The sequence below is a fragment of the Dermacentor variabilis genome, chromosome 5 (assembly GCF_050947875.1).
Source record: "Dermacentor variabilis isolate Ectoservices chromosome 5, ASM5094787v1, whole genome shotgun sequence".
In the NCBI taxonomy this organism is placed as follows: domain Eukaryota; kingdom Metazoa; phylum Arthropoda; class Arachnida; order Ixodida; family Ixodidae; genus Dermacentor; species Dermacentor variabilis.
The window spans coordinates 140,710,525-140,836,589 of NC_134572.1; the positions used below are offsets into that span (position 1 = coordinate 140,710,525).

Below are 126,065 nucleotides of genomic sequence, written 5' to 3' on the forward strand. Positions count from 1 at the left end.
CATCTCAGAAGTTATCGGTTACGAAGGCAGCGCTGTGGCGCACGTTCTCCGTTGCAGGATATTCCATCGTTGCGGGCGTACCTCGCTTCATTTCAGTAAGCCGTCCGCTGAGCCGCACGCAATAGCAGAAAGGGTTCCGAAACATTATTCTAACAACTATTTCGTTATTCACAAGAAAATATTTACAGTCTTCTGCATATAGTACACCTGAGTTACGCAGAAATGCAAAGCCTAATACACAAAGACGAAATTTAGGGGCGGGAAGTTAAGATCACGAAACTAAAGCCATGTTCCCGGACATCGTTCTGTGGCGATGAAGGAAATGCTATGTGCGCGGAGAATCTGCACACGCCTTACTGCGCCAAGTAGTCCGGCAACATTTACCAGCGCTTTCGGTATCTTCTGACAGACACGGAGTCACCATAGCTTCCACGTTAGCCGCTCTCGCCTTCGCACAAACGCTGAAGCAACAAACAAAAAAAAAAAAGAACAAAGCCGGAAAATGAGCCGACTTAAAACTCGGGGATGAATTTTGTCGTACTTTCTCGTAGTAAGGCCATGATGTAAATGTTCTCTCTTCTTCGGCGTAAAGTAAAGCAAAAAAAAAAGGGGGGGGGGACTATCTTCCGGAGCACATTTAATTGCGCGCGCTTTGCCCCCATATATTTGCCTTCGTCGCCACAGAAAGTTGTCTACGAGTGTAGATGATGATCGTTTGTCTCACAACGGCAAGGAATGCGGAAACGCCGGCCCCCTTACTTGGACGCATGCACAGCCCCACAAATATGAGGAGAGGACTCGAAGATCAACAGGATTCGCAAACGCGTCTCCCCTTGTCTGGATGACACGCCGACGCTTCCTCGCTTACGCCTCTGCCGCGCAAGAAAGGACACGAGGACACGATTCGGCGGCACGCGATTAAGCCGCAAGGTGGTCCCACAAAAAGAAAGATAGTAAAAAGGACAGTTCAGCTACTGTGATATTCGTTTTCGCCATTCTCCTCTGCTATAGTGTGATATTCTTTACCGCCTTTCTTTGGCAATGCGAATGCCGCCAGGCCTTTTCATCAAACCCGTCTCTCTCTCTTTTCTCCACTACACACGGCGCCTTTGATCGAGCGTTCCTCCCAAGGGCGCAAGAAACCGTCGACTCGCCCAGCGGCGTCAAGTGCCGCTCTCGAGCCAAAACCGGCCCGACTCGCCGGCCAGCCAACACCGGCCAGCGACTGCGGCAATTGCCGCCCAGCGCGAACCTCGCAAAGCCTTCGCGCCGCCCCTGCGCGGCCTCCTCGCGTTCAGCCGTCTTCAAAAAAGCCTGCGCAAACACCTCCCTGTCACTTCTGCCAAAATCCACCGTCCGCGCGCCTCCCCCCCCCCCCCCCCATATGCAAACTGGCTGGCGGTGTCCGCACGGAAACACTGGCGCCAATCGTGTCCCTCGCGCATGAAGGCGCCGGCGACTCGAGGCGGCGCCTGCTATGCGCCCCATGGATACTCCTCTTGTCCTGATAGTGATGATAATGATGATGATAGTGATCTAAAGGAAGGATAGACGCTTGGTTCTGCAACCCGTGAGGGAGCACGGCGAAGCGTCGCATTCTCTTCAGCAACACCACGGTGCTCGATTCTCTCGCGCCTTCTCGAGCTGACGGACGCCGTAGGAGGATGCAGAAGAAGCGCTTCTTCGCGCCAACCGCGCGATCCTAGTGTTGCCACCGCGGCGTCGGTTTTTTTCGTGCGGGCTAGTGAGTGCGTGCGCACGTGGCCGAGAGTGAGCGATGCGCGCGCGTGAGCGAGTTCCTGCGTGCAAGCTGGTCGTTGGTTCCGTTGCCCCGTTTCTGGGCCAGAGCTGACAGCGGGCGATTTCCTCGGTCGCAGCAGCAGCGGCGGCGGCGGCACGGCTCTGCCTGTCTTCTTTTCAAACAGCTGTCAGCGGTCGTCAAGTCGAGTCTGCGCATTGTTGCCAGACCAACCCGCATTGTCGGAGGCTCCGCGCCTGGCTAAAATAGCCGTCTCAGGGCCTATACACTTCTGGGCAGAACGAGAGCATGCTTTTCTATATGGCTGTTTGCGAAGAGCGGCGAACGGTCCTTGAGGAAGGGAATCACCGCGGTGTCCGATGGCCGCTCGGACTCCGTCGTCTCGAGACAAGCCACTGTTGCTAAGTTTCTGGACGCAGTCGCCTACACACGCGGAATAAGAATCGGCACGTTCAAGCGCAAACAACCCCGTGCTCGAAATGTAGCGTAACTTGCTACCTGCTCTCGGAACGGACGTTGTCACATGCTTTGAGCCGACAAAATAAAGAATTTGTATTCAATGCCCGAATCTCTAACGCTAGAGGTGGGCTTGTCGTAAGTCAGAAAGTGATGATTCCTCTTCAGGAGCTGGTGTGATCATGATCAGTTAAGGGCATCTATTCATGAACCTGCAATTTCTTTTATTAGTTGCATTTGAAGTTCCAGGAGCTTGGTACTGGAAGGCGCGAAGTTTTCTTATTTATATCTTTTTGAAATCAATACGTTAACTTGTCCACAAGTCTGTTCTTTTGTGGAAGACGAGGACTGGCAATAAATTGGCTCTACCCGCTTCAGAAGCTTCGAGCCCCCTCTACATGCCATGCAGTGACAACGCGGAAATACTTAAAAATATTTATACACGTTGTATAATTATATTTCACTCACGTATTCATGACAATAGATGCATCATTATTTTGTAAAGTTTTAACAATAAGAAAATTCAGCAATCTGGAATATAATTTTACATAATGTATAGTTTTCCCACAGAAGAAGTTCTTTAATCCTCGTAGTAAAAAAAAAAAGCCTTTGATTGCACACTTCCCAGTTCTTCCCAAATTGATTGCGTATTAATGAAGTTTGTTTAGCAGCTTTGGAGGCGTGTGACGAAGCACTTGTTTTGTTAACTTAAGGCGTGCAAAGGGTATTTTCCAGATATCATCACTGCGTGAATTATGGGACCTTCTGAGTGGTGCAAACTCTGAAGATGTACGTAAGTAGAAGTCCATATGAATGGTATTTACATTTTATGGCTAGATATAGTGACTAAAATTTATGCAGAGACACGAGATTGTATTTCATAAAGAAGTGCTTTGTGTGCGCAGTTCTTTCAACGCACGCAATGTGACGAAGTGCTTTCTTTTGTAATATAAGTAGCTGGTTCAGGTTCGTTAGCGAAGTTGTGCGCCAGGCTAGACAACAATAATTTAAATGAGAAAAAAGCCGGCAGATCCCACACCTTCCGGGAATCGAAGGTATGAGAGGCAGTGTGGCCCGGCCTATCAAGTTAACGAAACGACCATGAGAGCGCCAAGACGTAGGCAGCTGTTTCCTTACCAGCATGAAACATATGTCATGATATTCATGTCATGACCTATCATTTATGTTAGCTATGCACTCTTGTGATACTATGCCAATTTTGGTACCTACCATATATGCAGCGATGGCGTAGACATGCCGCGATGGCCTAGAAGTAGAGCATCCGCCTCGCGTGCAAGAGGACCGTGGTTTGAATCCCGGTGCCGCTCAATTTTCCGCCAAATAAAAAAAGGGAAAAAGAAAAACCACGTGTTGACAAACTTACATGAACAGGCCTGGAATGCGGTCTGATGCTGGTTACCAGATCCGGTGACGCACTCCCTCACCAGAGCAGGATTGGCCACCCTGGCCCAGTACTTGGCCACAACTTCCTACATGAATACAACAATCAAACACCGGCCCTCAGTCCCCAGCAGCTGCGAAGCAACTAAACACGGCGGCGGTCAGACGTCCTCCAGATGCAGCAGAGGATCCAAAAAATCTCTTTATCCGGACAGGCCGTCATTGTAATCTGAACCTGGCAACGTGTAACGCAAGAACGTTTTCTAGTGAGGCGAGTCTATCAGTGCTATTAGAGGAATTATCGGGCAGTAAATGGGATATAATAGGGCTCAGTGAAGTTAGCAGGACTAACGAAGCATGTACAGTGCTAATGAGCGGGCACGTCCTGTGCTACCGGAGCTTAGTGGAGAGACAAGAACTAGGAGCAGGATTCCTGATTGATCAGGATATAGCTAGTAACATAAAAGAACTCTATAGCATGTTACGTTTCGCCTACGACGCGCGGTTTAGCCGGCGCGACTGCAATAAAGCGGCAGACATTTTGGCCCGTTCGGCGTCGCCGCTACGCTCCCCGCCAAGCGCGTCCAGGCATGTTCCGATGCCACGTGTCTTCATGTGCGTGTGTGAGTGTATGTGCCATTGTGCCCGACCGGCGGCGATACGACAGCAGGGGTCACCTTCTCCTCCCAGTCTTTGTGCCCGACCGGCGGCGCTACGACAGTATGCGTCACCTTACCCCATTGTACAATCACGTGCTCGTCTATTGAGGGGTTCCTTCTTGCCCTCAACTGCGAGAGTATAAAAACAGCTGCCCCCGGACGCCAAAAGGAGGGCTCCGATTTCTTCTGTTGAGTAAAGTGCTCTCCCGTCTCTCTACTTCGGTCAACCTGACCGCCAACTCTTTGCGATGTTAAAATAAACAAGTTGTTTTGTTGTTACCAGTCGACTCATGCTTTGCCGGGACCTTCGGATGCTTCCAGTTGTACCCCAGGCCGCCAGGCCAACGCTACCCTTGGGGCTTGCGACCCAGGTGCAACAACGGGCGTCAGCGCCGAGTTCACAACAGGTCGTACCATCGGTGCGACCACAACAACCGTTGCCATCGGTGGGATCCAAACAACTGTCTGCCAGCGGTGAGATCGCGACAACGGAGGCCAGCAGCGAAGATATGCAGTTGACGGTATGCTGAGCAGCTCAACAACGATCCGGGAGCAGTGCAACGAGCCCTGTGTGACGACTGGTTGCCTGCAGCGGAACGACTGCGCGGAATTCCTGCCGGCGAGGTTTGGTGAGTGCGGGACTTTCTTCTTCTGAGCTTTGCCAGGCTTTTGTTAGTGTCAGAAACAGAGCTGGTAATTGTGGTTGTCGTTGCTGCCGGATTAGTTTGCGGCAAGACAATAGTAAGCAGTAGAGAAAGCAGCATTCAGAGCAGCCATGGATTTGAAGTCGTTGCGCAAACCGAAATTGTTGGAGCTTGCAAGAGAGTTGGGTCTGGATGTCTCGGACAAACTCAGAAAACCAGAACTGCTAAAGGCTATTCTTGAGTTAGAGGCTGAGGATGACGAGCTGTCGGAATGCCTTGAGACCATTGAAGAGAGGGAGACTGCAAAAAAACAGGAGCGCGAACTTAAAGAACAGAAAGAAAAAGAAGAGCGTGAACGTAAAGAACAGAAAGAGCGAGAGCAACAAGAGCGCGACCGTCAACACGCTTTGGAAATGAAGCGTCTTGAGGTAGAGATGGAACGCGCTCGTAATGGAAGTCAGGCACACGGTGCAGGAGAACGCGTATTGTTCAAAATGACTGACCTGATGCGGCCGTTTAAGCTTGGAGAGGACATTGGTTTGTTCCTGGTTAACTTTGAGCGAACGTGCGAGAAGCAGGGGTTCTCTCGGGAAACGTGGCCACAGCGCTTGCTCACTTTGTTACCCGGCGAGGCGGCCGACGTAGTCGCTCGCTTGGATAGAGAGGAGGCAGAGGATTTCGACAAAGTGAAATCGAGTCTGCTAAAAAAGTACAGGCTGTCAGCGGAGGCGTTCCGTCGGAAGTTTCGGGAAAATGAGAAAGGCAAAAGTGAGTCATATACAGAGTTTGCGTACAGGCTTATGTCAAACATGCAGGAGTGGCTCAAAGAAGAGAAAGCGTTTGGTGACCACGATAAAGTTCTGCAGTGTTTCGGGCTGGAACAGTTTTATAGTCGGTTACCTGAGAACGTGCGGTACTGGGTCTTGGATAGGCCAGACGTTTGTACGGTGGCTAAAGCCGCTGAGCTAGCCGAGGAGTTTGTGACGCGTCGGGCTCGCGGAGCTAAGGACGGTCAAAAGGGTGAATTTGGCTCGAAGTTTGAGAGGCCGAAGTTCACACCCATGAGAGCAAAGGGGAACACGCGTAGTGAGGATGCGAGTGAAAGCAGTCCGACCAAACGTAAAGAGACGGCGGCAGCCGAAGCCGAACGCAGAAAGCGGTTCGAGATGAGGCAAGCGCGCGTTTGTTATACGTGCCAGAAGCCGGGTCACTTTTCGGCGCAGTGTCCGGAAACAACACCAAAAGTTGTGTTTTTTTCATTAGGCAGCACTGACGAGAACATGAAGCTTCTCGAGCCTTACATGCGAGACCTCCTCGTGAACGGGAAAGAGTGCCGAGTGCTTCGCGATTCCGCAGCTACAATGGATGTAGTTCACCCGTCTTACGTAGAACCCCATATGTTCACGGGCGAGTGCGCATGGATCAAGCAAGCCGTGGAAGCTCATAGCGTGTGTCTGCCAGTAGCAAAGGTGCTTATTGAAGGACCTTTCGGAGCGCTTGAGACGGAGGCGGCAGTGTCATCTATGCTGCCCCCCCAGTACCCGTACCTATTTTCAAACAGGTCCGATCACCTCCTGCGCGAGAAGGGGCTTTTGTTTGGTGAGGCTAGCGTTCAGGCCTTAACCAGATCGAAGGTTCGGGAGCTCGCTGCAAAGGCGGTAGTTGCGGGGCCGACGTTATCGAACAATGAAAAAGGGTCAGAGGTACAGCAAGCTGACGAACTGAATAAAATTGAGCCTGTAGCGTTGAAGGCGCCAGATACTGGAGAGGAAATGCCCGATAAGGGAAAGTTAGAAGAGCTATCTGCAGATTTGCTCATCGCGCCTACGTCAGACGGACTTGATAGGTTGCTAAAAGTCAGCCGGTCGGCTTTGATAGCCGAGCAAAAGAAGGATGGTAGCCTAGAAAACATACGCTGCAATGTCAAGGAAGGTATCGCCAGGAAAAATTCGCGTTTTGTGGAAAGAGGTGGAGTCCTGTACCGGAAGTATCTAGACCGCCGAGGAGTGGAGTTCGATCAGCTGATCGTTCCTCAATGCTATCGTCAGGATCTGTTGCGCTTGTCGCATGGGGGTTCGTGGTCCGGACGCCTTGGAGTTAAGAAAACTAAGGACCGTCTCTTGCAAGAGTACTATTGGCCAGGGTGTTTTCGGGACGCAGACCATTTCGTGAGGACATGTGACACTTGTCAGCGGGTGGGCAAACCAGGGGACAAATCGAGGGCGCCGTTGAAATTGGTACCTATCATTACGGAGCCTTTTAGACGGCTCGTTATTGATACAGTGGGACCTCTGCCGGTAACAGCCACGGGGTACAGACACGTTTTGACTGTGATCTGCCCAGCGACAAAGTTCCCTGAAGCAGTGCCGCTTAAAGAACTCAGCTCAGTTGAGATAGTCAATGCACTACTGTCCATATTTGCGCGAGTTGGTTTTCCTGCGGAAATCCAATCAGATCAGGGCACAGTGTTTACTAGCGCTTTGACGACAACTTTTTTCGAAAGGTGTGGGGTAAAGCTGTTACACAGCTCAGTGTACCACCCACAGTCGAATTCCGTTGAGAAGCTCCACTCCGTCATGAAGCGCGTGTTGAGAGCATTGTGTTTTGAACATCGAACTGACTGGGAGCTGTGTCTGCCTGGGGTGATGTTTGCATTAAGGACCGCGCCGCATGCAGCTACGGGGTTTTCGCCAGCTGAGCTGGTGTACGGTCGCTCGCTTCGGTCTCCGCTTCGCATGCTTCGAGAATCGTGGGAAGGCAGGGGCGACGACCCAGTCGTGGTGGAGTACGTGCTTAAGCTCCTCGAACGCTTAAGAAGGGCACAGGAGTTGTCAGGTGAAGCAATGGCAAAGGCCCAGCAGAGGGCCAAGGTTTATTATGATCGGACAGCCAGGGCCCGTCGTTTTGAGGTGGGCGATGAGGTCATGATATTGCGCACATCGCTAAACAACAAACTAGACGTGCAGTGGGAGGGCCCAGCACGAATTGTTCAGAAACTGTCGGACGTTAACTACGTGGTAAGTCTGCCAGGAAAGCGGAAAGCACAACAAGTTTTCCACTGTAATCTGCTCAAACCTTATAGACAAAGGGAAGCAGTGGTGTGCATGATGGTAAACGTTCCTGAAGAGCTTCCGGTCGAGCTTCCGGGACTAGGCTCAGTGACGAACAGGGAAGACACCGGTCAAGTCATTAGTGACCTTATCAGTAAAGCACCGCTGTCGCCTGAGCAGAAAACCGAACTACACCAGCTATTACAAGAGTTTCAAGGTCTGTTCTCTGAGAGGCCTGGTAGGACTTCTGTACTTACTCATGATATAGAACTTACCTCCCCAGAGCCAGTACGATCCAAGGCGTATCGGGTGTCACCCCGCCAGAACGATATTATGGAGGCTGAGGTAAAGAAAATGCTACAGCTCGGTGTTATTGAGGCAGGTGAGAGTGATTATACCTCCCCTTTGATTTTAGTTGAGGTACCGGGCAAGGAACCTCGTCCTTGCGTCGACTACCGCAGGCTTAATTCCATCACTAAGGATCAAATTTATCCGATCCCTAACATCGAGGAGCGCCTTGAGAAAGTTAGTAGCGCTCAGTTTATTTCCACCCTAGATCTTGTCAGGGGTTATTGGCAGGTTCCACTTACAGAAGAGGCTAGTAGGTATGCGGCGTTCATTTCACCAATGGGAACATTCCGTCCTAAAGTGTTGAGTTTTGGTTTGAAGAACGCGCCATACTGTTTTTCAAGCCTCATGGATAAAGTGTTGCGGGGACAGCAAGAATTCGCTTTACCGTATCTAGACGACGTAGCGATGTTCTCCACATCCTGGTCTGAGCATATGGCACACTTGCGGGCAGTGCTAACCCGCCTGCGCGAAGCGGGCTTGACAGTAAAGGCTCCTAAGTGCCAGTTAGCACAGGCCGAGGTTGTCTACCTCGGTCACGTGATTGGTCAGGGTCGTCGCCGCCCCTCTGAAATAAAGGTGGCCGCTGTGCGAGACTTCCCGCAACCGCGCACGAAGACCGATATTCGGTCGTTCTTAGGTGTCGCCGGCTACTATCAGAGGTACATCCCCAGGTACTCTGATATCGCGGCTCCCCTGACGGATGCTCTAAGAAAAAGAGAGCCCCAAACAGTCGTCTGGGACGAGACAAAGGAAAGAGCTTTTAGCGCCCTAAAGAGTGCCCTAACAAGCCAGCCTGTGCTACGATCGCCAGACTATACAAAAGGGTTCGTTGTTCAGTGCGATGCTAGTGAGCGAGGCATGGGCGTTGTACTGTGCCAACGGGAAAATGGAGAAGTAGAACACCCCGTCCTGTATGCTAGTCGTAAGCTGACCAGTCGTGAGCAGGCGTATAGCGCCACCGAGAAAGATTGTGCATGTCTCGTGTGGGTCGTTCAGAAATTGTCATGCTATCTAGCCGGCTCGAGGTTTATCATTGAGACGGATCACTGCCCTCTCCAATGGCTGCAGACCATCTCTCCCAAAAATGGCCGCCTCCTGCGCTGGAGCCTCGCTTTGCAACAATATTCCTTTGAGGTGCGTTACAAAAAGGGGAGTCTCAACGGTAACGCCGATGGCTTAAGTCGAAGCCCCTAACGTAGGAATCAGCCTCAAAATTGTTTGTTACTGATGTTTTTCTTCCTGGGGCAGGATTTTTTTAAGATATTGCTTTTGTTTAGTGTTTCAAAGTGATGATATGCTTTCTAGTGCAATTTTCCAATTTGTGGACGCGTTCTGAGTGATGCTAGACTACTGTAAGGAAGTAGGCAGTGGTATAAAACGGGAAAGAGCCTGGCAGGGCTTAGTGAGGGTTGTGCCGCGCTTGCTGACTGAGCGGTTGAGTTTCAGCGTAGTTCTAACGCTTGCCGGGAACGAGAACAAGAATGTGAACTCTCCCGAAGTCACTTTGCAGTGTCCTGTGCGAACCTGAACGAGAGAACGAGGCCTCCTCTGTGCGCTGCGCTCAAGAAACGTCGAGGGACGCCCGACTTCGGTTATGAGCATCATCGAGCGACATCCCTCCGGACAGCGGATGCAGTCCCCTGTCCATCGGGATCTCCTTCCCACGGCGGGGCGGTCTGTTACGTTTCGCCTACGACGCGCGGTTTAGCCGGCGCGACTGCAATAAAGCGGCAGACATTTTGGCCCGTTCGGCGTCGCCGCTACGCTCCCCGCCAAGCGCGTCCAGGCATGTTCCGATGCCACGTGTCTTCATGTGCGTGTGTGAGTGTATGTGCCATTGTGCCCGACCGGCGGCGATACGACAGCAGGGGTCACCTTCTCCTCCCAGTCTTTGTGCCCGACCGGCGGCGCTACGACAGTATGCGTCACCTTACCCCATTGTACAATCACGTGCTCGTCTATTGAGGGGTTCCTTCTTGCCCTCAACTGCGAGAGTATAAAAACAGCTGCCCCCGGACGCCAAAAGGAGGGCTCCGATTTCTTCTGTTGAGTAAAGTGCTCTCCCGTCTCTCTACTTCGGTCAACCTGACCGCCAACTCTTTGCGATGTTAAAATAAACAAGTTGTTTTGTTGTTACCAGTCGACTCATGCTTTGCCGGGACCTTCGGATGCTTCCAGTTGTACCCCAGGCCGCCAGGCCAACGCTACCCTTGGGGCTTGCGACCCAGGTGCAACAACGGGCGTCAGCGCCGAGTTCACAACAGGTCGTACCATCGGTGCGACCACAACAACCGTTGCCATCGGTGGGATCCAAACAAGCATTAACGAGAGGGTGGCATGTCGTCTTGTGAAACTTAAAAGAGGTGCAAAATGAAGGTTGTACAGGTCTACGCCCCTACATCCACTCATGATGACCAGGAAGTCGAAAGCTTCTATGAAGACGTGGAATCGGCGATGGGTAGAGTGAAAACAAAATACATTATACTGATGGGCGACTTCAAGCCAAGGTAGGCAAGAAGCAGGTTGGAGACAAGTCAGTGGGAGAATATGGCATAGGTACTAGAAATAGCAGGGGAAAGTTATCAGTAAAGTTTGCAGAGCGGAATAATTCGCGGGTAATGAATACCTTCTTCCGCAAGCGGGATAACCGAAAGTGGATGTGGAGGAGCCCCAATGGCGAGACTAGAAAAGAAATAGACGTCATACTCTGCGCTAACCCTGCCATTATACAAGATGTGGATGTGCTGGGAAAATTGCGCTGCAACGACCATAGGATGGTAAGCTTTGGTATTAGCCTAGACTTGAGAAAGGAGCGGAAGAAACTGGCACACAAGAAGCCGATCGATGAGTTAGCGGTAAGAGAAAAAATAAAGAAATTTCGGATCAAGCTACAGAACAGGTATTCGGCTTTAACTCAGGAAGAGGACCTTAGTGTGAAAGCAATGGATGACAATCTTATGGGCATCATTAAGGAGCGTGCAATAGAAGTCGGTGGTAACTTCGCCAGACAGGACACCGGTAAGCTATCACACGAGACGAAAGATCTCATTAAGAAACGCCAGTATATGAAAGCCTTTAACCCTACAGCTAGAATAGAGCTGGCTGAACTTTCCAAATTAATGAACAAGCGTAAGATAGCTGACATAAGAAAGCATAATATGGATAGAATTGAGCATGCTCTCAGGAACGGAGGAAGCCTAAAAGCAGTGAAGAAGAAACTAGGAATAGGCAAGAATCAGATGTATGCGTTAAGAGGCCAAGCCGGCAATATTATTACTCATATGGACAGGATAGTTCAAGTGGCCGAGGAGTTCTATAGAAATTTATACAGTACCAGTGGCACCCACGACGATAATGGAAGAGAGAATAGTCTAGAGGAATTCGAAATCCCACAGGTAACGCCGGAAGAAGTAAAGAAAGCTTTGGGAGCTATGCAAAGGGGGAAGGCAGCTGGGGAGAATCAGGTAACAGCACATTTGTTGACGGATGGTGGGCAGATTGTTCTACAAAAACTGGCCACCCTGTGTACGCGATGCCTCATGACCTCGAGCGTACCGGAATCTTGGCAGAACGCAAAGATAACTTAATCCATAAGAAAGGGGACGCCAAAGACTTGAAAAATTATAGACCGATCAGCTTACTGTCCGTTTCCTACAGAGTACTTACTGAGGTAATCGCGAATAGAATCAGTAACACCTTAGACTTCTGTAAACCAAAGGACCAGGCAGGCTTTCGTAAAGCCTACTCAATAATAGACCATATTCACACTGTCAGTCAGTTGTCAGAGAACTGTGCGGAACATAACCGACCCTTATATATAGCTGTCATTGATTACGAAAAAGCGTTTGGTGCAGTCGAAACCTCAGCAGTCATGGAAGCATTATGGAATCAGGGTGTAGACGAGCCTTATGTAAATACACTGGAAGATCTCTATGGCGGCTCCAGAGCCACCGTAGTCCTTCATAAAGAAAGCAACAAAATCCCAATAAAGAAAGGCGTCAGGCAGGGAGATACAATCTCTCTAATGCTATTCACAGCTTGTATACTGGAGGTATTCAGAGACCCATTTTGGGAAGAATTGGGGATAAGAGTTAGTGGAGAATACCTTAGTAACTTGCTATTCACTGATGATATTGCCTTGCTTAGTAACTCAGGGGACCAATTGCAATACATGCTCACTCACCTGTACAGGCAAAGTAGAAGTGTGGGTCTAAAAATTATACTGCAGAAAATTAAAGTAATGTTTAACAGTCTCGGAAGAGAACAGCAGTTTACTATAGGTAGCGAGGCACTGGAAGTTGTAAGAGAATACATCTACTTAGGGCAGATAGTGACCGCTGATCCGGATCATGAGACTGAAATAATCAGAAGAATAAGAATGGGATGGGGTACGTTTGGCAGGCATTCTCAGATCATGAACAGCAGGTGGCCATTATCCCTTAAGAGAAAAATGTATAACAGCTGTGTCTTACCAGTACTCACCTACGGGGCAGAAACCTGGAGGCTTACGAAAAGGGTTCAACTTAAATTGAGGGCGATGCAGCGAACTAAGGAAAGAAGAATGATGGGTGTAACGTTAAGGGATAAGAAGAGAGCAGGTTGGGTAAGGGAAAAAACGCGGGGTAACGACATCTTAGTTGAAATCAAGAAAAATAAATGGGGGGAGGGGGGCAGGACATGTAATGACGAGGGAAGATAACCGATGGTCATTAATGGCTACCGACTGGATTCCAAGAGATGGGAAGCTTAGCAGGGGCAGCAGAACGTTAGTTGGGTGGATGAGATTAACAAGTTTGCAGGGACAACATAGCCACAATTAGCACATGACTGAGTTTGTTGGAGAAGTATGGGAGAGTCCTTTTGTCTGCAGTGGGCCTAGCCAGGCTGATGATGATGATGAAGTTAACGAAACGGCCATGAGAGCGCCAAGAAGTAGGTGGGTGCTTTATGACCTACATGATACACATTTCATGATATTCATGTCATGACCTATCATAAAGTTAACAAAACGACCATGAGATCACCAAGACATAGATAGATAGATAGATAGATAGATATATAGATAGATAGATAGATAGATAGATAGATAGATAGATAGATAGATAGATAGATAGATAGATAGATAGATAGATAGATAGATAGATAGATAGATAGATAGATAGATAGATAGATAGATAGATAGATAGATAGATGCTGTCAAAGTGACAAATTTTCGCCAAGAAACGCTTAGCATATTAAATATAGCTCGTTATAAATTTCAAGTTTGACAGCTGCTGGTAAGTGGAATTTGAATTTCGCCAAAACTTCTGCTTTGGCTATCTGCGCAGCAGCATGGCTAAAATGGACGTCCCAAGACAAATGATATTAAAAAGAAGTTACAGCGACATTTCACTTCGTGAACGCCGGTGACGCGCAAGGGTATGTGAGATATAGCACACACGACGCTGTCGGCGCTTGGTGCACCTAGACGTCTACACTGTCCGCATGGCACATCGCATTCAAGACAAGGCTCGCGCGGCCGCGCCAAACGTAGCAGCCTCCGGAGTGGTAGGCCCCGTGGGAAACATTCGCTTACTATCTGAATTACCTAGCAAGGTGTCGGCGCAAGCAGACAGACCTGAACACTTCACACTCGATGACCGCAGACACTCGCTGTCAAAATACTGGTGGGAGAAATCGCAGCAGCAGCAGCGAGCGAAGTGACCTTCGTGCTGTCTATCGGTTCAATGCAAACTGAGTGGTGATAACACAGCGCTCGCAAAGCTATACGAGCCGTCGGCCCACCTAGACTGTGCCCCCAAAGCAGATCGCTTTCAAGCTAAAGCCGGCGCTACCGCTCGTAACCGCGCCATGGGACAGCATGGCGGTACCGCTGGCAGTGTGGTACCGTCCAGTACCGCATGGTGGTACGATGGTAAGGGGAGCGTTCTCGCATTCTCCCCTTGGCACAGCTAGCGCTTTGAGACCTTGTCGTTGATAATTTGTGACGCTGTCTTTGGTCGCAGCGTCTGCGATCAGAGGCGGTGGCAGACGCGGCGCGTGGTTCCGAACGCGTTGCTTGAGGAAGTGGCGCTCGAAGTACCGGCTGGCTTCCGCGTACGGGTGAGGTACGGTTGTAAGGAGGAGCAACCCCCCCCCTCCCCCATAACAGAGTGCACTATAGTTCCGCAAACAACCACCTCCCAATGCAGGGTCAACGTATTCTGGAATTGTAAGCGGGATTCGTTCTTCATACTTTTTTTATCGAATAATAGCAAACATTTCAGCAGCCCAACTTCAGGCATCTGCGTGTCATGCTTTGTGTTCAAAGTGTTAGTTTAAAGACGATTAAGGACGCTATCCTCAAATTTCTCCGTTGTCGTTGCCCATAGTTATATTGCATGGTGTAGATGAAATGTGCAAGCAAATCCGAGCCCGCACGGAGGGACAGGCACCTTCCTCGTGCGCTTGCTTCACGGCTTCAGACTAACGCCACCGATTTCCTGAGCAGGCCAGTTATGCTTGCGCGTAAAGATGCAGCAAGTGGCTTTACTGGGCCAACAATTTCTATACACTTTTAAAGAAGTTTGCAGCCTTTGGGTCATATCTTGTCCCGCAACGGTAATTGTCATCTGCCTTGCCGGCATTTCCTGTCTTTAATGGTGCGAGCCCAGCGCTTCCAAGTCAGAAACAGCATGCGCGTTATAAGCGTGACATAACATTCTCGACAGGAAAGTAACGAGCGCACCGTCTTCGAGAAGGGAAACGCAAGCAAGGCAGATGGCAGTTATCGTTGTGGGACAAAAGTTGCCTCAAAGGGTGCAGCTGTTTTAAGCGTCTCCGTGAATTCCCGAAGATTCAAAGTTGGTGCTGCCGATGATTGTCGAGGTGTGAAGATAAGAGCTTTTGTTTTAGCAATGGTAATTTGAAGGGAATTCATTACGCTCCACTTGTGTAAATCGCAGAGATCTTCATTAATATTACTTTGAAGGGATGCATAACAATGACAGGGAAAAAGGGAGTTTTATCATCTGCAGAAGTTATGTACACTGCGCTGTAGTTAATTTCTGTAATGTCATTTACATAGAAGTTAAATAGGAGCGGTTCAAGTATGCTTCCTTGGCGTACACCTGAGGTAACAGCTTTGTACGGAGATAAATTGTGCTGAATACAAACGCATTGCATTGTATGTGGCAAATAGCGTGTTATAAGCGCGAGGTATATGTCTCTAATTCCACATAATTGAAGTTTCTAATAAGTGCTATATGATTGAGAGGGTGGAATGTCTTCGAGAAGTCAATGTATGTGCCAGCTATCAGTCGTTTTTCATCGAAGGCTTATAGATTTTTTTTTTTTTTTTGCGTGACAAGGCAAGTTTTGTCGACCTCCCTCTTCTGAATCCGAAAATGGTACGGCTAATCAAATTGCACCTGTTTGCAAATCCAATTACTTTAGCGCACATTATTTTTTCTAAGCCTTTGGAGAACACGTCTGCAAAGAATCTGTTGCCGGGAACACGCAACAACGCATTTTTGCTTCCAAGTGATGCTGACGAAATTCTTAATGGTTTGTTGGAGCTACAGAATTCTAAATCAAAGGACTTGCGCGGACTTCGCACTTCGCCACTAAAGTACGCAATTAATGAAATTAGTCCTATGCTGCAGCACATTTTTCACATGTGTTTGACAAAGAGAGCTTTCCTCAAAGTATGCAAATTCCCAGTGTCACAATTATTCATAAAGGCGGAGGCAGAACAACCTCTCTAACTATCGGCCAATCTTCATTCTTCAGGCTTTTTGTAAACGCTTTGAAAAACTCATTCATTAAAAAAATATATTTTTCGCGACAAGTACAGTCTAATAAGCAAAAGTCGACTTGGTTTTAGGAAACATTTTTCAACTGAGACAGCTCTCCTGACTCAAAAATAAATAATGTTGAATGTCTTTGAGCAGAAAGATCTTGCCGTTGGTATTTTTGTCAGTTTTTTAGACATTTCGCCGAGTAACTTTCGATATTTTGCTCCCGGAACTTGATATTTGTGGCTTCCATGGGACGTTTCTGCAATCAATTAGATCATACCTTCAGTATCGCTTTCAGAAAGTCATAATAAATAACAATGCGTCAGATATTAGGCTAATACTCGCAGGTATGCCACAGGGTAGCATTTTGGGGCCATTAACGTTTACTCTCTATATAAATGATACTGTTTATAATTATAAGATTCCCAGCTTTATAATCAATGCGGGTGACATCCCCTTAATACTTTGTGCTCCAACAGTTTCCCAATTTGTAGCGCAGGCTACGAATTCCTTCGGATTGCTCTATGAATGGGTTATAACAAATTAGTCACTAATAAATGTTGAGAAAACAAGATGTTTTCTTCAGATCACGTAACAAACTACCTGTGGTGCGTTCTCAGCGCTGGCAATTTTGTTGTTCACGTCTTGCCATATCTGAAAAATCTTAACATTGTATTTGAAGAAACATTATCCTTGAATCTTCAAGTAGAGCTGGTCACACGAAAACTATCAAAATTGCCCGTGTACTTTCGATGCGGCTATATATGATGCCACAATACATCAAACAATATTTTGTATGATGCTTTGTTCACATCCATATCAAGTTACTGTTTTTCGGTGTGGGCAACCAGAACGCGTTCAAACTTTAAACAGCTCCACGTAATTCAGAAGCTTTCTGTGCGTCGCATTATGAATGTCTCATTCGGAACCCACACTGCGCAGGCCTTTGAAGCGGTCGACACAATTCCACAGCCAAATTTGTATGAACAAACGCTGTCTAGGAGGCACAGGCATTATGTCAAAGCAGGGAATGCATTTCTGTTAACTTTGACAAATCTACGGCAACAACAACTCATGACACACGGACTGTGACAAACTAGTACTTACCTATAATTCGCACAGAATACGGCCGACAGAAACTATCGCACACCTTGCCGTGCCTATTAAATAAAACGTACATTTAATGTAAAAACATAGTGGTTCTGCTTGGTGTCATATATTTTGTCATGTTTCATTTATACCATTGGTATATTTATAGCTTAAGTAAAGAAGCATTGTACTTGTAAATATTTCTCTTCTTTTTAACGCGGTTCTTGCTAGCTATCATTACTCCGGTTGCTTTTTCCATCCGCGCCCATTTGTATAGATTTGGTTGGTGTACATGTCATGTGCACTAATCTTTTGTTTTCATTGCATTTTATTGTCACTAACTAATGTTCAAACTTCTGTTTCTGAGCTGTGCGTATAGAACGTCTTGCTTCTTTTTTACTTTGTAAATATGCTGTCCACAAGGTCCAAGTTCTCTTTAGGGGGCGCAGGCCCCTAGTCAAGCATTTGAATAGGATTATTTGCGTGCGCCTCTGGTCATCCGAAGTGAAGCTCAATGAAATTTGATATGATTTGATTTGAGTAGGGAGATCTGCCTGCAATTTGATAAGTTGTTTTTTTTTGCCACCTTTGGGCACCATGACAACTATCGCTATTTGCGTTTTCTTTGGAAAAGCACCTGCCGAGAGAGCAAGATTACAATTATGCGCGAGTTATGGCAGTATGATCTCAAGAACGTAATTTACTAGCCCGATTTGAATGTCGTCAGTAGCACACGCTAAGCTGTTCTTAAGACATTTCTACACTTTATATATTTAACTTTAACTTCTTTGATCCATTCATGGGCTCATTGAATTTCTCCAGATCCAATTTAGTGGCTCCGGAGAATGAGAGCTGGTGATAGATTTACAATGTAATGATTAAATCTTTCAGCTTATTCAGCTCCTTGTTTAGCTTGATTGTTCAGAATTCTTTCACGAATCTCTGCAGTTTCGGATGCCCGATTTAGCAGCTGATTAATTTTCCTCCGCATTATGTCCACTTTTTGTTTTACCCTCGATATCGAAGTAACTCTGAAGATAGTTTTGCTTTGTATTCCGCAATAAGCCGTTAGTTTTGTTTTTATGGGTCCGAAAGGTGTCCCAGTCGGCAGTGTTATGCGTTTCGAAGAACCCAATGAAAAGCTTATTTTGCCTTTTAATAATCTTAAGGCCCTCCTTATTTATCCAGTGCTTGCGTGCCTTACTTTCTTTATGTATGTTATATGGAAATGACTTAGAGTATATATCAATAAATGTGCAGAAAATTTCATCAAATGCATCATCGGAGCTGTGAGGCATGTATACGGCATCCCAATTTAGATTTATATGGTTATTGTGAAAGTTCTGGAATGTTCTTCCGCAATTATTTTGATTTGATTTTTCGCTCTGTGGAGTAGGCGCATGGTCTCGATTAAACACTTTTGTTAACGAAAAAAAATGTAGCTAAGTGATCGCTAATGCTAGATGCTAATATACCACTAAGAACTTTGTGTTTTGCTTGGTTTGTTATAAATAAGTTAATGTATTTCTCGTCTTTGTCACTTGAGTGGAATCTCTAATCATATTAGTCCAACAGTATTAAGATGGCATTGTGCGTAACTCGTGTTGAGCAGTTGAGTAATTCAACATGTCTATGTTAAGATCACCAGATAGTGTTAGTACCAGGTCGTTTTCACTTCGATAGTTCAATAAATCTTCCAAATACGCAATGAACGTATCGATAATTCCATCTAGTGGGCGGTACATTACAGCTACAATATAATTCTGTGATGCAATAACAATGCACTCTGCATCAAGTTTTATAAAAGAAAATTCGTGAAGTAGGTCACAAGCTATGCACGTTTTGATATTCAGTAACACTCCCCCAACACATTTATGCTTGCGGTTTAGACAAAGAAAGCGGTAATTATTATTCACTATGGTATCGCATTTTGATTTCATCCATGTTTTAGTGAGCATAATTATGTTGAATTTAAAACCAAATTGGTCGAAAAAAAAGATACAGCAAGTCATGTTTCTGGTAGGGAGATCTGATCTTTATATGGAAGCTCGTTAGTTCAATAACGTTTTCGCAAGATTCAAGACTCAAAATCTACGGCTTACAATGTTATTGGTAGGAGGGATGATCAAAAGCATGATGTTATACACTCGAACTATTTTTGCAATGTCACTTTCACAGTTTACACGAAATACTCTGTACTGCTCATCTTTTCGGCCAAAAATATTTCCATCACTTGTCCATGCGAATTTTCATCAACATGCCCTTTTCTTGCCGATTGCCATACCAAGCAACTTCTTGAGAGTAGGGCAAAGATTCCCACTTACAAATACTGGCTTATTAGTTTAGTGACCGGTGTAATTTGTCAAGAGCCTAGTTTTCCTTTCCTTGAGCAAAAAGTCGTCAAGTTTTGAGCGGCTCTTGCATTGCATTGTGATGTTTGAACAAGAAGAATCATTCGTGGTTTTCCCTCTATGCCAAACGTCAGTTACTGGCTCATTCAGAGCTATACCCACCTGATTCAGTATGCCTGGGAGAGTCCCGTTGCTCCTCCTCAATTCCCTTGGTTTTCACATTGCGACTACTAGAATATTGCTCGCTATTTTATGTTGCTGTTTCATGATCTGTAAGCGTTTTCACGGCCTTATCACGCTCCTCTATCAGTGTTGCGTGCTCCTCTTTGAGAGTTTTCTTCTCTTTTAGCATGGTTTCGTGTGTCGCTTTGCTTTCTTCAAAGTGTTGACTCATAAACTCACCGCTCTCTCTGACTTCCCTTAACTCCTTCTTCAGACCACGTTCGATTTTAGATTTAAACTCTTTCATTTCTCTCCTCATCTCTTTTTCGAAATGAGTAGACGTAGTTAGACAGGCAAAAAGAGAACAGTGCACAATTATGGCAGAAGGAAAGCAGCAAAACAATAAAAAATATGCGTATATAGATATGGGAGCGAAATCCAACCTGCGGCGATAAGGAGGACGCATTTTCAGGCGTGATCTTCGCTGCCACCGCTGCTGCCAAGCGGGCCGGTGCGCAATGATGTCCGGTTTATTTAGGCTCTAATGGTCGCTTGTGGCAGTACGATGATGCCACTCCAGCAGATACAGTTACTACATCCCCCACGTAGGCATGTCGATTCGCGGGAAGAAGCAGTTGTGGCTTAGTTCAGAAGAGGAAGTGAATATGAATACAGAGAATAATAGCTCTTGCATTGTGCACTCGGTAATATAAATCGTTGCAGCGTTAAACACGATTCTCGGGGTATAATATTTGATACGAGAAAACGTGTGAGTCGGGTCGGAAGCATACAGTAAGGGATCTGCTTATTGGACAGTTTGTTAGTGCTGAGGTAGACATTTGACACAACTGGAGTCTATGGGCAAGAAGGCTAATATGCAGCAATGCCTTCTCGCATGGCTCAACGAGTTCAGGCGTCAAGGTGATCACACGTAAAGAGTGCGAGCAAGTCTGCCCTAGAAGCTTTTAACTTTTGATAAGTAAATAAATACGTTAGAAGCACGAAGCAAGGATTCAGAACTTGCTTAAAAGGACAAGGTTTCCAGAGCATGGTCGCCAGTCTCTGCCGAACTTCGAAAGTGGCTCGTTATACGACTCTCAAATAGTTAGCTATTGACTCTCTCCACGTCAAATCTGACATAGCAGCAACTTGACCCGATTCGGAGACTGCTTGATCGGCGGAGCCACACGGCAGCCTGAAGTATTGGATCGCAAGTCGAGGTCTCTCTGCGCACTCTGACGGTAAAGTCGCTGGCTTAATATCAAATAACTTCACCGCCAGTCGACCCCTAAATAAGGACAAGAGAACGCGCAAGGAGCAGAACGCTCTTCATAAACTAGGCGTTTTGCTGTTCGGCGAGCCAGCTGACGTAAAGTCAGGTTCTTTTTATTTTTTTTTCTTCGCTGCGCCCGCGTCTTGCCAGCAACCTCGAAGTGCTAATTTCGCACGCTAGAACGACCTGTGCGCCCGGAGGCGTCTACACGAGCGGGTAATAGCCGAACTTCTCGCGCATTGGGCTAAAACGAAATATATCGCCCGGCGGGTGCCAATAAAGTACTGCGCCGAAAGAAGAACAGGGAAACAAGGGGGGAGACGGGGTGCCATAAAGCACACGTCGACTCCCACGCACCGCTCTATTTGTTTCGGTGCACTTGCCTGCCGGTGCACCGAGCGCAGAGCGAAGTACGCTCTGCGAACATAAAGTTGCAATTTCTCTGTCAGTCGGAGACGAGCCGAAGCCGTCTCGTTGCAGCCGCCGCGGAGCCCAATCCACGCCAGTGGCGTACGCGCGAGCCTCGTCACGCTACGCGAGCTGGGATTTCCACACCTTCATACAGCAGCTCGAGCCGATGCGTTCACCCGTGCGTTCACTCGGGCAGTACTGCAACTAGCACGTCCAAGCTGGCCTGAGCAGTCTGCTGGATATTAATGCGAAAGCGTTATGTGCCCCATTACGCCAAAATCTGCCGTCGTCAGCGGCGGCCTGACCGAGCGATGGTACGAGAAATGGCAGACGGCGCAAAGAGTTAAAAAAAACACACACACACAAACAATGCTTCGATATGCGTCAAATTTCTCGGGAACGTCCCTGCGAACAAAGAACACGAATGGCTTTGAGAAGAATGTTTGGTCTGAGTAGGAGTCGAACTCGGGCCGCAGGGGTGCGCTTCGAGCACGCTTCCCCGGCGCCACGGCGGCTCCAGGGTTGTGACCGACTGAAGGTGTGCCTAGTCCATGCGCGTCGTTGCCCACATCACATCGCAGCCATCTGGCTGACTAAAGGAGTGGCCTAGTGCTTGCGTCGTTGCGCAGCTGACGGCGCAGCGAACGGGGACGATGTGGAGCCACGTCATGGGTGTACAATATGACTGCGTTCATGCCGTTCCCAGGTCTACAAAACGGTATAATGATCTCGCATTCCCACACGTAAGCAGTATTACGCGTCTCCGAGTATTTTTTTATTTGTTATTTTCCTCTTCGAATTTGCCGCCTTACTAAATTAGTGTGCTTTGGCAGCTTTCTTTTTTTTTACGTAACGTAATAAATATCTGCGCTATATTGATATAACCGATTACATTTTTTATAGCACGCTGAACCACGTCATCAAGGTACAATTTGCTTTCGTTGGCTCACCTGCTTGCTTTCCATCAGCCCCTCACGCTCACAGATTTTTTCTTTCTTTTCGTGGCCCGCTGATAGGCTCAGTTTTACTTGATTTGCTGCTCGAAATAAAACTTTAACTATTGCCACGACGCATTCAACTGCACGTGGAACCATGTACATTAGCTTTTGTGCGGTGTAGAAGTTAACGAAACCAATGAGAAGAGTTTTAGGTAAGATGCCAATGTTTTTCTTTTTTTTTTATTCCGACACCCAACTTTGTGCAATATGAATTCTAAGTAACAACAAATCGCAAACAAACACCTTAACATGTATCGTTTCATTGCATTCTTGCGGACGACTGCATTCTCTATCATTCCATCAAGTGTGCCAATGATCATAGAATACTCCACAAGAATATAGAACTTATTTCTCTTTGGTGTAACACTTGGCTAATGAAGCTTAGCGTTTCTAAATGTAAAATTATCTCTTTTATCCGCAAGCATGCTCATTCCACGTTTCGTTATCATGTAGATAACATCACTATTTTGCATGATATTCAATATAAATAACTTGGTGTTAACCTATCTTCAACTTTTTCATGGTCAACCACATCGCATACATATGCGCCAATGCTTCGAGATCATTAGGGTACATCAGACGCAAGTCACATAATTCTACTGACGTTCGTAAACTAGCTTATCTAATACTTATTCGACCTCAGCTTGAATACGCCGCATTGGTCTTGCCTCCCCATCAGAAATACTTGATCGGAAAACTATAATCTGTTCAGAGTAAGACTGCACGTTTTATTTAACGTTGTTGTGACTCTAACAAAAGCATAAGACAAATTTAACTCGACCTCTCACTACTGCCCTTGCACGAACATCGTGATATAACCCTGCTATCATCATTTGATAAATACGTCCATAATACAGCGTCATCCGTTCTACCTCTTCAAACTCCTCATTACAGGTCACAACGGTAGTACGATCGGTTCAATTTCAAGCACATCTACGGAAAGATCAATTCATTTAACTACTCCGCTCGTCCAAGAGCCATTCACCTTTGAAACGACCTTCCTAACGCCATCGCTTATGAGAGTGACCATGAAAATCTCCGGCGTATTCTAACAACGCATTTTTCAAACTGCATAACATAACCGTTTCTTTTTCTTGCCTTTCCCGTTAATTATGTGCTACTATCCCTAAATACTCTTTTGTTGTAGCCAAATGTGTCCTGCTCGCTCTGTAATTCTATTGATCATACAGTACTTTGTGAACGTTTATTGTTCAGTGACCTCTCGCGTTCAAAAGCATTCGGTTAGTCCATTGTACGATTGGAACACCACATTACTGTATGTTAGCACATTTCTTAAGCTGTATATTTTGTACGTGTATCCACATATGTATTCTAATATTGCATATTTCAATATTTCAGTGTACTCTCCCCCCGTATACAATGTCTCTAGGGGCCTGTAAAGTATCTTTACATAACAATAATAAGAATCATAATAATAAAATAATAAAATGCTGTTCCAACAGCTGATTTTCTGCTGCAGCACCTCATTACGTACACGTCAAAGCACCATTCACAACAGGAACTGTGGGATGACTGATCATATCGAGGAGGGCTACCGTATTAAGGCATGAGAAAGAAAGGAAAAAGAAATCAAAAGCTCATAAACAGGAATACAAGCTGAATCGGGGGTGGAAGTCTAGTGAGACACTGTAATGACAGCCATATGGGCTGTACTTACTTAAATGAGCAGGCCTGTCACTGCCGACGGAAAACTGTCGAAGCAAGGGCTGCCCAATGTGTCGCGTCCCTGAGAAAACCCCAACAGTTGGCACACATCGGTGCCGCTTGGCAGGGTCATACAGTAGGCGCCAATACCTATTACAAACCAGAGTGTGCCGAAGCTAGAAAATCCAAAACACGCATCAAGGTAACTGAAGTAACCGCAACAGATTCGAGCTCATCATAACGGACACAGCAAGTTCATCACCAGCACTTAAAATAAACGCCGACAACATGCTCTGCTCACGCATAAATGCGTGATACGCAAATTCCGTGAAACGAAGCGCCTGTTTATTCTTTCTAATTCTTCCCTTTGTTCGGGAAACGTCTTGTTGTAAATTGTTGTGTTGTTGTAAGTTGTAAATCACCCATTGAGATCAAGTGCTTTCAGACGAGAGCATCTCGCATCTTTTTCGGTTAGCTCACTTGTCAAACATAGGCTCAATGACAAAACACCGCTTTTGGTCAAATCAACGCCTATGTAGCATTCGAGAAATGAAGCATCACCACGTGAAACTATTCACCACATGATACACTTCACCACATGATACATTATTCCCTTTGGGCGTGAGACAGTGGTTGAAACACAAAAGAAGTATCAAACACAAGTTTTTCGATGACTTCGCTGAAGCAGAAGTTCTGGGAAAAAATTGTTGAGCTTCCGAGAGTTTGATCAATTGCGATAAGTTAGCAGGTAAAACTTCAGCTATGTGAAAAGCCGAAAGCTCACGACAGCTGCACATCGATACGCAAAAAAAAAGGGTTCCAATCCATGTTGGGAAGGTGGCCGGCAAGCCAAGCTGTGGTATCACCCGATCCGATCGACCAATGGGATATAGCCTTGGACTGGGTCCTGCCGAACCTGGGCACGACGCAGTTGTGCATATTGACGTTGCTGTTCCAGTCGCTGCTCATCGCGTTCACGCTGCTCTTCGGGAGTCCTAACTATGCGTAGCCTTTCCATAGTGCTCTCAGAACACAAATAAAATGAGTCGCTAGGCTAGTTCTTCTTTAAATGTGAAAGTGTAGGTACGTCACTCCTTGCTTCGTATAATACAGTTGCCGCTTCCCGGGAACTGTAGCTCATGCAACCGTATTCTTTACCGGGAAACGCTTGTGGCGAAAGCTATGCGCAAAATCGAGCTTTCTGGTTCGTTTTTTTCTTTCCCCCGCATAGCCAGTGCCACCGCTGCCGCGCATGCGCGGGTGCGCGGGGGCGAGGGCCATCTGGTGGTGCTGCGAGGAACCCAATGGCGCACCTGGCGCGCACCTCCCGCGGTGATTGGTTGATTTTTTGTCCACTGACACGACAAGTGCAACGGGCGGTAATGGTACACAGCGTCTCTGTAAAATCTCAACGGCAAGTCACTATAAGCGCAACAAACGTTAAATATCGAAGCTAAAAGCACGCCGCTTGATCACTTAAAGGATTTCCACGTATCTTGAAACGTGAACCGTATACTTAGGCGCACAATCTGTCACTAAACGACGGACTAGTGGACGCTGACGCGCCAAAAGAACACAGCCACCAATCCTGTTATCGGCGGGCCGTCCAAATCCGAGAAAACCGAGCCGGTGATGCTCGAGCAAAAGTTACGTTACGTTTCTTTTATTTTTCGTCGTTTTTCTTTTCGTCGCGCAATATTATTCCCGTACTCAGCCAGGCATCGCCAACCGAGGCTTTCGGGGCGGGTTTCAGTCTGTTCGACTAGCTTGGGGCGTCAGTGCCACTTGGTTGCGGTTGTGCTGTGTGTTGGCTTTTGTTGTTGTTGTTGTTCTGCTGTAGCAGCTATCCGTGCTCATTCTATCTTTCTCCCTTGTGGGCACGAGTGCCGACAGGGCACGTCAACGCAGCCTGCCCGCTTGCCTGCCTGCCATCGAAGATCGATACTACCCCAGCGAGGCTTTGCTTGCGCAATCGAGCGGCATTGTCGTCGGTTGAGAGCAGGAAGTATCTATATAGAGGAAAGACAGTATTTCGCCAGCCAAGGAGACGTTGGTTGTCAGTCGCTATGATGAAGCCCCGGCTAGACCTCGCTCTTTGCTCTTGGTGTCATCTACGTTCCTGGGCGATCCGCCCCCTCATATCTGGGTCGCGTATCGCCACCTCATCGCCCTTTTTCCCAGGCATTCTAGAATACCGCGGCGAAGCCAGCTTCATTTCGTTTCCCCGTTGGACTGTTTGGCACATGTTCCTGCGCTCAACAGCGATTTGATGCCGTGGGGCATGGATCGTTGTCGCCTAAGATGACATACTTGCAGCCCGACCTCCGTCGGCATGCAGATACTGCGGCCACCTTCATCTTTGGTTTTTATGTTCTACTCCTTGGGGCGGGCATCGCATATTCGCGTCGAAAACCTCCCTGTTTGACGAGGTCTGGGATTTCTGCCACAATAGCTCAGTAGCCTTCCATTGCGGGTGTTGAAGAGGCTATGAAGAACGCCTTCCTGAAGGCGAATACATTGTGCGTGGTCAGTGGCAGACATCTAACGTCGCAACGTTTATAGTCACTGCACATAGCGAATCCGGACGAATGTTCCGATCAGAAGGCGAAATACGGGCTTGTTCGTACATAGACGCAGCAATGCCGCTAACAACGAATTCAAAAGCTTTACTTCTACAAAATCTTCAATAGCGTGATAAACACACCGAAGAGATCTCCCACGCTGCAGCCTTTCCGTTACCCTAGGAACGATGGTTAGTAGATGGGTTTGCCTTGTCTTCGTCCTTGTGACTTCAAACGTTCTTGTAACGTTCTTGTTTCACTTGATGTCCCTCAATCCTAAGCACTCTTTTCTAAACGTTGCAAGACAAATAGGTTCTCCGCACACGTGTAAGTGGGGCGAATTGTTGCATTGATAACACTATATTTGGTTGAATCTGATCGATATGGAACGCCACAGAGCTATTCGAAGCGAACAGGAAGATGCTTAGGCAAATCAATGCACTAGCCTTCATTTCCATGCTGGCTGACCCGACATGTCTGCAGCTGTCATAGAAATTAGCGTCACAGTTTCCTCTAATACATTATGTAGGAAACTCTATGGCAGGAGCCACTTGTCCACCGTGCGTTCCCGCTAGGGGCCTGACAGTGCCCACATCTGCATTTCTGTTTCGATTTTTGGAGAGAAATTGGCCATAGTCCATAAAAATCCGCAGATATTTGCAGCGTCCGCTTATTGCGATTGTTAAAACGGTTGTGGAGTCTCCGGACAACGGGCTTCAAAGTCTCACATTAGGATTTACCGTGTGGCTTATTTTGTTGGATGCTAGCTAGTAAAAATAATTTAAATTGAAACAAAGGCCAGAATTTGTAATTGTCGAAATGCCACATTGAGTTATTATAAATTGTAGGCCGTGGTGGCACGAGAAATCTTGGAGAAATTGCTTAATTATATCATCTTTACGATTTTATGGACTCTTGACCGGTACTGCATATTCTGGAAAACCCTCTTTACACCGTGTGTATAAGATGAATAGTAAGTAGATGATGCAGCCTACATATTACATGACGTGTAAGTTAATTTTTTCAAAATGTGTTTTTTATGTATACCTTCGCATTACTGTCATCTGGTCTCCAATTACCTTGGTACTATTAATTCGCTTAAATCCTGTCAGAAGCCTTTGAGCACTGGCTCCTACCAGTCTACCCCTACGTTTATATTAATTATATCTTTCTTGCTTATATTTATTTCTTTCATTATTTACACGTCCTGGTGACCATCCGCCGTACACTAAGCGGAGATTCTTGAATAAATGTGCGTTGGGAAAAATTATGTCACAGCACAGTTAACATTATCTGAAGTAGTGTAGTTTCTGTACACAGTCACTATCATCAAAAAACACTTTAGGAGGAATCGCATTCAGGCAAATTAGAATTGCCTGCGGGCGGATGCTTTTACACCAATCTCTGTTTTAGGAGCAAAATGCGATAGTTATACAATATGTTCAACTCCGAATTTTCAGAAATTTATCTTTCCTAATTATGGCTAGCTTATCTTGATCTGTAAACCTTCAGAGGCAATTGTTCAGACCTAATTTTTTATCAAGAATCTTGCCGAGCTCACACACTCCCCAATACGTATGCAGTGTTCTACAAATTCATCTACGGCAACGGCAGTTCTTTGATGAATTTTCTTGGCTATGCATTATATATGTGAAAGATTGGGCTCTAAAAATGTTAGCCAATGCCACGCAATATCATTGTGTCGCCTGTAGAACATCTTTTTAACCACAGCCGTCACGTAACACGTGACCTCAAGCCCTGGTAAACTGGCCAACAAACCCTTGTAGGCTACCTGAATGCATGAAAGCTGTTACAGTTGAGGCCCTGGCTATAAAATGAACAGGACGAGAAAAAAAAAGAAACTAGGGGCTCGAGGTACTTGGTCCTCCTTTTTGCTAAGTATGTCATGTTGAAGGAAGTTAACTATATAAGAAATAAATAGCCTCTCTCGTTAATTAGGCATTATGTACACTGGTCAGTCAGGTTCCGTCATAACGGAATAACTATAACTAGGTAGTTGCGTAAAAAGGTCTCGAAGTAATGCAGCAGCTGGTCCGTATATGCAAGGAGATTTACAGCGACATCGTAAACGACAGCGTGGAAGTTTTCGTATTTTTTTTCATCAATCTAGGACATCAAACATACTTTGAACGCATTTATAACAAACTTCATAAGCAAGAAAGACATGGCTCTAGCTCGTCTTTGTCGATGGGGTCTAGAAATGAAAGCTGCCGTTTGCTGACGTTTGCTTCTGTTTCCTGACAAAATGTTCTTGCCAGAAATCAAGTGCGCAGCTGTCTGTGTGTATTCGCAGATGCACGCAATGCTGTTCCCTTTCAAGCAGACTTGACAATGCATGTCGTATTTCAAGCAACGAGAGCCTTTTCCGTTCTGTTGTTTCCATTGCATATATAAAAACACGCAGGAAAAGTCCTATGCCGTTATGTCTAAGTGCCTGAACGCACTGAATAACGGACGTTAAAAGTCATTGCATGAGTGAAATTTTGAAGCGCATGGAAGAATCGTTCGGTAACTGTCGTTCTTGAATACATGGGCGGAGTTCTATTGTACCCTAGCGAAGAGCGACGAGACGAAAATATAGTGGCCTTTTAATAACTTACAAAAGCTGTCAGAAAATGTCCCTTCACGAAGAATCTTTGGCGGGCGCTAAAAGTCAGAAAATTCTACTTGGGCACCGTCGGCAATGACTTCGTTTAATTCCGCGGTCATTTAAGCCATTTACGTTGCTCGTTTTTCGTGAAAGCGGCCATTGTGAAAACGCCGCGCGGTGCTGGGAGAAATGCGTTGTGCGCTTTTAGTAACAATCAGGTCTTTTTTTCTCATGCAGGCATCAAGTGAACCACCACGAAGGCAGAAAAATAGGAGTATGACAGAAATGCGAGAAGGTCTAGCTTAGCCACAGACACTTAAAGTGACATTTCTATTAACGTGTGTGTGAAACAGACCTTCATTTCCTAGGGAGAAACAATTTAATTCATCCGATTAAGCGAATGCCTATGCTGATACCCGAAAGTGTTTTGAGCTAGCAGGTGCTGTATGAATGTCGAGCAAATAGCTAAAAACTGAACGCAAAACAAGACGACACAAAAAACTGCGCTCGTCTCACTGGACACAGGACTAGCTGACGTAGTCCCATTAGTGCTTCAAGAGATATTCTCAACTGCGTTCATTCTGTTCAAAAATGCCTTAGCTACAACACGCAGATTAACTGCTAAATATTTTACCTTGTAAAAATAGGTGAGAATCAGTAGACAATACGATGTAATACGACGTAATAACGAATTCGAATCAAAGATTTTAATATACGAAATTCCGAGTGGTACCGATATTTATTGATGGTATTAAATCAGGCTGAGATAGGCTTAGTGCTTTCCGGGGCTAATTGCTTGAATTAAAAGTATTATATTATAGTTATTTGAATGCATGTTATACCGACCGAAGCATATTAATGCTTTAGCATCTAGGCACAAATTATTCTGATTAAGTGCGAGTTTACGCGGACGGGCCAGTCAGCGTAGTTGAAGGCTCCTGCGCTGCTGCATTTTACATCTTCGCCCTTGCGGCCGCATGGTCACGCCGGTTAACCCGTTTCGTCTCATCGACGACTACAATAGGGCTGCTATTACAGTTCCGCTACACAGGAGAGAACGTGGCCCTGCACGAAACATCGTCGTGCTCACCGACTCAACTTCTGCACTTCAGCAGGTCTCCCACGGCAATCACTCTCATAAATTTTCTCTGAAGTCAGTGGCTTCGAGGAATAATTTGACTTTCAACCAATATAACATTGTCTCCCCGTGAAGACATTCTGATGTCCCTATCCCTAGTAATGATAGAGCGCACGCTATTGGAAAACAAGCGCTCTCCAGACCACGAACAGCCAGAGCACCGAACCGCCATTGGTTCTCGAAACACGTAATTCGCTGCCACGTTTCGGTCACTTTGGACCTCGCCGTATGAGCCGTGCGTAGGGCTTAACCCATACCTGGCAACTGTGCCCAAATTTGACAACTCGGCAGAATAGGCAGCAGGTGGCCGTAGAAATTGGCCTGGTAGATGTCATAGCTAATGGAAACGCCGAACGCAAAACTACATCGGCAACCACACGGAACCCCATTTGACACAAATCCAATGTGTTTCTACGGGGACCCAGAATCACTTACGACGTGCATCTCTTTGCAGCAGTTTCTTCAAGATGTTTTTTTTATCTAAGACACGCATTATTCCTACGAATGTTTATCTTCGTATTTCTGTTAGCTCTGGAACAACGTGCACAGTTAAAACCACACACTGCGCTAACGTGCACTTATGGGAACTTGAATGTAAAAAAAGTAACTGAAATGAACTTGTAGGTTGCAAGTCAAACGTTATTAATCGTTGCGTGTTAAGCGACACGTAATATTCTTTCGCACTTACATCTACACAACGTTTTCTACCAAGAAATAGCAGCGAAATGAGATGATTGTTAGAGGATGGTAGTAATATTATATTTATGATCTGTGTTATCTGCATTTCTCTCGCTCGCATCTTCTGTTATTATCTTCTTTTTTATATATATATAAGTACAAACGTTTCATGCTGAAGCCCTCCTGGCACACGATCGCGGAAAGGTTAAGGATCTTCAAATAGTAAAATTGCCCAATCGAAAAGAATACTCAAATGCGGTAAACGGGGGCTTCGATGGTGAAATCGAAAGCGGAATAGCTTTCTTTCCGGCACTAAAGTGCGTTTTTATTTAACTGGGGAACTTTACTTTTTGAGGAAACATCATTGGGCTCCTTCTGAAATTGTTCTACGCTCAGCCGGATAGCAATACCAATGCCTTTGTTATCCGAAACGAAATAAATATCAAAAGTGGAAAAGAAAATTAAAATGAAAGAAAGTTTATTTCTTTAAATATACGAGAACATTTTTCGACACCTGTTTGAGTATTTTTAAAATGAGCAAAAACTTCAATTCCACCGCGGTTTCCGTTTGCGTTGCCAATTTCAGCGTCTGGTGTACCATTACATGGGCGCATGTCAGTGAAAGGCTGCAGTCTTAACAATATTGGATTCTGTAAGTCGTATTTCCTAAATATATATGTATGTATATATATATATATATATATATATATATATATATATATATATATATATATATATATATATATATATATATATATATATATATATATATATATATGTAGAGAGAGAGAGAGAGAGAGAGAGAGAGAGAGAGAGAGACATGGTATGAACACATTAAGCCAACGGGGCAAGGAAAGCATCGGGTGGTTTAAAATCGAACGTAGAAAATATTGAAGACAAGCAAAATGAAAGTGGACGAAATGATAACTTGTCGCCGGTGGGAGCTGAACCTACAACCTCCGAAATGCGCGTGCGTTGAGCTACCAAGGCTGTGTGGTGCTGGGATCAATGCGTCGTGGCTTTTAGCAAGAACCAGATATTTTTGCTCATGCAGGCAGCAAGCGAACCACCACGAAGGCAGAAAAATAAGTTCATAAAATGCGGCGACCTTTATCAATTCGTTCAACAACTTGGGCATTTGTGTTTACTAGATCTAGCTCTAGGAGTGTTAACCAGCGCCCCCCAGAGCGAAGGGGGGCAGATATGAAACATCCTTTTTCGCCAGATGGCGTGACGTAACACGTGACCTTAGGAGAACAGCCACCTGGCTAATAAAGCCTCGCATGCTACCTAATGATATCAAGGCTGCCAGATTCGAGACCGTCGCAATGAATAAACGACAGGAGAAGAGGAACTGAGGGGCTCAGTTTTGTTAATCATGACCACATAAGGCCAACAGACAAAGAAACCAAGAAAATCATCGGGGAAATTAGCTGTGGTTTAAATTGGAACAAAATGCTTATTTTGTCGTTCAAGCCGTCAAAGAACCTTGTATTCTGTCAAATCAATAAATGTAGATTAGTAAAAACTTCTAAACCCTATTATCAAGTTTCCAATACCATTAACTTAATACCGTAAACTAATGGTCGTTCCTTTTTTTTTCAATGTCTAGTTACTCTTATTGTTTGTTTTAACGCCGCGAACGCATTTTCCTGTGTTGACGTCAACTTTTACAACATCCTTCCCGTGGCCTTCGAAAGACCGCGATAGAGCACGATCAGCTTTCTTCCACAAATACTGATGCCGTCTACAGGTCTAGAAGGCATGACTACATCCTGGCTGACGGAAGTCGTACGTGGAAGAAAATAAATGTGACAAACTGAGAAGCCTACAGCCTCCTGCTGGCATATAAATTTCATATGGCCTTTGATGTATCTGGCGTCGGCTGCATCTTCACTGCCAGAGATCATCTTATGAGATGTGTTGTGTGCCTAGGAACATTTTCAGCTTATTTTCAATGCTGGGTTATAGTCACGTGCGTCACAGCTTAAGCATGCGAAGCGCAGAGGTACGTGTGTTGAAAATGCTGCGCAGATATTTGAGCAGACTGCAATAGTGTATAGCGTAGAAGCAATGTTCGCTGCTTCTGCTTTGCCAAGCTAATATTTCCAGCAGTCTGATCATAAAGAATGGCCGATTTGCGCTCTCCAGGGTGTAGATGGGGCACCGCCTCGTTTGTTCGTGCTAATGTGCGAACGATGGATGACGTATTATTCTTAGCCGTATCAAAAAACGCCAGAACGCGCGTCCTCGACTGAAAGCACACCTGCATCGCTTCTCAGCGAACGATGCCATGTCGGTGCGCGGGATAGCAAGAGTGATGCGACAACAGCTTGTTGCTGTTGCAGCAGAACGAAATTTCACAGTTGCCCGCTTGGTCCCTGTAGTGCCTGTCGTCGCTGGTGGCGAGGACGGAAACGTGAGCCTTCGCCTCGCCATTCTTCGGCACCTACGGAAGAGCGTCCTTCCACCATATCGTCGTACGAGTGTGTGCGCGCATTTAAAATCAATCTGTATTATGTTTAGCGGTGCGCATTCCCTGCGAAGTCTTCACTCAGACTGGGGCACTAGCTTCGGAGATGTTGCACTACACTGCAGAAAGAAGGAGTCAGATCGTGGAGCTCCAGAAAACAATTGGGACCTTTGAAGACTGACCAGCCAATCCTGGACAACCAGATGCGCCTTTTTGTTAGGTTTTAAGCAGCCAAAGACCAACGGAATTGGCGATCCACAAAGTGATGAAAGGACAGTCTCCGGCGTCTTCACATGTGGTCATCGTCTTCGGTGCAGCAGCATATGCCGTCGAGGTGTACGTGTCCGTGTTCCAGATTGCTCTGTCGACTCGGCCAGTAATCGCATCCGACGCGGTCACGTAAAGCTTTCTTTATTTTGATTTCTTTTGAGACGGCGAACTGCGGCGTTTGCAACCATAGTTAGAGGCACTCACGCACCCTCCTAAATGGATAAGGTACGTGATTGAGACGGGGATCCCCCCACAAGTATGTAAGGTGCGCATAGAACGAGGGTACGCGATATTCATACGATTACCGCATGCACTGCCTTTCAAAAAAAGAAAACAACAGCTGTGCGACTCTAAAAGTTCGAAGGCGTTTCAGCCTTCGGGTGACGTCGATCAAAGACAATGTCTTCCTGAGCGAGTTGGGGGTGATAATAGGACTTAGTCCCCTGGACACGGAACTCTACCACGTCACCCCTCGCGTGAGAAGAGTAGAAGTAATGCGGGAGTGCTCAATTTGTTTCACTGCCATATCCTCGGAAACAGCCCACATTTTTAGACTGCAGATACCCACGGAAACAACCACTTTTTTTTTACTGCGCTACTTTAGGGATTGGCTAGCATTCTTAGGCTGTACATACAGATGAGAACAGATCACATTTTTAGACTCTACTAACCTCGGAATTTAAAAAAAACATCGTTAGACTGCACTATCTCTGGTACTGCTGAATGACAGAGTCTAGAAACACGCATAATCTGTAGGAAAAATTCGGGGTAACTTGTTAAGTGAGACATTAGAGAATTTCAGTGCGTCCGGTATTTCGGCAAGCGCGAGCGGTTTGCCGGTTGAGCGGGGCGGAAAAGTGAGCGGCCAGTTTAGTGGCGCCAGCTGGTGGTGCAAAGCTGAACTACGCAAACACAAAGCCAATGACCATATTCTGCTTAGCTGCTGGTGTAATTTTCTACAGCAGCGTAATCGTGTTCACGATTATGCCGGTGCTGAAAATTTGTGCCAGCAGCGAAGCAGGATATAGTGAGTTACTGCAACTTTAGCCCTGTGTTTTTCTAGTTGAACTCTACGCCACCACGCGGCTGCACCGCTCTGGCCGGTCACGTTTACGTCCCCGCTCATGCGGCAATCCGCCCAAACCGCCCCCTTTTGCCGGAATAGCGGACACGCTAAAAGTCTCTATTGAAAAAGTTTGAGCGTTTCCGCTCTTCCGGTACACGCAGGCAGGTCTGGCGGATTGCCGGGTGAGCGAAGGTTAAGCGGTAGACACATGTGTGGAAACCTTACCGGCGCGACTCATTGGTCACCGCTTGCGAACTGCCTCCGAACTGGCGGCGGGGACACGCAGGAGCGACGGCAGCAACGGTGCGCCGACGGGGCCGATTCGGTGAAGCTCCGCCTATTTTCTATGTTGCTAGACTGCTCTTCAATGCTTCGGAATCCGCGCGAAGAAATCCAAAACATATGGGCAATTCACGTTCGTTTAGCGTGGGGTAGCATCGTTTTTCATTATAAAGAAACTCCCCTGTGCATTCTGGTGTGCCATAATTATTGTAATAAAAGAGTTACAAAAGACGTTTAACTTTATCGCAAGGTTTGTTGTGATGCCGGCAACGTGTTTCTGCAGTGGGTTTTCGTTTTCTTTTTGTTTCATTGAGGTGTGCCGCTGAGTTAGCTACAACGTCATCGTGACGTTGCGTTCTCCCCGCTCTCATTGGCTGCTGCCGCTCTCCAGTTCGAGACTTCTCATGCGGCATGCCGGTCATATCTACTCCGCCGGTCCGCCGTTGCGAACTTCACAGCGCTCTCCGCTCATATGTCCGCGCGTTTAAACGAGAGCGACCGCAGCGGTGACGCCACCTGGTGGCACAGATTTAAACCAGACAAGCGTAGAGCTAATATTGCAGTAAGCAAGTGCATTCTATTCCGGATTCTAGTTCTCTGGTCGCGTAAATTTTCGGCAGCGACGTAATCGTGAGAACGACCGGATGCCCACGAGTAACCACGAGTAACCGTTCAGGAAACCTGCCATGAGTAACTACTTAAGAAGAAAAAGCGAAATCAGGAAAGAAACAATTTATGATAACTCAAAGGGAAGCTCATTACTTTGCGAAGCGAGATCGGGATGCCTTAGAACACGCACCTATAAAGCGAGATATAAGATGGAAGAAGAAGCATGTGCTTGCTCCAGTAAAGCTAGGGAGACTATGTAGAATGTTTTATTAGAATGTGATTATGTCTACCCAGCGGTCGATTTAGGCGCCACTGGCCTCCTTGAAGCACTTGGGTTCATCACTTGGTAAGAGGCGATTATAGGATTTGTGGAAGAAAAGTAGGGAAACGACAAAAAACGGAGACGTGCAAAAGCACAGTTCGAAATAAGGGATCAGAAAATTTGGGTGGGGTAGTTCATAAAGTTTTTTTCTCTTTTTTATTGTTTAACCTAGGCAGGACATTAGGCCGTATAATAACAAGAGCTTGGTGGCGCAACCCACCGCCCTGTTCCAAAGGGGACGCTCATAACATCCATCCATCCCACGGATGCCCACTTCCAGGCAATGCACCAGATCCACCAGCGTGTACCGGAATGCCAAGCGCGCTAACACTCTCTATTCTCTTCAAAACCAGTGTGTCGTTTTAGGCTACCCTATCGATTCGTGACAAAGCCCTTGGGGGCCATAACGCAAACCTATTCCAGACTTTTCTATTACAATTTCACAATCAGCCCTCCGCGATTTGCTCAATTTTGGCTCCCTTCCGTATATACAGGGTGTCCTACGTAACTTGCGGCAAAATTTAAAGAAATAAAGTTTCATGAAGCTGGCCAAAAGCAAGGTAATGCTGTTTTCCGTCATATCGAGTGGGTGAGACTAAAGAGGACATGACGCACCACTTTCTTCTTTGGAATATGCATTACCTGTTAAACCATACGCGTCTTACTGTAAGCTGGCAGAGTTTCAGGGTACTCGGTGAGGCAAAGAAAATTTTGTTCGATTTGTTTTGTGTGGTAGTAGAACCGTACAGAAGTTAGGCAGCTCTGGCGGATGATAAAATGAAGAGCGTTAAGCATGCGTAGTCAACGTGCTCGGCGTACCCAGGGTTTAGTTTCCGGCGGTCAGTTTGAGATAGTTTCTCTAGGCATTTTCTGGGTGGTTCTGTCGTCTTTTTTCTTTTATCATGCGAACGGAAAAATTGTGGGAAGAATGCAGTGGCGACGCCTTTTCTGCACCATTGGGCGCCGGAGGGTGCCGAGCGAAGAGAGCTCGAAGTCGTTATTCAAGACACCGAAACGCCCACGAAACGTAGCGCGTGGGAGCCGAACAGGCGACGAAATCACTGACAAGTTGCGGACTATTTAGTGTTGTGCTACGAACACCTGACGTGACAGAGAGATATACGACCAGCCCACGGGGAGAAAGGAAGGGGGTGGGGGGGGGGGAGGGGCTCTTCTCGCCGAATTCGCCTTTTGCTGGAGCACTCGCACATAGGTGCGCCCGTACTTTTTCGGCATGGCGTGAACATGCTTTCGGACTGGTTCGAAGCAGATGACATGGCGGTACCCCCCCCACTTCTTGACGTCACACAAGCCGCGCCAAAACGGCCGTCGCGCGCTGTGGAAGGAGCTTAGAGGCAGCGTTTGCAAGTTGACATTTCGTACTAGAATGTGCGCTGATAAATCACCATACTGACCCGTTAGCTGCCACTTGCAATAATAAACAGTGGATATTTAGACGACCATGTCACGGTCCGTTCAAATGAGCATTTGCAGCTGTGTTCACGTTCTTGTGAGTTGGGGAACGGGAGGGGGGGGGGGGGCGGGACGAGGCGTCGACATGTGTGATATGGGCTCGCCTATTTTGTTTATTAGTGTACGGTACCGTATAGTGAGCAGTGAGGAAATTGTGCCTTTAGGTGTCACTGACGGCAATTGACATTCCACCTGCTCGTAGTTATTGTGGTTACAATTTTTAATGTTAAGTTTGGTTGCCTCATCAAATTTCCTCATTACACATCAGTTCGGGTATGCCACGTATGTACTATTTCATATGGACTTCGCAAATTAATATATATACCAAATACTCAACATCCAACGTCCTTAAAAGCCGCCTGATTTTGTTGCTTTCGCTGTTGTATTCTTCACAAGTGTTTGGATGTTTACGTGGATATGGCTGTTTTGATGCGTCTCTGTATCTTGTCGAAATCAAATTACAGAAGGGCGAATGATCTTTAGTTGCGTTATGTTTTGTTTCCCGTAGCACATTCGTGCTCTCTGTGAAACAAAATTGATATTTTTCTCATTACTCAGCATTATTTTTTTGTATCAGCCTCTACATACAAATTGTTTACCTCCCACTGCTACATACAAGTAGTCGCGGGGGCTGAGCATGTGTCTCAGCCGTTTAGTTTGAATCTTGACCATATATTCGACGTGCATCGTGCGGCCAGCTGTTAGACATTATATAAATTTGAAAGGTATTATTCCGCTTCTTATAGCTACTCTGGTCCTTCCAAATACGCGTGAGCTGTTTTACCAAATTGCCTCAAAGGAAGATATATCGTGTCATTCATTGTCAAAACTGCTCTAGGAATACATAAATGTAAGCCCGACAAAAACGATACCCTCGCGATGTTCCTGCTAAGAAAACGCCTTTTATTTCTGCTTATTTATTCCTCAAATATGGTAAACGCCCGTGTTATGATTCATCTCTAAACTAGTTATTAAAGAGTTCAAACGTTTCAATCAATTTCTTGCCAACTCTTTACGACTGCATGCCTTTAGTGACAACGAAGGCTTCGTATTTCTCAATGCCAGAGATTATCTGTGCCCTCGTTCAATTGGGTGTATACAGCCGTCAACCGAATCAGCATTAGTGGCGCGCTGAAAAGACGAAACGTTCTTCATCGACTGTGTTGCGAAACGGGGCATGCTGTCACGTGCCAGCGGCGTGAAGCCGTGTCACACTACCGCACAATACAACTGCCTTGCGGGCTCTTTGCCCACGATTGACGAAAATGCGACTTGTATTGTACAAGCCCTCAAATACGCAAAATGCACCTGTATCACGTGACTCTGGCTACTCGCATAGACCGCACTCCACCAACACAAAATGAAAGTAAATGCCATTAACTCAAAAGAAGAGCACATACTTTTGGGCCACAACGTTACTGCAGTCGATGACAATGAGTGCTTCGGAACACTCAACATCGGTTTATTTTTTTTGCTTCCATATCCACAGACTAGTCGTCAACTGCGTGTTCAATTACGTGCATGTCATAGCGCTTTATCTCGCACTGGACGGCCACGGAAATCTTGTATACGTTACAGCATAACAGGAGAGCCCGTAAAAAATTCTTATTTTTGTAGCTCACGCCATCAAAGAACCTTGTATTCCGTAAAATTACTAAATATAAATTGCTAAGCACTTCTGAACCTTCTTATCAAGTTTCCAATAGCCTTGACTTAAGGGAGGCTGCTTTTTCTCAATGTCTATTTATTCCTATTTGTTTTACCTCCGCGAACGCATTCTTCTGTTTTGACGTCAACTTTTACAAGATGCTTGCCGTGACGTTCAAAATAACGCGATAGGCTATGATCAGTTGTCTTTCAGGAAAAATGATGCAGTCTACAGAACTAGAAGGCACGACTACGTCCTTTCTGACGCAAATCGTACCTCGAAGAAAATAAGCTTGACGAACTGAGAAGCTTAATACCTCCCGCTGGCTTATGAATTTCATATTGTCTTTTTGATGTATGTGGCGTTCGCCGCATCTGTATTGTGGGAGATCACTTTATAAGATATGCCGTGTGCTGATTCACATTTGCAGCTCATTTTCCGTGCAGATGTGGAGTCACGTGCGTCAGGGCTTAAGCATAGCGTAGCGGTGTGCATGTTGAAAATGCTGCGCAGATATTTGAGCAGACTCCAATGTTGTATGGCGTAGAAGCACTGTTTCCTGCTTCTGCTTTGCTACGCGAATATTTCCAGCAGTCTGACCATAAACAATGGCCGATTTGCGCTCTCCAGGGGGTACATGGGGCACCGCTTCGCTTATTCGTGCTAATGTGTGGACGATCGATGACGTATTATTCTTAGCCGTGTCAAAAACATCAGAACTCGGGTGCTCGACTGAAAGCACACCTGCATCGCTTCTCAGTGAACGATGCCATGTCGGTGCGCAGGATAACAGGAGTGATGCGACAACAGCGTGTTGCTGTTGCAGCAGAACGAAATTTCACAGATGCCTGCTTGGTCCTCATAGTGCGTGTCGTCGTTGGTGGCCAGTACAGCAACGTAAGCTTTCGCATCGCCATTCTTCGGCACCTACGGAAAAGCGTCCTTCCACCATATCGTCGTACGTGTAGGTACGCGGATTTCAAGTCGATCTTTATTATCTTTAGCCATGCGGATTCCCTGCCAATCCTTCACTCAGGCTGGACCCCTATCTTCGGAGATGTTTCACTGCACTGCAATGCGAAGGCGTCAAATAGTGCAGCTCAAGAAACGATTGGGCCCTTTGAAGACTGATCGGCGACTTGTCGGCAGCAAGATGCGCCTTTTTGTTAGGTTTCAAGCAGCCAAGGGCCAACGGAATTGGCGACCCCCAAAGTGACGAACAGACAGTCTACAGCGGCTTCACATGCGGTCATCGTATTCGGTGCAGCAGTATATGCCGTCGAGGTGTACGTTTCCGTGTTCCAGATTGCTCTTTCGACTCGACCAGTCACTGCACCTGACCTGGTGACGTAAAGTCATTATTTTAGATGGTTAAATGCAGCCTTTCCAACCATACTTAAAGGTACTATAACGCCCCTCCGAAGGGGTAATGTACGTGATGGAGACGGGGATCCCCCGCACAGGTATCTATGGTGTGCACAGGACCCTGAGGGTACGCGAAGACGAAGTGACTGCGAGCCAGGACGCGTCGCGTCGAGCTCCCGCAATTTGCTCAAATTAAGTGTGATTTTGGCGGGACCAGTGTATATATATATATATATATATATATATATATATATATATATATACTTCACTTCAAGACCATTTTCGACCTTGGGAGTTTATTTGGTGCTTTGCCGCGAGGACTTTTATGCCTGAGGCGAGCGCTACGTCGGCTAACCCCACGGAGTAAGACATTTAGGAGGGGACACTCCCGTCAACGTGAGCGAGCGCGGGCGACCAGATAAAGTCACAATTGTTGTATGCGCCGACGGGGCCATATACAGTGGCGGCGCCATGCGGCGCGTCGTAGAAGCCGCGGCGAAAAAAAAATGCAGCGCCCGGGCACCGGCGGGCTCTCAACGGCGGTAATTTCTTTCCAGGCCGCCAGGCACAGCCAGCACAATAACGGCTCCGCGGGCTTGTGACCTTTTCTGGTCGCCGCAAACAGCGGAGTTTACTCTCCTTAATGTTTCTTGCTCCGTGGCTAACCCTAACGCCGTACCCGCCGACGAGCTCGCCGCTTGGACGGACGCCGGGGCTCCCGCCGGCACAGAGACATCTACCCAAGTATTGCCTACGGCAATACAATGAATTGCGAAGTGATCGGCCGAGAAATCGACCCCTCGGAGGTGTCCATCAGGAACGGGTGGTGCGACATCGCCCCACGAAGAACGACCAAGCCTAAGCCTAACCTCAACGTGGCTGCCAACGTCGCAGCCTCCGGTGCCAGAGAGAAAGCACCCAAGCCCTTGTCGGCACGTAAAAAAATCATCAAGGCAATTAGAATGCCTTTACTCCCACAAAAGAAGGCCAAAGTACTAATTCGCATCCGTGGCGGACTGAACATTGCCAAAACCGGACACGTAGCAATTGTGCAGGCCATTCAAGAAGCAGCCGGACTGGAACCGACGCAGTGCGACGGGGACACGATTTGCCCCAACCTCAAACAGAACATCATGGTCGTGAGTTGCCTGCTATACGAGAACGTCAACGGATATTTGAAAATTCAGAGCTTCACCATCGCTGGGCATACGTAAGAGCCCTTCTCCTACCACACTGCACCGGGCGACACGTGCAAGGGAGGCATTCGCAACATTCTGCTCCACAACACGCAAGAAACCAAAACCAGGTCCGTCGTCAACCAGAGAAACCCCCTCGCACTGGCGGCGAAGCGCATTAAGGAAATCGGGACGGTTATCGTGGTCTTCGAAGGATACAAAGTTCCCAACCACGTGATGTACGGAAGTGCATGGGTAGAGTGCTCGCTCTACAGGAAGCAGATCGCCATATGTCAGGCTTGTGGCAAACTAGGGGACCCAGCAGACGTATGCCCCACACCGGAGAAGCAGGCTGGCAGGGACACTAGGGACTGCGGCATTCCAGACCCCGGAGCAGATCACGCTTGTGAAGAAGTCTCTTGGGCGCTGTGCGGCGAGAAACACCCCACGGCCAGCAAGGAATGCAAGAGCAGATACCAGGTCCCGTACGTGGTACGCAAGCGAAGAATCGAGAACAAGCAGGCAGCCATTGCGTCCAAGAAACTTCGAGAAAAAGCGACGAGTCTTTTAAGGCAAAACTGCACAGGTGCGGTGCAGCAGCCAGACGGACAGCGCGAGCCCAGAGGACGCTCCAGATCCAGAGGGAGTTCGGGATCCCGATCGGCCAGCAGAGGTCGCAGGAGCCGCTCCCGCACACCGGGGAGCCGGGGCCGCTCCAAATCGGGGGTGCGTTTCGCACCCGCGGCCGGAGCAAACAGCTGGACCCAGCGAGTCAAGGCGACAACGGGATGCCAGGCCTCTGCCACGGCAGGGACGCTGCCCACTCACTGCGGGCCACTGAGGGACCAATCTCAGGTGAGCTTGCAAGCGCGGCCAGAGAATAAGGCACGCAAAGACATCTTAGAGACAATCAAAGAACTCGAGCACGAGAACGCTCGAGAACGCTCGAGAAAACAGTTTGCTTAAAACGCAAATCGGCGCACCAAATGCACAGACACACGACACGCACATGGACACTTCACCCAGTCCAAATCCCTCCAGCGTAGCGGAATCAGAAACGGCTAGTCAAACCTCACCCGCGGGCACACCAGCCACCAAGAAACGCAAGGCCAAGACCACGGAACGCGAAACGCCTGCCAAAGATACAGACGGTAAATTGGACAAGTTCCTTAGTACCCTTGGTCAACTCCAATTCGATGTCGAGTCGCTAAAGAAGGGGCACGACAGACTAGTAGAGGAGGTCGACGGCCTAACAAGCAGGGTAGAAGTGATGGAGAAGGGCTTCGGCGCCAGGATCGAGGGTCTCGAGAGAACCGTCTTTACTCACTCCATGGCACCGGTCAACTCACCCGTCTCACCCATGGTCAGAAGGAACACTGCAACAACCGATATCACCACACCCAAAATGGCGGTAAAGTCCGCAACCAAAGTAGAAAGCAGAAATGAAGAAAGCAAATAAGCGAGAACCAGCCGAAAGGCACGATGCGCAAACGAGCAAATAAGGCAAGCTTATAATCTGGCAACGGAATTGTCGCGGGTTCCGCAACAAGAAATCGGTCCTGCAACAACACATCAGACAGACTACAGACAAGTCGGACATCATACTCATTCAAGAGACCAACACCGACACACCCACACTTCCGGGATATGAAACAATCGCCGTTCCACCCACAAAAGCCTGCAGCGGCGTAGCGACGTTTATCAGTAACAGGCTCGCGTGGGCCGAAATTGACAGAAGTAATCCGGACAGCAAATGCGAGCGCCTGTTCATTCAAGTTTTTCCCAAAGGCAAAAAGGCCAAGAGCATACTAGCACTCAACACGTTCAGCAGCCCGAACCACAGAACGCAAAGTTTCAGAAGACTGCTGAAGAAGGCCAGGGGCAAAGCCGGGGAGAACCAGCTGATTATTGCCAGAGATTTCAACGCCCCAAACGTAGAATGGGGCTACGGCGTCACCAGCGCCAAAGGCAGAAATCTTGCCTCCGATGCGGAAGAGATAGGGCTCAACCTGATCACGTCCGCGCTCTACCCCACCAGGATTGGCAACTCGGTCTCGAGGGACACCACCCCAGACCTCACGTTCGTCCTCGACACCGAGGGGGCCACCTGGCATAATACCGGCGACGACCTCGGCAGCGACCATTACATTGTGGAAACGCGAAAAGCAATCGCCTTGAAACCACTACGAAAATGTAGATTCTCGGATTCGGATGCGTTTAGACATGTAAGAAAGGAACGCACCGACAAGCCCGCTACACTAGATCAATGGGCGCAAGAACTCATGGAGGACGCCCGCAACGCGACCAAAGAAATAGAAACAGGTATCCAGACAATCGGGATGGACGCTAAGCTCGCTCACATGCTGGAAGCAAAAAGATTCATATTGCAGAGATGGCGTACCCAGAGACTCGATAGAAGACAGGAAAAAGGTCGCACTACTGAACAAGGACATTGAGCACCACTGTGTGGTGCTCAATGGGACGAAGTATGGGACAATGGGACAATGGGACGAAGTATGCACAAGGGCCGATGGCAGCATGACATCGGGAAAAACCTGGAACCTGCTCAAACACCTTCTTAACAAAGGTCAAACCAGGAGCTCCCAGACCAAGGCGGCTGACAAGATAGCGAAACCCGAACTGAAAAACTCCAACGAGCAGGAATTTATGGCAAGACTTGCCGAGAAATACATGCCACTCTCGAGAAGCCACGAAAACGAGGCCGAGGCACCCGGTTTCCCGTACGCGGGCGCGGACAACCCCGATCTCGACGAACCCTTCACCCTGGAAGAAATCTGGACCGTCCTTCAAAACCTGAATGGTACATCGGCTCCAGGTCCGGACGGTATTAGTAACAAAGCTCTTCGTACCTTGGACGAAGACTCCGTCCGGTTCCTAGCGGAACGAATCAATCAGGTCTGGGCTTCCGGTAGGGTCCTGCCGGAATGGAAGAACGCCACCACGGTTCTCATCCCAAAGCCCAACAAGCCCTCGGGCATCTAGAACCTCACACCCATATCCCTCACGTCGTGCGTGGGTAAGGCTGCGGAACAAGCCATTCAGAACAGAGTCTCCAGATTCCTCGAAAACAAGGTACTGTTACCACACACCCTCATCGGATTTAGACCCGGTCAATCAACTCAAGACACCATGATTTTAATCAAGCACCAAATCATTGATGACCCCATTAGAAACGCCAAGGCCATTCTCGGGTTGGATCTCGAGAAAGCATTCGGTAACCTCTCTCACCAATACATTGTGGACACCATTTCCGACCTCAACCTCGGAGCTAGATTCCACGCGTACATCAAGTCATTCTTGCATAACAGGACGGCTACGCTTCGATTTACCGACCTTTCCACGGAGACACTCTCGCTGGGGAGCAGGGGCACCCCCCAAGGCTCGGTCATCTCCCCTATGCTTTTCAACCTTACCATGGCGGGACTTGCTGAGAAACTCGGACAGATCCACGGGCTCGAGCACGCCATATACGCAAATGATGTCACCATGTGGGTCTCCAAAGGAACCCCGGGCATGGTGAAGGACATCTTGCAAGAAGGAGTGAATACCGTAGAAGAATTTCTAATTCCCACAGGACTCAGATGCTCGCCTACCAAGTGGGAGCTGCACGTACGCAGACCCACGCAGAAGGGCCGCAGGCCATACTCGTCAGACTTCGATTATAATCAAGAAATTACCGTACGAACCATTTCGGGAGACGTCATACCGTGCGTCGACAAAATGAGAGTCCTGGGTATGATCGTAGACACTAAAGACGTCAATGCCTCTAGGGTTCAGAAGCTCATCACCAAGACCAACAACGCTATCGGGCTTATCAGAAGAATTCCAAGTAGACACAGGGGCCTCAAGGAACATAATCTCATCAAACTCATACACGCGTTCGTCACTTGTCACTTCGCATACATTGCGGCAATGCTCAATTAGCCACGATCCGAAAGAGACAGACCATGCCCAAATCAGAAAGGTCACCAAAAGCCCTCGGCATTCCGACCAGCACCAGCAACGAGAAGCTGGAGCAGCTGGGTATGCACAACACCCTGGAAGAAATTGCCGAAGCCCAGCGGCGCGCCCAGCTTTGCTAGGCTTTCGACGACGCCTCCGGGGCGCTCGATCCTAGGGAAGCTAGGCTTTGCTGAAGGGAACATAGAAAAAGACTTTGCGGACCTCGCACGGGACATCCTTGCCAAGATCACGGTATGACCTATGCCCAGAAACGTACACCCCAAAAACAACAAGGGCAGACGACAAGCGAGAGGACGATTCCTCCTTAACCAAGCCTCGGCGAACCGCGAACGCTCAGCTCTTGAGGACGCGGCTGCATACGCGGGAAAAAAAGCTTTCGCAGTGGCAATTGTGGACGGCCGCGGATCCACAAGACATGCAGCCACGGTAATCGCAAGGAAGCCTGAACAAGCCGAACAGGTTGCGATAGCTGTTGCGATCGCTGTTGCGCTCACCGACGACAATCTTTGCCATATCTACAGCGAATCCATAGCCGCTATCAGACCATTCCAAAAGGGCACGGTCTGCGCGCAGGCTCTCAGAATTGTTACAAAGAAAGAGATTAAGAAACACGTAATATACTGGTTCCCGGCACAATTAGGACCAAAGATCGGCGACGTCCCCAACCTTAACGAGGCGGCACACGAGGCTGCGCGCGCGCTTACAGACCGCGCTGCTTCACCCGACCACTCGGAGAACAAGGACGCCCCCACTACATACAATGAAATCACTAAACACTACTACCTACAACGTAGAGAGTAAAGCACGCCACACCGCACGCTCACTCGAGCTCAAGCGGTTACACTCAGAATGCTACAAACGGACACATACCCCACGCAAAACAGACTACAGCATTACATGCCTGAACTCTACGACGTCTTATTGCACCAATTGCAATAGATCCCTTAACGTATATCATTTACTCTGGCCGTGCTCGCAAGCTCACATAAACTACGAAGGACAAGCGCAAGTTTGAAGAAGCAATCCGGAGCGAAGAACTCGCTCCCCAACTCTGGGCCGTCCAGCAGGTCCACGACGCCGCCAGGAAACTCAACCTCCCGGTTCCGTCGTGGAAGACGCCCACTCCATGAGAGCGCAAAGCTCTCGTGGCCTGCAGGACCTCGTATAAAGTTGATTTCCTTCCTTCCTACGCGATATTCGTACGATTAGCGCATGCACTGCCCCCAAAAAGGCAACAGCTGTTGGACTCAAAAAGTTCGAAGGCGTTTCATCGTTCGGGTGACGTCGATCAAAGACAATGTTTTCCTGAGCAGGTTGGGGGTGATGGGGGTGATGGGGGTGAGTTGCAGATGGGGCGCAGTCCCTGCGCACGGGACTCTATCCCGTCACCCAACGCGTGAGGGAAATGGAAGGTATTTGGGAGTGCTCAATTTGTTTCACTGCAGCATCTTCGGAACCAGCCAACACTTTCTAGACTACAGATACCCGCAGAAACAACCCACATTTTTTGTTTGCACAACTTCAGAACCACGGTGAAACGTCTCTGGAGTGTGGTTACACGACGTCTTAGAGCTCAAATAGAATGACCTACAACGCATGCGAAATATACTACTCCTTAGAAGTCCGTTTGGCAAGCGAAAAGCTTTCTTCCACCATGCCCTGTAACACACAGCTTTCAGGTACTGTTGTTATTTGTTAGCACACACATGCGAGAACCGACATGAAAATAATGTTTCTGTTGTGTATTTATTGAACGCTAAGGAGACAGATGATTGAGATTCAGAAGCGCTGTTTCTTGGCGTTGTTTAAAAGCGAAGCCGTCAAGGGCTACTTTTCCCACTATCGTGCACGCGTGTAGAAAAAAAACTATCATCATCAGCATTGGCTTAAGCGTTGTCGTCGTTTTCCACAGCTGGCTCGTTGGCGCCCACCGGCGCTACCGCGCGAACGTACTCGTGCCTCTGCTCCCGCGTTCGTCACCGTAATTAATTAATTAATTAATTAATTTTCCATTTCCGCTTCGCTGGTTAACCATCTGTACGGACTGCATTGGCTGATACATTTTGTTCTTGGCATAGTCAGTTACACAGGTAGCAGCAACCAGGTAGTTAAGCAACTAATAATGAAAACGGCTAGGATCATGCAATAGTCGAATCGCTAGAATAACGGGTGGAACACCACGGTACTGTTCTCGCTGGTCGATATAAAGTACCACTATTCTGTTTTTGTCGACCTTCTTACAAGCATTTAAAAAGAAATATTTTTCGCACATTGCCTCAACACTAACCCTTTTGATCTGCGGAGAGTGGTTGAGATTGCCAGTTTCAATTACCTATTCCACCAAGAGTAGTTGCTTGCAGGCGCAGCACAAGAACGGTGGGCGGAACTCTTCTGTCGCTTCAAGGAAACGTCCTGATGAGGTCACAAAGCTCGAATTTCATACTTGTCAGTCAATGCAATCTTTCTTTTGAGTCATATATATCTGAGGCCGACACGATTCGGTGGAAATTACTTCAACGAGAGCAGCAGCCCTGGCATGAAAGTAGATTGGCTCACGTGGGTAACTTTTAAACTAATTCCATCATATATTTGCTAAAGTTGAAACTTTCAAGCGTCAGCTTCAATGTTCTTTCTCCTATTGTTGTTGCTGGTACCACTTGAGTTACTTCTGCATACGCCTACGAGCTCAAAGTATGAGTATTCCTGCAGTAGAAAGAGAAGGCTTCTGTAAGGAAACCTCGGTGCTTTATGAGCATAGGATACAGTTTCCTTGAGGAGGTGTCTGATTAGGCAAGAGGTATACAACAGCCGTCTTTTTTAGATGGTTAAATGCAGCCTTTCCAACCATATATATATATATACATATATATATATATATATATATATATATATATATATATATATATATATATATATACGCCGCAAAGAGTACAGGACGTTCTGGCGGGCTAGCTGAGTCATAGCTTTGGACGTTTCTGTGAAATGCTGCAAAAAACAAGGACAGCAGAAGGCGTGGCGTGGTGTGACGTGTGTTTCTTTCTTCTGTCCTCGCTGTTTTCGCGTAGTTAAAATAAACGTCTCACTCCCTAAAGATGCATGTTACACTTGCGTTTGGAGAAGCATTGATAAATTGCTACCGTATAAATCTTGTCAATCGTAAACAAACTACATGAACAAAGCACAAGGGTGAAGGTGAGGTTGTTGGCACGTTAGTGACATTAATTGGCCAGGAAGGCACTACGCTTTGTGGAGGCGCGAATTCAAATGCACATCATAACAAATGGGTAGGATGTGATCCCCTGCGTATAGTTCTCTAAAAGTGAATCTGAAAAAAATTCGTGAGTTCTACTTTCCACTATGTTCACATGTGTGTCGGCAAACAATATGAATTGCGTGCAAGAGACAATAGCTAAAATGGAAACAGGACATCTACAGAAGGAGCTAAATTTCTCCCAAATTTCCATGCTTGCCTTTTTTATATGCAGAATGCTTTCTCGGGTGTCGACAGCCCTCTTTATTTCTTTCTAAATGTGCGAGAGGCATGATGCATCTGCAGTCTTTCGAAACCAGCTTGCACAGGTACCTGCGCCTATTCTAAAATAGGTTGACAGTACAATAGGGGAGCAAATATTTCGACGTAAGAGGTGCGACGTCACGTTATTGTAAAAGGTGAGTGCATAGGAACACATAAGGTACAGAGTTAGAAAAAGAGGTGTAGCTTCAACAGAAAACGAATGGCCAGACGTTCACGTTTCTTAATTGCGCGTGGAGAAATAATGTAACAATATACACCAGTGTACGTTCAGCCATGGCAAAGGCTAACTGGCTATGGCGTTGTGCAGCAGAGCTCGAGTGTAGAGTGTTTGAATCCCAGTCCTAGCGGCCTCATTTGGATGGGTCTGGTGCGCTAAATTGTTTCACCTTCTCAGAGTTCAAATACCCCCGGTGATTAAAATTATTACAGACCCTTCAAATGCGATGCCTCTCCCAGTTTTGCTTTCTCATGTTAGCGTACTCCATGCATCAATCAATGGACATACGACTTCAAGAGTAAACATCTGACGTTATATTTCGGCATCCAGCTCCCGACGCGCTGTTTCGCACAAAGTACTTCAAAAAAGTGTTGTTGTGCAGTGTAGAAAATTGTCTCTCCCTCTTTCGTACGAGCTCTCCAAAGTTGTTATTCTTTCTTTGGATAGATTTGTTGATTGAGTGATTGAAGGATTGACTGATTTTTGCCGTACTGCTAATATTGGGGACGAGTACGGCATTGGCACAGTGTTTATTTTTTTTTGTGTGTGTGAATGAAAGTAGGCTTTGAGGTAAAAAAGTCACTCCTCGGATTTCTTTTTCTTTTTTTTTCTTTTTGGGACCATTGAGCTATTTTGGGCTATTGCGAACAGCTGTATTACTTACAGAAAAGCTTAGCATAATGCGCCGTCTAGTAATGTGCACCTAAACAAGAAAATGCTGAATAAGCTACAGAACAACGGGAAAAGAAACGAGCAGACAAATACGAAAAAAGGCATAAAGTACTGCGAAACTTACAACTGAACGCACCACTATATTCCAGGCATGCCAAGAAACATTACTTCCGGCATATTTTACGATTAGAGGTACATTCACACGCCCACATATTTCCCCATTTGTTTGCTTTAATACGAACCTTCACAGGCTTCTATATGCGATTTTATTATGGTTTAATGAATATGCTTTGACAGCTGCAACTGTGGGCACCTTCACTGATATACGGACTGGTTCTGTGGAAGAAAAGTATTTAGTCAACAATCTGAAGTTCAGTATATTCCAGTACGAGTTCCACTGAAGTTCGCTGAATAATTGTTCTCGTCAGAAATGTTGAGGGTTTGCATAAACTCATAGTGTTCACATGTCGAATGCATTTAGAAGAAACCTTATGCATTCAAATTACAATTCGTCTGCATGGGTGATATGCGGCCAGGCCTCGCGACTACACGCCCATACGTTCGTATGTGTTCATATATTCGCAGAAAAACTCGTTTAAACACCTCTTTGCAGCACACAGCCGCTGCATGCGTTTACTTCTACAATTTCTGCCATCCGGCTGAAATTGTGCAACTGAGTAGTTTCATTGATATGTGCTGAGCGTACAAGGTGTGAAAATTAGAAAGCGTTGCAAGTGTAGCCACTTTAGGAAGGTTTTCATAAATGTCTGAATTGCTAAATATGCACGAAAAGTAGTAACACCTTCAGCCCTATAACGTAAAACTATTCCAATATGTTTTTATTCCAATCTCTTGAATCAAATGTGCATAACCGCCGACACAAGCGTCGGGCGGTCCCCCGCAGGATTGTCTTAGCAGACCAATCAAACGCTCTTTTCGTTCTTAGGAGATATCTTTTGTTTGCTTGTAAAACGTATAACATTGCCTACACTGCGCGGCTTGTCTTATCTAAATGGCTGACAAGATGCGAGGAGCACGCTCAAGTGGAGAGGGATTCGATGGGGCCGAGCCAATGCACGGAAAATCGACAACCGGATGAAGAGGGTGGTGCCGGCGTCTGCGATTGGTCCGCTTTCCCTTACTTAGCTTGCGGTGGTTCGTCAACAATCACGGCGGCATGCAACGGAAACTTAAGAATGACGCTAAACCGGATCCTCAGCAAAGAAGAATTGGCAGAACAAGGTCGTAAGCGTGCCTAAAGTGCTCGAAAACGTTACGCGGCCACGCGAAAAACTTTATTACACGCAAGTAAACCCATGCTCTCCGGCAGGTGCGAGTAGCCAGTGCCTGGGCGATCGGCGTCGACCATCTTTTTTTCCTTTCGGAACGGGGCAGCCTTAGGCTATTCAGAAGAAAATGCAGCTTGGTTCGGCATATTAATGCATCTTTAACGCGTACACGTCTCTTTGACGCGGTGAGTTTTTGCGGTTTTGTGACGTCGCGTGACAGGCAGGGGAAGTGGGTGCAGCCCGAAAACTCTTGACCAATAGCCGAGGATGAATGGCGAAAAGGCGACGAATCAGAAATAACTATTTTTCTTTTGTTCGGTCAAAGCATACATAATCAGTGCGTACACGTCATATCAGATGGGGAGCTATCGCGGTTCTCATGATGTCGCGTCGCAGACAGGTGAAGTGGGGGTGGTCCAAAAAAGTTTTCGACCAATCGCGGAGGGCTGATTGCAGAATTGGAATAGAAAAGTTTGGAATAGTTTTACGTTATAGCGCCCCTTATTTGAAATTAGCTGACTATTTGCTTCGTGTTTCACTCTGGCCTGGCAAATGTGGAAATATACCTATATATATCCTAATATGGAACCATTTCATAAGCTTTGCAGGATCATGAGACAATGATCGTTCTCTAGATGGCTAATTAACAGACTACCTGGAAACGAGGGTTCAACCATTTGCGCGTTTTCAACCCAAAACATAGAAAACACCGCGGTAGGAAGTGACTGCATTTCTGTTGTTACACCTGGACTACTCCTTGCAACGCGAGCAAAGGAGATGATAACCAAAAGTGTGTTCTTCGTTCCTTCAAAGTGACAAAAAGTTTCTTTTGCTTACGTGGCAGCTCGAAGTAGTTGAAGCTGGTAATGTAAGCTGCCGGCTGCTGCCGGCTGCTGGGACCCAGTAAATACGCATGTTACTGCAACTATATTGTGCGTTTCGAAGGGCCACCACGACTGGAACGTTGCCCTTGCTTACGTAAAATTGCGTGTAATTCTTCTCGACGCCACACCACCGGATTTTCTCCACTTTATATATTGCTTGGTCGCGAACCGTCCTTGTCTCTTGATACCGCACTTGCTCTTGAGACCTCAACAAGCGAGTATATGCGCGCGACGCCGTCGCCCTGGCTGCCGACCATGCACACCAGCTTGCCCGTACTCTACTGACGGCATCGCAAACCACACAGCGGCGTCTGTACAACGCCCGCCACCGTGACACGCAGTTTTCGCCTGCTGCGCTTGTGCTCCTGTGGTGCACCCTCTCGTCATGACGTACTTTCAGAGAAGCTCCTTTCCCGACACACGGGGCCCTGCCGCTTGGTCCGCCACGCGACGCCAGCGATCAACGAAATTGTTCCCGTCAGTTCTACGTCAGCTTCTGCTCGGTCATCCTGTGGTGTCGTGCACGACAATAGGCCTAATACAGTGCTTCCGAGCTGCGGCTTTAGCTGGACAGGGATGGTGCTTTTACTGCCGGGGGTAGTGCTACGGACCAGTAGTTACGACGAAGAAGCTGTCAGTAGTGTGAAGACGACGACGATGATTAGAGGCTATAGCGCAGGCTTGTTGCCTTTCGGCAAAGTGCAGCGTATTGACTTGTAAATATACTTTTACATAGATTCTCGTCTGCGTCTTCCCACGTCACAATAGTACTTTTGTCTTCTGCATCAGCATGGCACAGACGATATCTGTGGCGTTGCCTGTGCTTCAGTTTTTCATTCAAGCAAATGTTGGGAGCAGTCAAGGCTTCCTTTTTCTCAGATCTGCCTAAATAGTGTAATTTCTTTCGTGCTCAGAATAATGTCATGTTCAAAAGATTCTCGTTTATACTGAGCTTTTGCATCAGTAATGAGAGCCACAAATGCGCAAGATGGAGCGAGCTCAGTGGAAAGAAACTTAGGCGGTGCACTTGCAAGCCTTAAGAAATGGCTGCTCCGTATAGTACAAGCTAGCCATCATCTTTATCATAGTGCGACTATCCTGTGAGACTAAATCATCGGCTACATTTCGGTTCATTTTTTTCAACCATTACTCTCGCCCCTTAATAAATTGTAACTTACCCTGGTAAACATGAAAGCAAACACTGTCGCCAAACTGCTGTAGGTGCAATAACGAGTTTTCCTTTGAAATGAAAGTACCCTGCTGATATTTTTACGTAAATAGGAGAGAAAAAGAAGCATTCATTTTTAGGACTTACCCACACACTAAGCGACAATATTCGATCACACGATGATGGCTACAATTACTGCTTAGCTTGGTTTAGAAAAAGAATCACTAATCGCACACAAGTTAGATAAACATTTCAAGATGTACAGGAAGGACGTTCGAAGAGGTAGTAAAGCAACAATAGATGCACTGCTGAAAACCAGGTGCGCTGCAACGTGAAAGCACGCAGATATGTATACGGCGCTTAAAATGGAAAAAACTGTCAAAATAAACTAAGAACCAGCTGGAAGGTATTACTCACCGCGCCCGATTTCGCGTGAGTATGCGAGATTACTGTGCCGCACTTATTGTCTGATCAAGATTTAAATGCGATCGTCACTGAGAAAAAAAAATCATTAAAAGCTGCGGCATTATAATGTATGCGTTACACTACGGCTTTTAGTATTTCGAAACATCCGATTTAATGGTATTTTTCATTCAGAAGTAGCATGTCGGCTTTAATTAGTCGGCTCCCTTGATGGAACTGCAACGACAGCTTCGCAGATGGAGTGAACCCGCGTCGGTCCAAATGTCAGACACGATAAACGTGCTTGTGTTGCGTTGTCGATGGCTTGTCAGTATGAAAAATGGTGACAGCAGCGGCATCAGTATCAAATATATGGGCGACGACCATTACCAAAGACCGTTGGGAGGTCGCCCGCAGTCATAAAAAGCGCCCGAGAGAAAGAAAGCCTGCCGCCGTGTCTTGCCGCCACTTCCGTACCACGGCGGCGACGCCGGCAGCCGCCGACCTGGGGGGGAGAGATCCCTAGCCACGGGGACGGATTCTCCCCGCCACACAACATCGGCGCACCGGGCGGCACCTAGGCAGGGAACACGCGGAGGGTGGAAAGCGCCACGCCGGCGATGTGGCAATCGCTCGGCGCCGCTCGTCCTTCGCTGTTGGGGCGTCGCTGGGCACTTGGGGGCGCCTCGGCGGAGCAGCAGCAGAAGCAGCCGGCGGCAGCTAGGCGTCACGTGGTCTCGTACGTTCCGTTGGTTATCGGCTGGCGAGTCAGTTGCGTGTAGTCAAGTCAGCTGTGCGGCGGCCGTTGTAATGCCAGTGATGGTGCGCCAAGAGCTGAACTTGATCATCGCGGACAGTCCGGAAGGCGGCAAAGGTGGCGGCGGCAGCGGCGGCGGCAGCTCAGTAAACGGCGCCAGCAGATCACGCAGCGGAGGCGCCGCAGCAGCAGGCTCGGCGAGCTCGGCTGCTGCTGCTCCCGCGACCAATACGCCGTCGGGCCGCACACCCAACTGCGCGCGCTGCAAGAACCACAACAAAATGGTGTTGCTGCGCGGGCACAAGCGCTTCTGCCCGTACGTGGACTGCGTCTGCGACCGGTGCAAGCTGATCGCCAAGCGACAGGTGGTCATGGCCAAGCAGGTGGCCCTGCGCAGGGCCCAGGCGCTCGACGAGGCCATGGGACGCACCGTCATCGAGGAAGTCGACCCCGAGGAACTCAAACTGGCCGCCGAGAATGGAAGCATGCCGCCCGGTAAAGAATCTTAAACTCTCCTCCGCACGTCCGTGCCCTCACTCCCGCACTTCGCGCACCCCGCTTACAACGGGAGGTCCCACGCCGTCGCGCGGCGTCCTGTGGGATTCCCTAACGGGTCGCCGCGCGAGACACTCTGTACTTGGTTTCCACTGGTCTGGTAGCTTCGCAGTACTTCGTAAAATGCTTGAGGCCGAATGCACGTGTTCTGCGTTCCGTCTCATTCATTTGTCTGATGCGTTATCACCGCATTTTTCAAGCAGCGTTGCGCATTAGCTCGTGCAATCATCGTCTCTGTATATCGACCCGTGCGGCGCTCCGCCTGATTGCCGCTCTCTTGCGAGTACTAGGTGCTCGTTAACTTGTAACTTGATCAAACTGCCCGAACTGCCGGAGTTACCACATCGCTCCTTCGCTTTAAGATAGCCTCGAGCGCTGCACGTGGGCTTGCGCGCCGCTTTAGCGAATGCCTTTGTCGCTGCGCTGGCCACGTGCTTCAGTTATGTCACCAAAGCATGTATCATTCGTTGATTTTCTACGTTCGCACTACACGTAAGTGCTAGTGCGTGATATACGACCGTGTTTCGACCTTACCTAGCGGCTCCTGATGCCTCACCTCGACGTACTTAGATCAATTACCGAGTTGATGGTTTCGCTTGCAATTCCTGAAATGATATCAAAAGCGCATGGTTCACTATAGAACGGCATCTGTATGGCTGACAATATCTTGCAGAAGCAAAGGTGTCGCTGGCGAATATAAGTAAGTACTGCTAAGTCATTGCTCGTGCTCTAGCTTAGCGCTTAGTGATAGGTCTGAAGGAGGCGATATGCCTATAGAAAGAAAGCCAAGTCATAGGCACTCAGTTTGTTCGCTAAAGTCAATTTTAAGCATTCTCAATAGCCTGCTTGAATTTTCGCGTGAGCGAATTAATGTCAGGCGTTTCAGTTCGTGCGCAGGGGAGAAGGTTCACGTATGAAGGAAAACAGCCAATTGCTGTCATTCATGTTCTGTGCGTCATTACATGTTAAAGGTCAAGATATGACGTTGGTTGCTTTGGCATGAACCAAAAGCATTTAGTCGGCTGCGAACACACTGCCTCTGGAATGCTTCGAGATATATTTAACACGGATACGTCTCCTACATACTACGTTGCATTCTCGTTAGTAAAACAAAAAAAAACGCAGTCGCTAGTTACTATCATGGGCAACAGCCTAATTTATTATGCTGTACACACCTCTGCCAGCGTTCTCTTTTGTCCCAGTCTTGCGCCAGCCGACTACAGCCTATTGCTACATATTTCATAATCTCATCACACCACCTAATTCCAGGTCGTCCTCTACTACGCTTTTCTGCCAGTGACATTTGTTCTAATAGGCCCCTCATTATCTCTTCTACGTATTAGACGAGCAGTTCAATTCCGCATTTTTCTTAATCTCACCTAGAGTGCCAAGTGCACACCCATGAACACACTGCTCCATACCCTAGCTCTTCTCACCTAACGTCTAAGCTACCTGCCATTTTCCGGCCACTTCCACGTTGCGGGGTCCAGCGATTCTTCTGGATTTCGTTGTGTTAGTCCAAGTCGCAGCCATTAGAGTTACACTCATCAGACAATTACACTAATTTGCAGTGAAGCGGATGCTTATCATCGTCGGTGGCTGTGTCCAGGCACAAAGGCCACAAAAGTGCTTGAGGTGCCTGGATACGGACAGGCGAGCCCACCGACTCTGAACTGTTACCTATGGACATTAAGTTTCTCAGGCCACTGATGCAGCTCTTGTACGAAGAAATACTGCAGACATCCATTTAACATACCGTACGGGAGCCCGTGCGGATCAGAAAAGAAATTTACACTGGCCGAATGCAGTGATTCTCTACCGCTTTTCTGCATTATTTATTATCAAACTCATAAGTGAGTTAAAAAGAGGCAACAGGTTCAAGGGCCTCTATTCTGTGTCGTCCGTTTTAGTGTCGGCAATTTGCTGTTTGAAGACGAGAAGGGAACTCCCCTGGCAACATCTTAGTCAGATCCACCAGAGGAGCCGAATGTTCTCCTAAATATTCCGTGAATACTTTTAAAGATATTAATTTACTGGTCATATAGGATTTGAGAGGGAGAGCTAACTCTTCAATGAATCCTGGAGAGCCTTACCTGGTGGCATGCCCGGCATGCTACTCCTCATGGGCATGATGAAGTATGAAACCATATGCACAGCGCATGTCGCCCCTATACACCACACGCGTAAAACACACAGCGACATTCACATAGAAACTAATTTACGCATCTGATTGAGAATTGTGCATCGTGCAAAGCTTGAATATGCATTCGTTGAGCGATACCCAGAGGCACCTTTAGTCCATGAGCCTAATACATGTCGTAGCTCAAGGTCTGACGGTCTGTAGTGAAGGTTCACTGCAGATGTGAGGGCTCAGTGTTGGTCTCATGCGTTTAATTTCATATGGGATTGTATTTGGTTTTATCCTCATAGATTACTATCTGGAGCCTAGTTGGGTCGCCTGCATATCGTATTTTACGCAGCAGAAGGTCATGAGTTCGATTTTAAGCAGCGGCTGCTGTTTTTGGATAGCGCTAGAATGCAAAATCTATGCTGTGCCGATATTGCTGTGGGCATCAAACAGACTTATGTTGTCCAATACTAACGTGGAAAATCCGCTATACACACACATAAAGAGCCATATTACTCTCATTACCATAATCTGGATTTTGAGCAAACATAGCACAATTTATTCTTTCCCAAGTGTAAAATCCTATGAGTTCTTAATACTGGAGTTTGGTGCTTCTTGGGCAGATCTTAAGAGAGTAATGATAGGGTATAGTTGGTGGCTGTTCATATTATTCTTTGGGCTCCATAGGTGATGTAATATATGTGATATATGATATCTATATGTGAAATATGTGCGCTATATATCACTATACGTGCGCTATATGTACGAGTGTTCCCTGTTTCCGTGTTTCTGGTTTGTGTGTCACACATGGCACACAACGAAAAATAATAGATCTTTCACTCACAAACGTTTCGACGTGCTTCAACTCGTATTGGTTGCAACTCATCATGAAAGAATATTGTAATGCGTTTTTGGAATTTATAAGAAACTTATATTGAAATTCAGCGGGTTTTTTTTCAAGGAGGTGGTGTGCGAAAAGGTAATGTAATTTTCAACCTTTCGTTGCATTTCAGTTAAACACAACCTATAAATTTTAGATGAATCAAGAGTTTCGCTGACTTTTTCAATTTCTCCGAGTGAGATGTTGCTATTTTTATACGTTTCATTCTCATTTTTAGTTTGCATATTGGTTTATTGTTATCATTTGCGCATTTATCTTTTGCTGTAAGACATGGAGAAATGGAGTAGCCAAGCTACTCTTTACGTCACTACCTTCACTGCAACCCATCTATAACAAAACATAACAGAAACTTTAAAAGGAATTTCGAGGAAGAGAGAAGCGCGTATTTTCTAGAGCCGCCACGTACTTTTTGCCTTTTTATCAGTGACAAATGCTGAACGTCGCGTCTATCTGAGAGACATATATCGATGGATAGCCACGTGACTCTAATGCATTATTTACGCCCAATCTTCACGCACACGTGACGTTGGGCGGCTGCAACACCAACTTTTGCGTTTCTTTGCTACGGAAAGTGGGTTTATTTGATGTTATTTCCAATTTCCTAACTAGATAGAAATTCCCGCTTGCACGGCAAGTATGAGCGCGAAATGTCTCTCTTCGTTTTTACTGAGCAGCCATAATGTAATGGGCAGGGCGTGAGCTAGGTCCACAGAGTATCGCTGTAATTGCATAAATCTTATCTCTTGCCAAACTTTCATAACGGATCGGCGAAGACCTTTCGTAATACGCCTACATGCTAGCAGTATGCTAGTGAAGCACTCTCCATGCGGTTAATAATGATGTATGTTTTGTTAAGATCTTGATGAGGGCTTGTTGGTTCATGTTTAGAACTGAAGTTGGACAGCGCGAATAAAACAAGGACACGAGGAAACAAATGCCACAGACAAGCGTTGTATGTGGTATTTGTTTCCTGGTGTCCTTGTTTGATTCGCGCTGTTCAACCTAACTTCTAAAGACATACATTGTTCCGTACCATTTTTACCGAAATGACGTACAATATATAGGAACCCATGTTGATTCTGCAAGAGCGGTACGGTAAAGCGGAAGGAAAATATTCCACAAGGGACCGTTCTGTAGAGAAACGCATAGGGTGCATTCATTTCATAGTCCACTGGTTGGTTGTTATGAACACATGTGGTATCAGTGGTGTTAACTGAGTGTCTGGCCTCCGAATCAAACGGTAGAAAGGCTGTGCAGCTAGTCCGACGAGGTTACGGGTACAAAACAAAGTTGCAACGAAAAGCCTGCGCTATATTTTTTGGCGAATCCAATTTTCAGCTTTCCCACTATATATATATATATATATATATATATATATATATATATATATATATATATATATATATATATGTGTGTGTGTGTGTGTGTGTGTGTGTGTGCGTGTGTGTGTGTGTGTGTGTGTGTGTGTGTGTGTGTGTGTGTGTGTACAGGGTATCCCGAGCTACACTTAACCCAAAGCAAGAGAAGAACACATAAACGGCCAGACAATACTATACGAATAATTTCGCCGCAAACGCCTTATTACGTGGTTTCCAGCGTCTCTGCAGATACTGCTGCAACTGTTGACCACCATGGTTGACAGCCAATAATATCGCCTAACAGTTCGTATGTTCTTCGCTTGCTTTGGGTTCGGTTTGCATTCGGTCACCCTACATATAACTTAGAATCCCAGTGAACTGAAATCGCATCAACGGAAATGGTGCTTAAACGGAATAGCCACTTAAATGGGACCACTGCCTCATGGTTAGTTGGTTTATAATTATGGCAATATATAAATAAATAAATAACGAGTTGGTTAAAAGCAACTTCAGTTTTCCTAACTCCGGGTAAACGGAACTAAAATATCCATCGACAATTACAATACTCCCTAATGCGAATTTTGAGCGCAGCTGTTTAGGTGTTTTAATTAGTTATTGATTGTGGCAAGGAATTTGATTCTGAACGACAGGGTCCTCTCGGCGGCGCCGCGGCGCCTCCGCTCGGGCAGCTCGTTTAGCGGCAGCGACAAACGAAGCATTTCCGCCAGTTGCGTTGCTCATTGTCCAGAAAGAAAGCGGGAACACGGGATATCGTGCCTCGCCCAGAGCGCATTCTCTAGCGCCGGCGGCGGCGCAGACGAAATGGCGCATGCGCAGTGGGTCCGAAGCCCACGCCAGCGCTTTGTTCTCACGTATGGTATCGGTGGAGGCGCTCGCCTCTTGCCTGGTCGCCGCAGTGGAGCACGTCTCGAGCGGCATTCCGCTTTTCGACCTCACACTTTCGCCATACTCTCCTCCTCCGCCTTCCTCCTCATGTTCCGCTGCCTCCCTCCGCTTTCCTCCTCGCACTCTCTTTGCTCTCACCGTCTTTCATCCTTCGCTGTGCTCGTTCGCTCGTTAGAGCCCAGGGAAAGCGCGCCTGAAAGCTGTGCTGTAAATATTACGTATTAATATTATGTACATACATACATACATACATACATACATACATACATACATACATACATACATACATACATACATACATACATACATACATACATACATACGTACGTACGTACGTACGTACATACGTGCAAGCGGCCAATCCCAGCAGTATCACTGATTTTTTGTGGGTTTAGTTTACGGGATTTCTCGCCATTCTCGCCAACACCGTAAAGGCGGCCTCATGCTGTCTTTTGGTGGTGCCTTGGTTAACGCAGCTCGACTGTGGCCGTGCCTGAATAGGGTCTATTTGAATTCGCAAAGCCGGTGAGTTGTGAGTTCACCAAGTGTTTCTGGTGGCCATGTAAAAACCCTGTACAGAAAATGAAGCATTCACAATGTGCTAACGCTGCTGACGAAGACGAAAGTTCAAAAATACCTACAAAGTCATCGCTTGACTACGACGGTTATGTTGTTTGCTAAACGACTATTTCTTTATGTAATTCTGTTTAATTCTGTGCTGCACTCCGCGGCGGCGTGCAAGTAGATACAATCGTTACGTTATATGGGGGCCAAATGTAAAAACACCCGTGTACTTTGATTTAGGTGCACGTTAAAGAACCCCAGGTGGTCGAAATTTACGGAGTGCGCCACTACGGCGTGCCTCATAACCAGGCTGTAGTTCTGGCACGTAAAACTCAATAATTTAATTTTAATTTTACGATACGTTGTGTGATACATGCGCGTAATTCTGCCTCATGTAGCGGAAAGGGTCGCACTTTGAGTACAGAGGCCCGTACTTTGAGTACAGGGACGCGATATAACGGCATCTTTACGTAAGGTAGCGCGACCGTTTCAGCCACAGAAACTGACGCTGCCGTCTCTTCAAATTGTTTCGACGGCAGTAAGCATTGAATCGCATATTCATTCAAGCTAGGGCGCCGATGTAGTGATGAGAGTTTATTTCGGCCACGTCACGTACATTTTACATTCGCCTGATCATTTTCATGGTCGCGCTATCTCACTCGAGGTGTATTCAGTATCCCTCAGAACGGCTCACCAAAACAATTCATCTGATCAAAACTGATTAAAAATGCTTTTATTTATGGTTCTTTCAACATAGAAGCTGCGCTGGAGGTGAAACCGTTGCCATGGGTATAAATATCTACGCACTTGGCAATATCGGCTATCAAACGCGCACGCCAATCTAAACTTCAGACACACAATGGTTCTCCCCATTTAGGGAATAGCCTTATATATATATATATATATATATATATATATATATATATATATATATATATATATATATATATATATATATATATATATATTCCCAGAAGAACCATGCACTTTTGCATTTATTTCTGTCTGAAGGCGTACCGGCCCACCTCTCTCCATCCGATTTATTTCTCTCACGGCTCACGGAGAGAAAATGTTCCCCATAAGGTATGGTTTATTACAATAGCCGCGAAGAACATATGCATAAAGTTGAGCTTCGCAGATAAGTCATTATACGCTACCGGCAAACGCGCATAAGGACACAGACGGGAGGAAGACAAGCAAATCGCCGAAGTTTCTATAGGTGGGTGCAATGAAGATACAAATCGCGCCGCCACACATAGTAACCGTATCGCTCATGCCAAGAACATTGTTACCGATAAATCTAGGAAGAACACGGCATTGAAGAAACACCACGACCTGACGCACGCCCTTGTGTGCGAGCATGTTTAGTCGGCCACCTTAACTCTATCTGTATCTATAGCCTGTCAACACAATACATATATGTATATATCCGTCATCGCCGTGATATATTAGTAGCAGTTCTCTAAAGTGAAGCTTCCTTTGCCAACCCTCCCGAATATTCCCGACCGTGGCTGCAAGGTTGCGCTGCTGCTGTCTTGCCAGTTAGCTTATACTTGAAAAGCATTGAATTGAATGCTATATATACAACAGTATCGAACCTCGGTCCCAGAGCACAGCAGCCTGTTAATTTGACCATTAGGCTGCAGTCGCGTGAAAACCTGTATGATATCGTGCCGACGCCAGCTACGAAATGATCGCCGCGTTTGTTGTATTACGTCTCAGCGGCGCTTGAGAGCACGTGCACGGGCGCAAATTTACGCCAAAGCAGCAAGGAGGAAGTGGATCCAATTTTCGGCGTTTTATTAACCACTGCACGCAAGCTTCGCTTCACGTAGACTCCGAGATGCGCGTCGGATCTGCATAATTTATCCAGTAAACCAGTCGCGACGGCGCTGGCGACGAGGTAAACAATTCTACACGTGTTGCTCCGACAGCCGTTATGGTTGTGCGAATTTTGGAAGTCCACGTGCCACGTAGAAGGTGCCGGTTTCGTTAATCGATTTGTGAACTGCTGGCGACAAACAGCAGAGCACTGCTCCATTTAAGGGAGAGCCCGAGTGTTGCCTTGCTGCATTGCTTCCTCCCTGGCTGCGTTTTCATCTTGTCTTCTCCATTCGGGCACCGCAAATTTGACTCGGCTTGTTTCGCAATTCTCCTTCGCTTACGGACCCCTCGTAAAAAAAAATAGAAAGGAAAAATAAAGTAGATGTGCGCGGCACGGTATCAGACGACGATGCTGTTTCTACCAGGCATATTCCGCGCCGCAGTTCTGCGCGAAATAGGTCCCGCAATGCATAGCAGCTTGTGACACTTTGTTAAAACGAGCTCGGAACAATCGCCCGAAAGGTTAAGCACCTAGAAACAAAAAAGACAAATAAAAGCTAAAGAACATGTGCATACGCACTGCAACTGCGTCACAATGAACTCGTCGCGACAAGAGACAAAATAAACAAGAGTCTAATGTGCCGTACAGATTCGTAGCCGCATATGTTAGTTTGCATACTGCAGCTGTTTCCGACGGTGTGCAAGACGGCGAGCAAGATGGCGAGCCTGTACACTCTTGAGCGATGCCGTCGCAGTCGCGGGGCCGGTGGTAGTGGTGCATAAAAATGTGTGTGCGTAGTTCGAATAACGAAATCGTTGTGAGAAATGCCGAAGCGAGCGCTGAACGGGAAACGTGGATCCTCACGTGTGTTTCTCTGCAAATGCTACGGCGATGCTTTCAAAGAATTTGCTTTTGCGATGTCCAAAATTTGGTAGTTGTCACTGTGTGCGGCCGAGCAAGTTCCAGCAGCTTGATCTTTCTCAGGCTGCGCTGAGTGAATTTTTGTTGTTGTTTGAATTTTGCTACGGTCGAGCTTCAACTCGGTAGGAGGCTCGCAAAACTGTGTATGAAATTTTTGTTAGTTAAGGGACTCGAGTCTTGCCTGTTAGCGCTCGCACTTCTTTGTGCGATGTGATGTCTGTTGCTACGCGTTCCTCTTCTTTTTACCGTTTTTTCTCCTTTTCGAGCGGTTGGGTACGGTGACCCTTGCAGGAAACAATTGATCGCCGGAGACCCTTTCTGCGTGTGCATGGGTCGTGTTTATGCGCGCTTACATTATTAAAATTGACTATTAATTCGGCTATAGCTACACTACGTCCACGGTGAATACCTTAGTGTCGCAAGGCTGTTACATACAGAGTTCAGAAGAAGATGTAAACTTGAAGTAATTAAGAGCGGGCCTGTGAGGAACGCGTCACTCCGCAGTCAGTGTTTGGACACGGATGCTTGTCTTTCTCCAGTTAAAAACTTTTTGACTTTGTTGAATTGAAGAAGGCAAGCCCCTTGTCTGGACGTTTACTCTAGCTTAGGCTTAATTTGTTGGCCCACAGTATAAGAACGTCTTAATCATATTTACCAATTTTGCGATGTGTATATAGTAGTTTACTTCTGTTGTGTCGTCAAGTTGGAAAATTCTACAAGCCTAAGCCCGCAATATATTTCCAGATAACATAATGTGCAAACAAACGAAGCAGTAGTTTTATGTGCTTATATGTACGAGCACTTGTTTGTTGGTGTGTTTTTGCGCAAAATATTAGTTTCCGTATTTCGGTGTGCAGTCGCCTGACTTATACATGTTCACAAATACTCATATACGCAACTGAATTTACGATACATGTAGGGGACCCAGAACATTCAATATAATAACGTATGGCGACTCTTGTGGAGCACGTCATTCGAGATTGCCCTGCTTGTTGAAAATAAGTTCCACATGACGTCCTATATTTCGACACACAAAAGGTTGAGTAGCTTGTCTTGTTTGTATGGTTTTATACGGTGCTGTTCATTGATGTGTAATGCGGATTTCAAGGAATGTTATGTAGGTCAAAATAACAAAATTGATTACGCGCAAGAAATGCTCGTCGTCGCCGTACGTGAAGTTCAACTTTACGTACTTTTTTGCAATATCGTGAAATTTATTGAGTCCCCAGAGCGACCGTAACTTCGACATTAGTCTAATTGCTCGTTGTAGCGCCCTCGTCATTTTGTGTTAGTAGCTGATCAAGGAAGCCCCACGGTAAATGGATTCGCACTCACGCGACGCGCACGTGACCGTGCAGATGAGCAATCGTCAAACAAAAAGCAGCACGAATATGCCGAATTGGAATTCCCCTTACACATACACAAGACGTTCGGTGTAAATCGGACACTTGTAGGTGAAAAACGAAAAGCGGCCACAAATACAGCAAAACAAATTTCCTTCGACCCATATAAGATTACACAAAGGGGAAGAAATGAGAAAATTAAAGAAGCCACACTCAGTAACTACGACTGCCTTGAGGTTGCTCTGGAATTTGGCACAAGGGACCTTCATGGTGTCCCGACGGAGAACTACACAAGCCGCCTGAATCTTGTCGATAGGCTATCTGGATGTTACTGCAAGTTTGGTTCGTTACCTGCTCAGCCACGTCCTTAAGGGGCGAATTGTAAGAACTGTTGAAAATGTAAAAAAAAAAATTAAATTATCGCAAAACCACTCCTGAAATTTCCCAGCGGTGAGGCAGGTGGGTTGAGTCTTACTGCCACGTAGGGTCGTACGGCTGCCACCCGCTCCATCCAAGGCTTCACAACAGCGTACAGCAGCTCGATATGCCCGTTCGAATTGAGCCTCAGTCCTCGTGGAAATACCTGTGTATGCGTCCGATTCCTCCAATTCTGCATGACGTGTTACGACATCGGTCTGTTGCCAAGTCTTTGGTCTTGCTTACATGTTCTCCTCTTGATGTCACTTGAAACGCCCTACCTGATATAGCAAGCCCTTAAATAGCAGGCGTGATATCTTCTCTTTGCATTCAACTGCCGGCGAGAGATTTTCCACAAGTCCAACGTCGCCATTTCGCTAGGGCCTTTGGGAGGAAATATAACTGGAACATTTATCGCAGCCGTAAATGCACTCTAATGCTACTTGCTGCCCTTTCATGATCTCTGCAGACCTGTTCGGAAACTTAGCGCCGATGTCTGAAGGATAACTTAGTGTTCACAAGACAGCTTAAGCCTGATTGTATCTTTCGCTGACGTGTACCTGCAAGACATGGTTTCAATCCGCGTCCGCTACGGGCGGCTTTTGTGTCGAAGTTGGCCAGTTTGTGCTTTTTAGCATCCGCTTTGGGTGAGCTCTATTGAAGTGCTTAAGTTTTCTTTTTTTTTTCAGTTTGCGCATACAATCCGAAATATCTATTAGCTATTGTAAAACACCGGAAACGCGTTTCTTGTCGTTTCTTCTAATTTGCAACCTTCAGCGTCTCTTAAATCCGCCCAGTGCACTGAACACCAAATTAGACCATACCCTATTCCAAATCTGTTCTATGCTGGTTCGGTTAATGCACATTGTGCTGACGCCTAGAGCTTCGTCCCAATCTTGTGTGGAGTGCTGTCTGATATCTCTGGACGGAAATGTATCTATGTATTGACATATATATCTTTCTGTTTAGTTACCGTATTGGCAAGAGCAACAACGTTGTTTCTTCGCGACTTGTCGTTCGCGCCTGTCAGCATTCCTTTACTATCGCCTTAGAAAAGCGAAACTGCGCCAATTGTGTAGCCGCCTCTGCCTGTCACCGCGTGCGCATTTCGGTGATTAGCCTGCACAGCCAAGTCGCATAGAAATGTGCTTGCTCACGTATCTCTTGTTCAAATGAATCCCGCACGGTTGTTTGACGTCTGGCTCGCTTTTCTTCGTTTTCTTTTTTTTCTTTTTTTTTTGCAGAATGTCACTGAGGCCTATAGGAGCGCATGCCATATGAATAATGTATGAGAGCTACTTTGCTCTCTGCTGTGGGCTTTGGAGAAACAGCTGCAACAGTTTAGTCGCTCGCGTTTGCCGAGCCATGTTTTTTTTTCCCTCTTACGCCCGGCAACAAGCGTTTTCGGAGCCGCCCGCCTTATCTTTTTGAGCGATTGAATGACAATGTTCTGAGTTCAGCAGTGGTGCCACAGGCTTTTTATGTAATGAATGGTTATGAAGCCCAAGGGGTCGATGTCTCAGAAGCGCAAGTTACTTTTCTTACCTCGTTATTTATTGCTGCACAGCCGAGCAACATGCCTCCGACTGACATTGCTGAAGTACTGTCCCCTGAGCGTCCCCTTGCACAGCTGTGTCCTACCGCTGCACATTTTGGTTTTTCTCTTCTCCGCTGTTCTCAAAGCCGAAGCTTCACTTCCTATACGATGTCTCAACAATGGCGAATGATTTCATTACTGAATGCCAACGAGTTAGGGCAGTCAGCCAGTTCGCGCTTACTGTAATCAATGTTCAAGCATTTCTGTAACCAAAAGCCATTGATACCGCTCTCGCTAAAGCGTCCCCACTACGATGTACGCATAAAGGTTCTCGGCAACTGAATATAGAAATAAATTAGGGCATGGTGGCATCGACAAGGCAAATCCGGAAACGGAAACTGTACCACGTGCTGTGCTCTCCCAGAATGATAGACTACATTCATCTATTTTGTTCTGGCTTTCGATAAGTAACAAAAAAAGAAAGAACGAAAGAAGGAAAGAAAGAAAGACGCGTGTTCAATGAACTTGAAAACGTCTGGCGTTTTCCTGCAAACCGATTTGTCTCTAACTCTGCCTTCGGGCGTAGTATAATATCGCGAAATGCTATTTCACTGAACGCCTCTTTGCAGAACACCATTTGCAAGCATTTATATCAGCAGCATAGCTAACGCAATATCACGTAGACATGGAACCTCAACGCTAATTAAGGTGCACTCAGAACGAGCACGCTTACCTCACTTCACTCACCTTGGAGTAATCAGTGGTCACTACAAAGAGGTCTCGCGAGACATCTTTAAAGACCTGCAATGTTCAGTGTGGGAGCGGTTCTGATATTTTGTTATGCGGATGCAAGCACTTGTCGTCGGTTACACGATACTGTATTGAAATATGCGTTCCATATCGTATTTCGTGCCAGCAGGTTGCCTCTTTGATAAGCATCTTTGTCGTAAGGCATCCGTCACCACGAACAATGAATGTCATGATGAATGAAGTACTCGTTTTCTATAAGTGGACAGTAACATCTAGATGCGGTACCAGACTGTGTGAGACACGATCTCTACTTAATATGCATCTCCTCCTCGCCGAAAAACGGTGATGCTTTATTTGCTTCAGGGGCGTAAATGGCTCCCACTGTGGGCAGGGTCTTGGGCACCGAGCATTCCTTGAGTTTGACCTGAGAACAGAAAAGAAAACGCCCAAAAAATTATCACCTACACAATTGAAAATATCATGTCTAAGGCCGTACGTTTATTGCGTATTCTATTCTTAGACACGTTAACAGAACATGTTACTTTTCCAGCCTTACGCCAGCCCACGTGGCTAGCATGCTAATCAGGTATGATGTTATAGAGACACGGAAAAAAACAACGCCTGATCAACTTAAACTGCTCAAGAGTTTCCCCAAAACATTATTTTCTTTAATTTTGTGTAAATTGACTAGACGAGTAAATAACGTGCGAACTTTGTCCAATTTGTTTCCCAATCCTCAGCGCCGTTAGTCACTGTGACGTAGCTGCGTTTAAGAACTCTCCTCGTAATTTGTCTGTCGTGACGCAGTAAAATTTCTCCATACTTCTGAAAACTTATTCTTTATAATGCGATGTAGTCTACGTAGCCTGAGCAAACGGTGCCCAAAGCTGTGACGTCACGGCTCACTATTGCGTGAACTACAAGGCGGCGTCGCCTCCACTTCGTTGTTCTTGTTTTTTTTTTTTTGCTGGATTTTTCCAAGAGCTTCTTTTTTTCTAGTTGTTAAAACGCAATAACTAATAGAGTTTATGTACGGCGAGACCAGGCAGGCACGCGGCGCTATGTACAATGCCACGTTATCGACGCACACCGCTGGACAAATTGGTTAACGCTCAGACATTCATGGCAGACAGCACGAGCACGAATCCGCAACTCAGTTGCGAGTTAGCGCTTGTCTACTGGGATTCTTTTGTCGTCTTCGCTCGTCCGAGTGTAATGTCAAGCGCCCCGTTACGACAGATCCCTTCTAGATGAAGAAAATGAGCGGCGCGCTTTGTTCAGCGCTACAGGGGGCGCTCCTGCTTCTCGAAGGCCAACCTGGGTCGTGCAGTCAAGTGCTCGTTTCGTTGCGCAAGTTTGACGCATCGTTTTTCACGCGTGGTTCGACAGGCGAGACAGTGGCGAGCGGTAGTTATACGATATGAGCAGAAGTTTATTGAAAGCGCAGGAATGCATGTATAATTTATTGGGGGGACAACGAGGACACAAAGCAAATTGCCTCACGGAGCTGGGGCCTCATCAGCCCCGCAAACAGTCCCATCATTTTCTGGTTAGCAGCAGCGGCTCTTCACATCAGTGCAAGCCTAATGTAATGATATCTTCACCCGAGACACTCGCTAAATACGCAGATTCAGTATCATCATCCAGCGTCACCTGCACTCAGTACAGTTAGTTCCCCGTCAAGCAGCGTCCAGCTCAATGGCGACCTTTTCGTATTATTTCAAAGAACACTCATACATAAGGTTTTCAGATTACTAGAAGGCACTAAACCACTCTTAAATGTGCGCAGACGACATGGTTGACTACGAGTGCAGATTTTTTTTTCTTCTCTCTCTCTCTCTCTCTCTCTCTCTCTCTCTCTCTCTCTCTCTCTCTCTCTCGCGCGCGCGCGCTCGCTCTTTTTTTTTTCTTTTTTTATGGCGTGAGGTTTCGAGCACAGTACTGAAGATAATGCGGTGCTGTCGCAGAGTTCTGCGTCGCTTGAGGTCGCGGGAATGCGGAACGTCGATGCGCAGTCATAACAAAGAAAATGGAATCTGAACTTTGATTTCACTCCTCAGTGTAAGCTGCGAACGTCATTCGACAGCGGTCGTAGCGATTGTTTGAATTTGAATATGATGGTATTTATTCAGCTGATGGACTTCGTTTGCTCTACTCATTCCATTAGACTACCCACTTCGTGCCAGCGGTACGATTTTTATCATCGCACGTTGGAGCAAAGCAGTGCTAGATGCCGCATTGCAAACGCATAATTCTTAAAAAATGCGAACGCGAATGACGGCAAGATGTTGGCGAGCGTTTCTCCTATGGATGACTTAAGTTTCGTGATCTGGCGGCCTCCTTGACTACTTACCACTGAATCATCGCACAAATAATCACGGCTATTGTTGACGACTTTCAGCAAACATGCTCGATGAAATTGAATTCGTATGCGGACGAAAGAAGAAAAAAAAAACATCTATGCTCAGACTCTGCAGCCCATGCTGTGCCGCCGAAGCGCGTCGTTAAATGAGAAGCGCGAGGCGAAAGAAAAATACAGATTTCTGTTTTATTCGGCACGTTGCTATGAATCCTCAGTATTATTACCTTATCGGTATGGTAGCATTATACTCACCACGAAGCTGTAGGTAGGGAAGCAGCTTCTGATGTTACGGGTGGCATCGAGGGGCCCCTATAGCGTACAACTATTTCAATCTGTTTTTATTTCAATCTCCTGACGTCAAATTTACGTAAGCACCGACGCAGGCATCAGGCGGTAACCCGCAGCGTTGCTTGAAAAGCTCAGTCAAACGCGCTTCTCCTTTATAGAATGTCACTTTTTTTTTTTGCTTTAAAAGTAAATAGCATCGTATACATCGATCAGCTTTTCTTATCTAATTGGCTGAATAGTGGCGAGGAGAACGCTCGAGTGGAGAGAGATTCGATGGGGCCGAGCCAGCGCAACATGAGTGGATAACCGGATGAGGAAGGTGGGGCCGGCGTCTGCGATTGGTTCGCCTCTCTCTGCTTTCGTTGGCTCGTGAAAAATCGCGGCGGCGTGTAACGGAAGGTTAAAAAATGCCGCTAAAATGGATCCCCAGCAAAGAAAAGTTGGCAGAGCGATGTCGTATGCGTGATGGAATGTCTCGATAACGTTATGCTGCCGGGCGACACTTTGTTGTTTTTCCGAAATAGATCCATGCTCTCCGCCAGGTCCGAGCGGCCAGTGCCAGAGCAATAGGCCGGCAGCCTTCTTCTATTCCTTTCGGAACCGGGCAGTCTCCGGCTATTTAGGGGAAAAAAGAAAAATCAGTTTTGTTCGGCATGTTAATGCCTCTTCAACGCGTGCACGACGCTTTTTCGCGGTTAATTTTCGCGGTTTTCTTGGCGTCGCGTGACAGACGGGCGAAGCGGGCGCAGCCCGAGAATGTTTGCCCAATAGCAGTTGGTAAAACAATGCCTTTTATATTATCATTTTTCTCTCGTTCGCATTTAGCCACGCATAATCAGTGTGCACCTATCATATCACATGGGCGTTTTCCCCGTTTTCCTGTGGTCGCGTGACGGAGAGGCGCAGTGGGTGTGGCCCGAAATTTTTTTTTAAACAATCGTCGATAGCTGATTGCATAATTGGAATAGAAAAGTTTGAAACAGCTTTACCTTATACCCGAAGTAGGGCTGCGGTGGCCCTCCATGTAATTTTTTTCTCTCTAAATCTGCTTTGAAGAACTCATGGGTGCTGTATACCTAGCGTACCATTCTGCTTCGATGACATGGCTCGATTCTGTAAAATCGCTTCTACAGTTCTGCTTGCTTTGGAGACGCTTCTGGCTTTCCCGCCGAATTAGTTTTACTACGGCGGTACACTATATAACGTGGAGCACAAAACTCTGTTGAACTCTAACTGCTGCCTTAGGCTTACGGATGGTACGCTCTCAGTAGGCAACTCTAGTATAACTTCTATACGCAGATGCCCTAGGCGAGTACGAGGCATACGTGTAGTTGCTGCTTTTGTGGCGCCACCCGTGCGCGTGTCAACGTAAGGGCATGTGAACGCGTGAAAGCTGCTGTCCATTGCCACAGGATACTGTGTTCTTGCGCACAAAACACACTGACGATAGGGAAGGGACAGACGACACGATTGCACGCGACTCCCATTCCATTCTTTCCCGTCCGCGTGTTTTGCGCGCGACCCGCAGTATGAATCGGTACCAAATCGCCCTGTTTTCTGTGTTTTTGTTTCTCTAGTTTTTCTTTTTTGCTGGAGTTTCTGTCGCGGCGCAAACCGCCGAAGCCTCCTGACGCAAGTAGTAACGCCCCGTGCGCGGTTGCCATAGACTAACGGTCTCACAACAACGCCTTCCTTGAAACTGCATAGCGCTGCGCCTGTATGCTCCAAGCTATGATTTGAAAGCTACGACTACAGTCAAATGCTAACGCCCTGTAGAAGGGGCGCAACCATCCTAATGCGTACGTACATTGTGTTACTCAGCGAAATATGTGTCCAAACACTGTGAGGGTTTCGTCAAGCATGGCGCGCTAATTCTTTGGTGCGTGGTTCCGATAAACAGGAGTAGTGTTGCTCGACATCAGCTGTTTTCTTGTTTCTTTTCTTTACTCTGCGTGAAAGCTTCATTAATCTCATGACAGCCGAGTATCTGTGCAGTGGAATGTGCTTGTCGTACGACTAAGGATTATATTTCCGCCGTGGCAGGGTCGTTTGTCTGGGTTTGTTGATTGTGTAGATTCTTAATCGGTGTTACTTATGAGGGGGCCTCTGGAGAGACGAAATGAGCTATCATTCCTGCGAAGATGAGCCTTCTAAATCGTCGAAGCTGACTGCGGTCTTTATCACTTTGGGTGAGCATTTATATCTTTAGTAAGCGTGAAAAACATATGTGGTATCTCAGCCAAATACAGCTTGCCCGTCTGCCGTGCCTCAACAAAAGAAAAACCATGACCTTCGTTAAAACTGCAGAGTGCATGCTCCATTTCTGTCGCTCCCGACGTCTTCGGATACGGCTCGCGAAGCGGTTGGATTGCGTTCCTTCGATGAGGCTTCGCTATGAAATCCAAAGCGTAGGAAACGCGAACTGTAAACGCTAATTTATAACGCAGGAAACACAAACCAGGTTGACCGGGTCTATAGGCACTTACTTCTGCGTCGTCGTTTCGAACGTGGCAACGGAAACTGCTCAATCGTTTGAAGCGTTCGCAGTGAGGTTGCCTTGTTGCACTGCGAGTGTGTTCTTTTTTTCTTTCCTGATTGCATGACAGATATAGCTAAAACAGTTTGCCGTCTGGACCCCAAAATATTGCGTATTGGGCATGCCGGATATATGCGGCCCCTCCTAAAGCAGTAGCATTTTCTGTTCATCGATTAGCAGCCCTTCCTTTCGCGTTCATTAAAGCTTTTTCTTTAATTTCAGCTCATGCGGAAATTACAAACCGTTCCCGTGAGGCGAGTCTTCTGTTTATGCGTTTATTGCGTTCAGTGTATAGTTAGATCTTAATATTTTTATAGCGCAACGGATCAAGAACGATGGTTAAGTGATGTCCGGTGAAATAAAACCGAGAAACGTAGACAAGGATAAACAAAAACATGAACGGCTGTGTTGCCACACTTTGCTGGGGCTTAAGTGAGCGCTTCAAGCACATCGGATGTCGCGAAATGTCCTGGGCTTGCTCCTTACGAAGGCTGCGTTTCTGTTTTTATATAGAATTTTCTGCTAAACAAAATAAAGCTCCCCCTGCGCAGGATACTTTATTAATAGTGTAGTTTGATGCTTGTGCTTTATGAAACCGAGGAAGCAGTAACAACGCTGCTCCTGCGCCAGGGCGTCGATATATTGGATGAAAAAAAGTAATACAAAAAAAGCTTGTCGAACATTACCGGGTCGCGTACCATGTGGACAGGGCAGCGCGGATAAATTCATTCCGCATGAAAATGGCAATACAAGAATTGCCAAGGTCTTTTTGCTTTCTAGTTGCTATTTAACGTGTGTAGCAGAGGTTCGCAACATTTGGGATGCATGCTGCTCCTTCTCCCTTAGCCGAACAATACGTGTCAAAGTTTTACTTTCTTTCTGGTCTGTCGGTACTTCCTGGGCAAATTGCATGTGTTGTGACATACAGTACGTTAACTTGTATTGTATAAGTCATTCAGCTGTGCCTTGATGCATGTGCGGCCATTCATGCGAGAACGTGGAACATGGTATGAATACGCTCTCCTAAATTCAAACAGCAAAGATGCGCTTTGAAAACAACGATGATCCTTGATGGTTCTCCTCTGAGCATGGAAAGTTGCCGAAGCCATGGGGTAACACATAACTGAAGCGATAGGTAGCGAAAGCTGTAATATCTTTTTTTCCCTTTAAGTGGCTTTGTATTTCTGAATTACCACTTACTGTTTCCTACCGGTTTTTTTATTTATTTCGGAATATTCGATTGAACTTATTTATGATTTGTGTTTGATTGCAAAAAGTGCTGAACGTGTAGTTTTGTGGCTGTTTTCTATATATATTGGCTATTAGGCATATGTAGGAAATGTGCTTTATTGCCGAAAGATTTCTTTTTATATATATATCATTCCGTGTTACCGTTCTTTCACCATTGCACATTATATTGTTTCTGCAGAAGGCGGAAACACACTAGTCGCCAACATTTCCAATTTCATTCAAATAAAACATTTCCCTACTAATTTTATCTTTCTGTGTACTATGCGTTAACCTGCTCTTACATTGAGTTGCAATTTATTTTATTATTCAGTCTTGTTCTTACGTTTGTTTAAGCCGGATTAACTTTATCACGAGCACTGTTTTACTGCGGGTTCACTGGAACCATTAAGCAGCATCATGAACGATGTTTCTTGATACATGTTCTTCGCAAAGATTTGTACAGGCCACAGTTACTTAAAGGACCCCGTCAAACGCGTTTATCTTATCTTTATAAAGTACTAAAGCATACGCAGGAAAACATACGGCAAACAGTTGGCTCAAGAACCGGAGTGTTTTGTACATATGGCTTCCGGTCAGATGTCTCCTTTTTTGCGAGTTGCGTTGGACGGACTGGCATTGCCTACGCCCAGTTAAGGGTCATCGAGATGGACGACATTGTGTTCCCGTACAACATACAAACGCTGCGAACAGCGAGAGAAAAGAAAAAGTACAGTTACGAGTCTTATCCACGACAGCAGAAACGATGTTAAGAAAGCAATTATTAAAATGAAGGTTCGAAGTAACAAAACAAGCTGATGCACAGTGGCAGTCAGTCAGTCAAGAACTTCATTGAGGCAACGTTCTTTTTTTTTTTTTTTTGTCTCACCAGTTGGTGCCGTGCCTGTGTACACGTAAGCAGACACGACCGTACCTTGCACCGTGTAGCGGAGTCTCGTTTTCCTCTTCAGCGAGGCGGAATTTAACTGCGTCGCCTAATCTGCGCTGGCTTAACGAGGTCACCTTCACCTAGCGTGTGCCCTCCATGTCTCTCCTTTCGGTCGCCCCGCCTTGTGACGCCATCGTCGTTGCGAGAAACGACGGGAACGCTCGTTGAGACTTTTGGCGAACGCGTCGAGCAGGGGCAGACGACGCGGTCCATGCTACATCGGAACGGATGCCGTTTCCCCACGGAGGATCCGTTAATTAACCAGCGGATAAGTTTCTACGATGCCGCACGACGAGTCGGTTGGTTAACCGTTGATCCCGAATATTGCCATCGGCGACGCCGCGTGATGGCGTGTGTGTAGCGTTGCGTAGAAAAAAAAAACGCTCGTTGCGAGAATCTGCGTCGCGAAAGCCAAACCTTGTGCAGGCGTTGCGCGTGGCAACACGAATCTGTTGTCAATGTATGCGTTCATTGCGCCCGCCGTGTAATTGAATACCGCGCTGCTGCAGCTCCTGTGTGGCTGCGCTCCCCCGTGGAACAGTCGCGATCGCAGGCCCATGGAAGTTATTGGGACAGCGAAAGAATGACGACAGCTGTGCTGAGGTAGAGAGGCGTGATGTCAAGTCGGGTATTTGTTTGCCTTTGACCATTCGTGCGTTTAATACTTGTTATCCCTCCCTCCTACGCTTGCATCCAATCCTGCTCGTGACGGAAGAAGGACGCAAATGACACAAAGATAAATGTATTGACATCGAGCATGTGCTAGATTTGCTCAGAAAGACGGCAAGAGCACCATTCTGTCGCTTGTACCGCAAGTCATTTTACTGTGTTCGTATTTTTGGGGCAACATAAAAATAATAATTACAAACAAAAGAACCGGTAACAGGTTCTGTGTTTTTGTAGATACGTCTGGTACTCCTTCTGAAGTATTTGCTTATGGCTTCAGAAAATTACCTGTGTTATCTGCGCAATCTAACAGTACTGCTTTACACACCTCAAGATTGCGCATAGCTTCTGTGGTAGTTTTGGCGCAGGCGAGCTTTGTATAGACCGTGCGATTCAAACATGCGATTATAAAGGCGTCAGTTGGAGGGTAAAATGTGTCGCTTAAAGTGGTTTTTCGTGAAAGTGCGAATGATGCGTGGGTGTGGTGGTAAGTAAGTGCACTTGCGAGAGACTAAAGCGTTTCGAATTAGGGTCTTCCTTGCAACAACGGCTTATCATTGTGTCACGTAACTACACATATTAAGTACGGTTTCCAGGGGTGATATACCCTGCTTCAAGAAAACGAAAAAAAAAAGCTACCATCACGCATGGTGTTTATATAACCTACACATGCTGGATTCCTCTTCTTACTGCCTTTCTTCACCTCTCTCTTTCTCCCTGCATACACATTTAGGCACAGCTTTGAATGCGAGCGAAACTGAGCTTGCCCATGCGAAGGAAGGAAAGGAAGGAAAAAGTAGAGAAGGAAAGGCAGGGAGGTTAACCAGTTTAGCGTAACCGGTTTGCTACCCTACACATGGGAGAGGGATGGGTGCGATGAAAGATGGGGAAGGGGGAGAGAGAGAGAGAGCACATAGTACAGCACACAAACATCGTCCGGTAGAGTCTATCAATCTGGCATTGTACGTGATAACACTGTCAGAGCCGCTTGTCCAATCCCGTCTCTTTCAAAAACTGAAGTAGTCCCTTCGTCGCCTTCACCTGCGATGTCTTCTGTCGGCGGCATGTGAAAATCGTGTCGAGGGACAGTGGTCTAGTGTCTAGGTGCGCGAGAACGGATGCCAGGGACTGTCGCTGAACATTATATTCAGGACAGTCGCACAGAATGTGTTGCAGCGTCTCCTCGCAAAGACAGGCATTGCAGAGAGCGTTGTCGGCCATTCCAATGCGGAATGAGTAAGATTTCGTGAAAGCCACCCCTAACCATAAGCGATAAAGCAGAGTCGCCTCGCTTCGGCGGAGTCCAGTTGGCATATAGAGATGCATCAAAGAGGGCAGGTGGTATTGACGGTTGCTCTGGTTGGTCTGGCTGTTTGGTGTGCACCATGAAGAGAGCGTCATCTCCTGTGCAAGCACTCGAAGTCTGCTAGCTGCGTCGGATCGTGAAAGCGGTATGGCCTCTTCTTGAGCGTCTTCAAGAGCTGCCCGAGCTGCATTATCGGCGTCTTCGTTTCCAGTGACGCCGCAGTGACTTGGCAGCCACTGAAACGTCACGTGGTGTCCTTTCTCCTGTAATGTATGGAGTAGGCATCTAATATCGAATACGAGCTGTTCGAACGGCCCGCGACGCAGAGCTGATAGTACAGATTGTAGGGCTGCCTTTGAGTCGCTGAAGATGGACCATTGTCGAGGTGGCTCCCGACTGACGAAACGGAGTGCAGCGCGAAGAGCAGCTAGTTCAGCAGATGTCGATGTTGTCGGGTGGTCAGTCCTAAAGCTGATGGTAATAGCTTTTGCTGGGACAACCACAGCACCGGACGAACACTGGATGTTTGTGGAACCATCAGTATAAATGTGTTCACTGTCCGCGTACCTCTCGTGCAGAAGAAGCAGAGACAGTTGTTTGAGGACAGGCGACGACAGTTCAGACTTTTTTCCGATTCCTGGTACACTGAGATGTACTGTGGGGCTGATAAGACACCAAGGGAGTATCGATGGTTTAGATGCAGCGGTGAAGCCCGAGGGAAGTTTGTCGTTGTACTTGTTGATAGTTTTAGAGAATGATGATTGGTGCCTGTCTGAAGGTAGTGCTGCAAGGTGGTGATAGGGAGCACGTGCAAAATGTCTGATGTGCGTTCTCAGGGCTTCCACCGTAATGTGAGTTCGCATTGGATGGTCCCGAGCAATCGCAAGAGTCGCCTCTGTTGACGTACATCTGGGCAAACCAAGGCAGACTCTGAGTGCTTGAGCTTGTACTGCCTGCAGAACACGAATATTTGTCTTGCAGGTGTTGTTCAGTACAGGTAGACTGTATCTTAAAAAACCGAGAAAGAGAGCTCTGTAGAGTTTAAGCATTGCGTCTACTGACATCCCCCACGTCTTCCCTGTCAAGTATTTGAACAACTGGGAAGTAGCTGTCAGGCGCCGTTTCATGTAGGCCACGTGTGGGCTCCAACAGAGGTCACGGTCAATAATGACGCCAAGGAATCTGTGGTTTCGGACATAGGAAATGGTCCGCCCATTGATTGAGATGATATAAGGCGTCATCGGTTTCCGAGTAAATGCGACTAGTGCGCATTTTTCAGGTGAAATGCTGAGACCCTGTTTACACAAGTAGTTCGCTGTCAAAGTGGCCGCTCTTTGAAGTCGCGCACGTATCTGAGGACGTGTGACTGCCGAAGTCCAGACACAGATGTCGTCAGCGTATGTTGAAATCTTGATGGTAGTTGGCAAGCATTCAGCAAGTCCAACAAGAGCGAGGTTGAATAGCGTCGGGCTGAGAGCACCGCCTTGAGGAACGCCCCTGCTGGTATAGCGTCGCGTAGTTGGGCCATCGTCAGTTAACACATAGAATGATCTTGCAGACAGGTAACTTGCAATCCACAAAAAAACTCGACCACCTAGGCCAACCGTCGCAAGAGCGTCGAGAATGGCCTCATGTAATACGTTATCGTATGCTCCTTTCACATCTAAGAATAAAGCTGCAGATAAACGCTTACGGGACCTTTCGTGCTGGACATATGAAACGAGATCAACTACACTGTCGATGGAAGAGCGGTCACGTCGGAAACCAGCCATGGAAAGCGGATAAATCTTGTAAAATTCAAGGTACCATTCCAGGCGGCCAAGGATCATCCGTTCCATTATCTTTCCGACACAGCTGGCCAGTGCTATTGGGCGGTAAGAGGTGAGTTCTAATGGGGATTTGCCCTGCTTTAAGAGTGGCACCAGGCGGCTTACTTTCCATTCGTCAGGAACATTTCCCTCCTGCCATGAGGAGTTGTAAAGGCTCAACAATTCTATCCGAGCGGACTCTCCGAGATAGCGCAAGGCCCGGTATGATATACCATCTGGACCCGGAGATGATGAGCGCCTGCAGAGAGCTAGTGCCGCTTCGAGCTCCTCCATTGTAAAAGGAAGGTCCATGCGGCAATCACGGGAATGGGGGACGTCAGCTCGGGCTGGAGGATCTGAACGAGCCGCTTGGTCTGCGATCCGCGCACAAAAGTCTTCTGCGACATCGATGTCTTGCCGCCCTTGGAAAAGCGCTAGCGCCTTGAATGGAAAACGCCGTTCCGGAAGGCAACGCAGACCTTGCACCGTTTTCCAAATGTGAGACAGTGGCTTGCGGGGGTCGAGTGTCTGGCAAAACGTTGCCCACCGTTCCGACGCTAATCTATCCATACGACGCTGAATCTTCTTTTGCATCCTCCTGGCTGCCCTAAGGTCATGGATTGATTTTGTACGTCGATATCGACGTTCCGCCCGGCGACGAAGCGCTCGAAGTCGCTCTAATTCTATGTCGAAGTCATTTCGCGTGGAAGAGATCGTCATCATGCGAGTGGCGTTTTGCATCGTCATTTTAATCGTTTGCTCTAACCCAGAGGGTAGGCCCTCGCGGCAGGCATCTTCCATCTCAGATTTGAAGTTGGCCCATTGAATCGTCCGAATGGTATTCCGTGAGCCTGATGTAGACGACATGCCTTTGATGTTCAGATAGGTGGGAATGTGGTCACTCCCATGTGTCTCAATGTCTGGAAACCACTTCACACATCTGGCGAGAGAGTTGGAGACGAAAGCAAGGTCGAGGCAGCTGCCGTATGTCACGCCTCGAAGAAAGGTGGGGCTACCATCGTTCAGGAGAGTAAGGCCATAGTTGTGGGCGATACTTGCTAATATTCGTCCTCTTGCATTTGTCCTTGTACTTCCCCATGCTGGATGGTGTGCATTGAAATCTCCTATGATGACCCATGGGGCGGGACAAACACTCAAGATATCCGCAAATCTTTTGGTATCGAAATTGCTGGAAGGCGATATATACACGCCTATGAGAGTAAACAAGAGTTTGTTCTTTTTAACTGCGATGCATAGATATTGATTGTCGTCGTGGGGCGCAATTGGTTGCAAAACATAGGTGAGTTCACGACGAACAAAAACGACGATTTTGCTGCATGCACCGTTTGTTGATGAGATGATAAACTCGTATCCTGACAGTCTCACAAATGACGATGAGTGGAAACCCATTGGTGTAGACAAACTGACGAAAATCTGAAATTCGTGATTTTAGCCCTCTGGCGTTCCACTGGATGACGGACGCTGCTTTGACTTCTTTCCGGAAGGATGGGGTAGGAGTAGCCATCTGTCTAGTTGAGGGATGCAAGCACTGGGCTTAAGGCGTCCAACACTTTAAGTGCGCTTCGAGCAGATGGTGTCCTCATGTCCACTAAAAGCGTTCGAATGGCCTCCATGAGAGAACGTAGCACCGAGATGACTTGACGGTCTGTTTTAGGTGAATCATCCATGGCCGGAGAAGGATCAGGTGGGGCCCCGACCTTCTGAGGTTCTGTCGCAAGGGAGCGGCTCGGTAGCGTAGGCCATTCCTCTAAAGATAGAGTCTTTTCTGTTTCCTTCGTGGAAGTGGTGGGCCCTTTCGCGGCGCGGCTAACTGGCACCGCAGAGGAGTGGGTACTGTCACTTCGCGCATGCGTCTTCTTCGAAGACGTACGATGGTGCCGACGTCGACGCCGACGCCGGACTACTTTGGTTGCCTCCCTGTGGGCCGAATTGTCTCTGGCCATTTGCTTGAGAACCGCGCGTTCCCTCTTGATGCGGGGACAGTCTTTCGACGAGGCCGCGTGAGGGCCGCTACAGTTAGCACACTTCAGGACCGTGGCACCGCAGGTCTGTTCTGCATGAGGTTCAGCGCAACGGGGACACAGTAGCGAGTTGGGACACACGCCCTTGACGTGTCTTAGCCTGAAACACTGATGGCATTGAAGCGGCTTCTGGATGAATGGTCGGACCGGATGTCGAAAATGTCCGACTTTAACGTGGGATGGGATACAATCCCCCTTGAATATTACTTTTACGCAGCGCGTATTCCCAAGGCGGCGCACTTGCGTAATGATCGTGCCTTCGTATGCCGGCTTGATGAGGCTAGGTAAGTCATCATTAGGAATGGCTATGTCGATGTCGTAAATCACACCGGCTATGGATGTGTCGTCGATCGGGATAAAGGGGCGCATTTTGATTCCGCCTAGCTCCGTGATCGCTTGAAGTTTTCCAAGCGCGCTCGCGTTGTACACGTCTATGGCGAGTATATTCTTGCGTGGATTTATTCTTATATCTTTAATTTGATCCGGCACCGCACGTTCCAGAAGAATGGATAGGGCTTGCCTGTTCAGCAATCGTAGGTTGCTTGATGGCTCTTCCGGCATATAAATGATGACGTGTGGCCAGCGCGCAGGCCTTGACTTCATAGTCGTTGTGCTCGCAGGAGTTGACGGCGCTGTGTTGACGATTTTTCTTCTCGCCCTCTTACTCCGGACGGGTATGAAGCCGTCGTCGGATGAGTCGTCCGACATGGAGTACAGCTCGGTGTCTTCGGTGTCACTGGGGGAGCCAACTCGCTTCCTTGCGGTTGACGGCAGTGATGACGTCTGGCCAGGCGGGCCTCTAGCATGCTCCGCGTCCATGGCTGCAAGACGGGGAGGCGAGGCACCTCGAAAGCCGAAGATTTTACCAAAAATTCACAGAGCACAGAAACAAGTGTTCTGCCAAGAAGACACTTCGTCGTCTTCCCCCATGCGAATGTCTTACGACTATTGCCTATAGGCAAGACGTGCATTCCTTTCACTCTGAAACTGGGGCCATGTGTTCAGCGCCCACGAAGTTGATTTATGTGTGGCAACTGTTTCATTCTGTGTCTGCTGACGAGATCCCCGTTGCCATGCGACGTTTTTTAGGGACGTCTTTTTTTTTTTTTTCTCTCCGTATTTTCATCGCAGCATCCCTTCCTGTGCCTTCTTTTCGTTTCCTGCCCTGCACCGCCGAATACATAATCTAAGGAAATCCACTCTTTCCTCCCCACTTTCTTCTAGTGTCAGTTTACATCTGAAAGAGCCTTGACGTGCTGGATTGAAAGCAAAGGGAATGCGTTTTGATTCCTTCAATCCGAGCTTCTGTCAAGCTATAGATCCCCCACAAACGCCAAGGGATGAGGGGAGTACGCCGCCCCGACCGCGCTACGGTACACAAGAAAATGTTTCGAAGGGAACACAGACCGCATCCTGCCGATCGAGATCTCCACTCGCTCGAGATTTTGTGGGACTCTCGTTGAAGAAGGTAATTCTCGAAGCGTCCTTGCCGCTTATTCTATTGCAGAACTCGGCTATAGTGTCCTCCAACTCTCTTTCTTTTACTAAATGACAAGAACGTCTCACTCTTTCTCAATCCTTCGGAAACGGCCATTCAGCTCAAGGAGCGCGATTTGTTTGTCCAGGTTTTTCTTTTTGTTTATTTTTCGCGGAGCGTCTTCTACCACCGACCTCTTTTCTCGCTAGTTTGCCGGGACAGAAACAAAAGGAACAAAAAGAGCGAGTGAGCTCGGCGGCTCCTTTGGTGAGAAGAGTCGTTGCAGCGTTCGTCTTCTCTTTCTTCTTTTACTTTAGTCTTCCTAGTGCACTTCTCATCCGCTGTCACTCTCCCCTCGCCGTCAAACTCTCACGATAAACTGTAGAAGGAGTATTGGAGGACTGCTTGCAGGAAATAAGAGGCGTAATCGCCCGCGCCTCCGTTCAGAAGAGGAAGTTTTCCGGACTGATGACGCGCCAAGCGAAAGTCATCAAAAGCACGTTTCCTTGGTCCGCACAATTTCCTTGGTCCGAACAACTGTCCGCACTACCGGCTTTCCGAACGGACAGAGAAAGGACAAACAGTGACCGGCAAAGTAGAAAACATAAAGCAGACGGATCGAGATATTATTCCTCGGCTTATTTCGCGTGACCGACGCTCAACAGGCCCGCTCGGATGAGATACATGTAGCGTTACATTCGCAAGTAGTCCCTGTGTGCTCTGTTATCTGAGCTCTTGCAGATGGCCAGGAAAGGAAGGTCACTCAATAGATAGAATCTCTCTAGAACATCTCTACAGTGTGGGGACGCCGCCGGCATTTTCGCCATCGCCTGCTCTTGAGATGATTACATGAAGTACACTCTTAAAACTATTTCCGTACGGGTTGTACTAAGTAAACGAAACATATCTGCAATAATGTTCCACTGTGTTCCACTTATTGGCTGGAACATATATGTGCAATGAATGTACTTGAGTCGTCGGCTCTTGCTTTGGTCGAGCCAGTATTCAGATGTAATTCATTCTGCTGTCGTTCCTTGCAGGCTCACGCCAACTTAGTGAAGTATACTTGCAAAATGTACCACTTACTATATCGCAACATTTAGGAAACGAAAATAAGAGCGCCGCGTCGGTTTACCTTTGTTTTTTTTCTTTCCTTTGTATACATGGATGAGAGAGAGAGCGAAATGGGGGCATTTCTAGAATGAGCTGAGGCATTCCCGCGAGCGCGCGAACCCAGGCTTTGCGAAATCATACGAACACGTTCCATAATTAGGCCGCTTTATTAAGGGAAGAAAACCGAGGAGAGATACGCCATGACGAAGGCATGAGGGAAATGAAGCGCAGTTCTGGGCGCATTTTTTTTTTTTTTTTGACCCGGCTGCGGTGACTCAGCGGCTGTGGTGTTTTGACGCTGGGCACGAGTTCACTTGTAGGACGAAGAGGGGGATGTTGCAATAGCAGCGGGCTAATGTATCCTTGCAGGGCCATGCCGGCAATTGCTCTTCCCGAGCGTCTCCTCTTAGTTTGCATGAATGTACAATGCGTAGGGTTAAATAGTATGTCGCAACACACAGAGATAGAATGCCACCACTCGACCAACTTCACCCCGTGCCCAATGAGACTATGTACCGCATAAAACGATTGCTTACGTTTGTCGAGGTGCTTTGGGTTCGATCGCCGGACCCGTCTGCCGCACTTGTATGGGTTGGGAACGCGCTGACACACGAGTACCGAGCTTTGGTCGTTCGTTATATAAGCCCTGATGACAGAAATTAATCTTCAGCTCCACGCCACGGCGTATTTCGTAGCCCGCCTGTTACTTTGGAACAGTAAACGCTATCTGTCAATCACTTCGTGCTGCGGAAGTATGCATGCTTCCGTGAAACGAAGTGATTGAGAGGTGCGTGTTTCCGCGCACAATATAAGACGACTCCGCCGGCCTACATGTGGCCAACTCTGATCGTATGCGGTGAAGTAATTAGTTTCTCCAGTCAAACGTATAGAACGCCATATGAGTCACATTCAGATTGTATGGGGGTTTTTTTCGTGTATTTTTTGTTCTTCTGTGGGCAGTGGATTGCGCGTGAACTTCTATCCACAGAAAAGTTTGTTGCGTTGAACCGTGATTGGAAACTGTTGCCGTTAAAGGCGAGAGGTTACCTACTCTAATTGAGCATCCGTCGAGTGCTTTGCTTTTGATTGCATCCAAGTTTCGCCGATAACATGTTTTCTCCGCGGTGTTCCCACCCGGCCCTGGCCTGGCAGCTAGTGATTGCTAACGCGAATGTTGCGTGCTTTCTCGCGTTCCAGTTACGCTAATCGATCACGGGCTTCCTTTCGCTGCTACTTCGCGGTTTACCACATGGCACGCGGGTCTTTGTGTCATTGTGCTTTCAGTACTCCGTAAATTTGACAGCAGGAAGCAGACCCTGAGTTGTCTGTTGCCTGTAAGACACTGTCGCCACCTGTATGTCAAAATATTCGCAAGAAGTTGTTTTTCGCTCCCTATTCATATCAGAGCATATGATCACGTATTGGAACTTCACTCGAACAGTTGATCGAAGTTTGCTCGTGTTATTCTGCGTCTTATAACATTTGCGTTTGCTCAAAACTGGCGCGACAGTCTCGGCCCTTAGATTTAACCCTTGGAGCCCTTGAAATTAGTAGGCTGACGCGCCCTTACATTATATTCAAATAGAAACGTTTACAGTTGCAACCAGCGTCATTGTTGCTACTAAAGGTGTGGCTGCTGCACCTAATACAGCTATTACTGAAGCCGCTTCATTCTGCTATTCTGCTATGGGTACTTCATCTGCGGCGATTTCTGTTAAGCTACTAATTCTATTCAGACTATTACTGCGTTTTACTTCTATTTTAAAGTACTACTACTACTACTACTACTACTACTACTACTACTACTACTACTACTGACCAATCTTACTGTGAGTAAAAAACTTACTGCTGCAGTCGCCGCCGCCACTGTAATTTCGCAGTATTTTCCATAATTTATTTCACCTTCAGTGCACGTTTCATAGACGTTGACGTGACATGCATGAGCCGTGCGAATGCGCCCACGACACTTATTGCTGCATTGCAGTGACCTCTTGAACCTCCAGCAGAGGGCCGCCGCATGGCATAAGGAAGCACTGAAATTCACTTAATGGACACCATAGGCAAACCCAGCTTAAATATTTCACGAGGGCTTTACACAACCAGCCTATCGAACAAAACGCGCAGCTATATGTTTTTACTTTAGGGCCGGACGTCGTGGTCCTCGTTTTTGGGCAGATGACGGTCTTGGACATATCTTTATTATGCTCCTGAAGAAAAACGTGTGGCTGTCTAGAACCGATTAAATGTGGTAACGTTGCACCACAGTGCCGCGGAATGACTCTATAAATAAGGAAATTTGAGTTTGCAGCGCTACTTTCAACTCATTTCTGTCTAAAACAAGGAAGAAACACGCGACACAGAAAGTGACACGATAGATTACCTCGACACACCTTTCCGATGTAACGGCTACGCCTAACAAAACGGTCGGCGGCAAAATTAATGGGCGCGGTTGTCGAGTTCCCCCTACTGCCTACGTGACTCAGGTGAGAGCGGCGTCGGAGCTACTGTCTTGAAAGCAATGTAATTCGTAAACCGTTCACTGCGCGATTGTTCGCGAAACAAGCCGGTGCTGAGTAAATTACTGCTATGAACACCACCAAGCATAATAGGCGCTGAGGCCAGCAATGATAACGTAGTAACGGTCATTGGTCACGCACACGCACACCGCACGCGTTCTCGCCACTTCAACTCCTCCAGCGCGGCCTAAACAAACATTTTCGTCATTACCCGTGTCTGCGCTTTGCTCTAGGCTCTGTTGCACCCCGACTGTTGTTGCCGCGCTCGCCATCGTACGAGCGGACACTACCGCCGCCTGCCCTCGCGCAGGCTGCCCCGGATGCCGCGCCAGAAGTGCACGATTCGCGCATTTCGGCTTGCGCTTCGTATTGTGTCCGGGCGGCTCCCGCCTGCTCGCGCGAAGAATACTAGTTGCAGCTGTTGGGCTACTGGAATTACCGGATTGTGCTTGCCCCGACAAAGACCCAGCGCCATCGGGCTCTCGTAAGATTTGGGCTCTTTCCTGGCCATTTTCCTACCCCTCCTCCCCAACCATGTTCTTTAGTGTGTTTCTGCCCTTTTTTTTTCTTGTCTTTCTTTCTTTTTTTTTACTGAGCTCTACCCTCTGGAAGCGGCGCCCGTTCCCCTTGGTGTGCCGGTCAACACTGGCACTTGTGGAAGGTGATCGCGAGGAACGGATACGAAGCGTTGAGAACTCGTGTTTCGCGCAGAAAAAGAAAAAACAAAGAAAATGGGAAGCCGAGAAAAGCAAGTTGCCAGGAGCAACGGACTTGGAGTGAAGCGATGCGAAGAGAAGTGACGACTGCGCGCACAAATACAGTGGGGACCGTGGGCAGACACGGAAACAAATTTCAACATACTTATTGGAAGCATGCCTGTTGATCCCATACGTTTTATTTATTTCTGTGCGCTTCCTTTCGAGAACTGCCAGCTGCGGCGGTGACTGCGCTTGCCTCTGATCACAGCGATTTGGATCTCTACACGGGGTAACGCAAGCGAAGCGATCGGCTATAGCGTACCGACGAATAAAGGTACCGCCGCCTCGGCTGGTTGTGTTGTCTGTTGTCAATTCCTCTCGTGCGATCCGCACTATCACACAGCGGCAGATTCGTCGCCAGCTGCGTTTGCACTGGATGCTGCCAGCGGCTATCTTGAGAGAGCTTTTGGTGATCGCCTTTGTAAGGCTTTGTCGCCATCGGGTGACAGGAATGCTGAACTGTAATGCGCTGTGGAGAAACATCCCCTCGCTAAAGCGACAAGATCATTCCCCCTAAGGGTCGCAACAGGTTTCTTCATTCTTTTGATACCACCTGTTGCGTCCACGCTCTAAAGCCTCTGCAGCCTGTATGCGGCCTGCTAGGCTGTCGTTGTTTATTTTTATTAGTACGTTGTTCTTAGAAACTTGTTAGCTAAATTGCTCCGGGTCAACCTTGATCAGTGCGAAATGCCAGGCAGGGATGCCATAGCGGGGCCGGACGCTGGGTGCTTGCGTCAATGTGTTTAACATACGTGTGCACATGTGTGTCTACGGAAACCATTTGCACTCTCGCGCTAACCAGATCGCTGCACAAGTTTCAAAAAATATTTCTTGTTTAGGTATGGAAAACTGAACTCAAAACTAGTGCTGTCGCGGCGAACTATAGAGCCAGTCATGTCCCCTGGAGGACTGCTATTCTAGCTTGGCATTACGCCTTACCCGCGTATTTTTTCCCCACTCCGCTGCTAGCGTTTCCAGTTATAATTCATCAAAAAACTCCTTCCCTTTTCTCTCTTTCCTTCCTTCTTCTTGACTTTGACAAATCAAAGTAAGAAAAATGACTTTGATTTATCCGTCTGTAGTCGTCAGTTATTTAATATACATATCTGTCCTCCCCTAGCTACATATGTAGTTTGCTGTTGCGTTGATCTCTGAATGCATAAATATTCCTTGAACATTCCTATATCGAGACAAAGTTAAATTCATTGCGACTGCAAAGTTTTGATCGTAACATCCGTGGGTTAACACGCGAGTAATTCCAAACTTCGCCCGACTTTCGTATTTTGCAGTTTTCTTCTTCCTGTAATTTCCCAGGATGCACATGAGGGCTGGTGCTAATAATGTGTTGAAAGTTACACCTATTTTTATTGCTATAGCGATTATATGGATACTTCAGGCGAATTTCTTGCCGTGGTCGTCATTTTTTCTGCACATTTAGTATACGTACGCTATGTGTTTGTCTGTGCAGTACTTCCAAGGTACCTGCTATACTAGTCGACTGCCATGTTGTCCAAACAAAGGCTAACGTTCACGACTGAGTTTAACCTCGCAGCGTTTATGGAATTCCACCGGGCGTACTAAAGCCATGGAACATTTCATTCACAGCGCGTACCTTTTGTACTCTTCTCAGCCTTACGTTTTCTCCGACATTCAAGAAGTGCAAAACGATCTTAATGCTCGCAATCTGAGAGTGATATAATTTTACTGTCACTGCTCTTTACGAGCAGCGTAGTTCGCGCCTGTCTGACGCTACTACAGGGCCTTCAAGCTTTTAGCGTCCCAGAAACTTCGGCGCACCTGTGTATGTCGCATCCACGCGTATATAATCGCATCCACGTATAGTCGCACTCCCATCGTCAGAGCAGGTCATGCGCACCGCTAAACGTTTGCTATCGCCGTCAGTGCTTCGCCCTTCGGGCAAAAACTGCCAATTGCATTTTTTTCCCCGTCATTGTTACCTTGTTGTCGTGCGCTCCAAATGAATCACATTTCACAAGGTACGCGCTGCTTTAAACAAACGAGCTCGCTGCACTTTCTTTTTTCTTCTCAAAAGCTATTTCTGTTCCTTATCCTGCTTTTGCATCGGCTGCACAACTTGCCCAATAGGCGCTATTCTGGAACCGTTCTTCCCGTAGATGAACGCTATCTGTTCCGCGCTCACGCGACGCTCTGGCTGCCTTTGCTTTGGCGCTGCCTCAAATGAGCCTGACGCGGCACTGGCGCGTGCTGCGGTGCGATCTCTTCTGTCTTCTGCGTCATTAGCTTCAGCAATAACCGGAGGCGTGTCCTTTATCCCGAACGGCTCCCGGTCTGTGCGGCATGCAGTCGCTGTTCGCCACGCTGCACTGAGCGGCATTCTCGGGTGGCCCGAGGCGACGATTCAGAGAGACAAATCGGCCCATTGCCTCTGGCTGGCCATCTCGGCTATTCGCGCTGTACGCGAAGACCCTTCGCATCACTCGCAGTAAAACAAGACGCTCGGACGCAGCCTTCTGTTGCTCTACTTTTTTGTCATGATAGACGCCTCCGCGTATGTGCGAGCTTCTCGAGTGTGCCCCCGGTGATCTACAGCCGCCCATACTTGCGCTATCTGACGAGGTGCCACGATCCCACCATGTGAGCCCATCGAACATTTCCACCATTTCCATCATCACCGACTGGCCTTATTGGGATAATGTATGTAGTATTTGCAGTACGGTCAGCACAAATTCCAGCATTCATATGCTGTAATCTTTAAACGGTCAATGTGTTAGATTTTTCGCTTACCTTCTCCGTCGTTTTTGCTGTTTGATTACTAAAGCGCAATTTATAGTATACTGAAGTTAAGGACTGCTCACAATTAGTCGACTACTGCCAGACCTCTTCGCGCGGTGGTCTTACGCTCGTTGCAGGACGCATCTGTTTCAAAGACACCCTTACACAGGGGACTAATCTCGAGGCCTCAGGGAGATGTTAGAAGTTTCCCTGTGCTCCAGACCCCGCTAGCAAACTGGTCGCGCTCTTGTCATTGAGCAAATGCACCTGTGTGGAATCGGCACCCGTGAAAACTTTTGTGGCTTTCTAGCTGTCGCTTTTCTTCCACGGGGAATTTCGCGTGACCGCGCCTCCCACAGAAGGCGTGATATGTGGCCGTCGTGGTCGCAGATTGTGGTCCCTTTGCTACGGTAAAGTACAGGGTTCGTACACCTCTTCGAAATCCTCGGAGGTCCTATACTTTGCAAAAATAGTTTCAAGGGCGTTAAAAAGTTCTGGAAAATGAGTGTGTGTTCTGGAATTCCTTCAAAACTGAGGTGGTGGGCAAATTTTGAACCTTCAAAGCACCAAACTGCATCAGCGCTATGCTACGGTTGCTGCCTATCGGCGAATGATCCACGATATTTTGCTTGTTCTTTGTTTTAAATGTTGCTGAGCGATGCAGTGAGCTGTGTCCACATCCAACAACCAGCTTGTCTAAATTTCCATTGCCAACGCGGAGCTAGACAAAGCCATACGAAGTGACCAAGCCGTACGTTTATTTTTGTCGTTTTGCTGGTTGGTTCACACTCCGGCATATCACAGATCCACCTTTCGAGCCCTTGGCTGTAGAAATGCCTGGCGAAAAGTAAGTTTGAGCCACTTGGCTTTAACGCAACGAGGATCTTTGGCTGAAGCTGGACACTACTAAGTATCACAGTGAAAGGTGATTGACATCATTACGTTGGAAAACCCAACTTTAAAAAAGAAATCCTATCGAGCTTGGGGCACGCGCGCAACTCAGCAGCTGCTGAGCTGCAGTTTCTTGCAGCTAAGAAGATGATTTTATTATTGTTCATGATAGTACGAATAAGATTTGTTTACCCTCCTTGAATATCAGGCTTCGGCATCCTAGAAATTCGTGAATTGTTGAATATTTATTCGAATATTCTCTACGAGCCCGAAAAGTAAATTTTGGCCCTCGTATCCTTGGAAATCCCTTAAATTTGAGCATATTTACTGTTTGAAGTAATTGTCCCCCAATACCGCAGGCGATGGTAACCGTCGATGGTTTCTGCACAGTATTTTGGGCAATGCTTTGTCGTTACAGTTCATTGGCTGCTAGCCCCAGTTACTCGGCCATAGGCACCGGGAGCGGGATTGGTCCAGCCCAGTGGCGCCATCAAGCGGCGGCGCCGCAAATGTAATGGCATGTGACTACTGGACTGGGCACAGGCGCGAGCAATGTTGGTTGATTATGTTCCATCGTATCTTCTTTTAACGCGACAGCGTTAAGGAGCTCGTGTCGCAGAAAAGCCGGTGTCGTCGGCGCCGGCGGGGTTGGCCGTGAGCGAAAAATGGCGGAAAGCAATTCATAAATAAAAACAACTTGCGAGATGGGCCGTGTGGGAATTGAAACAGGGTCTCCGGAGTGTGAGACGGAGACGCTACCACTCAGCCATGAGTTCAATGCTTCAAAGCGCGACAAAAGCGCCTCTAGTCAATGCGGTGTTGCCTTAGAAACGTGCCGTAGAAAGTTATAGTGCCGCTTATATAGGTAATTATGAGCATGTAAATTACAGAAGTCACAGTTAAACGCGTAGCGAAGTACGTTCCCGCTACATTTCTGCTGCGCTTGGCGCGCACGCAGAGCCATCTTGCGGCAAACACAGAAGACCCCCTCCTCGCTATGTACGGCGCTACCCCGACAGCTGGCGCGCCCCTCGCCCGCGCGACGCAGCTCCTCTTTTCGCTCACAGCGCGATTCCTAGGTGCAGCGTCCGATGCGGGACGCCTCTGACGTGATCGCTACGCCGTAGCGCGTCTGGTGGGAAAGCGTCCCCTGCGATGTGTGCTGGGCTGCTGACGAGGAGTCATGCGTCTGCGTGGTGCTCCCAAGCGAGATAGAGGACGATCCGATCGAGGCGTCAGCTCCATTATCGCGTCAGCCTTCATGGCGCGTCGCGGCCCGGCTGTCCGTGCCGATCACGACGTTTGGCTCGCGTAGATCGTTTCTCCCTCCGAGACACCGAGTTCTTTGGTTCGTTCCGCTTGCTCAGGCGCACGTTTCGTCTTTGTGTGACTCAAGAGCATGACGAGCGAATGAGTGGGCGGTGAGAACGGGGTGCGATAACGCTATCGCGTTCCACTCTTGAATGGGAAGCTTAAGCGTCCTCCAATTTTTGGGCTGCCGATATATCTCGTAGCACCAAAATGACAATCATAATCATGCTGCGTTTTTGTGTGCACGCAACCAGTTATGCAAGCATAACTTCTGCTGATGAAGCTGTTTCAACGGTTTTCATGGCGGCCTCAGAACACCTGGATATGCGCGGAGCGTAGGCAAGTGTACGTACTTTTCCCACGCTGCTTTGCTTTTGACCACTTGTGCTAACATAAATACAGGAGTCACTTATTTGCAGCAGCTTCGTGATTTCATGTACATAGTGTGTGTTCGCCTCCGAAGGCGCGACGACCCGACTTTTTGTGTCAAAGTCGAACACGCGGAGTTGTAGTCGTCATTCGGCGTCCTCTCAGCCGCTCACTCTTGTTATTTTAGGTCATATTTTACTTCCTCGCCCTTCTCAGCTCTGGTTGTGTCTGGTACACCACTGTTTCTGCTCTGCATCGAAGGTTAACGCCAACGCAACGGCGTGTCGTTAGTGCCGGCATTACCCTTGCACCGGTCGCCTTCGATGGTTGTAGTCTAGGCAAGGTCTGTAAAATATTCCAAGATTGAAGATTGGGCTAGTTTTTATGATATTGAGATTAAAAGAAACGCCGTAAAGTAAGAAATGAAATGGGCGCAGAACAAGAAACCTACAGAAGTGCGATCGGCGAAGCAGAGAAGAAAAAGAAAAGGACGTAGGCTTTCGTTATTTGTCTGTCATTTCTGTGCTGCTTCGTCATTCTACACGCGTCAAATGCACGACAATGTTGCGGTGCGGAGCAAAATAAAATTTACAAGTTAACTCTTGAAGCTCCATGTCTTAGCTTCTCGTGGTGAGCCTTGTGTGCGGGATGAATTTACATCGCAATTAGCGCTCGTTTTCTATTTTATAAACTATCTGGTGCCATAAATGGGACATCCTTCATACAAGCGGCGATCTTTCTCAAGAGGACGCGCGCAAAAATTTGTTTTTCGGTTCGCGAGGCCTTGCTAACCGCAGTGCGAAATCACAGAACACACCAACGTTACTAGACCGGCTAGTCCAGTAACGTTGCAACGCCCTGTGTCAGCCTTTGCCCCGTCGTCTGCTTCACTTGCCAGTGCTCTGACTGCTGCCGTTCGCGGCGCTGTTCGCCAGCGCGCTGCTGCCTCTTTATGACGGGCGCCAGGTGCCTGTGCCAAGCCGGTGAGATTTGGTCCTAGGCTTACTTCACGAAAACTTTAGTTGCTGGTGTAAAATTTGCAAATAGACAGGAAACCATAGTAACATAAAATGTTAAGAATACGAATGATAATAGCCTTCAAGGCACCAGCGGGAGGTTGGCTCAACTCATAACTCGCAACGTCAGACCAAAAGTACGTAAGGCCATGACTGTCGCACACATTATGCTTGCATTACATGCACCGAAAAAAAAAATCAATATCGGTTTTTCCTTATTGTCTCGCGTTACGGTTTTTTCGACGCCACAACACAAGTGGCAACGGCGACAATGGCACCGCAAACGCTGCTGGTAAGTACCTACATTGCGAGAAATTATTTGTATCAGCTGCTCACGGTAAAGAAAAAAAAAACATTCTTAATTTCTTGTTATCCCTGTATGCATCGTAAATCAGCTATCTAGAACTACGGTTAAGAAAACGGGGTTGACTAAACTTCAAGCGCAGGCGGCACAGAATTCTATACAACTGATGCTATGCAAAGCATGCATTGAGGTGAACGGAACAACCGTACACGCTCACTCAGCAAAGAGGGAAGTTGTTGCTGACAAAGGCAGCCGCATGCAAGGTTCGGCGACATGCGCGTGATATATATACGCACCTGAAGAGCATGGTGTGTTTACCCCGTGCGAGACGAAATTGCAGACAATGCGCACATGGAGGAATGAACAAAGCAGACTGTCCATCAAGATATCTTTCCGTTATGAAAAAGCAAATATGAGCTGGTGCGCCATTGCTCTTTAATTACAGCGCCAAGGAAAAACGGGTCACCAGCAGTACCTTTAGCGCAGCCTTCCATGGGACAGAATTGTGCCGGCTTGTGACTATTCTTAATGAAATGAACGAAAGAATAACCAAGTGTTGTTCATTGCATGTACCGCGTCTGTCACCGCTCCGCTTTCTAGCCGTTCGTTTATGCAAAATCGCTCCTGGTCTGGTCCTCGCGCCGTTGTCATTTATTTCTGCTGCTGCAACGTGGCGCACGGCCGATGTTTACGAGCTCTGGCAGCGTTCGCGAAGGCAGTTCAGCGCGAAGTGTGTCCCCAGCCACTGGCGCACTTTGTTTTCTCTCTCTCTCTCTCGCGTCAGCCACGGTTATCACAAAATAAACCTTTTTTGCCGCGCATGACAGTGACGAACACTGCGTGCGACGTCGTACTGGCACTTTTTTTTCGAGGAGCTCTTCATCGCGGTCGCTATACTGGAATGTCTTTCGGGTCGCGCTGAAGAATTGTGCGCTCCGCTCGAAAATGGCGCCAGAGCTCTCAGCGCGCTTCTTCCCTGTCGCTGCGTGTCACATCCATCATCACGAGGCAAAGCGTGCCTGTCACTCTCCCGGACGACACTCCTTCGGCGCTCTTCCGCGGTCTCCCGCTCGAGCACTACTTTCTTCAAAGGGTTGCCTTCAGAACGCGTCGCTCCTATATATGCGGGACCGCTTTCAAGAACGACCGTCTTCTTAGCTTCGCGCACTTGACTGCGCATAACGTAAAGCTCAGCTGTACTGCTGTTAGCAGGAGCAGAAGCAAAATTCTAAGGTTGTCGGGGCTTTCGCGTTCTTTCTAGTTGCAAAACGGGAGAATTCGTTGCAGAACCCTTTTCGCGGTAAACAGCGTGATGTCAACAGTCGGGGAAAAGGCTTTCGGCCTCCTGCAATGTGTAACCTTTCGTGTTTTTCCTAGCATTAAAGCACGCACACGTGCAAGTCTAATCGCATAAATTTTAAGGTCCTTTCTTTCACCTAGCTTATGTAGGTAAGATTACGGACTGCACTTGTTTATTAGGTGGACCCGTGATTCCTTTAGCGTACCTTTGTGATCTTGCAAGCGAAATGGCCTTTTATATTATGGGCGCATAAGTTCGTAGAATGGCATTCACATTATAGGCATGCACGTGGTGCTTGACATTCATTTGCTGTTGCCGCTTTCTTCTTTTTCTTTCTTTTTTTTTTTTTGCTTCGGTTGCATCTGCAGCGTTACCCTGAGGAAACTCAGCACCTTTGTTTGCCTACCTTTGAGGTAACGTATTGTTAAACTTCAAAAGGGAACGCTGGGCTTCTCGATGCCACATCTGTGGACACAAAGTGGTGTTGCGCTAAGGCGGCAGGCATGAGTAAATTGCACCATGCATTGCAGCGACTTGTAATGAAATTTTCCACGAGCACAGGTATCGCATTCCAAGGAGCACTGAGATGACGTTAGCGTCGCAATCATCCACGCACTGACTGTGAACAGGGGGAGAGGCTGTGCTCGGCACATGCAAGTTTTATTGCGATGCTTTCGCTATCACCGTGTTCTGGGCCGTGCCCATGGTATGGGCCTGCGTCTCTTTGAGTTAATAGACGAGCATTAGTGCACCGTCATTGGTACTGTTTCGAGTTCCTTGTGTATCGCTCGTAGAAAAGAAAAGCGGAAGCGGATATTCTCGCCCGGTAGAATGCACAGGTGAACGCCATCATATACCCCCTGATTCACAAGCCGGCGCCTAACGGAAGCTCTCCCGTCGAGGGCACGGAGCACGGGACAATTTCGTCCTTTCTGAAGGCCTTAAGCTATTCGGCTGACCCTGGGCTTGTTTGAGAAGTAGTTATTCATTCTAGCATCTTACACTACACGTTAAGAATGCCTGTTTGCAGAAGTTTTACTCCGGCATCACTGGCAACCATCGCCGTGGCGTAGTCGAGTTAGCCAAGCGGCTGCGGCGCCCTCGGTGTTTTGAAGTTGCGCGACGAGTTTAAAATCTTTTGAAGAATATGAGTTTTTGAACCGCTTCGCTGCGCCTGCAGACAATTTTTCTCCCGTTATTCGATAAGTTGCGCACCCTCTATTGGCCATTCTGACTACATTCCTAATTTACTCGTACGCATGTGCGACCTGTAAAAATATTTCACCGGTGCAGTAGTGCTGCTCCCGCCGTACGTCATCGTCACTTTACGAGCAAATAAAGTACCACCCGCTTATTATTATTATTACTATTTTTTCACTTAATACTTGCCAGATGGTATGTGCCATTTGATATGTGCATGTAATGGTATATGTGTATATATAAGGCTCGTGTAGCGCATTAATTCGAGGAATGTTTGGTGTCTACCCTTGTTCTAACAAAGGTATATACGTGTTACCTTTGTTCTATGTCGGTTCGATTACCTGAAAACTTTGCGCGGAATTTATGTTCTTATTAGTATTACAGGTTAACATATAGCGTTGCTTTTAGTTTATCTACTAGCGAGCAGTCAATTTCAATAATGCATTGAGCCTCGTATTGACCTCAAGCTTGCTCGAGTTATTTTGGCGTATAGTTAGCCGACTTCTGCAGAAGTGTGTGCAAATATCGTGGTGGAAATTTTTCGAGTACACTGCGGATTCGCCTGTCCAATGAATACAGCATCTGCTGCTCGTTCTTATAAGCCCTTTACTTTCCATAAATGTCACAAAAACTGTATCGCGCCTTGCGAGAAAAAAAAAGGGGGAGGGGGAGGGGGGGGGGGAGCCCATGCTGTCGGGTGTATACAGTTCTGGGGGGCGCCTTCGCACACGGAATACTCTGTTGCTGAGACTCGGCGTTTACAAATTGCCGCCACCGGGCTTTGTCGTCTGCCTTTGTCAACGCGGCCGATAAATCATCGCGTCGCGCCCATGAGATAATTTTCGCCCACGAACAAATTTTCGCCCGTTAAAGGCATACCTATCCGTATACACTTCCTTGCCCGTGGCAGAGCTGCGGTGATCTTTTTTCCGGTGTTGATTGCCAGCGTCTTCCAAAACGTATTTCTTTCCTTCTGCTCGCCTCAATCTATCTCCGCCAATAGTGTTTGCCTGAGCTCATTGGTTGCGCATAGCACAAATGGTTTCCAGCAGAACGTACTGGCACGGATAGAAATGGATGGAGACACACGCTAGGAGCAACCAGCGTGTATCGTCGTCCCATTCTGTGCGTGTCGGTACGTTTCGCTGGAAACCGTATGTGCCATCTTTCCGAACTTCCTCCGTTGGTAACTGCCTCCCTCTAGGTCCTAAACAGAGTCCCATTACTTTCTCCATGAATATCGTGGACCGCTAAGGTTGCTCCCAGTGTTTCGGTCAATAAAACCCCGCTGACTTCACGGTTTCGCACTACCATTGTCTGCAACCAGCAGAGCGGTGCACGTGAGCATGATGGTCTCGCTCGCAAACGGCCATTGTCGGCGACGGCGGTAAGCGCGTCTCGGGGAAGGGCAGCTGGCGACGTGGTGGCTGCCGCTACCACGTGCTAAAGAATGGCGAGATTAGAGAGAGAGCTAAGTGTGGAGAGGGCGAGGCGGCGGGAAGGGAAGCGTGTTTATGCGGTGTTTAACTTGGGTCGACGTTTTCTCGTCTGTATACGTTTCTGCACATGAGCTTCGTTCTCGCACCTGGTCTGGCGACGCGCTCCTTTAAACCGCGTGGCCGGCGACGGAAAGAGCGAAGCTTCGTCCGTGCAGCGTGCAACCATGCCGAAAGGGTGCTCCGGCCGCCTCGGCTTCCTCTCTTCGCGTGTGCGCGGCGAGCAGTCTCCGTGGCCCATTAAACACCTTCGCAGTTAAGGCAGGCCGGCCGGCCTCGCTGCTATTACAATGTTGCAAGGGCCGTGGCTGACGGTGTGAGCCGACGAAAGTCATTACGGGATCGTAATTTATCCTTTACGGCCTGGTTCGGTCCCTCGGAAAGCTGTCCGCCTAGCTGAGCAACCCTACGGGTACGGTTATTCGGAGCTACGCATTTTTCTTTGCGTCAGACATGCAAGAACGGGCCCGTATGCACAAAAACTTCTTACGCTACAATTGTTTATCAGCGGAAATTCCAGCCGATCCTGATGCAGGACATATTATCGGAAGCCACAGTCCAACAGCCAAGAACACCTAGGAACGAAAAGCTTTGTGAAACTACCCACGTCTGATTTGCTGCATCCACATTTTATCGCCGAAACCTCGTGCATGCGCACATACATACATACATACATACATACATACATACATACATACATACATACATACATACATACATACATACATACATACATACATACATACATACATACATACATACATACATACATACATACATACATACATACATACATACATACATACATACATACATACATACATACATACATACATACATACATACATACATACATACATACGCATTACACACCCACACACCGAGGTAGGTGATTACGAATTACCACCTTATACCCAGGGTGTGCTTGAGGGGTCATTGTTGCAGTTTTGGTTGCAACATATCTGCATTAGGTTTTGTTAGAGCGGATAGCGTCAGTATTCGAGAAGGGGCAGCTGAACTCGACTGCATCTATATACAAGCGGTTTCATTTTCGGGCCAGGATCGCAGCGGCAGCCTACGTCTGGGCTAGGTTAACCGCGAACAGAGAATCTCTTCCTCTGCCGCTGTCTCCGAATGGCCTATACGAGCCGTCCGCGTTACATCTACCTTGTGAGTGAGTGAGGTTACGTTAGCCTCTTCAGGGTATAGGAAGGTTGCTTTGAGCCCCATTCGATACTGCTTCAACTCGACCTTCTGTCGTTTACAAGAGTGCGACAGCCAAATTTCACCTAGGCAAGCCGACTCAACCTGCCTTTGTCAGCTTCCTCCAAACACCGCGTCCGTGAAAGCAGTCGACACAGACGCATTGGGTGCCCGCACTTTCACAGCCAGTTGGCAACCTCGTTTAATAATTGTTCTTAGGGCCCCACAACGTGGACCCTTTCGTCACACGATAACATGGGGCCATATATCTTTGGCTGTCGCAGCGCAGCTGCTCATACGGCTTGTTGGCAGCCTGCGTCTGCATGCTTCGTGGACAATTTTACATTCAAACAGCCCCATATGTTTAGAAGAACTTCTTGTTGGGCTAGTTACATATTACATATTATTATAGGTACATATTATCGAACATTGTTTAACTGCGTGAACAAACGGACCACAGAAACAGCATGGGACAGGGACTGCGCCCGTCCTTGTCCCATGCTGTATATGTGGTCCGTTTGTTCGCGCAGTGAAACAACGTTAGCCCCATATAACGCGCAGCATGTCTGGAAGGCTTAAAGGGACACCAAAGCGAAATAATAAATCAGTTTGGACTAATGAAGCATTGTTTCAGAACCCTGCAGGCAGTCATTTCAAAAAGATAGTTTGATTATTAGATGAGAAAATGAAGGCCCAAATATCAGTATTTGAACTTCGCGCCGAAACCGCAGCGCTGGTAGGTCAGCGTGGCGTCAGGGATTCCAAAGTATGTTTTCGCATTTGGGCAGCGTTGGCTTAGTAAAAAGTTCCCGAAACTTGCGATGTTTAATATTTGGTTACATTAAAACACAATGTAGTCAATCTCTACCGCTATATATAATTAGTAGGCCCTAGAAGATGCTATAAAATCCATGACGTCACTGCCACCAGGTGGGGGAACTTAAGTAGGCGTCGCCACCCGCATTTCGTTCTTGCGTTTTTTCTGGCTTACCAAACTTCTTATCGTTGCAAGAGTGGTGTTTTAGGTGTCGGAGAAAGGTAATTTACTGATGCTGAAGAAATCATTTTTCACTTTAGTGTCCCTTTAACGCGTGAGGTAACGCTCCAGCATGCGACCCCTTTAGGTATACTCATTATCTTCCGGCTTTCGCTCACTAGCTGTGGCATTATGCTGCCGAGCGCTAGGTTGCGGGTTCGTTTCCGGGACCCGGTGATTGGAGAAATGCTCCCGCGAAGGCAGCTTTTCGATGATGGCCAAATGCAAAAACGCTCGTATGCTGAGATTCGGGTACGCGTTAAAGGACCCCTGGGGGTAGGAATGAATTCGGAGCCCTCCAGTGCCGCCTCTGTGCTAACCAAAGTGTTCCTTTGGAACATTGAACCAAATCAATTAATCAATCAATAAGATGCTCCTAGTGCTTGTGTAGACGAGTGCCCGCCTCGCCGCTGGTATTTGGTGCTATCGAGCCTGTTTGTGGGCGTCGCTTGATAGGTGGCTTCGCTGATGCGTTTCTTCATGCTTTAGTGTATGCCAGTTAACCTTTTCCGAGTGCGGCAGTGGCCCGGTATCTCTTGCAGAGGTGATTGTGCAGAGCATTACAGGCTAGCCTGCGTGTTTTGCAGCGAAAGCTCCTGGTCTCGTTCACCTCTTTCGCGCGTAGCGGAGATATGTACTTATCGCATAGTCTCTTCTTCTTTTTGCACTCCTCACAGTACATCATAGCACGGTCGCAAAGTACGACGTGCGTTTGACATTAACATAGATATGACAGTTTGAGGACGACTGAAAAAGGGAGAAACGTATCCACGAAATACGGAACTCGTTCTTTTTTTTTTTTTTTCTTTTGGCGGGGGGAAGCATATTGCACGCATAGAAGATGGAGAGGCATCCGTTGTTTCAATATCTCATGTTGCCATATTGCATACGTTAAAAAATACCAATTGCGAAAGCTCATTCCAAACGTACCCGCAGAACTTTGGGACACGTGACATCGATTTAATATTCGACAGCGATGCACAAAAAGCAACCAGGAATAAGAAAAATAAATCTTCGCCAGCGTGCAAGAGACCGTAACCTAAAACCTATCGAGGCTAACTGTCACTACGACAAAAGCACAAGGATGCAGCGCGGTGTCTTTGAACTTCCAAGCGTTCATCTCGCAGAATAATAAGGATCTGCCTTAAGTAAATAGGTGCTCGGCTTGAATCACAGTAACACTGCCTACTTTGATCTTCGGCAATAGCTTCAGGCGAGAGCTCAGATACTTCAGTGTCTTCGTTTTTTTATTGTTATTCGTTCGCGATCGCTACCAACACTCGTGATAGAGCAGGAATATAGCTCTCCGCGGGATCGCATTAACTGAGCGGCCAGCCTTGTTAAACTTGAGCACCGTGTAGACACGTTAACCGTGTAGACCGTGTAGTTAACGCAAGTGTACACTCGTTACTATGCTTCTCCCTGCCGCTTCTTGGATGCTCGATTATCTCGGCAAGCTACGAGCGCTAGCTGGCCATCATGCAGGCGTCCCAAGTTGCTGGATTCAAAGCACACGCGCGATGCGCACCCCGGAAAACAGGCGCACAGACGAAAGCCGACACTGTGTTTTTCTGCTACAGCTTTCCGTGACGTCACCAACTTTTACGCGGCGTGCTTTTGGCTCTACAGTTCGTCGTTTATATACGTAGAGCATGCCTGCCAACCTTTACGATTTGCCGTTCCGGCGGGGCGCTGCTAAGCTTCGAGATCCTCGGGTTCGACTCCGACCGCGGCGGCTGCAATTAGACGGGGGCGTAATGCAAAAAAAAAAAAAACGCTCCTGCACTTTGATAAATTTAGGGGTGCGTCGAAAAACCCTCAGGCGGTCAAATCTATCCCGGAGTCCTCCCACGACGGCGCGCCTTATAATCAGACCGTGTTTTTGGCACGTAATGCCCCGGACTTTGCTATATATATATATATATATATATATATGTATATATATATATATATATATATATATATATATATATATATATATATATACACACACACAAACAGGCTTAGACGCAGCAGTAGAGGCAGTAGGGTTCACGAGTAGTATTTCCTGCTGAAGTGAACTTGTAAAATTGGTGACGTATAGCCTTACAATCGTATTCTGGCAAAAAGAAAATATTGTTCTTAATTATTATTATTATTATTATTATTATTAATTCACTTCCAGCAGCTGCAGTCGAATGCCCGACAGCATCATCTTAGTTACATGCTTTCGATTCCATAACACACAGCTCTGATGTGCTACAGGAGCCTTGATGTCAATTTTTTGTGCGTCTCTGGGTATATATTCTTTCCTTTTTGCCGTACAGTGTTTTCACTAACTAAGCTTCTTAATTGTAATCTTCCAATTCTTAATATGTTTATCGTTGTATCTCTTTCTATGTGTTTACTGTATATCTGTTGTATGTATGCAGACAATTGTAGCCCACTCCTTCCGAAGGTCCGGACCTATACCGGCAGTACTGACATAGATGAAGTAAATAATTATCTCAAATTTAATTTTGGGGCTTTACGTTCCAAGACAACGATGTGATTATGAGGCACGCCATAGCGGGGGACTCGAGGTTAATTTTCTTTTATAACCTGGAGTATTATTTAAGGTTCACCCAACGCACGGTACACGGGCATTGCGATAACGTTGTGCGGCTCACGAAGCGGAAACTCCGGCGGCGTGGCCAGAAATTCTCCCAAATTCACGTGGTCACAGTCAATCAACGGGAGGCGTGGGCCGCTGTTTACCTTGAAGCAACACCAGATGATGCTCACCTAAGCGTATCCGATGGGAAGATTGGTGGAAGAAAAGTAGGAAAATGATAAAAAAGAAGATGTAGAAAAGCAAAGATCGCAATAGGGGGTCAGAAAATGTGGTTGTGGGAGTTCATAGTGTTTTTACATCTTTTTTCTTTTTTAACTTGGATAGGACATTAGGCAGTATAATAGCAAGAGCTTGGTGGTGCAACTCACCGCCCCGTCCTGAAGGGGACGCTCATCCATTCATCCATCCATCCGCGGCAGCGGCGGCCGTCGGGGGCGAAGTAACGTCGCAATTTCGCCCTAAAGGCGAAGCGATTGCGATAGCAAAATAGTAGACAGCTATACCAAGTAAGGACTGCACTTTTATCGCCTGTATACACTCGTAAACGTTCGCTCATTAACTAAATTAACAAGCACGGTGTTACGCGCGCACAGGCAAACATGAACACATCTCGCTCGATGACCGAGGAACATCGCTGTCGAAACGCTGCAGTGAGGAAGCGCCACTAAAGCAACGGGCGAATTGACCTTCGTGTTGCGTCTCGGTTCAACGCGAACTAAACATCGAAAACACAGCGCATACGAAGCTACCAGCACTCGGTGCACTCTGTCTACATCGCAGATCACTTTCAAGATACGGCACCGCGCGGCCGCGCCCTACGCTGCAGCCGCCCGAGTTCAACCCCCTCCCTCCCGTCTGCCCCGCCCTCTCCTGCCAGTGGCTCGCGCGCGACGGCAACCGGCGCGCTACCTCGCTACCTCCTCCATTGCGCGCGCTTGATTGAGCCGCGATTGTCGGCTGACCCTCGAAAAGCTTTTACTCGCACATACAGCATACGACGTGCGGCGACGACGTTATTGTGCATGAGCCTTATGCGGAACATCACGGCAACGCCGACGGCGACGGAAGAAAAGTACCTGGAGTGACCGTTTGAATGCTATCGCAAAAAAAGAAAAAGAACCCCAAAGCTCGCCTTCGCGCATAGTGTTCGCCGCAAGCATTTCCCGGTAAATTCTACAGTTGCATGAGCTGTGGTTGCTCATTAGCGGCAACTGTGTGGCTGGTCTATATATAAGGCCGCGCGTCGTGGGACTGCTAGTTGTTGCGGTGATTTTTTTCAGTTCTTTCTTGCGCTCCGATTGGCGAACCTTCTACTTTGACTTCTCAGTCAGCAGCAGCGCCCGGCTCCTTTGGACGTCCGCGCAAGTACGCGAAAGAGGCCGAGGAGTCTTAGGAATGACGTCGCAATGCTTACGCAGTCATCCACGCGCGAATACCTAAGTGCCCTCTCTTTTTTTTTTTTTATGCCTAAGCATTTCTGTGCTACCCAACCGAGGAAACCCGTCCGTCGTCCGTCCCTCCATTCTTCCGTCACGTAAGATGATCGCTTTCAACATAGCACCCGCAGCAGCAAGCGAATTGACCTTCGTGCTGCCTCTCACTTCAACGAGAACTAGGCAGCGATAAGGCATCGCCAAGCTATCCACACTCAGTGCACTCGCTGTCTAGATAGCGCCCACGTCCCCGGGCCATACGCAGCCGCCGCCACGGTACGAATGATAATGCTTCACATGGAGAGGAGGCAGTGCCATCGACCCCGCCCGCGTACAAGGTCTACTAAACGTCACACTTAAATTACCAGCACGCATGAGCCAGTGCTAATCTTCCGCGACGCAGCGACATCATCCGAAAGAACCATCATATAACATGAGTGAACATTGCGACTACTCGCATCTTCGTCGTCTCATACTGTCTCAGTTAACATTATGGTATTGCTACCGCGCTTCTCCGTTTTGCGATTCCTCTCGCGGTATGTCTCGAAATTATACCAAACACAGTAGCGTACGGCGAATAAACAGTACGTGATTCGTATTAAATGCTTACGCATCATTTAGATAACTCCTACAGGATCGGGATTTGATCCTATGCCCTCGAGCTCAGCAGGGCAACGCAAATCTATCACGTTGCCACGGCTGCTTCTTAGTATATTTGCATTTCCTTTTCGTACTCGTATTTCACATTGCGTCAGATGTTTCTTTTTTTTTTCCTTGGGCGGAACCAATTACAGCATTTCTTCCGCCTAGCTGCACTTATGACCTCATGATAATTCAGTAAAAACGTTTGTCGGCAAATGAGCTACGCCTTCCACGCATCTGGACGGAGCAAGAAGGGCGCATTTGGTCGTCTGACAACTTTTTACGCTGCCCGCTTTAGGCTGGCGTGCTTTAGCCAGAGGACATCCATTACGAGCTTTCCTGGTCGCGTGCTGTTACTCCATCACCGCTCCGTAACCTCCGCAGTATCTATCTGCCGCTTTTATGTGGCGGCTTTGAGAAGAGAGATAAAAATCTGGCGTGTTGGTTTCGCGTCCCCAACTTTTCAGACCGCGTAGCATGCTCATTCGCAAATTTCTTTTAGCGAGAGCCCGTCGGGGTGTGACGTTACCAAACCGCTTGAACAGTTTCTTTCCTTTGGTTCGCCTTCTTTCGGGGTTCGGTTTCGCCGTACTGGGCGCGCGTGCAAGCGCACGGCGTAGGAGCTGCAAAAGCCGCGAACAGGTCAGCAATCGTGTTTCCTAAGCGCAGAGATCGCTCGAAGAAAAAAAGAGGACGACGGGGAAAGGGAATATCAAAACCCCGCACTCCGCATTGCTCGGTCTCACGCCATCTTTTAACGGCGTCACGCACAGTCTCCAGCTATTCTTCGCTTGCCGCTTGGTGGTTCTAGGCGCGCGAAGTTCGATCCACCGAGGCGGCGTACGAAACGAGGCTTTGGAGTTTGCGCAGCCTTATGGGGGCCAACTCGTTTAGACGCTGAGGAGACAGGCACATTAGCTTTCTTTGCTTTCTCTCTCTTGTGGGCGAGTTTTGTACTTACCAGTCTCTGCTTCTTGACAAAAAAAGAAAAACTCACACAGACAAAGAAAAAAAGTGGGAGCGCTGACATCACATGCCGGCTTCTTCCACCGCGCATAATAGGCTCTACAAAGCACATGTACACGGCGCAAGTGTCTGGCGTGGTTGGCAGCCGAGGACGTTGGCGTCGCTACCATCTGGGCCGTGAAGTACAGCGAACTTGGGTCGGTCACCCGGCGTTTGACGGGTCACTAAAACCGCTTGACGTTGGCTTTTGTGTACTAAACTGGTTTTGTTTTTGACTACTGCCTCTCTGTATGCCGTCGGTGTATGCCGATTTCTCCGTGTAGGCCTCTTCCATACTTCTCCAACTACCCCGGTCATGTACTAATTGCGGCCATGTCGTCCCTGCAAACTTCTTAATCTCATCCGCCCACCTAACTTACTGCGGCCTCCTGCTACGCTTCCCTTCTCTTGGAATCGGGAAGGTATATTATTGAGATATAATATTAGTTATTTATGCACAACAGACTTTGACCTGCACGGTAGGATAATACTTGCGGCTACGGAAAGTAATTACTGTTATGACGTCGCTGTTATGATGCTACTATATACTAATAACAGTGATCGCTTTTATGGCGAATAGCGTTACTTGGCAATTTTACCCACTTTCCGGTTTATACGTTCATATCGGACCTCTTTCGCCCCTTGACGCAAGTTGCCAGTTAGCTTGGACCAATAGGTATGCTCTAGCTGCTACCGAGCCTAGCAGAAAACATGGGCTATTGGGTAAGTTGCCGAATAGGGAACACGCAGCTGGCTGGTGTCTGTGCCACTGGGCATGTGCCAGAAAAAGACAACTTTGGCACTGTGTATGCGATATTGGTATGTGTCCATTCTCGGTTGATCACCCGTAAAGGATCTGCCAATGTGGCACAAGGGTTATGTTGTCTTAAACGTGGCTTACGTGATGGTGGTGGGGAAAACTTTTTTCTTGTCTTTTTGAAGGAAAGGTGCAGAGCAATAGAGGTAGGAGGGTGGTGAGAGGGTCCTTCGCAACCCTCTCAGTCCACCCAAGGATGGCCTCCTGGATATCGGGCCTGAAGCTGCGCAAGGCAGCCCCCCACTGCTCCTCGCTACCTATTAATTTACGGAGGGACGGGGGACGGGGTGGTGTTCTTAGGGCACCCCCACGTGATGTGATTCATATTGGCTTTGGTTGTGGATCAAAATTTACAACCAGAGGGGGGTTTCAGAGAGGGGTGGATGAGATGAAGGAGGTGAGGAGAGGGAAAAGGGTTAGTCTGCAGCTGTCGCCACAGCACCTCGCACCTGCGCAAATATTTGTTTATTAGCTGCGTGAAGGTTAAACGGCCTAAACGGTAGTGGCTACAGATGTCGTGAAAAGTTAGAAGGCGATCCCGCGAAACCAAATTAGCCGTTACCGCAACGGAGTCTGACTCATCAAATGGCTGCGCCGAGACCGTAAATCCGTGAGTCGCTTCGTTTCTGGCAAGATCTGCGTGCGCGGGAGTCCATAATAGAGCCGCATCTTGTTTAGGGTGGGGGTGGATTGGCCAGGTAGACGGAGAGGACTGGTTTGCACACGCTACCCGCTCCCAAGTTGTAGACGGCTGTTTTGGATTAGCTGGCAACAACTGAATAATTCGAAATGGTAATAGCCACAGCTGCGGCCAGCTGCTCCGCATCCTCAAAAATGATGCGGGAAAGGATGGCGACAGTAGCTATTTGACCTTGAGAATTGATAACGGCCATAGCAAAATAAGGACCGGTACTGTATTCTGTATCGTCGGAGTATAGCACTTCCTCCCAAGAGCCTTCCAAGAACTTCCAAGAGCCTTTGCACGCTGCCGTCTTCTCATCCTCAGCAGACACTTGCGCGTCGACTGCGGCCGCTAGATGGATAGTCATTGCGACGAAGTTGTAGCCAGTATACTAGGAAGAGGGGGACGTGGCTATGGAGTTTGAACTTGGGTGCAGTAATTACAACGAGATACTCGGCGTTGTGGTATCATTACGCATTGTGGTTGGAAGCGAGATTGCTTCTTTGCGTGTCTGCTGATGGGCCCGCGAGGTTTCGTGATTCAAAGATTGCATAGAGATATGGTATCGACAAGAAGAAAAAAATATTCATCGTAACACATAAAAGATACCGTCACCCATCGCACACTCATCGTAAGAAAGATTGAGAATCGCATAAACGCCGCCAATCATCTCCGAAGGATCAATGTGGCGCCATTTTCTTTTCAGCTCTTTCGCATAGCGTGAAGACAGATCACTGCAGGAGAGGGTTAGATGTGGCATACACTTCTCGAGGAAGAGCCTTGCCCTTTCTTGTAACTCTTGCTCTTGTATGGAATGATCGGCGCGATCGAGTTTTCTGCATCATTGCCGCCTTTCTAAAGCGACAAACCGCCTGTAATGATATGTATACGCGTTTACGTGGCCTTTTCGTTCGAAGCATTGTCGATTGGTATATCTACATTCCTCCCGCAGCCTTCTTACTCTTACCGTGCCACGCGCTCGCTTTCCAACACGTTTCCCTCCCGACTCGCAACGCTCCACAGCGCCCGTCACGCCCATCCGGGAGGGTCATTAATTACCGTAATGACAGGCGTGTTGCACAATGAATGGAGCCTACGCAGGCAATTACGCGCGTTATTTTGCGCGCGCGCACCCGGTCCAGGCCCCCGCAGCTAGCGACGCGCGCTAACTTGTTGCGGGGAGTGGCTGAAAAGCATTACACTGTCGCTTCCTTTCACCCCGGCGCGGAGCGCTGCGGGAGAAGCCGCCTCTCAGGCCGATTGAATGACGCGCGTGCCAAGCGAGGTGGGCCTCGGCGCTGCACCGACGTTCCCCATCGCCGTGGGCGGAGGCTCGGATGCTTCACGCACGGTGCACGCGTGCGCGAGATAAGCTTCGGGACTCGAGTTGCGTCAAGGTATTAGTTATTCCGCTCTCTTTAACGATTACCGCGGGGCCAATGTTCTTGTCCAAATTACGAATTTTCTAGTTTTGAATGAATGAATGAATGCTGTATTTAGACAACACATTGTGTGCTTTGTAGGGGCTAAAGGCAGATGCAACTGCCTGACAAAGGCCTCCCTACCCATACATTGCTCAGGGAGTGGAGCATCATGAAAATACAGTTGAACAATGTAGAAAGAAGAAAAAGAACAAAATGTATGCGGCAAGCAATCAAGTATACAAAGAAATAAGATTGTTACACTTTATATATAATATATCCTCAGTAATGCGCGAGAACATGGAAATATATAAACAAGCAAATAATAAGTATGTGTGTTACAAAACATTATATAGCAAATAGGAGAAAAAATGTAAGAGAAAAAACGACTTAGGAACTTAGCATAATTCCTAACCTTTTTCTTTAGAGTATAAGCACATCTGCATTCCGGAATCACACTGGCGATTTCTGGATTATTACTGAGGAAATGAGGTATTAGGTAGGCGAGTGTCTGAGTACCATATTTGGTTCTAAACATAGGTGTTCTAAGTCTGTTATGCCTAAGGTGATATTGTGAGTTGTCGGATGACAAATATGTGGACAGGGTATTTGGGTCATGCAGTGGTATTAATACCAGTTGCCTTTCATCTGGTATTAATGGTTAGCTGGGTGGTCCAAGCTTTTTTACTTCGGCGTACATACCTTCCGCACGAAAAAACAAAAAGCAAAGAGTGGGCACCTTTATTAACGCTGGATAAACATTCGCGAAAGTTGGGACACGGATGGTGCACGAAATACGACGTTATGCACACACGTTACACACGCATCGAGTGTCAGTAAGCAAGTCTCTCTAGTTGCGTTTATCTAAGTTAGTGCTTAACTCGGCGATACAAGCTGTTTTTCTTTAACATCCCAGTCGCACGTGTTAGGCGCGTCTGCGTGTTAACGAACCACTTTCTAGAGAAACTGAACGTCACCATGCAGAAACCAAAGTGTTTTAGATTTGTACTTACCCTGATCGGGCTTTCTCTATTTCCGTCTCGTCACATCGCAAATGTGATGTAAATCCCCACGGCAGCTTATGAGAGAGCGAGAGAAAGAGGGGGGGGGACAGAGAGGAAGATAAACCAGACGTGAGTTTCTGGCTTCATACCAAAGGTTCCGATATTAAAGGGACACAACCCAGTTGAGCTGTGTCAATAACTTACGCTTTTCAATACGACAAAAGTCACTCTCGCGGTGAGATGAGGTGTGGTAAGCTATAAAAGACGCAGAATACTGGCGGCGACGCCGCCCCAAGGTATCCGTACTAGCCTGGCGTGACGTCATACATCGCTCGTGCCTAGCAAATTGTTTACTGGTAAATGCTGGCTACATTGTACCCCGAAGGAAGCGAAGACTGAACTTGGAGAGTTTCGAGAACTTTCACTGCCGTCACAGCATCACAAATACGATAAAGCACTTTGAAATGTAAAACGTCACGTTGGCGTAGCGACGCTTAGGTTTCGGCGCGAAATTTGAAAGAGGGAAATATTGCCAGCATTTCACCTTCTGCTAATCGTCTATTGCCGCGATATCAACGGCAATGGACTTTGAATAAGACTCCATCCTTCTACGGTGACATTGTGGAAGTTCGTTGCCGCCACAACCACGTGTATATTGCGTGCCTGTCCCTGGCAAACTCAGAGACGATACCTGTTTTTCCCGCGTGTCTCCTGCAAAATAAAATACATGATTGCATATCGCGTATCGGCACTCTCTCTGTGTTGGCCGTCGTGTCTGACACACCTTCCGCCAACACGCTTTCGAAACCGGCACTGTTTCGCTTGTTCCGTCGCTTTTCCTCCCATCCTGTCGTAGTCTTTGTTGTCTGTTTGCGCGACGACGCCTGACAGAGGAGGTGACAGAGGTGGTGTTGGACGACGCCTGACGTCAAAAAGAAAAAAAAGTGTGTAAGCCAGCATGCAATATCTGCTGCTGCTGCGAATTGCAGAGCGTTCTGGTCACGCACTGGCGCGCAGCGATGTTCGCACCATCGCCCGCTTGCGTCGGCGGCGAAACTGTCAACGGTGGCTCACTCAACAAGCGCGGCTCTTTCAAGTCGAGCCTTTTGTGTAGCACTGGAGCGCGAGGCGCGGCGGGGTTCCTCCGCAAAGTTGAATGCCCCCTACAGAAACTTTATATCGTCTCGCGAGAGGGCCAATTTCGCTTTTTTCTTTCTTCTTATTTCTTCCTTGTTTCGGTTGCTTGGCCTCATTTCCGAGTTTTTTTTTTTCTTTCGCTCTTATTGTTATCTTTGTGTGTGTGCGGCCGTGCCTGGGCTTTTACACGTTGGGTAGCCACGAAAACCGTGCATCGTTACAACAGCTAAAGCGGGCACTTAGTAAGGCCGATTCTATCAAATCTCTCGGGACGATTCCACCTGCGATTTAATTGAGTGCGACGATCAGGTTGTTAGCCAAGCAGTTTCGCAGTATTGCGTGATGTGACGGGAAATTAATATTGTTAATAATACGTCAAACGCATTCGTACGACAGCTTTCACGCATACAAATTGACTGTGTGGACAACTGTGTCGCCGAAACTTGCAGCGACAACAGCGGCGCCGTAACACATAGCCTAGCAAGTGAAGGAAGCACACAGTTTTCCTTTGCCTATGCTGCGATTTCGCGTCAAGCAAATTCACTGCTCACATTGCGGCACATGTATCCAGCTTCCCGCCTGGCTGGCCATCAGCAAGAAGCGCACAGCCCGTGTGGGTCCTCTCGGCACTCACGGCTATGAACGGAGCTTGAGTGGAAGCATCGCGCTAAAGCAAACGTTGACGCAGGCGCGCGTACGTTATCGTTCAAGACGTTCTGGTATTTTTCGGGACTATCCCTGCAGGACTGTGCCTGCATATGTAGGTTGCACACTAGAGTGGCCGTAGCGCTTCCAGGCCAGCACTGGTGCCGCATAGCGTGCCGCGCGTTTTGGTCGTTACAGACACAAAGCCAGATTCAAAGACTGAGACACTTCTGTAAAAAAAAAAGAAGAAAAAAAGTTTTAGTTTAGTATGAGGCACGCGGGTGTAAGCCAATCACGACAGCCATGGCGTCGTGGCAAAGTCGAATTGTCATTACCGTGTGCGGCCGACTTTTATGCGAAGCATATTACTAGAGCTCAACCCAGCTCCTCAGGCGCGGCGGTGTCGCCTTCAATACCACGTGCCACCGTGACGTCACGACAGAGGAGAAACGGGGCTCCAACTCGCGCCGTCGCTCGCGGCGTCGCCTTCAAGGCTGACCAGGTGACACCGTGACGTCACGACAGAGCAGAAACGAGGCTCCAACTCGCGCCGTCGAGCAGCTGCGCTTGTTTCTAGGTGGCTTTGGCTCAACTCTTGCAAGATGGGCTTGGTGGTAATCGAACCAGGGTCTCCGGAGTGTGAGACGGAGACGCTACCACTGAGCCACGAGTACGATGCTTCAAAGCGGTACAAAAGCGCCTCTAGTGAATGCGGTGTTGCCTTAGAAACTAGCTGTTTCTAAGGCTCAGGCGTGCGTCGCTTGCTCAGGCGCACATTTCGTTGCCGCGCCGAACGCTGCGTTGCTCGACGCTCACCGCGTCCAATGCGGGGCGCGTAGTCGCTGCGCCGTAGCCCATTGTCTTACACCTCTTGGCGGGTCGACGGGAACGCTGTCGCGTTCCACTCTTGAAGGCGAAGCAGAGTAACGCATGAGTTGTTCCTTCGTCTAGCCGAACCAAATATAGCCAAGTAACAGCAGTTCACCAGGCTAAACAGTGGTTCAACAGCTAAAATAAAGGCTAGTATGCTTCGCATCCTGGACTTAACCTTAGCTAAGCCACAGCCATTTTTTTCGGTATCCTGTGCCGGGGACGCCGGTTAGAGGTACAGCGCGTTCGCTGCACATTATTAGGGAAGAGATGCATCGGTCCTCGTGCGCCTTAAACACGCGCACTTCTGCTCCGGTGTGCCGCGGCTCGTAGGCTGACTCCTTTTCTTGGCCTGAAATCGCGAGGCGGGTGGGCCTTGCTACGGACGTTGGTACGTGAAAGGTTTGCCGTCAGTAAAGCGTCCTAGATATGTCGCAGTGATCCTGTCTTCTTTTCTCTGGCGTGCCGCCGTAGCTAGGGCGCTATTTAAGTGACCTTCGAGTGGTAAATGCAAAACTAAACGAGAAGGAAGATTCACCCGCAAACACAGCAATTTTTTTTCTCAGGCAGGAGAGCGTTTGGTGGGGGCGTGTTGCCGATTGAAGAAGAGCCCTTCATTGGTCGCCAGTGATGTCAACCCGTAGGATGCAATTTGCATCGCCCAGACGCCGTTGTCTATAAATACGCGTTCGACAGGGCAACGCTTTTAGGTGGTCTTGACGTAGCAGAATCTGTGAAGCTGATTGGCGTGACAAACATGTAGCAGGTTGTGACTTCCTCGTGTGAGCGCCGAATCGCTGAGGAAAATTGTACAGTTGACACGAAACTTATAAGAAATTTCCGTGACGCCGCATGAAGTTCGCGTCATACTCAGCAGAAAAGCGTGTCTGATACTACTAAAGCATTGTTAATTCTTTGGGCTAGAAATGTCTTTTCATGTGACCTCTGAACTTCCACTGAAGTTCATCTTGAAGCAATAGAACCATATTTCCTCGTAGCATAGGACACAAGGATCTCAAAATGGCGCGATGACTGGCTTGCTACGGCAGCTGGAGCTTCGGCGGAAGTGAAGCAGGCGCCCTGCTTGCATGCACGCGCAAACAAACAAATACGGTCATGTTGCGTACAGAGCTTTCTCTTCTCAGCCAACTGACAATTATGAATCGTTCACTAGTGCGCCCAAGCAAGCACTTCCGGGATCCGCGCTGCCGTATACGTACTTTATCTACGACCCCCGCTAGAGTCAACACAGCAATATTATGGCCGACGCGTCGCCACGGCATGTTTTCCGATAGCGTGGCCATGCCTGTCGTCGTAGAGTATGGGCTTAACTGGAAGGGACAAAGCTTGTGAAGGCTTGCAGAGTATGTCGGCAGCATTTAATACCGTGATCTTGACCAATGTTGATCAATCACGTGATCTTGAGCAACTCCCTACGGATGGTTTCTATTCACGTGATCGAAAACTCCGCACGCGTAAAGTCGGCTAATGACATCCTTTTACTATGTTTCTTAGAGGTGGCAGCAGAACGGTGTCATCTAGCGCCTTTTACTCTAGCATGCAACAGTAATTTTTTGTACAAGGGAATTTTCCAAGTACATGAGCGGCGAAAACCGCAACCTCGTGTAATTTTTGCTAACAGTGTCGACTGTAGAAAATTTACTGAAACGCAAATTCCTTACACCCTAACTCCATACGTCGATGGCAGAGCAAGCTATTCGTGCGCTATTATTGCGATAGCAACTACATTGACACTCCAAGTGAATTTCCTGCCGTCGCCGTAGAGTTCCATAAGAAATCCAAACACGATAATATCATCGCCGCGCGCCGTACACTGTATATTTGCGCGAGCGAAAGCTCATGAGGGTCAGCCGACGATCGCGGTTCAACCTTGCGCGCACGAGAGAGGAAGGCGCAGCGGAACAGCGCCGTCTTCTCTCGCCCGCGGATCACGGGAGGTGGGGGTGTAGGCGAGGGAGAGGGAAGTGTTCTACTCCGGCCGCTGCTTCTGCTTACGGCGTGGCCACGCGGTCGCCATATCTTGAAAGCGATCTGGGATGTGGACAAAATGCGCGCACGCGCGTGTCTCTTCAAAGTGATCTGCGACGTGGACAAAGTGCATGTGCCGAGTTCCGCTAGCTTCGTATGCGCTGTGCTTTCGAAGTTTAGTTTGCGTTGAAGCGAGAGGCATCATGAATGGCAATTCGCTCGCTACTGCTGCTGCGTTTCCTCACTCCAGCGTTTTGACAGCGAGTTTCCGCGATCATAGAGTGCGGTGGGTTCAGGTTTACCGGTGCGCCCGTGACACCGCGCTTGTTAATTTAGTTAGTAAGCGAATGTTTACAACTTTATACGGCCGATAAAACTACTATCCTTACTTCGTGTAGCTGTCTACTAATTTGCTATCGGAATTATTGTTTCACCTTTAGGGCGAAACTGTGAATTTTTTGTAGTTTGCGAGGAACTCCGGCCTCAGGCACTGTGTGTTCTACTGTATGCGGGCAGTGCTCATGCTCTCCCTCTTTTTCTCTCTCTGTTGCCCCTTTCTATTACCTCCAGTGTGGAGTGGCAAACTGGACTCGCGCTTTCTTGACCTACCTGCATCTCCTCTCTTTGCTTTCTCGATTTCTCTCTCTGCGAACTTGAATCGTTAGTTTAATGAAATGGTAATTTTTTTTTTTTTAATAGAATGCTTCATAACGTGGCGTCGGCGCAGAAGTCAGCTTTGTTATGGATAGAAGAGATGGACGCGCAGTTCTAACCTCCTTTGGTGCGAAAATTATAGGTTTCACAGTGATAGCGGTATAAGGTACTTTCCAGAAGAACTGAAGGCACATATCGTCGTCTCGCGACATTGTTGTAATAGCGCTTTGGCAACAACCATAACGTCAACATCACGTAAACGATAAATGAACAACGCGTTTAAAACAAGAATACCCCTCAGCTGGTATGAACTAGAATCGAGGCTCCGACCAGCTGTACAATGCAATCTTTTTATTAATAATAAATTGTATGGAATACCGAGAGCATAAACATACCTGAGAACTGTGTGGGAAATAGACAGCGCACTAGATTTGAAATGTCTCGAAAAAAGAATACCTGGTAACATACTTGAAGAATAAAGAAGCGTTAAAGCGACGAGAAGGACGAAAAGAGGAATATGTACAACGAACAGGCGCTGTCCGTCGTACACGTCCATCTTTTTGTCCTCGTCGCTTTAGCGCTTTTTTTCTTCAAGTATGTTACACCAACTCTCCCGTATCACGCTCCTGCTGCTTCAAACCTGGTAAGCATGAAGTGTAAAACGAAGTCTATGGGAAAAAGAAGAAACAAAACTACGATCATATTTGCACCCAGTAGGCCTCTCTCTCTTCTCTCTCTCTCACGCATATATATATATATATATATATATATATATATATATATATATATATATATATATATATATATATATATATATATATATATATACGCTTTGTGTGTGTGGGGGGGGATATATATGCGTGTGTGTGTGTGTGTGTGTGTGAGAGAGAGTGTCAAGGGCGACCTCGAACCCTTGATGAACGTTGGTCCACCGACCCACACTGTTGGGCATTAACTGTTGGGCATTACCGCGCACTTGGGAAAATTATTTTCACTCGTTAATTATCTCACCTGACGAAGAAGCCTATTGTGCATACAGGGCGTCCCAACTATGAAGCACCAAGATTCAAAAATATGCAAATGCCACGTAGCTGGACAGAACCAAGGTAATGTTGTTTGCCGACGTTTGGAGATACTCAAAGTATCTTTGCATACCGCCTAATTTCATTAGTCTTAATTAATGAATCAACTTATCAAATATTATAATTCGAATAAAAGTATCCATGAGAAAATTGTAGACGAACATGAGAAACTCCCGATACAGCTTTCTGTTGCTAAATACATTCTACATAAAAGTGTTTTTCCGAGCATGAAAGAAGCCCGCGACTGCACGTGAAAATTCCGTGCGTCTGGACGCTCCAGGCAATTTGCGTCTATTAACGCGACAGCCTTAAGGGCCTCATGTCGCAGAAAATCCGATGTCAGCGTCCAGCGCTGGCGTCGACCGTGTTGTGAGCGAAATGTCATTCCGAGCCACGCATACAGAGCCACGCAGGCCCTCCGTGTAGCGCAGAGGCGTTACTGAACTAAACTGAACTTCTCAAAGGAAAATGCGTGAGAAAACTCTTAAAGTACGACTTACACACAACCTGCAGGCACGATAGCGTCGTACTGTAATTCGGATATACGAGAAAACGTAATTCTCTTACGCGGAAACTCAAGCACAAACCCTTTTGCAGCGTTTCTGCCATTCATACAGCAGCGCGCCCCGCTCGGTTCCTTGCAAAACCATCCAGATGGCGCTCGCCTCCGCGCATCCGTGGCCCGCGCAAGGGGCCGCGTTTCTACCGGGAAGCTCGCCTTCGGGCGTAGCGTTCACCGCCAGCGTTTTCCGGTAAACATTACGGTTGCATAAGCTGCAGTTGCCGGGAAGCATGAGTAGCAGTCAGGGATCTTTGAATGATATCGCGTTTCACGCTTAAAGGCGAAGCTTAAGCGTCTAATTTTTCGAGGGCTTCTTCCAAGCTCGGAAAAAGACTTATGTAGCACGTACTGAGCAAAATAAACGTGTATCGGGAGTTTTTCGTGTTGCTGTGCAATTTTCTCATTGACACAATTCAGCTAATTATAACATCTGAGAATATTATTAATTCATTGAGACTAATTTTGTAATTAAAGAAACGCAAAAAAAGATGCTCTGAGTACCTCCAAGCGACGGCAAACTACATTACCTTGGTTCTGTCCAGCTACGTGGCTTTTGCACAATTTCAAATCTTGGCGCATGATACTGGGGACACATACCGTTGAGATAGTTGGGACATGTCATATATATATATATATATATATATATATATATATATATATATATATATATATATATAACAAGCTCCCGCTAATTTCTATACATTCATCTGTCTAGTTCTATAGTCTGTTCAGCGACTCCTTGAATTTCGTTCTTATTTTTTGAAATATGCTCTGCGTCATAGAGTACACCACTCCGAGATATTAAATTTATTGACTTCTTTGGGCGCAATTCCATAACTGGCGTTCTTAAGCTGTCTTTAAAAGCAATCGCTCACTTATTTACGACAGTTTGAAAATTTATCATGAGGTATGTATAAATATATTTCAAGGACTTTCTTCTTTGTGTTTGGTTTGAGAACGTCTTTAAAGTTCTCCTCCTTTAAGACGATGGCTTTTAATTCTTCGCCAACCTTTCCTACAAATTTATTTCACCTAGGGGTTTTCACTTACGGTTATGCGTAGTCAAAACCAATACAAATTTGCTAAACTCATGGCTCGTCGACTACAGTCGCCTCAGACGCCTATTCCGGTCAAGTAATATGGTAATTGCATTAGCGTTCGTAAGAGTATTGGTCGTCTACGCATGCACTTCAATGTGCCAGAGGCAGTCTTTCCGCCTCGTTGAACCTTTCTGCCCTCTTTTGTTGATCGATGTTCTTGTCGCGCTTTTTCGTAGTCACGGCTTTCTTGTTCATAATTGGGGGCACTCTCGTCTTGATGAAACTTCGTTTATTTTTTTTTTTTTTGCTAGCATTCATTATTATGTTTCGCTAGCGTGTGCTGGCCTTCAGGCTGTCTCTAGCAGTATCACTATTCGCAACAGGCCACATATGTTGGGTTATAGTGTAACTGACAATCATGTTCACTATGAGCTGAAGTTCATTGTGTTCGTCCTATGCCGCTGTCCAACGCGCCCAAAAGAGGGCAGAAAAGTGCTCTACCAGACAAGCACGTCATGTGAACTTCAATGCACAGAGTTTCAGCGCCTTCTTTTCTTTTGAAAACTCGCGCAATGTTAAGCTACTGGAAGTTACGGTTTTCGAGAATCGTCCGCATATATCGCTTCAGTATACTAGTGCAAGCATTCTGGCTCATATGGCTGCTGATCTGCAGGTTTCGGAAGCTTACCGTCGCCTTCTTTAGAATTTCGTCACCCTTTACTTAACCTCCAGGTGGCTGAAACACACGTACATTAACAAGCTTCAAGAATATCTCATTTTAGGCTCTAGGGCAGTAACCTAATTGGCTTAGCAGATTGGAGCTGTACCGGTGCAATCATATTTAAGGGTACTGTTGCACTTAAAGCTGTCTTCATTTCTCTAAAAAAAGCGTGCAGTGCCTTCCAGAACAATAAGCGAATACAACAACGAGCAAGTTCTGGTATCCATCAAGGGCATAATTCAAGTGAACAGCGCTGGATGCGGAATAAATAAGAATAACTTGCTCTGCGGCGCCAAATTACAAGGGTAATTTTTAAAGAACGCAGTCAAAATGTGGCGAGTTACTATCTACTGACCTACGCGCCAAGCTGTCAACTTGTGCAGATCTGAGGAATAACGAAAATTCTTAAACTTTAGGGCATCATCTGCCGCTTGGTACAGCATATACATGGCACTTTTGGTGCCGGAAGGAAAGCGTGTATAGTTTGCTGTTCCCTTGTGGCCATGCAAACGAAGATGTGCTCCACCTTGTTGTCGAGTGCCCAAGAGACTAAAATTCAAGGCGATGACTGAGGCCAGTTTAATGTTGTTTGATTTTCCACCACTCACATAGCGGCAAAAAAATATACTTTATCCATGGCAAACGGCTTAAATGCAGAGAATAACGCTTGTGGTTTTGGAATGTTTTTTTAAAAAATCCTAATATATTATGTTGGTATAAATGTTTGTGTCTTCTAATACAGAAGACACGGTACTACGTCGTGAAATTATAAGCTTGTTATACGTTAAGAAATTGTGTGACACGCCTTTGTAAGTATATATGCTTGGAGTTCGTCGACACGGTGCAAAGTTCTGAAGTTCTGTGCCTGGTCTCGTACAGGTTTCATGGGCTCTGTATGTGAAACTGAAGGTTTACGAATGTTCTTGCGTGGTCATGGCACTATATCTTGTAGTTTCGTAGGCTCGCGTGCAGAACATTGTACGTGGTCATTTTCTTTCACCGCATCCTGAGGTTTTCGACATGTGATGAGAAGTAGCCATTGCCACTCGAGCCTCAGAGCAACACACTATGTGTGACCAGCTGCGACGGCTCGGACAAAGATCTCTTTGTACGTTAAAGCTGAATTTTGTATTTTCTCAATCAATATCAGTGAGCTTCATTGGTCGTGCGGACGTATCGGCGTAAATCTAAGCATCTTTCTTCTTTGTGTCTCGTGCAGCTGACTGCGTGACGCCCTCGGACGTGAGCCTGGCTTCGCTGCCTTCGTCGCCGCTGTCCCCGTACTCGCCGTCCCCTTCGTCCTCTTCTTCCTCCTCGTCCTCCTTCCCGCTGCCGCACTCCCTGTACGGCGCCACGGCTGCCGGCGCCTCGCCGCTGTTCGCCGCGGGCGACAACTCGCCCCCGCTGTTCATGCCGCTGCCGTTCGCGCTGCCGCCGAGCCCGCACCGGCCGTACGAGCCGTGGACCAGGGCACCGCCTGGCGTATCGCCGTACCTCGCGGCGGCCGCGGCAGCCGCCGCCGGCACCGTCCCGCCGCCCCCTCACACGGCGACGTTCGGCGGCGCACCGGCGGTGCCGTCGCCCACGGCCGCTCCGCTCCACCTTGCCGCAGCCGCGGCCGGTCTGCCCAGGCCCATACCGACGACGACGATGTCAGCGGCCGCCGCTGCGGCTGCAGCCGCCGCCACGAGCCCGTCAAGGTACGACACCGTGGCGTCGCTGTCCGGCTCCATTCCCGCCGCCGGGACGGCGGACGCGGTCGTCACGGCGACCGCCGCCGCCGTCGCAGCGACGACCAGCGTTGCGCAAGCGTCGTCTGGCGTCAGCTCCTACACGCAGTCGATGTACGCGTACGACCGCAGCGCGGCGGCCGCCGCCGCAGCCGCGGCTGCCGCAGCCGGCATGTCCCTGCACTTCGACCACCACGCCCACCACCCGAGCATCCCGCTGTCGTCCTACGCGCCGTCGCTCCTCTGGTGGGATTGAATGTGTCCCCAAGGGATCGAGCGATGTCTGGGACCGTTGGACGTGCTCGCCGTGGTGCTGCGCATGTTCGTGCGCACGTCAGCCGCTTGGGACCTGTATGTGCTGCATGAATTTAGAACTTTGTGGCCCGTTTTGTGCGACGAACTGTGGCGGCTTGGCTTTGGAAAGGAGAGAACACGAGCTGGACGGTCTTTATTGTTTTGTCTTGGTGGCCGCGTTGTGTTCTCCTTATACTTGCTCACATTTTTCTTTTCTTTCTTTTTCCGGTGGTCGTGTTGGAGTGCTCGTTCTTTTATTCTACTTTTCAGCTCACTGTAATTCCATGTTTTGCTTGCGTAAAATCTTCAGCTTTACTTACAGAGAATGTGTTACGTTTTCACGTCCGTTTCTATTGTAAATATTTCTGTCCCCGGGGCCCTCCCCTTTTTTTCCTTCGCAGCGAGAACATATTGGGTTTTCTTTTCATTATTATTATTATAATCATCTCTTAAGCAGCCGTTATACGAGAATACGAGAACGCAGGCCTTTCTCCCTTGTATGTGAAAAGAATTCAACGTATCCTCAACAAAGGTGCTGATGTCTGCTCATGCGCTTTCGGCGACAATCTCAGTTGCCCTTCTTGCTGTTGTACACTACTCCTTCCCTTTCAGTGAGAGAGAGAGAGAAAAAGATGGCTTTTCTAACCTATTTAAGCCAGATGTTTGCATTGCTGCTTTTTGTTTATATTTCTTTGGTTGAACGACGATTTGTTCGGATGTTCGCAGGTGCAACCTGAACTTTGCTACAAACGCACAATGACGCTCATTTGTTATGAAATCCTCAATATATCTGCTCCGCCGAGATTTGTCCACCATTGTTTTCCTTCATTCATTTGTGAGTAGAAGTTCACATAATGAGTAATTCACCATATGATTGAAATATTATAGGTCTGATTTGAGTGAGGCATGGCTGCTCTGAAAGTTTAGCTTTTCCTGCTTCCTTTATCTCAAACTAAAGCTTTGGGACCGCATCTGTAACGAAAATATCGTTTTACATGAAGCGAGAGGGGAAATATGTGTATGACTAGTGCACCCCTTCTAAGAAACTTCAGTTCCAACCGTTACTCGGTCTTTCATCCAGTGGGGCATAGGGAGAAATCTATTACCATTAGTGGAAGACGGAAAAAGAAAAAGATTATAGCTATCTTTCGCAAAATGGATATTCACGACCGATAAACTTCATCCAGGCACATTACTGCTCCCTCAAGGGGTTTCAGTTAAGCACATAACTCACTCTGCATCCTGTTCCGATCACGAGTAAATGTTTTGACTGGGTGGCACGTTTCATGATTCACCGTTTTCTACTGCTATAAAAGCGCTATTGATGATACTGTATTAGCGAAAGTGTGGATGAGGTCTTTTTCTTTGCTGATGCGTACTATAACCAACGCGAAAGCTATCGAAGTCGGCTCGTTTTCTCACATCAGCGCACCGTAATTGAACTTAGGGAGATGTATCTTCACTACTTATTTATAACTATGGTAACCGCATGTTTTCTACCAGTTGGAGGAATAGACTACATTTGTTCTGGTGCACACTCTTTGTATAGAATCGGGAGAACTGCAGAGCCTTCTCGTAGTCCTTCGAAAAGCAGAGTCAGGTTTATCTATTGCGCCGGCGGATGCCGTCCCTTTGTCCCCATATGTAGGCAGAAATGTTGAGTGTTTCTTTCAATCTCATTTTGCAACTCAAAGCTGCCATTTACATTGTGCTCTTGGCCTCAGTGACCATCTTTACGTTTTATGTCTTGTCAGGACCCGCTCGCTTTGTCAAACATACGCACAAATAGAATAAACAAAAAAGCGACGATAGTTATGCATGTCTTCAGGGGCCTGCGCATTGCCACTTTATTGCGAAGACACGTGGTCTGGGAGACTGAGAAAGTACAAGCGTTTGCTACTTGGCACTCAGTTTGCCCTTGGCATCGGCGTTTCTTTGTCGTTTGGCTGGCCGTCTTCAGCGTTGTAAATATCGAACACTATTTGTTTCGTAACTTCTGCTGGGTGAACAATTCCGTGTGTGTACCAGCGTCCGCTCGAGTGTTTCGACTTTCTCTCCTTGGTAGGCGTACCGCTTTACGTTGCTGTCGCCGTTTGATGGCATAATTACCGCGGGCCTTCGTGTCTGTTTTCTTTTTCGTTTGCTGCCGTGTAAGCGCTGGCATTGCGCAGTAGGCGCACAAGAAGAGGCCTAAACAGGTCTAAGGGTCGGTGGGAACTCCATATAAAAAGAGAATTTCGTCAAAAACAGGCTTGCAACGGGTACTGCTGCAGTTCGCTGGGAACGCGTAGTAGTAGGAATATTGTTCAAATTATCGCGAGCACGTATATATTCAACACCATGTAATGTGTCACTTTCACTGACTACAAACCGAACGCACACGATGAATAAATCGCTCATGATGGAAATACTTCAACAGACAACTTTTTCTTATAATACAATGGCTTCAGCAGTTGCTTACCACTTAAGCCATTAGCGACCTTTTTAAACCTCCAGAACTTGCACCAAGTCAAAAAGAAAAACATTCAGGACTCTCTTTTTGTTATCACGTCCGCATTTGTACAGGTGGACGTGATAACTAAGTTTGCAGAATGTAGTGCTATGCCTACTTTTTGAAGAGCCGCCAACCACGGTACGAGACTTTTCCTGCTTCCTAAGCCTCAACAAACGAACTTTACCTGCTCTTTGTTATGGTTTGAGTGGTTACTCTCCTAGATACATAGTGTTGCTGTGTCATCGTCATTCAATGGATGTGTTTGCGCCGCGAGTCACCCTCCTCCCGTTTCTCAACTTCTGCTTTCACTGTCGTGAAGGAAGCGACCACTTTTTTCTTGTGAAATACGATGGGGGTGGAGAACGTCGCGGCTGGTCTCTCATAGTTTACGTCAGATGTTGATTTAGAGCATCAGCGGTGTTTGAACGTGCTGATGTAGCGGAGAGGCTGTTCCATAAACCAGTGAAACTTATCGTCACGCTGTGTGTCCCTAGAAAGCGACCTTCTCTGTTAGGCGTGGCAGGAAATACATGTGCTTCGTTGTGTCAAGCGTCTGGCCATTGTTACCTTTCAAGAAAACTTTTACCACCACTTCACTGCTACTCGCTACTGTGGCGTGTATGACCGTCGTACTTTGTGAGACACGAAGTATTGATGGCGCCTCACTTACAAGAATCTGCCTCAGGCAACGCTTCATTCTTCTTAACCTGCTGGTTTCGCCAACGCAGAGTGGTGCTACGAAATTGCTTACATGAAACATTTTGCGCCACCGGTCTGTCACTACGACCCTCTACGTTTGGACTTTCCGCGCTCTTGTAACAAAGTGGTAGCAATGGCAGAGCGGATTTCATATAAGATACCATCCTCTGTTGTGGAATAATAAAGAAAGCGAAATGAAGTTAGCGAATCACGCTCGAAGTCTGAAAGAGCGCATCCGTAAAGTAATACTGTCAATGCTGTTCATACTTCATGATTTCGATCTGCTTGATCGATTAGTTCAACAGTCTGTGGATGTCGGTAGTAATTGTTATCCGTTACTTTCTTTCGAATATCGCAAGATACGTCGTTTGCATATACATTTTAAACCTCGGTCGTGAGTGGACCACAGTACCGAGGCGCCTATCTTTCAATGTTGTAACTAATATATACATACGCACACGCGGAGTTCCCTTTTTGATATTTCGTGTAAGATGCCGAGTGACGCTTTATATGTGAAACCAAATGTATAACGTAATAGCGTAGCCAAGTGTCGGACACCTGTTTAAATTGCAGTCGCGGGCATCCTGTCCTTGGCTGCCGTCGGAGAAACCAGTTTGCGCAAGGAGCCTACAAGGAGGCGTTCATCATGCGGAAGATCTAGAAACTGAATGCGCGAGTTGCATCTGACCTTTTGATTGCTAGAGCACGATTGGAGAACTGCTGCGGCCTGTGACTCCGGGGGAGCGGGTTTGAAACGTTCGACTCCGCACCCCAATCTCGTACGCATCGTTAGAGCATGAATCCATTCGCGGTTGTTGTCGATGTTTGTTATCCAGTCGTCTCGTGCAAACCTTTCGGTCCGCCGGTCTTCGGTCCGCCGGCCGAGTGTCGTCGCGCTCCTCATTTCTTCATATTTTTTCTTTTGTTTTTTTAGCTTCGAGTCGCCCCTGTATTGTTCGTCGCTATATTTCTCCGCGTGTGAAATACCAAGAAGATGTAAAAAAACATACATCTGCCCGTCTCCTGTACCGCCTTTCCGGTTGTTAGTGTCAGTATGTTACTAAAGTCTATGTGCGGTGTATATCGATCAGCTGGCCGAACGCGAGCCTAAACTGCCCCACCTGTGTGGTTGCAGTACTTAAGAAGGAAATTGAAACGTTGGACTCTTGCGTGTATAGGTGAACTTTTTTTATTTTTACATGAGAAAGTCAGGCGTGGAAACTATCACGTGACATCGCGTTCGAATGTCGGATCCCCGTTTGTTCAGCAAGGATTCCGATTCCGGCACGTAGCAGGGATATCATTTTCATGTTTGCCTGCCTCCTTGAAGAGGATGTGTGAGTGCATTGCTAGCGAACGTGGCTTATATGCTTGTAGCAAACGTGTGCGTTCGCTTGCGAGAGTGTGTGAACCAAGATTTGTCCGGTATTTTGTTTTCCCTTGCTACGTGCCCGGTTCAGTGCCTGTGAAATGCGAAGTGCATTATACCAATCGCTGTGATGACAGAGATGCTTGAAAGTGTGATACTAGATGCTCGGGAAGTTTTGTGCCGAGCGCCAGCTTAGTCACGTTGGAAATAGCCTGTCCAGTGTCCTGGCATATTTGCTTGCGCATTCGCCAAAGTGTCAAAGATTATCCCGGCCTTTCGAGCTTGAGTATTGTTTTGTACGACTATCATCACAACAGAAAGTGACTTGGAGAGTCCCATGTGTTGCCCACTTTTGCAGTTATAACAGTGCGTCCGCTTTTTGTCCAATTTTAAAGTGAAACGCATGGTTGATTTGATACGTAACAAATTGCTCCCGCAACTTCCTGATGCCTTTGTCTTTAAGGCGATTTTGCACCTTGATGCATATGCTGTATTCTAGCAGGATTGGAAAGCAGTATTGCTGTCTTCTCCTGCTAACACCCGACCTTCTGGAAAGGGCGTGCTCTGTTTCGTAAAGTGTTAACTTCATATGGCTGTGATTAGCAGACCTCGTGCCTCTCCGTAGGCCTTGTCGTTTATTGAGATGTGTTGTTGCAAATAATTTAAGGAAACTTAAGCTATAATACTTGCTGCAGTAAGCTGTAACAGTGCACCCTGAAACAGTAGGATCTTCCACTTCACTTGTGCTAGGAGAATGCTAGTAAACTTGAAGAAGGGGAAAAAACGAAAAGCAGACATAGACAAAGTGACAGGAAGGTGACTGGGCTAACAACTGAACTTTATTGTTGAAAACAACGTACCCCAAGTCTGTACTGAACATTCGCAAAGGCACAGCATATTACATACACGGTAATCACCTTATTTAACATGGCAACGTTGATCAAGAAATTGAAGCTCTTTCTTGATTAGGAACACTGATGGCGTGCTTCTCGAGGCCAAGTTGTGTGATAGGCTTCAATCCACTCTAACGCCTTCTGAGTCTTCTCTGCGTCTGATACGTTGCTGAAGGTTGGAGCGCGACCGGACTCCTTACAGTTCGGACTCCACACGCACGGGAAGACTACCTCCCGTGCGTGTAAGTACCAGATTAGCATGTTCACGCATCCGATCATTCGCACAGCGGTCGGTGTTCCCTATATAAACTTTGCCACATTTCAACGAAACACGATACACTACACATTTGTCACACGTTCAAAAATTCCTGACATGCTTAGCATTAAACACACCCCTTCGCGGACTGTGCTGCCAGACCCTTACGCAAAGTTTTGCAAGCTTACAGGGAGCAGAAAAAAAAACTGAACCAGCCAAACCTTCAAGCCAAACCTTCTTCAAGTTTGCTGGCATTCTCCTAGCATAACCATGC

At 47.4% G+C, this 126,065-nt stretch overlaps 1 protein-coding gene across 1 annotated transcript; it reads left to right on the forward strand.

The window, feature by feature from the left end:
* The first annotated feature begins 54,281 nt into the window (after positions 1–54,281).
* Positions 54,282–121,213, forward strand: LOC142583198 (uncharacterized). The gene is made up of 2 exons (XM_075693555.1): positions 54,282–55,121; positions 119,276–121,213. The coding sequence occupies exons 1-2, from the start codon at positions 54,680–54,682 to the stop codon at positions 120,040–120,042; spliced, it is 1,209 nt and encodes a 402-aa protein (XP_075549670.1). The 5' UTR covers positions 54,282–54,679; the 3' UTR covers positions 120,043–121,213.
* The last annotated feature ends 4,852 nt before the right edge of the window (positions 121,214–126,065 follow it).

Coding starts and splice junctions, on each gene's coding strand:
- LOC142583198 (XM_075693555.1), top strand. CDS start 54,680: ATGCCAGTGATGGTGCGCCAAGAGCTGAACTTGATCATCGCGGACAGT. Junction 55,122..119,275: donor GAATGGAAGCATGCCGCCCG/GTAAAGAATCTT, acceptor TGTCTCGTGCAG/CTGACTGCGTGACGCCCTCG.